This window comes from Papio anubis, chromosome 14, assembly GCF_008728515.1.
Source record: "Papio anubis isolate 15944 chromosome 14, Panubis1.0, whole genome shotgun sequence".
Lineage (NCBI taxonomy): Eukaryota > Metazoa > Chordata > Mammalia > Primates > Cercopithecidae > Papio > Papio anubis.
Genome location: NC_044989.1, coordinates 87,333,566 through 87,447,880, shown reverse-complemented (window position 1 = coordinate 87,447,880; position 114,315 = coordinate 87,333,566). Strand labels below are relative to the sequence as shown.

Here is a 114,315-nt window from a genome sequence, read left to right as displayed (position 1 = left end):
CCTTCCTTCCTTCCTTCCTTCCTTCCTTCCTTCCTTCCTTTCTTTCTTTCTTTCTTTTTCTTTCTTTCCTTCCTTCCTTCCTTTTCTTTCTTTCTTTTCTCTTTCCTTCCTTCCTTCCTTCCTTTCTCTTTCCTTCCTTCCTTCCTTCTTTCCTTCTTTCCTTTCTTTCCCCCCCTTCCTTCCTTCCTTCCTTCTTTCCTTCCTTCCTTCCCTCCCTCCCTCCCTCCCTTCCTCTCTCTCTCTCTCTTTCTTTTTCTTTCTTTCTTTCTTTTTCTTTTTGAGTCAGAGTCTCACTCTGTTGCCCAGGCTGGAGTGCAGTGGCGTGATCTGAGCTCACTGCAACCTCCACCTTCCCGGGTTCAAGCAATTCTCCCACCTCAGCCTCCCCAGTAGCTGGCATTACAGGAGACTGCCATCATGCCTGGCTAAATTTTGTATTTTTGTAGAGACAGGGTTTCACCATGTTGGCCACTCTGGTCTTAAACAAGTTTGTGTGTGTGTGTGTGTGTGGGTGTGTGTGTTTAAAGCTTACGAATACATGAATGTAAGTTTTGTCAGAAAAAATATAATTAATATTTCTTTGCTTTCCCAAACCTGCCATCAACACAATTTGTATAAACTTAGAGATTTTTCTGTGCATTTAGACACACACTTTTCTGTGCATTTAGACATTCACACACATACACAATTTTTACCTAAAAGAATTATAATACATATATTGGTCTGCAACTCACTTCTTTTACTTAACAATATGTGCCAGAATTTGCTATATTCCAGGACATATAGATGTATTGGCTTACGTTTAACTGCCACCTGGTATTCCTGTAGGTCAGTGAACCATAATTTAAATTCCTATTGCCCCATTGATGAAGACTGGGTTAGCCCACTTTACAGGCAATGCTGCACGAACACCTTCGCACCTGCCTTATTATGCAGAGGTATGAGGAAGTATGTTTTGCTGCACACAGAGCTAGAAATGATATTGGTTGAGAGCTCAGGCAATCTCTGGGAAAACATTGATAAATAGTCATTAAAATGGATGGGACAGGGGAAAAAAGAGACAAGAAACAACTGTAAATAGAAAACAGTTACAAACATAGTAGATATTAATCCAACTGTATCAATAATCATTTTCAATGTGAATGGTCTAAATACACCGAGTAAAAGACAGAGATTGTCAGAGGAGCAAAAAAGCAAGGCCTAACCATATGCTGTCTACAAGAAACCCACCTTAAATATAAGACTCAGATGGGTTATAAGGAATAGAAAAAATATACCATGTTAGCACTATTGAAAGAAAGCTGGAGGAGCTAATTTCAGATGAATCAGACTTTATAGCAAGGAAAATCATCAGGGATGAAGAAGGGCATTATGTAATATTAAAGGGGTCAATTCTCCAAGAAGACAAAACAATCCTCAACATGCATGCATCACAAAGCATCAAAATACCTGAGACAAAAAATGATAGGTATGCAAGGAAAAATATACAAAGTCAGTATTAGAGTTGGATATTTCAATACTTCTCTCTCAATAATTGATAAATCTAGCAGGTAGGAAGTCAGTAATGATTTAATTGACCTCAACAGCACTCTAAACCAGTTTGAGCTAATTGACATTTATAGAATACTCTATCCAACAACAAAATACATATTCTTCCAAGTTCACATGGAACATTTACCAAAAGAGATTGCATTCTGTCCCATAAAGCATTCTTTAACAAAGTGAAATGAACAGAAATCATGTAAAGTATGCTCTCAGACCACAATAGAATTAAACTAGAAATTAATAACAAAAAGAGAGCCGAAAAGTCTCCAAATACTTGAAGATTAAACAAAGTACTTCTAAATAACACATGGGTCAAAGAAGACATCTCAAGAGAAATTTTAAAACACTTTGAACTAAATGAAAATGCAACTTCTCAAAATTCATGGGATGCAGCAATGCAGTACTTCGAGGGAAACTTATAGCATTAAATACATATGTTTTAAAAAGAGATCTAAAATTGATCATCTAAAATTCCACCTTAGAAAACAATAGAAGGAAGGGCAATACAAGCCTAAAGCAAGCAGAAGAATAAAAATAATAAAAATTAGAGAAATCAATGAAATTGAAAACAGGAAACAATAGAGAAAATAAAACAAAACTCCTTCTTAGAAAAGATCAATAAAATTGGTAAAACTCTAGTCAACCTAACCAACAAAAAAAAAGAGAAGACAAAAATTACTAATATCAGAAACAATAGAGAGATCATTACTATGGATCTCACAGACAATAAAAGGATACCGAAAGAATATTATAAATGGATGGGGCCACTTGTGTATGGCAAGCTTGGCTATTCCTTTTCTTTCTCATCCTGAAAGAAGGCAAAGGGTCCTAGCTCTCCGTACTACCTTCCCTTTCTCACCACCCCACTCTCTTTCTCAGAGGGAAATTGGGACATGAATCCATCAATCCCAGGAATATCATGTAATCTCACTGGGCATTATTTTTTCCCATATTTCAGCCAAAATATGCTAAAATCTCACCACTCAAAAAAAAAAAAAAAATGGTTAAAGAAGATTCCCAAATTGCATAAGCTTTAGGCCCCACAGGAACTCTATCTGCTTTGTTTGCCATACTGAAATTTCTGCTAAGATCTAGGGGGAGCAGGGGCAGTCAGGGTGAATTTGAGACATCGGTTTGGTGCACCAGAGTTTTTCTTTTTCAATAAGGTGTTTTGTGGTAGAAGAAATAGCAATGTAATTCCTACAGTGTAAGAGCTGAAAGACATTAACCTCCTTGAGTTAAAAGTCAGAAAACAAAAGCACAAAAGGACAAGAACAGACAATCCACACACAACAAAGAAAATTCAAGTGATTACAGATCTACAGAAAAAAGAAAATTCAAGTGATTACAGATCTACAGAAAAACCGTCAACCACAATAAAAATCAAAGGAAATAGCAAAAATTATCCCACTTCTTGCTTTTCTCAAAATAATATTGATGCATACACACACACACACACACACACACACACACACACACCCTCCACACATACTAAGTCCTCACTTATCATCATGTATAGGTTCCTGGAAACTGTTATTTTAAGTAAAATAACATACAGCAGATCCTCAAAAAGTATTTTTTCATTCAATGCGGTTTTTTTTACAATGTCGATTGAAAAATTGGTTTTACTAGATGTTGTTTAGCTTAAAGTTGCAGTTTCCCAGAACCTACAGATGACAGTGAAGACTTACTATAAGCATATGTGTGTGTGTGCGTGTCCGTGTATGTGTGTGTGTGTAATTTTTTTTAATTCCTGGGGCTGACCAAGAGTTAGTGAAAGAAGAACTCTGATGTGGCCAACAGTGTACATCTGTCAAATCTTTGAAAGCCCAACTTGCCTTTACAGCCATTTCCTTCTAAAAATTCAAACCAAGAAAATAATTCAAATGCACAAAAAGATATATATGCCAAAATGTATCTTTGTTTATTACTTTTTAACAGCTATGTGGTTTTTATACTCCATAACATCACTTTAAAATATATAATGTACAAACTGTTAGAAATATAAAGAGGAAATAGTAAATCCACAAATACATTTGAAAAACTTACAGTTCTTTCAGAAATTAGATCAAGTAGATAAAAATTTTAAAAAGACATAGCAGATATGGGTAATACATTTTACAAAGCTTGATCTAATATAAAAGAATTTTGTGCCCAATCAAGTATACAAAACTGTGCCTAAACTTATTTATGAAATCAACCATCAATCAAAAATTTAAATTTCAAAAAGCGTAAAGACAGCCACATTCTCAGACCACAGAGCAATAAAATTATAAACCAAGGAAGGGGGAAAATAATCTATCCGCTTAAAAAATTGTTATCACCTTTTAAGAACTCTTATGATAACTAAGAAACAAAAATTGAAATTATACACTATTTAGAAATTACTGTATCATAATTTAAAAAGTACGCATGACCTAAATGTCTAATTAATTGGGCAAAGTATGAGTGGAATATTATGCAGATATCAGATAAGATTCATGAAGAACGTGTTATAAAAGAAATTGGCTGAAATAAAATTTTTACGGAACTTCACGATTAAAAAATTTTTAAAGCAGGCTGAAGACCTGAATAGGAAATATGATGACAGTGATGGAAAAAAATTAAAAATACATAAGCATAAGATAAAAACAAAGCAAATACAAAACAATATACCAAAACGTTAGGAGTGATTATAATTCCATATTGGCACTATAAGCCATTATTTTTGTTTTGTTTTCTATTCTCCAAAATACTTTTAACCTAAAAAAGACAGCAAAAGTGAGGCAGAGAGGAATTTTAGGGACTTGCTAAAGTCACAAATTCAATGCACGGCCCAGGCCACCCCCAGCTTCCATTGCTATGTCTAATCAGCCCGGGACTTCGGTAAACAACAACAACAAAAAAACCAGGATTCACATCACCAGGAGAGAAACCGGCTCGGCCTAAGCACTTGGTGTTGGCTGACAGCAGGACACGCTTCGACTAAGGAGCTCTGGTTCCAAGCACCCCCAGAGCCAGCGTAGGAGAGGACCTTCCAGGTAAACTAAAACCAAGAGAGAGATGAAATTGGCGAATAAGTCAAAAGAACCTCAGAGGGACCTTGGCTCCCGCACCTTCCCACCTTCGTGCTCCGAGTCGTTTCCTGTCCCCACAGCGCCCGCTCCCAGCGCGCGCAAGGCTGTCTGATCCTTGCGCCGACCCTTCTCTGCACCGTGACCTCAGTGTCCTGCGCGGGAAATCAGAGGCCGGACGCTCCACCTGCCCCAGGGCACGCCCTAAGCCTCCAAGCCCATCTCCTTCCTGCTGGGTGCTCACCTCCTCCTCCCCGCGGGCCCACGGCCTTCTTGAGGGGCTGCGGATGCGAATGAGCCAGCGAGGGGATCCCCGACCGCGGCCTCTCGGCATCTCTGCCCAGCCGTCCCGACAAGGGGACCAGCAGACGCAGCCAGCTCAGACCCGGGTGGGGCCTCGGCACCCAGAACCGCTCAGGATCTCCATTCCAGTCCCTTCGCATTTTCTGACAGAGACGGAGAATTGGGAGAACGAGACTCTCAAGTACGCGGACTTTAATTGCACCATTAAAGCTTTGACATTCTGTCCATTTCTTTTTTCTTTTTTTCTTTTTTTTTTTTTTTTTTGAGATGGGAGTCTCGCTCTGTCGCCCAGCCTGGAGCGCAGTGGCTTGATCTCCGCTCGCTGCAACCTCCGCCTCCAGGGTTCAAACGATTCTTCTGCCTCAGCCTCCCGAGTAGCTGGGACTACAGGCTTGCGCCATCACGCCCGGCTAATTTATTTTATTTGTTTATTTTTTATTTTTTAGTGGTAGAGACAGGATTTCGCCATGTTGGCCAGGCTGGTCTCGAACTCCTGACCTCAGGTGATCCGCCTGCCTCGGTCTCCCAAAGTGTTGGGATTACAGGCGTGAGCCACTGTGCACCACGCCCGGCCCATTCTGGCCATTTCTACAGACAGATACATTGCACAGGAGGCTCACAGCACTAATTGGTAGATACTGCGAGATGCTGGGAGGTTAGGGCGCCTACTCGCAATATCCCTGGGCAGTGTCTTGGGCTAGAAATGCCATAATTAGCCGCTCGCTCTTTTGATCCCTTGCAAACTGCGAATCCCGCCGCACCTCCGCCCCACCCGAGTGGTAATTTCCTAGTGGTAATCTAAGTGGGCCTGTGATAAGATAGGTAGCTCCTGGTGGCAGATGCAAGACCGGAACGTGCACCCGCTTAGTTTTTGCTCGAGGTCAGTAAGATGCAGACTGAATTCGAAGTTGCTCCCTCCTCCGCTCACCCCAACCAGGCCAAAACTAAAACAGCACCGCCCCCTGCTGGGCCGAAGGGGCGTCAGATTTTGCTGGACGCGGGTGACGGGCAGTGTCCCTGCTGCTAGTCCCTAGTTATCTGGAGTGCTCACCCTCCCTGGGCCTGTTTTTCTTCCTCCGTAAAATAAATGCGCTGGGCCGGATCTTTTCTTAGTGCTCGTCTCGCTACGGCTTCTAGATCCCTCGTCTGGCCTCCCCGCACCAGGGAGCTTCAGGCGAGCCTTCGCTGTCCCCTAACCCCACCAGCTCTGGACCCCGTTTCTGCCTCAGTACTGCGCGCTGAGCTCTGCCCCTGCCCAGGACCTGACCTCCTCAGGGGCCGCTGTTCCGTGGGGTAACAGTGGGAAACTTGTCGGCCGTCTCCGCTCAGGGCCTCGCTGTGCACAGAAAGATGAATTCATGGGCAAGGTGGCGGAGGGATCCAGGCTCTGGTGGACGCTTTACAGCCCCGCCAAGACTGGCCCCGAGATTTGCCCAGAGCCAGCGGCTGAGGGTGGAAGGGCTGCAAGGTCCAGCGCCTTACTTAGCTAGGACCCGGCCCCACCGCCTCTCCAGCCGACCCTGTCTCCACCGGTGCGGTTGCTGCTAGGTTCCCAAACACAGTGCTGCTGTTTCTGGTCTGACATCGCGGCCCTGCTCCTGCCTGCCTTCAGCCTGGGCTAGCCCCCCGCCCTTCCCCCAGCTCCCTGGCCCTGCGCCCACAACACTCCTCCTCCGCCTCCTTTAGGCTGATTCAGGCTCACCGGCTCTCGTCGCCCTGGTGGCCCTCCCCAGCCCTCCTATGCGCCTGCTCCGGGTGGCGCTCCGCTGGGCTCCTCGTGCGCCTGTCCGCGACCGCACCCACCGCATCCTGGCACCCCCATCGTGGCATCACATGTTCCCTCATCTGTCCTCATGGCTGGCGTGTCTGTCTGCGGTGGGACCTGCAGAACAGGAATTGGTGCCGGGTCAGCAGCCGGCAATGAAACGGGACGAAGCCTGCAAACCCCACACATACGCCAGCTTCACATAGCTTCTCTCCATTGCACAGCAGCGTGGGAAAGCACCGTTCTCTACCCTCCAAGTAAAAAGCTGACTGTGGGGCACAGAGGAGATCCTATAGCATGGCTGTGCTTCTGGGCACGCGCAGAAACATTCCCAAATGAGTTTTTTGTTGTTGTCGTTTGTTTTGTTTTGTTTTGTTTCTTGTTTGTTTCAAGATACAGGGTCTTGCTGTGTCGCCCAGGCTGGAGTGCAGTGGTCCAATCACGACTCACTACAGCCTCGACTTCCGGGCTTAGGCGATCCCCGCCCCCCGCCTCAGTCTCCCTAGTAGCTTGGACCACAGACCTGTGCCAGCACGCTGGCTTTTTTTTTTTTTTTTTTTTTTTTTTTTTTGAGAGAACCTGATATCCTTCCAACCAATTGTGCTCTCCTAATTCCAACAACCAGATGAAGCTTCAACGCTTCTTTTTGTTCAGAGGCCTCCTGAATCCTGTCCTACTCACAGTAAAGGCTCTGACAAAAACAAACAAAAAAACCACCACCACCACCAACAAAACATCATGGGGCAAAATAAACTGCATCTTAAAAAGGCTCATTTCTCTCTTTCTCTCTCCCTCCAATTTGTTGTCTTGAAACGGTTTACCCAAAATGGAAACTTTAAAAAAACAGTGGAAAATTTTCTCTCTGCACAAGATGGTTAATTCTTTTGGGTGCTGGCCTGGGATCCGTGAAATAACCTACACTCGACCGTAAAACTTTTCACTCCCATGTTTTGCAAACTGACGACCTTGCTGGCAACAAGCCCCCAGTGTGACTTTCCGAGGGAATTTGAGTGGTGCGAGGCGGAGGATGGGGCCTCACTATGTTGCCCAGGTTGGTCTCCAACTCCTGGACTCAAGTAATGCTCCCGTCATGGCCTCCCAAAGTGCTGGGATTACATGTGTGAGCCAACGTGCCCCCCCCCAAAGGGCAGTTGACCTCAGCGTCTGAGGTGTGGAGGGAGCAGCTTGTTCCTTTTTCCTGCTCTACTGGGAAGGTACAAACCACGCTAAGCAATCCTCTTCAGTCTGTCCCCACAAAAAGAGGAAGAGAGAGGAGTTGCTGCAGGCCAAGGACAAGGAGAAAGGGAGGAGAGAGCCCTTGACTTGTCCCATTTCTTGACTTTCCTTGCCGTGGTCTTTCCTTCCTCTCTCCAGGTCCACACGTCTCCTTCTGTAGTCCTAGAAATGGGTCACCCCCTACAGGAGTCAGAGCCTTCCCCTAGCCCTCATGCTCTGAGGATGAGTGGGTGGAAACAGTCGCCTTCCCTCTCACAATGTTTCCATCACTGCATCCTCCAGCTTGCACCGCTCAGATCCCCTCGGAAAGTCACACGGGGGGCTTGCAACCAACAAGGTTGTCACCGTTTACATAACGTGGGAGTGAAAAGCTTTATGGTCGAGTTGAGGTTATTTCATGGATCCCAGGCCAGCACTCAAAAGAATTAACCATCTTATGCAAAAAGAAAAATTTCCACTGGCTTTGCAAAGTTTGTTTTGGGTAAACTGTTTTAAGATAGCAAATTGCCACATACACATAAAAGAGAGAGAAAGAAAGAAATGAGCCTTTTCTGGATGCAGTGTATTTTTCCCCATAATTTTTTTTTTTTTTTTTTTTTTTTTTGCAGAGCCTTTACTGTGAGTAGGACAGGACTCAGGAGGCTTCTGAACAAAAAGAAGAGTTGAAGCCTCGTTTGGTTGTTGGAATTAGGAGAGCACAATTGGTTGGAAGGAAATCAGGTTCTGTAAGCATCAACAAAATTCGTAGTTTAAGTGATGTGAGTTATGGAGGGCAGAGAGTACTTGGTATATGGAAGTTACTGAAACAGAGCAGTGGACAAATGGGCAGTCTGCAGAAGAGAAAAAGCTGAATAGCCAGCAAACATGGGCCCAGATGCTCAGTCTCAACCTTAATAAGAGAGGTGCAAGTTTAAACAATGAGATACCATCACACCTTATCAGATTGGCAGAATTAAAAAGACTGACAAAACCAGGAATAACAAAGTTCGTGGGTAAATGAAAACTCCTCCACAGCTGGTGTGAGTGTGGACTGCAACCATGACTTTGGAGAAAAGTGTATCAAAAGCTATGGGGCACATCTTTCAAATCGGTCATTTCTCACAAGATTGCCATACTCCTCAGTCATTCCTTTTCCAGGAAAACACCCTAGAGAAAATCTTGTACTTGGACTCTAGGGAATGTATACAAGGATGTCCATTGTAGGTTAGCTTATAACAGCAAAACCCAGAAATAGCCCAAAAGTACATCAACAACGGAATGAATAAATAAAAGTGGTAGTTGTCATTAAACCTTTTTCCTGTTCTTGTATCACCCCAAAGTATGAAATACTATGAACTCCTTCACTCATTAAAAAAAAAAAAAAAAAATTAGGCCAGGTGTGGTGGCTCATGCCTGTAATCCCAACACTTAGGAAGACATAGGCAGGTGGATCACTTGAGATCAGGAGTTCAAGACCAGTCTGGCCAACATGGCAAAACTGTGTCTCTACTACAAATACAAAAATTAGCCAGGCATGGTGGTGCGTGCCTGTAATCCCAGCTACTCATGAAGCTGAAGCAGGAAAATCGCTTAAGCCCAGGAGGTGGAGGTTGCAGTGAGCCAAGATCGCACCACTGCACTCCAGCCTGGGCGACAGAGAGAGACTTTGTCTAGAAAAAAAAAAAAAAAAAAAGATTTAGCAAGGAACAGTGGCTCATGCCTGTAATCTCAGCACTTTGGGAGGCTGAGGCAGGAGGACTGCTTGAGTCCAGGAGTTGGAGGCTGCAGTGAGCTGTTATCACACCAATACACTCAACCTTGGAAAATCAAGGAGTGGGGGGGCTTGCCCCTGTTGACAGAGCTAGACTCTGTCTCTAAAAATAATAATAATTAATTGTGGCAAAATACACATAACAATCTTACCATTTTGACATTTTAAGTGTACAGTTCAGTGGTATTGAGTACATGCATATTGTTGTGCAACCTTCACCACCATCCTTCTCTGTAACTCTTTTCACCTAGAAAAACTGAAACTCTATAACCGTTAAACAATAACTCCCATTCCTCCCTCTCCCCAGCCTGTCCCAACCACCGTGCTGCTTTCTGTCTCTATTACTTTGACTACTATAAATACCTCAAATAATAGAATCATACAGTACTTGTTTTTTTGTGACTGGCTTAATTCACTTAGCATAATATCCTCAAGATTCATCCATATTGTGGCATGTGTCAGACTTCCTTTTTAAGGCTGAATAATATTCCACTCTAAGTATATACCACATTTTGTTTGTTTAAATAAATCTTATTGTGTATATATAAGTTTATACAACATAATGGTGTAAGACACACATATTTAGTAAAATGGATACTATAGTGAAACAAATTGATATATCCATAATCTCACGAAGTTACCCATTTATTTCCTCCTATAGCAAAAGCAACTGTGCTCATCTAGCAAAAATCCTGAAATAATACACTATTATTAACTATAGTCTTCATGTTGTACTTTATTTGACTTGTTCATCCTATATGTTTGCCACTTTGTATCCTTAGATCCATTTCCTCTCTCCTACTGCAATCTTGATAACCACTGTTTTATTCTCTATATATTTGACCCTTGTCAAAGATTCCATAGGCCAGGTGTGGTAGCTCACACCTGTAATCTCAGCATTTTGGAAGGTCGAGGCAGGTGGATCATCTGGCGTCAGGAGTTCGAGACTAGCCCAGCCAAAATGGCAAAATCCCATCTCTAGTAAACATACAACCATTAGCCAGGTGTGGTGGCGGGTGCCTGTAGTCCCAGCTACTCGGGAGGCTGAGGCGGGAGAATTACTTGAACCCAGGAGGCAGAGGTTGCAGTGAGCCAAAATTGTGCCACTGCACTCCAGCCTGGGCAGTGGAGTGAGACTCCGTCTAAAATAAATAAAATAGGTAAATAAAAGATTCCACATATAAGGAAGATCATGCAATATTTTTTTTCTGTGTCTGGCTTATTTCATTTAGTATAACATCCTCCAGGCCTGTCTAGGTTATGGCAAATGGTAGGATCACTTCCTTTTTTATTTTTTATTTTTATTATTTTTTTAAAATTCAGTGTCACCTATTTGTCTCAAATACAAGTACAGTGAGTATTAACAGGAATGACAATAGAGTAGCAAAAACAGAACTGGTAGATTTGCCCAAATTAACTGTTTCTCCGAATTTGAGGTGTATGGCAAGCTGAATGCTTGATCTCTCAGCAATTGTTAATTATATTATCAGCTTAACACTTTCAAACACTACGGGAGGCATTTCTCTGTTCACATAGACTTAAGTACACCTATGCTAAGCTGTAAATAGTCTGCCTTCCATTAGTTTGGTCTCTAAGCACCATAAATATGTAGACTTCAAATCAGTCTGTGAGACCCAGTGACCCTCACTTCAGAGGCATCGGTAATACATTTGGCAAATGTCTTGAAACATATACAATCTTGATAATAAGAGTCCCAAATATGTATTTTTAAAAATGTTAACATTAGGAAAAAAATTATAATTATCATCAGCTCTATTTCCTGAAAAAGTTCAGTTGAGGTAATTTCTGCAAGTCACAGCTCCACATTTCCATACTCTTCTGACCCTCTTTTTGGGCTGTGGTCAATAGACTCTGAAGATATATCTCCAGAACCTTTCATTTGATAATCAAAAGTCAGCTCTTCTCCAGCATGTATGGTTCTCGTGGAAAACAGTGCTCTTTGGGAAAGACGAGTATTGAGGTTATCAATGAAAACATTGAACACCTGAAGATTTGGGTCACAACTGTGATTCACAAAATGAGACACATTGCCGTATCGAGCTGCATCCACTGTGAATTCATTAGATTCATAGTCCAGATCAAAGAGATATGTGATTCCCTTGTTGTCATAGAACTGTCTCCGTCTTTCAGCTTCTTCACTTGTGATTACCTCTCCAACATATTCCATGACAAAACTCATTCTTTTAATCTTCACAAGGGTCTTTATACCCCTGCCATGTCCATTGCTAGTTTGAAAGATGCAGAGCGAATACTGTGTGCCCTTTTGTACAATCCTATTGGGACAGTCAGGTTCACATTGACACCTTGAGTTGCATTCGTAGATGGGAGTACCAGGTGGGATTTTAATTTGTTGGTTTTTATTATAAGCCAAAAGAACTCCAGCTTCAGCAGGACAACATTTTTGAAAGAAACAATCTGTGCATGAATGGCCAAAGGTAGCTTCATTGACTAAGCTGATTCCAGGAGCTGGTTTATATTTGTTAATGTAATAGAAGTCTGAAGGTGGGCCCTCTAAATCAGCAGTATTTTCAACAAATATCGTTCCTTTATGATTCTTCCTTCTGTTGATTTCATCTTGCCATCTCTACAGAGCTATCCTTTGTTTAGTCTTCTTCACAATGTACTCAGTGATGGCAGGTTTCAAAGTTTTGTTATTGTCTTTTGGAGTTATTGCTTTGCCTTTCTTTACCTGAGATAAATAATTATGCTTGTCATTAGAGAACTGCTGAAGCAGTAATGGGCACTTCAGATTTTGCAAAGGTTCCCAAGTATTTGTAGAATCTGGCCATCCTTTCCATTTTACAAGATAATATTCCATATCCTTTACTACCTTGTAGTCACACAAGTATTCCACCTCATAATTATTTAGATTCCTTTTGGTGATTCCAATCAATTTACATGTGAGCTTTTCTTTTCTACATAATTCCTGAAGAGTATCAAGTGAAACTAGGCAAGGCACACACCAAGCTGGGAATGGGGAGGGCAAGGGGGTCGCGCTCCAGCCTCACCTCCTCGCGCCTCGGCCCCCACCGCCGCCATCTTGTGGAGATCTCCTCCTGTTTTAAGACTAAATTCCTTTGTATATATCCATACCACAATTTCTTTAACCATTCATCCATTGATGGTTGTCCAGGTTGTCTCCATATCTTGGTTATTATGAATAATGCTACAAAAAACATAGGAGTACAGATACCTTGGTGAGGTGGTGATTTCATTTCCTTTGGGTATGAGCCCAGAAGAGAGATTCCTGAGTCCACATTTTGTTTATTCATCCAGTAATAAACACTTGGTTTGCTACCACATTTTAGCTACTGTGAAAAATGCTGTTACAAAATGAATGTACTTCTTTACTCAGTTTTAACTTGACATCAAACATTTTTCATCACTATAAAGGATATCATTTCCAAAGTAAATGTTGATTTTTAAAATAAAACCTTATTCTTTTAAATTATTTATAATAGCACATAAATATCATTTTATTTCAACCATCACTCATTTTTAAAATATAAGAAAAAATTCTTGACTTTTGGAAATTTTCATCACTCCTTCTTCTCCTTAAACTTATGAATTCTAGGCCAGGTGCAATGGTTCACACCTGTAATCCCAGCATTTTGGGAAGCCAAGGCAGGCAGATCAGTTGAGGCCAGGAGTTCATGACCAACCTGGCTAACGGGGTAAAATCCCGTCTCTACTAAAAATACAAAAATTAAAAATACAAAATTTAGTCGGGTGTGGTGGTACACACCTGTAATCCCAGCTACTCGGGTGGCTGAGACACAGGAATCACTTGAACCAAGGAGGCGGAGGTTGCAGTGAGTGGAGATTGTGCCACTGCAGTCCAGCCTGGGTGGCAGAGTGAGACTCTGTCTCAAAAACATAAAAAATAAAAACAAATGAACTTATGAATTCTATTCTACTTCCTCCATAAAAGTTTAATATAACAGGTGCATATGCTTAAGGACCTTATATTGATCAATATTTCATACTTCTCTTCCAAAGAAGCACATGAGATGAATTTTTAATTTCTTGCAACCATAAGTTTCTAAATATTAAAAGTTTTAGATTATGTCATCATTGTGAGTATTAATAGTGCACAATTGTCCTTTATAGCATAAATAAACTGTAAGTCTTCAAAATTAATGAATATTAAAAGTAACCTTTGGCCGGGCATGGTGACTCACACCTGTAATCCCAGCACTTTAGGAGGCTGAGGCAGGCAGATCACTAGAGGTCAAGAGTTCGAGACCAGCCTGGCTAACATGGCGAGATCCCGTCTCTACTAAAAATACAAAAATTAGCCAGGCATGATGGTGGGTGCCTGTAATCCCAGCTACTCGGGAGGCTGAGGCAGGAGACTCACTTGAATCCAGGAGGCGGAGGTTGCAGTGAGCCAAGATTGCACCATTGTACTCCAGCCTGGGCAACGAAGACGACTGTCTCTAAAAATAAATAAATAAATAAATAAATAACCTTTGTTAGGGGAAACTCGGTGAAGGGTATGGAATTCTCTGTACTCTTTCTTGTATCTGCATGTCAATCTACAATTATCTCAAAAAAAGTTTTAAAAAAATAATTTTGGGAGAAAATTCAGCTCTTAATGAAATGGACTCCCGCACAAATGAATTTTGGGGTCCAATTAATTAATGAATCCACAAAATAACAGGACTTATTGATTGCTAGAATGAGACAGAGTTCAGCATTAATTTTGTTTTGTTTTGTTTGTTGTACAATGCAAGTACTGAGACATTTTGTTTCCATAAATACATAGTTGGCTTTGTTACAGCAGAATCACTAAATCTTCTTTTTCCTTTTTTTTTTTTTTTTTTGCAAAAAGACAAAAGCATGAGCCAGGTGCAGTGGCTCATGTCTGTAATCACAGCATTTTGGGAAGCCAAGGTGGATGGATGGATGCCTTGAGTCCAGGAGTTCAAGACCAGCCTGGGCAATATGGTGAAACCCCATCTCTACTAAAAGTAGCCAGGTATGATGGTGCACAGCTGTAGTCCCAGCTACTTGGGAGGCTGAGGTAGGAGGATTGCTTGAACCCAGGAGGTTGAGGCTGCAATGACTCCGCTGGACTCTAGCCTGGGCAAAAGTGCAAGACCCTCTCTCCAAAAAAGAAAAAGAAAGAAAGAAAGAGAGAGAGAGAGAGAAAGAAAGAGGCAACAAACACAATGTTATCTATCATCAAAAATTAATTTTAGTGATCTATTAGTTGCTGTATTAGTTTGCTAGGGCTGTTTTAACAAAGTACCACAAACTAGGTGGCTTCAACAAAAGAAATTTATTGCCTCACATTTCCAGAAGCTAGAAGTCCAGGATCAAGGTGTCAGCTGGGTGTGTTCCTTCTGAGAGCTAGAGAAGGAATTTGTTCCATGCCACTCACCTAGCTTCTAGTCAGTTGCTGGCAATCTTTGGCATTCCTTGGCTTGTAGAAACATCACCCCATCTCTGCCTTGTTTTCAGATGATGTTCTCTGTGTGTGTGTCCTGGTTGCCCCTTTCCATAAGGACACCAGTTATATTGGATTAGAACCCATCCTAATGGCCTCACTTGAACTTTATTACCTCTGTAAGGACCCTATCTCCAAATAAGGTCATATTCTGAGATGCGAGAGTATAAGACTTCAACAAATGTACTTGGGGGGACACAATTCAGCCCATGTTAGTTGCCAAATCTAGAAGGCCTTCTTCCAATTTGTTGAAGGCAAAGACTTGGGAACCATTGACCTGCACATGGGTTTGTTACCATCTTTAGATTTATTCACTTTCTCAGGTTTTGGAAGCCCTAAACTAGGTTGTACTGAAGCCTACCAAGTAGCCATCAATGACACCATTCTTCTTTCACTTAAAATTGATTGTTGAAATTGATTAACTTGGAAAGTGTTGGGGTATTAGAAATATTTTAATGTAATTTCAAGACAAATTCCAATACAAACAATATTGTGATACAATGCTTTTGTCTTTTTTTCTTTCTTTCTTTCTTTCTTTCTTTCTTTCTTTCTTTCTTTCTTTCTTTCTTTCTTTCTTTCTTTCTTTCTTTCTTTTCTTTTCTTTTCTTTTCTTTTCTTTTTTTTTTTTTTGAGATGGAGTCTCACCCTATCACCCAGGCTGGAGTGCAGTAGTATGATCTCGGCTCACTGCAACTTCCACCTCCTGGGTTCAAGCAATTCTCCTAACTCAACCTCCTGAGTAGCTGGGATTACAGGCACTTGCCACCATGCCCAGCTAAGTTTTTTTGTATTTTTAGTAGAGACGAGGTTTCACCATGTTGGCCAGGCTGGTCTCAAACTCCTGACCTCGTGATCTGCCCACTTCGGCTTCCCACAGTGCTGGGATTACAGGCATGAGCCACTGCACCTGGTCAAAATGCTTTTATCTTATCATATATTTTAAACTTGTTAAAATTGTTTTCTTCTTTTTTTTTTCTTTTTCTCAGCTGTTTCTTAAGCGCTAAACTTGATTTTCATCAAAACCTTAGAGCTAAAGATGTAGTTCATTGGATTCAAGGAAAATTAAAATACTGCCGTTAACCTCATTGGTGAAGCTGGTCTTCAATGTCAAACCAATTAACAAATCAGACTTACATTCTGTTAAAAAAAAAAAAAGAAGTCTGATTCCTTCTGTAATTATAATGAACATGTTACTATGCATCCTTATAATGACTGTCTCACCTCTGAATTCTAGCTCAACGATAGAGAGCTGGGTAGAGTGATGAAGCCCCAAAGTCTGCTGTGAGGCACTCTGCCTCCTGCATTCCTCCCAGATGACCCCTTCTTTTTTTTTTTTTTTTGAGACAGAATCTCTGTCAGCTGGAGTGTGCAGTGGCAATCTCGCTTCACTCAAGCAAGCTCAGCCTCCCAGGTTCATGCCATTTCTCCTGCCTCAGCCTCCCGAGTAGCTGGGACTACAGGCTTCGCCACCATGCCCCGGCTAATTTTGCATATTTAGTAGAGACAGGGTTTCACTATGTTAGCCTGGATGGTCCTCATCTCCTGAATTCCTGATCTGCCCACCTCGGCCTCCCAAAGTGCTGGGATTACAAGCATGGGCCATGGCGCCCAGCCCCCAGATGACTCTCTTTACCCGAATACTGGGGACTCTTTCTCGAGAAATGCATTTTTGGCACTTTTTTGAGACGAGGTTATCGCTTCAGGCTGGAGTGTCGATCTCACACTGTAAGCTCACCTGGCTTGATGCCATCTCAAGCTCAGGCCTCCCGAGTGGCTGGGACTACAGCCACACTGCCACCGCTAGTTTTTTGTATTTTGAGACGGGTTTCACCGGGTTAGCCAGGATGGTTTCGATCTCCGACCTTGTGATCCTACTCGCTCGGGCTCTCCCGTGCTGGGATTGCAGGATTGAGCCACCACTCGCCAGCAATTTCTAACGGATGGAAATTACATGAAAAATGTTCAGATTTGTCTTTTTATTGGTGGCCCAGAGGATTATGCACCCACCTCTGGGGCATAGTAAAGACCAGGAGGGTGGGAAGTTCGCCTTTCAGTTTTAAAGTGGAAAATAAAACAATCATGAACGAATAGGCCTGAAAGAAGAACCAGCACAAAGCCTAAACACAGGAACTTGTTCTTGGGCAGATCCATTTTATGAAGAGAGAACCAATGGGAGTTGAGAATCTGGAAAACAATTTCCTTAAACTTATGTGTATCCCCAAGGACAGCTTCCATGTACTTCCAGAGAGATGAACACTCTGGTTCAAGAACCACTGAACATAAAACTGTGGCACATTCACAAGATAATACACCACACAGTATTTAAAATAAATCTATATGTATCAACGTAGCTCAAAGACACACAATATGATGACATATCTGTATTTTGAAAATCTCAGAAAATCAAATTATATAGCATTTTTATATATATACACATATACACGTATACCTATATAGTAAAAATTTCAAAACAGAGAAGGGAAAGTTGAAAGTAAATGGATAGAAAAAGATACATTATGCAGGCTGGGTGCAGTGCTTCATGCGTATAATCCCAGCACTTTGGAAGGCCGAGGCAGGTGGATCACTTGAGGTTGGGAGTTTGAGACCAGCCTGACCAGCAAGGAGAAATGCCGTCTCTACTAAAAATACAAAATTAGCCAAGCGTGGTGGTGCATGCCTGTAATCCCAGCTACTCTGGGGGCTGAGGCAGGAGAATTGCTTGAACCTGGGAGGTGGAGGTTGTAATGAGCCGAGAGCGTGCCATTGCACTCCATCCTGAGCAACAAGAGTGAAACTCCATCTCAAAAAAAAAAAAAGAAAGAAAGAAAAAGAAAAAGAAAGCTGTGTTGCTTATGAATAAAAGGTAGACTTCAAAACAAAGTATTACCAGAGGTAAAGACGGACATTTCATAATGATAAAAGAGTCGATTCATCCAGAAGACACAACAATTCTAAATGTGTATACACCTAATAACAAAGCTTCAAAATATAGGAGACAAAATATAGACCGAATTAAAAGAAGAAATAGACAAATCTACACTCATTGGAAATTTGGCATCCTTCTCTCTCAGCTCTATAGGAAAGGTAAAAACATTGAAAATTAAAACAGTTACCATCTTTCTGTCATAATGAACAAAACTCCAAATTTAGTTTTTGGTGAGAAGGTGGGGGGGGGGGTGGTATTTGGAAGGGTACCATTTTATCTATAAGGTTCATATGAACATTATATGAACAAAATCCTAACACTTATAAGTTATAAAGAATGGGCATTTTATATTATTTGGTGTATTGCTCTATGTTAAAATGTTTTCAAAACTTTTCTTTTAAAAAAAGTGAATAGCAGAAATATTTAAATGAGTGAATAATGAATGAAGTTTGGAAGTCAACATCACTTCATCTGACATTACCCTCCACAGTTCCCCACGCTGCCCCTACCTGCCCTTCTTGGCCTTTCTCCTGTAAGTCTTCCTCATCTTATCATCCACCAATGGCAAACATGTGGGATGTCCTCATGTGGGCCAAGGGCAGACATGAGCTTACAATCTCTACCTGCCACAGGCTTTGATGTCCTCTCTGTGCCTCTCTTATCACCCTAACCTCCCCTGTGAAGTTTTTCCACCTTCTCAAGCCCCATTCTGAATTTTCTGCACTACCTGGATTCCTTGCCAATGTTTTATTTCTTGCTCTTCAATCTGAGCCTTTCCTGAAGGTTTCATATCCTCTTCTGTATGTTTCTTTCCACACCACCTTCCTTTGCAATGACACCCACTCTCACAACTTATCACCTCCTTCCCAAGACTGCATCTCCAGCCCTGGCCCCTCTCCTGAACTCAAATCCTGGCTCTCCAGTTGCATTCAGAACACTTCTGTTTCAGTGTTCTTGAGATTAAAGATCTGCAACAGTTTTGTTACCGAAACACCAGGGGATCCATCTAGGTCCTTCTGCTCGCCTCACAGAAAGCCAATCACTGAGAGAGTGTATTGCCAAGGAAGAAGAGTTTAGTCAGGTGCTGCATCCAAGGAGATGGGAGATCAGTCTCAAATCTATCCCTCTGACTGACTAAAATTAAGGGGTTTATATAGCAGGGAAGCCAGGTAACCATGTGTGGGAAAACAGGAAGTCGGGAGGAGTAAGGAAAAGGAGTTGGACAACAGGAAACAAGAGGTTGGTTAGGCCATCATACCAGGTGAAGAGGCTGATGTCTTATTGTTTATAATAAGTGATCTGGTGAGTTTCAGCTCATTGCTACTATCTGGGAGCCCCAATGGTTGGTTTCCCTAGAAAGGAACTCAGATAAGGCAAATATAACTTTCTCAGGTTTTAAGACTGCAAGGATCAGTTTCTATGTTTATTCAAAGAAACCACAAACATCAACTCTATGAGACCATTGGATCAGTTTTATAGTAAGCATGTGTCAGCACCAAGGGAGGGGGCTGACAGAGTCAATGCAAGGTATAACCAAAATTTTTCCCCATTACAGTTCAGCTTCTTACCCTCTCTGCCCAATCCAAACTGCAACTAAGGATTCTCCCAATTACATTTCAAACATCCTAGCTTCCTGGGATGCCCTCTTCTCTTTACTCTTGATTTCTTATAATTCACTTTGATATGTGCAAAGATGTATATGTTTTTATACTTGGCACTAAGAGTATTTTTGATCTGAGAATGTTTGTCTTTAATTGTGAACATTTTTCAGCCATGCTTTCTTCCCGTATTTCTTCTCCACAGTCCCTTTGTTCTCCCCTTTCTGAAATCCTATTAAACACTTCACCATGCTAATATATCTCAACAGCTGTTCAAACTGCTTCTGTCTTCATCTTCCTGTGTTGCATTCTCTGTGAATTTCTCCATACTAGCTTCCAATTCACTAATTATCCCTTCAACCATGTCCAACCTAGAGTATATCCTAGTTTAATATGTAGAGTGTTCATTTCCAGTATGCTCAGTATTTACCATCTTCAACTGTTCTTCTTCAATTTCTGCATTTTCTACATTTGTTGTTCTCTTTGTTTTAAATTTTTTTTCAAATTGTTCAATAATTTGCATCTTTTTGGAAGTGAGTTCACATTCCACTTGTTGAGTCTTTTTTTATGTATACTTTGAATTTTGAGTGTGTGTGCAGGATTATCTTGAATAGAAATTTTTGAAAATCTCTTCCTCTCTTTACTCTCTCTTTTCCTGAGTTTTTTTTTTAGTAGCCTCTGACTTTCCAGGGCCCACAGTCAGAACTAGGCCTTACATGGATGGCTGTGGGCTGTCTTTCAATCAAGAGAAACCCAGATCCAAATTCCTGTTTCAAGCAGAGAGCCTGGCTCCAGCCTTCCTCTATAGGCAAAGCACTGTGAAACTCTGTTAGCTGAAGGAGTCAAATTTTTGGTGCCTCTACACTAAGAACAGACACTCAAGACCCAGGCCCAAGAATGGTTTGCTAAGAACAGATCCCGGCAAGCCAGCCCCTGATTCCAGTCATTGCCCGGCAGCTACGTCCTTGAAGATGCTTATCTTGCTTTTGCGTACATCGCCTTCTCCCCTTCCTCCTCTTCCTTTTGTTTTTAACTATACCATTACTATGTGTTAAAGCATGGTATCAGCCGATCTTGATCAGACATATCAAATGCCTCATTCTAAACAACCACTCTCCTAATTCTTCCTTTATCTTCAAACCCAGCTATGTGTGAAGCCTTTCCTGGCCACTCTTACTTGGAATGAACTATCTCGGCCTTCTCTGGTCTGTTGTACCCTACTTCTACCTTCCTTTAGCTTTTACTGAGCAAGAATTTCTTGAGTGTGTGCCACTCAAGTGTGTGCCAAGCCCTTTGTTTGGCACCCTGGTGTAAACATGAGAGGGACAAGTCTCCTTCCTCAAGGGACCAAGGGTTTGGTTGTCAAGCTGGACAGGCAAACAAATCATTGTACTCCAGTCTGCAGATACCCAAGGTCCGGGTGACACAGAGAAGAGAAGGATGTGGTCTGTACTGTCTGGGAGTGGGAGGGGAAGGAGCTGAACCCCACAGGAAGGAGATGCTTGAGCTGGGTCTCAAGGGAAAGGAGTTTGGTAAGCAGAGAGCAGAGGTGAGAACATTCTTGCCTGAGGGAATAGCATGTTTAAATGCTCTGGAGTGTAAAGGACTAGGGCCCCCTTGAGAAATGAGAGATGCTGAGCCTAGGAGTAGTGAAGAAGGTGATGGGTGAGAGGACAGAGACTGTGAAACCAAGTGTTCAGGGCCTCACAGGCAACATTAGGGATCCCTGACATTCTACTAGGGATACCAGGAAGCCCTCTCAGGTTGAAGCAGGAGGTTGGCATGATGAGATTTGCACTAGAAGGGACCAGAGTAGAAATGGGAGTGTCCAGTTAAGAGGCCATTGCAAAAGTTCAGGAAAGAAGGACAGCAGCCTAGATGAACTTGGAGAACTTGGGGTGGAGGAAAAGAAGGGTGACAGAAGGTAAGCCAAATTGATTGGTATTTCTAATTGAGATAAAACAAAGCCCTAATAACTCTAGAGTTTCTAGCCCTGGACAAGTTAACTCCTTCCAAGAACAGTAACATCTCCATAGACCTGAATTGGCAATGGGGACACAGCAGGCAATTTTCCAGCTATGATTCCAGCTTGTCCCTGCAGTCCATGTCTTAGGAGCAGTGGCACAAAACCCTGATGAATTTCCTACCACTGTTCTGCCCGCTTATGCATTTTGAATATGTCTTTAGTCTACATTAAAATTTTCCATTTCCATGGACCAGTTTAAATCAGCATAGAAACTGGTTACTATCTTACCCTATCTACTTCTGGATATTTTTTAAAATAAGGAGCTTGCTTAAAGGAGTGCAGTCATTCACATTTCTTCATGCCATCCCAAGTGAGTGCTGCAGTGTGGGGTTTGGGAGCTTACCTGGAAGTGATGGATAGGCCCAACCCAGCCCTCTGCACACCTGGTCTACAGAAAGTATCTCCAGAACTCGTGCAATTGCATCTGTTCTGCCTACTGCAAGGCGGATGTCATTGTGGTTACATCGAAAATCCACCACGTTCTGCAAAAAATATCACTGGGGTCACAAAGCCGCCTTGATGGGTTTGACATGTTGCCTTGTCCTCTCCCCTCCAACCCCCATGGTGCTCTGTACAAAGGGGCTGTCACCCCCCGGCTGACACTTTTCTGAGCTGCAGGGCTAGAAGGCCCCCAAGCTGATTTCCGCGAGACTAAGATGGAACTACTCTATTTTAAAGCAATACACCCCCAAATCTGGTCATCATCATACTCAGGGTCCTAATTCCCAAGATCCAAATATGTGGAGGTTGACTCTGGCCCCCTCCATGCTTCCACCACTGGGCAAGTGCAGTTTCGTATCTAGTCATCTTCCTTACCACCCTCTTGATTGTAGCCTTTGGCCAGCAGGGCCATTTGACACTCCTGATACAGTGCTGGTGGTACTGAGCAAAATGGCAAACTACCATCTACAGCAAGGATTGATGTGTTGGTGGCCTGTCTGGACTTGATTGCTTCCTTGTCTCCCTCATTCATGTGAATTGAGGGACAGCACTGTGTCTACACAGCGAGGGACCCACATACCATGCACACACACACACACACACACACACACACACACACACGCACACATTGATATGCCAGTTATAACCATCATTGCAAAGGTGTTTTCTTTCCCAGCTACCTCATCTTCCATCTGAAAAAGCTGCAGGTACTGGTGCAAGCCCTCAGTGATACAGATACATTATATCTACTACAGCCTTGCTAGTGTTGCAATAATGAGAAATTGCCTAAATGTCCACTAACAGCAGAATTACATTATGGAACACCCACATAAAATGCCCCCATTTATAAGAATGAGGTGGATCTACAGCTGCTGAAAGCTCTCCTTCCACTGTGAAACAAGATATGTTGCAAAAATACATATCTCATGCAATCCCACGTGTCTAAGGTGATGTATAAACATCTGTTTAGGTACAGATAATATCTGAGGGACACATTCAACTGTAACAGTGGTTTTCTGTGGGGAGCAGATGACAGTGACGAGTTTGTTTTTGTACAATAATATATTGCACTGTTGTCACTTAAAAGACATTTTTTAAAATTTCAGAATATAAAATGTTACATGTTCCATGTTAGAATAAGCATCTTGGATGCTTTGAGGGAGCTGGAAGGAGGTACTGAAATCCAAATAATTAAAAAAAGAAAAAAAAGCCTATCCAGGCCCCGATATGGTGGCTCACACCTGTAATCTCAACACTTTGGAGGCCAAGGCGGGGCAGAGTACTTGACCTCAGGTATTGGAGACCAGCCTGGGCAACATGGTGAAACCCCATCTCTACCAAAAATGCAAAAACTCAGCCCGGCATGGTGGTGCACTCCTGTGGTCCCAGCTACTTGGGAGGCTGAGGTGGAAGGATCACTCGAGCCTGGGAGATAGAGGCTGCAGCGAGCCGAGATCGTGCCACTGCACTCCAGCCTGGGCAACCAAGCCAGACTCCATCTCAAAAAAACAACCAACCAACAGCAACAACAACAAAAAAACAATAGCAACAACAACAACAAAAACCATCCAACACTTAAGTTTGGACCTCACAAGGATAAGGAGAGTGCAGTTCAACAAGCACAGCTCAGCCCATGCTGTGTTTCTGGGGATGGAGGACACATCATGAAGTCTGGGGCATGGTCCTCACCCAGCAGAACTCATAGGTGGGGCAGACATGTGGAACACAGAATGCCAGGTGTCTTGTCTCTAGGATCAAGCAGTAGTAATGTGAGGTGCAGCCACAATGGGATTCAAAGTGGAAAGATTCAGAAGCCCCGAAGAAATGGGAAGAGGGCATGCCACTGGGGTTAGAAGGTTTCAGGACAGAAACAGGCAGAAAGGAAGGATGAGCCTGTAGTCGCAGCTACTCAGGAGGCTGGGGCAGGAGGATCACTGGAGCCCAGGAGTCCCAAGGCCAGCCTGAGCAAAACAGCGAGACTCCAGTCTTGAAAGAAAGAAAAGAAAAGAAAAGAAAAGAAAAGAAAAGAAAAGAAAAGAAAGAGAGAGAAAGGAAGGGGACACGTGTGCTAGGGACAGAAGACAGAAAACCGCCTCTACCCAAGCATTCACCCACGTCACCCACACCTCCCGGCCGAGCACCCAGAGCTGGGGGTGAAAGAAATGAGGTCCAAATGAGACTGCACAGGAGCTGCCTCCAGGGCTTTCACAGACCAGCATTCCAGGCGGATCTACAGCAAGTGCAAGGGCGTGAAAGCACAGAGCGCAGGGGTTGAATAACCTCAAGCCTGTGAAGCTGCAGCTGCAGCTGCAGGTGTTTGGGAAAGGCAGGGCAGGGGGCTGTGCGAAGGCTGGGAGGAGCCAGCACCCAAGGGCTGGTCAACCAAGCTGAGGGTTGAGTTTCCATCCAGCAATGCAGGCCATGGGAGGCTGCAGGAGTGACGCTGTTAGATCCCCTTTATGAGAATAATAATTTTTATAACAACGTGGCTGGAGGACTGGTCAGGAGAGAGACTAGTGTGGGGGCTGTTGCAAAGACTCCAAGAAGAGATGCCACTGTTTGGTGAGTTTAGCCGCTGGATGAAAGGCCGGAAGGATGAGGTCAGCAGCGCACTGACACCGCCACCCAAAGCTTCGGCTGCTGCCGCCCTCATGGAAATTTCCTGGGGGAAGGGAGAGGGCCCTTCCTCGGTGAACACTGGGGCTGCTCTGCGCGAGTTCCTGAGAAGCGGGCAGGTGGCTAGCTCCTCTTCCTTTTCAGCCCTCAGTGCCCATTTTGCCAACAAAAAGGGTGACAGTATAAGAGACGCCTTTAGTGAAGGCAAAGGAAGGGACACTCCCCTCCTTTCCTGCCGACTCTCGCCCTCACTTCTTGAAATCTTTGATCTCCCTTCACCCACTCTGTCATTCTCCTAACACAACCATTTCCAGGGACTATTTCCAAGCCCTTTTCCTCATCCCCGAACCCGCAGTTTTCAGCTGCCCCCAGTTGTCTGACCAGGCTGCCTCGACGGCCCCATTCACGGGCCCCAGCCTCCTCACCGGGCTGGAAGGCGACAACCGCGAAAAGGAGGGTGACTTTCCTCGGCGGGGGCTTCGGGTGACATCACATCCTCCAAATGCGAAATCAGGCTCCAGGCCGGCCGAAGGGCGCAACTTCCCCCCCTCCGCTCCCCACCGGCTCCCGCGCGCCTCCCGTGGCGCCCGAGCTTCGAGCCGAGCCGCGTCCTGGGGAGCGCGTCATGGCCCCACCCGTGACCGCCTTGCTCCTGCCGCTGGTCTTGCTGCTCCGTGAGTTTGCGACCCCCGGAAAGGCAGGGGATGGGGCGGGCGGGGGGCGCGGGACTCGGGGCTCAGCCTCGCTTCCTGCTGCCTGCAGACGCCGCCAGGCCAAGCCAGTTCCGGGTGTCGCCGCTGGATCGGACCTGGAACCTGGGAGAGACGGTGGAGCTGAAGTGCCAGGTGCTGCTGTCCAACCCGACGTCGGGCTGCTCGTGGCTCTTCCAGCCGCGCGGCACCGCAGCCCGCCCCACCTTCCTCCTATACCTCTCCCAAAACAAGCCCAAGGCGGCGGAGGGGCTGGACACCCAGCGGTTCTCGGGCAAGAGGTTGGGGGACAACTTCGTCCTCACCCTACGTGACTTCCGCCAGGAGAACGAAGGCTACTATTTCTGCTCGGCCCTGAGCAACTCCATCATGTACTTCAGCCACTTCGTGCCGGTCTTCCTGCCAGGTCCGGGCGCGGGGTGCGGCACCTCTCCGCGTGGGGCTAGGGGTTCACCTCAACCTGTTTTCCACACATAGGTCCTGCTTTCAAGCCTCTTAGCGCACCTGGAAGAGACTTAGATATTGTTCCCATTTCACAGACACAGCAAACTGAGGCTAACGTGCGGCTGAGTAGGGACTAGGAATAGTGTTTTATGTCCGGCCGATCTGGGCTCGAGTTCGGATGCTTGTGTGATTTTGGGCAAATGACTTAAATTCTCTACGCCTCCGTTTGTTCGTGGGTAAAATGCGGACAGCAATCAACTCGCGCTCCAGGGTTGCTGGTTGCCCGGGAGAGAGGACAGGTGCAGGGGAGCGGGCTCCTACTCTCGGGCCGGGCGCCACGTGCGCTTGGCTAAGCCAAGGCCCGAGCACAGGGGTCCGCGCGCATTCCGGGGTACCCATCCCGTCTCCTCTGCGGTCCCTTCTCCCAGGAAAACCGGGGGGAGGTGTTCCCGTGGGGAAAGGCGCGCGAGGCTGGGGCCGGGGCGGGGACGCGTCCATAATCCCAGCCTGTCCCCCAACCACGCTCTGTTGCCCCTGCAGCGAAGCCCACCACTACGCCAGCGCCGCGACCACCCACACCGGCGCCCACCACCGCGTCGCAGCCCCTGTCCCTGCGCCCAGAGGCGTGCCGGCCAGCGGCGGGGGGCTCAGGTGAGGCGTGCGGGGGCTCGGGGCGGGGGCGGCACGGACCGCGGGGAGAGCCCATGCCAAGGGGAGCCTTGATACTGTAGGTCAAGGGCTATCCAAGTGGTGGGAAACCGAGTCCTGAGGTGGAGAGAAGTGCCTGGGATGGCGGGGCGGTTGAGAGGTCCCGGGCCCGCTCCTAAATGTCGGCGTCTTTGGTGTCGTCAGTGAACACAAGAGGGCTGGACTTCGCCTGTGATATCTACATCTGGGCGCCCTTGGCCGGGGCCTGCGGGGTCCTTCTCCTGTCACTGGTCATCACCCTTTACTGCAACCACAGTAAGTCCCGAGGAATCGCGGCCGGGAGGAGACGGCTCTGCTCCTGCCTTTGGCGCTGCTAGCTCCAGGCGGACCTTGAGGGGTGTGGGGTTGAGATTTCTGGGACTCCCGAGCTGCCCCGCAGGTACAGGCACTTCTTTCCTGGAGATAGAATGCGCGAAAGCCCTTCCCGCTCCCTGTGCTCTCAGAGAGGTTTTGGGAGACAAAGCCCTGTTCCCAGAGCCGCTGCAACGGGTGTGTTCGGTCAGCGAAGCCCGCAGCGCGGGCACATGTCGGGACACACGACAAACGCCCGCCAGGAGGGGGCCGCTGTGGCCCTGGGTCAAGTGCCCAGGGGGGTTAAGTCAAAACCACGACCAGTTTGAGGTTCGTCCTTGGTTCTTTTCCCGCGAACCGCCTACTCTGCTTTGGGTCCCATGCAAGGGAGGTGCCGGATCAGGTCTGCAGGCTCCCTGCTTCCGCCCGCGTCTGTAGTTGCAATTTTTAAAAAATGGATGCTTGAGACAAAGGATGGGTAAGAAGCCCTTACCCGGCTCTCAAGAGTTATAATCCTCAAAGAAATAGGGGAAAGGAAGGAGAATTCGTAGGGGCAATTGCCTATTTGCCTCATCCAATTTCAGCCCACGATCGTTCTGAAATGATTTTTTGTAAAACCAAAAAACAGCAGCAACAACAACAACAACAACAAAACAAAACAGAAACACTGTCTTTGGGGACTATTGGTGGATGGGGGCACTCACTTTTTCCCTTCTTTTTCCTTATCCAGGGAACCGAAGACGTGTTTGCAAATGTCCCAGGTGAGTCTCTTGGAACGCTCAGCCTGCTCACCTTGGCCAGCCCTGGGGTGGGCTCCTGGTTTCCCCAGTAGCAAATAGTAGCAACTTTTCCCAGAGAGAGGTCATGGCCGTGGAGTCCTGGGGCAGGGAGTCAGGTAGTTTCTGAGCAAAGAGAGGCCAAGGCTGGCATCTGGCCTGCATCCTTGAGAAAAAGTAGGCCCAGGTTAGGCTGGTGTCGACACAGTGTGACTCCAGTAAATCTCCATCTTATTTGGCCTGGCACTTAAAAAAAAAAAAAAATACCTGAGGGATTCCCCCAATTCATCCGAGCTCCTTGGAGGACCTGACCTCCTCTTTATTGTGATTATTCCATCTGGGTTTCGTTGTTTTCTTAAGAAAATCGTTTTTTTTTTTTTCTACTTGGCTGGTCTAGTTTTTCGAGGGAGAGCCAATCTTTTATCAGCTGAACCAAAAAAATAATGGCTTTGCTTCCTAATTTCTCTGTGTCATGTAGGACCTTGTTTTGCTGTCAAGGACTGGAGTAGAAAAAAGGGGAATGAGATGCAGGGACAATTAGCTCCCTGGCAGCTCAAGTGGGTGCCCCATCCAGTTTCAGCCCATGATCATTCTGAAATGATTAAAACACACACACACACTCATTGTTATAAACCTCCTCTCCACCCGTTGGCTGAGGCATCCCTGTGGTAGCATCTAACAAGTGCCTGCTCTAGTCAGACCTGTGATAGGGGTAATACACCCCATCTCTCTTAATCCTCACAGCAACCTTGCCCCATCTCATGGCTCAGGGATTAGTAAAGTGGCAAAGGCAAAATTAAACTCAGATTATCAATAATAATAACCATTTGATGAAAGCCTCTAATGCATGTTACTTGCTTTATAGACTTTTTTAAAGTTTTATAACAACCTTTAAAGTAGTCACGATTACCTGCATTGTACAAATAAGGAAACTGAGGCTTAGAACATTTAGTGATTTATCCAAGGTCATACTGCTGGGGAGCTGCAACTTCCATCCAAAGCTCAGACACCTTCCCTGTGGTTGCAGGCTGAAGTGTTAAGGATAACCGAATATGTACGCCAGTTCTATTCAGTAGATGAAATATTTTACATTTTATACCTGGAGTTTGCATTTTATACGCCTTTACATTTTTCTGAGGAAATCCAAATTCAGGACTTTACACATTGTTATTTTTACCAATGAAAATGCAATGAATTTCCAATGCATATGTTATAGGTGATATGCTAAGGGGATAAAGACTCTTTAAAAATCAGCCGGGTATTGTGGTGCATACCTATAATCCAAGCTACTCAGGAGGCTGAGGCAGGAGAATCTCTTGAACCCAGGAGGCGGAGGTTGCAGTGAGCTGAGATCGTACCACTGCACTCCAGCCTGGGTAACAGCAAGATTCTATCTCAAAAAAAAAAAAAAAAAAAGGAGAAAAGTTTTAGCATTTTTATTATTCAGGGTACACTTGGGAACTTTTGTAGGAGAATCATCCCTTTTCTCAAAACTCTGATTTTGAGATGAATAACTGAGAATAAAGTTCTGCCTTAAAATACAAAGCTATACAGATTAAACACATCTGGGGAATTCCAACACCTGAGTTAATATACTCAGTGATGATGGTGGGCCGCTCCACTTCAACAGAGAGGTTTTAGAGGGCTGAGAGTGCAGACATGACACTCATGATGAATTAGCATGTCTACGAGGTGCTAGCCTGGTGCTGAATTCACACTTTTTTTTTTTTTCTTTCTTTCTTTTTTTTTGAGATGGCGTCTGGCTCTGTCGCCCAGGCTGGAGTGCAATGGTGTGATCTTGGCTCACTGCAACCTCTGCCTCCTGGGTTCAAGTGATTCTCCTGCCTTAGCGTCCCGAGTAACTGGGACTACACGTGCCCACCACCACGCCCAGCTAATTTTTATATTTTTAATAGAGATGGGGTTTCACCATGTTTACCAGGATGGTCTCGATCTCTTGATCTCGTGATCCGCCCGCCTTGGCCTCCCAAAGTGCTGGGATTACAGGCTTGAGCCACCGCACCCGGCCACTAACACGTTTTTAGGGTAACATCATTTGGCTGATGATGGTGATTTGCTCACATCCTCCTCTCTCCCTGTGATCCTCCAGGGCTGAGAATCAGGTCAGCTAATGACTTTGGTTATCAGTCTCACTCTCACACCTCTGTGGAGACCTTGACAAGGGCTCCAGGAAGCTACATTAACTCCGTTTAATCCTGGCTCAGCCACCTCCTAGATGTGTGACCTTGGGCAAGTTTAACTTCTCAAGCTCAGCGCCCACCCTTAAGGCTGCTGTGAGGATTACATGAGATGCCGCAAGTAAGGCATTTAGCAGGGGTGCTGTGCTGAGGTCATTCAGCCAATCCCATGCTGGTGCCCCAGGAGCAGGTTCTCAGACCTTTCAAAGGCTGGGGGATTGGGAGGCTGGACATGGCTGGATGGAAGCTGCACTGATGGGGTTCTCGCTACAATGATGGTCGCTTTCCTTTCTTTCAGGCCTGTGGTCAAATCGGGAGGCAAGCCCAGCCTTTCGGACAGATACGTCTAACCCTGTGCGACAGCCACTACGTTACTTCAAACTGAGATCCTTCCTTTTGAGGGAGCAAGTCCTTCCCTTTCATTTTTTCCAGTCTTCCTCCCTATGTATTCATTCTCATGATTATTATTTTAGTGGGGGTGGGGTGGGAAAGATTACTTTTTCTTTATGTGTTTGACGGGAAACAAAACTAGGTAAAATCTACAGTACACCACAAGGGTCACAATACTGTTGTGCACACATCGGGGTAGGGTGTGGAAAGGGGCAAGTCAGAGCTACCCGCAGAGTTCTCAGAATCATGCTGACAGAGCTGGAGGCACCCGTGCTATCTCAACCTCTTCCCCACCCATTTTACAAAGGGGGAGGCTAAAGCCCAGAGACAGCTTGATCAAAGGCACACAGCGAGTCAGGGTTGGAGCAGTAGCTGGAGGGACCTTATCTCCCAGCTCAGGGCTCTTTCCTCCACACCATTCAGGTCTTTCTTTCCAAGGACCCTGTCTCAGGGCGAGTTGCTTGAGTCTCCAACTGCAAGGGAACAAGTACTTCTTGATATCTGGGATACTGTGCCCAGAGTCTCGAGGAGGTAATGAACTAAAGAGAACTGCCTGTGGCAGAGTTATATAATGTAAACATCAGACTCTTTTTTTAATATAATCAGGTCTAAAATTCTGTAGACCTAAAATAAACTGAAGGGGTGAGCTTAACCCTTGAAATCTAATCCCTCTGTCTCTAAAGAAAATCTCTGTGAAACCCCTACCTGGAGGCGGAATTGCTCTCCCAGCCCTTGCACTGCAGAGGGGCCGCTGAAAGAGGAGAGGCCACTCCTTTACAAATAGAATTTGAGCATCAGTGAGGTTAAACTAAGGCCCTCTTGAATCTCTGAATTTGAGATACAAACATGCTCCTGGGATCACTGATGACTTTTTATACTTTGTAAAGACAACTGTTGGAGAGCCGCTCGCACAGCCCTGGCCTCTGCTCAACTAGCAGATACGGGGATGAGGCAGACCTGACTCTCTTAAGGAGTCTGAGAGCCCAAACTGCTGTCCCAAACACGCACTTCCTTGCGTACAGTATGGTACAAGCAATGCCTGCCCATTGGAGAGAAAAAACTTAAGTAGATAAGGAAGTAAGAACCACTCATAATTCTTCACCTTAGAAATAATCTGTTAATATGGTATACTTTCTTCCTGATTATTTTCTATGCATACGGGTAAAATATGTCTTTCTTTTTAAAATGGGATTGTACTATGTTGTTATAAGTGGCTTTAATGAATAAACATTTGTAGTATCCTCTTTAATGGATAAATAGCATCCTATTTTGGTTGTGCCATCATTTATTTAACTATTACCTGGTATTTAGTTGTTTCCAAACTTTTCCTACTATAACACTACTAAAATGTTGCATATATCTTTGTTTCTTTAGGCTAAAGACCTAAAATTATTGAATCAGTCCTCACCTTCACCTGAGCCTGCCATTTTCACATCAATCAAAATAGATTAGCTTCATCCTGCATCACCCTTCTTCCTTTTGTTCTTTCTTGGTAACAGATGAGACGATGCTCCTTTCATGATAAATCACAAAGTCGTCTTGTTGTTGAGGTAAAATATACGTACTGAAAATTGCCTAAGTTGTAAATGTATAGCTCAGTGACATCATAAAGCAAACACACCCATGTAATCAGCCCTCCAGAAGTCTGTTGTAAGTTTTAAAACCAAGATACTTTTAGAGAACAGAAAGCAAGAGTGGCTTTCCGTTCCCTAAGTGAAGTAGCCTGTGTCTGTTAAAGCAGAAGAGAAAGCTGAGATATTACCCATGAGACAAATTCCCCATGTCGCTCCTCCCTGAGCCCAGCTGATCAGAGCCAGGAGGTGCCCGGCATACTGAGGGCCCAGTCAGGGCAGGTGCCAGGTTTTGAGGCCTCCTGTGGAAGCAGGGCCTGGGCTCCAGGCTATCTCCGGATTCTCCGGGGAAGGATGAGCATCTCACAACACGTCACTCCCCTTCTCATGGGAGAAACTTGTGAAGTTGACCCTGGAGCACCAATGAATGTCAAAGAATCTGTGCCAGGGCAAAAACAGGAAAAGGGCATTTCTGCCACAAGCAGCATTTCCTCTTCAACCTTGAGCTCAAAGTTGGTGGTGGTGAGTGGTGGAGGGGCCACGCTTGGGAGGCTCCGGAGAGGGCCAAATACTTACTATTTTTTATACCCTCAAAACAACCAGGATTTCACTTGCCACAAGTAAAATGGTAAACAATAATTTGGACATTAAAAATATCAGTATAGGAACATCCGTTCATTAGAGCTGGCCCTCTGGACCAGGAAGAAAACAGAAAACAAATCTGCAAGCCATGCAGGCCTAAAGCACGCTCATGGTGGGCTGTGAATTCAGGCTTAGGAATCACTGACAACCACAGACCTCCAACCTGTTCATTCTACACATGCAGAAGGAGCACCCACAGTTCAGAGCTGCCAGCCTCCGGTGCAACAATGTTTCATTTGCCAATTGCTAGCCTGAGACATTGGTTCTACAAACCCTCTTACCATGTATGTGGAAGATGCCCATAACAGGTTTTTTTTTTTTGACCCTGAAAAACACAAAGGAGAGAAGTGACTCCTCTATTATGCTGTAAACTTGGTATCAGCTGCTGGAATCCAGCCCCAATGGAGTTCATTTAACATTCATTCATTTAATAAAAACATATCCTATTCGTGGAAGAGAAAAGCCAGAGAGAAACTTGTCATTTTCCTTCTCCAGCTTTCAATTGGTTTTAAGAGAGCCCACTCTACCTTAGAAAATTCCCCATGAATCTTTATCCAAGTGGGTTGGGGAGAGATCTCCCTTTTCTGTCAGCCAGAAGCTGCCCCCATTCCTGTCCTGGGTCTGTGTGCAAATACTTCTCTGCACACAATTTTATAAATACCTGGGGGCAGCCCCACTTAAGCTGCTCCTAAAAGCAGGGTTGAGCAGCATTTCCCCACCAAAGGGAACTAAAAGAGGCCTCAGTAGCATAGTGGTTAAATGCAGAGGCTCTAAACCAGCCTCCTAACACCAGGCACAGCGGCTCAGGTCTGTAATCCCAGCACTTTGGGAGGCCACAAGAGGCAGATCGACTGAGTCCAAGAGTTCGAGACCAGCCTGGGAAACATGGTGAAACCCCATCTCTACAAAAAATACAAAAAAATTAGCCAGGTATGGTGGTGCACACCTGTCGTCTCAGCTACTCAGGAGCATCTCTTGAGCCCAGACGTTTGAGGCTTCAGTGAGCCAAGACTGTGCCACCGCACTTCAGTCCATGTGATGGAGCACAACCGTCTCAAACAAAACCAAAATAAACCAGCCTCCTGGCTCTGCTACTTATTAACTATGAGTTCTCTGGCAAGCGACTTAATGTCTTGATCCCTCAGTTTCCCCACTTATAAAATGGAACTAATAATAGTCCCTACCTCAAAGTACATGAGTTTATACATGTTTTCTCAGTTGCCTAGAACAGCTCATGGAACATGGTAAGCAAATAATAAATATATGCTGAAAAAATGAACTTGTACTGAATTTTTCTAAACCAGTGTCGTATTGATTATACTCTGAATGCAGCTACTTGAGTCTGATTCTTCTCATTTCTGTTCTTTCCCCAAAAGGGTAAACAGTAGCCCTTTCTGATCGATATATATGTTATTACATATACCCCAGGATCTCAGCACCCAGTGCACGGCAGGGCAACATCTCAGGAAACCTCCGTTCCAGATAGACTCAGCCCCTGACAGCACTGTGTCATTTGACATTCCCCTCAGCCTTGAATCCTGAGTGCCACCACCTGACTTCTGCTGTTGATGGCTGTGGCCATTCATTCCACAAGGGAGCTCTGTCATCCTCTGGGCAGCTGAGGAAGGGCAGAGGAGGAAAAGAAGTGTGCTGTACCATTTTGCCATCTCGGCACCTACTGAAGGCCCCTCCATCCCTTCAGAGACATCTCACTTCTAAGTGCCAGTTACTATTTCCCCCTTTTCTGTTCCCCCTTAGCTGACCATGGTCTGCAAATGTCATTTACGTTTTATTGACTTAATAAAACTACGAGTTTATTCAACATTCACCATAGGTCAGTATCTCATTTAGGTCTCATCGAAACTATGATATAGGAACTACTATCATTCTACTTTGCAGCTGAGGAAGCAAAAGTGTAGGAAGTTTCTATCACTTGCCCAAGACCACACAATTAGAATCTGAAAAGGTGGTAATGCGGCCACCTAAAAGACCACATTTCCCAGACAAGCCTGCAGCCATACACAGTGAGTAAGTTGCCACATGGGACTTCCAGGAAGGCCTCCTAGAGGGGCTCTCTCAACGGGGAAGTTCGCCCTTTCCCCACCCACTTTCCTCTTCCTTCCTGCCTGGAACACAGCTAGGATTAGACAAGGGTAAATTTGAGGTCGTATGTTAAGGCCATGGAGCAGAAAGGAGTCTGGGACCCTGATGGTCATGAAGCCACCATACAAACCCCATGCTACCTACTCCACACCTGCCACTAAGCCTAGTCCTAACAGCACAACCTAGGAAGGACAGAGGCCCTCAGCCCCACATTTCCTGAGTCATCCTTGAAAGTTTTCAAGACAATTTAATAATTTCCCGTGAAATTCCTCTTTAGGGCAGATTAGCTCACTAATCTGAAATATCTGAAATAACTAAAGGCCACATAGTCTTGTGCTTAAGAACGAAAGAAAACCTAAAATGCTTTTCTAATCTGTTCTGAAGGGGAGAGCTTAGTCTTGAATGCTGAGGACATGTCTAAGAAACATTTTTACTTCAGAGGGGAAATGACACACCAGAATCCTTCATTTCAATGGATCCAACACTTGCGCGGTGGCTAAATGTCCTATTTATTTACTGTTTATTTATTTATTTATTTTGAGACAGAGTCTCGCTCTGTTGCCCAGGCTGGAGTGCAGTAGCCCAATTTCGGCTCACTGCAACCTCCACCTCCCAGGTTCATGCAATTCTCCTGCCTCAGTCTCCTGCCTCAGTCCCAGTCCCAAGTAGCTGGGACTACAGGCGCACACCACCGTGCCCAGCTAAGTTTTGTATTTTTCAGTAGAGATAGGGTTTCGCCATGTTGGCCAGGCTAGTCTCGAACTCCTGACTTCAAGTGATCCCCCTACCTCAGCCTCCCAAAGTGCTGGGATTACAGGCATGAGCCACCATGCCCAGCCACTAAATGTCTTTAAAGAAAGTGAAAAGGCCAGCCCCAAGTGGAATTTGGGAGAATTTTACACAACCCACACAGTGTAGGAGCCCGATATAGAGACTGGCAAAGTTAGAAATTCATCCTTTCTTAGAAAACATAGATAATAGAGAGAAGTGGGAATACAGTTAAAATGCTAGAGCAAGGAAGCCCACTATCACTTGAGACAAGAACCTAATACTGCTTCTCTAAATAATGGGAGCTTCAGAGCACTGTGTGATGAGCACATTGCCTTCCTGTATTTCCTTCATGACCTTGATTCTCACTTAGAGAACAAGTCTGCCTGGTTCACCACTCTATCCCAGACCTCCAAGAGTACCCGAGACCAATACTCAATAAATACTCACATTGACCTTAATTACCTACTGTCCTCCCTGGCTCTGGCCTTGTCCCCTCCCCAACTACCCTTCTTCCCATTATAGCTAGAGTGGGCCTTAAAAACACAAAACGATTACAGCTCTCCTTTCTTTTCCAGCACCCTCTTGTTATTAACCTCATTACAGGACCTTGGCTCTACTTTTCTGTATTTTCCAGCAGATTGTAGGCTTTCATCTCAGTGCCCAGCAGAGTGGAATTTTAAAAATCTGTTAGATGAGTGACTGCTAAGACGTCATACCACATGCTAAAATACATGTCTTTTTATTAAAGGATTCTACATGCCAATGTTTAGCATGAAGCACTTTGTACTTTTCTAAGCTGAAAGGAAGTATAGCTAAATAAATGCAACATTGCCTGACACACGAGAGCTCAGTAATTAGTAGTTCTGGATTATACAAGCCTTCTAACATTGAGATGTATCGCCACATTTGCTAGCATAGAAGGCTCACACAAGGATACGAAATACCCTACTGCTACAAGGAAAGTGTTTTTTGTTGCTGTTGTTTTTAAGTACTTTCTATCATAGATATATTGACAGATTTCAAAGAAGTATGGTGGACAAGTGGACCACTGCATCACTGTCCCATCATGCAAGGTTTTAAAAGCTGGCTCATAAATGGTAACACTTTTACACTGTTGGTTCAACCATTGTGGAAAACAGTATGACGATTCCTCAAGGATCTAGAACTAGAAATACCATATGACCCAGCCATCCCATTACTGGGTATATACCCAAAGGATTATAAATCATGCTGCTATAAAGACACATGCACATGTATGTTTATTGCGGCACTATTCACAACAGCAAAGACTTGGAATCAACCCAAATGTCCATCAGTGACAGACTGGATTAAGAAAATGTGGCACATACACACCGTGGAATACTATGCAGCCATAAAAAAGGATGAGTTCGTGTCCTTTGTAGGAACATGGATGCAGCTGGAAACCATCATTCTGAGCAAACTATCGCAAGAACAGAAAACCAAACACCGCATGTTCTCACTCATAGGTGGGAATTGAACAATGAGATCACTTGGACTCTGGAAGGGGAACATCACACACCAGGGCCTATTATGGGGAGGAGGGAGCGGGGAGGGATGGCACTGGGAGTTATACCTGATGTAAATGACGAGTTGATGGGTGTAGCACACCAACATGGCACAAGTATACATATGTAACAAACCTGCATGTTGTGCACATGTACCCTAGAACTTAAAGTATAATATACTTTATAAAAAAAAGTATAATATACTTTATTAAAAAAAAACCAAAAACAACAACAAAAAAAACTGCCTCATTAGCAGGTCACGAAATCAAATTAGTCTTGGGGAGCATTAAAAATAAAATAGCACATCACACATTTGTAGCACTATTGTTCTGTAAAATGTTTCAGAATTCTAAATTTTGTGTACACAGGGTTATGTGGTTAAGCTTCTTACTGGGTGCTAAGGAAAAAGAAAAGTTAAGAAAGGCTGTCTTCTGCTGGGATATTCTTTATTATCAAGTTTCTCTGCTGGGGGGTGAGAAGCATCAAGCTGTTTTGTTGAAAGATGCATTTTTAGTCCTTATTTTGTCATTACCAAAATTGTTTTTCATCTTTGATGCTCACCTTCCCTGTTTTGGTGGAGGGGGTAGAAAATGAATGCATTTTACCATACTGCAAATACAGCAGTCCCTCAATTACCTAGATGCTTAAAGAAACACAGATTTTTTCAATAACTAGAGTTCAAAGCACACTAAATATAAATTTTCTTGATGACTAACAGATTTGCCCTTAGTCCTCAAGGGAAATTCTGTTCAGTAGGTGTGATCTTGACTCGCCACATTTGAGAGGGAGGATACTTCCTGAAACAGGAAGCATCCAGGACACTCCTCGTAAGGGAAGCCCGTTTTCTCATGACCATGCCGATGAGAGCTTGGACTGGCCTGCCAGGCCTCTTCTTCTATTACCTGGGCCACTAGCTCCAACCTGACTCGGTGGGACCACAAGGGTTTCCATAGGTAAGAAACATCCTAAAATCTCAGGTAACACCATTTCTCTTAAAAAATATACAAAAGCAGTACAGACAAATGCTTGGTCTCTACAACCTTGGCCTGCCATAGAAGACAAGGCAATTCAGTTTCTGGTCATCCCTGGTAATGCTGACAGCACAAGTTCCAGTCCCTCCAGCAGCCTGTTCATCGAGCTGGTTCCGGGCTCCACTTTACCAGTCATGCACTCACTGCCACTCTGGTCAGTACATAGGGCAGGGTCCCCACTGTGCACAGGAGGGGCTAGAGGGGGCAGAAGCTTGGAAACATTAAAACAATTTCCTACTCAGAAACTCGGGACTCAGCCCGGCACAGTGGCTCACGCCTGTAATCCCAGCACTTTGGGAGGCTGAGGTGGGCAGATCACTTCAGAGTCAGGAGTTCGAGACCAGCCTGGCCAACATGGTGAAACACCGTCTCTACTAAATAATAAAATAAAAAAAAATTAGATGGCACATGTCTGTAATCCCAGCTACCCGGGAGGCTGAGGCATGAGAATTGCTTGAACCCAAGAGGTGGAGGTTGCAGTGAGCCGAGATTGGGCTACTGCACTCCAGCTCAGGCAACAGAGTGAGAGTCTGTCTCAAAACAACAACAAACAACTCGGGACAGTGCCCAGTCACCTTCTCTTCTCACTGTTGGTGGCACAGAAACAGAATAAGATGGGGACAGATACTTTCTTAAATTCTTGACATGCAGACCCTTAGCAAATGCAGACAGCAATTTTCTCTTCTTGCAATCAGCACCTCCCTACTCCCTCCCTCATACCTTTGTCACCTGGCACATTCATACAGACCGGTTCCACAAAATACTTTTTCAATGTGCATTTCTTTAATTTTTAAAAATATACACAGGAGAAGCCATGTGTTTTACATAGGAATACACACATTAACAAAGCATTTCTTATAGTTTTCCAAAATTCTATCAGTCCGATATTTATAAATTAAATATATCAGAATTCTTAAAAGTTAAAATGAATTCCCTGAAACTACTGGATATGCTAGACTTTTTCCAAAATCAAATGAACAGAGGATATGGATGTGGTTTGTGTTAAATAAGGTTTATTGTTAGCTTTATTGCCTATAGTCTATAAGATGGAACTTTATTGTGCCTTTGCAAACAGGATACATTTCTTAAAAAATTGATCAAAATTTTCCATACATATAGCTCTATATGATAGATTACAGTGCAACACTATTCTCGTTACATAATTATAGAAATACTATAGAACCCAAGAGCACGGGGTAAGCAAAATAAATACAATCCTGAGCCATCTGAACAAGATGATTTGATGAATCCTTTAGTGTAAGTTTAGAAAACACAGAGAAGGAAAAAAATACATGCATACTGCAGTCATGAGCAAAATACATCAAACACCTGTTCCTTGCCAGGCGCAGGTGGGGGCAATGGTGAATTTCAGACACATGCACACTCACTCACGCTCCCATTTTCTGCTTCCCTCCCAGTCCCAACACATTCATTCCCGCCCCTTCCCAAAAAAAAGATCAGGCACTAAATCATAGTGAACCCCACAACTGCCTTGCTGAAGGTTAAGTGACTGCTACAAGAAGAGTGTATGTAGGTCTTCACCCATAACATGAAACAAAGCAAGTGCTGTAAGCCAATTCCAGCTGCTTCTTCCTCTTTGGAAGTAAATGAAGCATATGCCCACTACTTGAAACTGTAGCGGAAATGTCTTGAAAACAAAATTTTGTTTCTCTTGCTATGTCTTGAAGTAAAATCAACAGTGGAAAATTCATCCGAAAACTAACTGCCTCATCTGCTATTAAAATACATTTGCCATTCTATTTTTGGTATCTATTCAATTATAGTTCATTAAGAACAGTCCATGAAGCTTGTACCTGCTTATGGTAAACATCAGTGTACCACACAAAACCTGCCACAGCTAGACAGGCTTACGAAACACCAAACCTTCTATGTGTCCCTTGCTAACATTCCCTCAAGACCACAGCATTCTAGTGTTACCAGAGATAAAGTACGTATAGTTAAGTGATGAAAGAAAGGTATTTGGTTTGTGTCGTCACCTTATACATCCTAGTGATGAAACTAACCAAACTATGCCTCCATGCCTTCCCTGAAAATCACCTGAGTCGGCTGACTAAACAGACTGAGCAGCGTGGCTGTCAGTCCACTTTATCAGAGGTTGAGCTGGAAAACCAGAGGGCTAATGTAGTCTACCAGCAGCTTGTCTTGTGCGGATAACCAAGAGTTCTTGGCTGTTGCAGTATCCACTGTCCCAAAGGCTAAGCCACTGAGGTGGAAATCAATCACAGCATAAAGAAGACTGAACTGAAACTGCATAACCTGTGGGACTACCTGGAGAGGACACAAAGGGGATCCTCATTTCCCACAAAACGTGGTGTGGGTTTTAGTGTCTCTGTATACATTAGCTGCTACAGAAAAGTTAAGATTTACTTCATAACTTTATTTTCAATTAAATGCTCACACACTCAAAAAATACACACTCTATGAATATGAGGTGGCTCTTTTCTTCAAAATTTTTAAAATAAAGAGGCACCGATACCCGTTCATTTATGTATTAGAAGTCTCATATAATCACCAATAAAACAGAAATAGCATCTGTGATGATCACACAATGGAGAAAAAAGATCAAAGAGACAATCTTAGCCACTGTAAAACTGTACTTGAACACTCAGATGCTCTGGCTAAGTCAGAATGTAAAGATTTGCTAAAAAGGTTTTATTGGTTTAGCATAGTCCCATGGCCTTTGTCTATAACTGATATGTGGAAACGGTTTCCAAGGAAATTTAAGAAACCATTCTGAAATTCTGTCTTTCATGTACATTATAATTAAATGTGACTGTTATAAACGTTGCCTCTATCATATTACCTTTTGTAAAGTAGAGGTAAAGAGACAAAAAGCATCCTCCTGGACTGCTGACGTGCAGAAAGTATCAGCGATGATAGGGTCGTGACAGCATTTATGGAGTTTCTAAGGTAGGGAGGGCAGAATGCTGTACCTCAGCATCTTTGGTTAAGGTCTGGCCTCTTTAAATCCACTTCTCCCTCACATTTAGTCTCTCATGAATTTTAAGTCCATGCACTTAAAGGCAAGATATAATTTCCATGTAATATGTCAGATTCATAAGAGTTTCAGAATTTTGGTCCTCACCCTGCCCAGTGGGAGTACACGGACCTTACACAGAAAGCTGCAGAGTCCAATGCTTCCGTTAAAGCATGTTCTTTTTAAAGTTGTCTTGAGCTGCACAAAAAACTGTCAACAGTTTTTTGGCTCCCAGCACTGGGAGAGGGATAAAGCTGAGCTCTGGCTTTTTTCCTTAAAAGTGGCCCAAGCCGACTATATCAAGTGCCTGGTCATCAAACACATTTACCACCAGCCTTCAGAGTACATCTGTCTTGTTCAAACCTTACGTGAAACCTAAATGTTGTGTAGGTGTTTGGGGTGGAAAGATGAGAATAAGCTAAACTTGGCCTAAGGAGAAAAAGGGTAAAACATAAAAACAAAAAAACAACACTCTAGGTTTTAATTCAAAGGCAAAAAAATATATATAATAAACTGGTTTACACCCTTGGTCAGACTGTTGCCTAGAATTCTCTACCTTGTCTTTCACAGTCCAAAGAGTTTGTCTCTGTTCTCTTCCTTCACTGCTTTAGTAAAGAGAGGGGGAACTTCAAAGAGGACTCCAACAGTGAAGCAGAATCATGGGGCAAAAGTCGCTATGGGGCCAGACTGAGGTTGGACCAGACAAGCACTCCGAGCCGGGCCAATCGCAACCGCTGGCGAACCCGCACAGTACGGAGTAGCCATCCACATAGGCCTGGCCACACGGCACTCAAGCAGAGCTTTCCACAGTACTCTTTCCCTTCACAAACAAACCCCAGCTCTCCCAGGTACACATTTCAGAAAAAAACATCCAGGTTGGTGTACTACTGTAAAACGCTGCCAGTTTCTAATTAACTTAGCACCAAATCTGTGATTCCCCCTCCCTCGAACCAAGTCCATCTGTAGTTTAAAATGTGAAGTGCCACATTTCTTTTTGCTTCTGTGTTTTCTTTTTTTCATTTGCTTTGAAAGTATTCCTATTGATGTTCACTCCATGTCAGATGAAATAAAGTTGCAAAATATTTGGTGATTTCCATGTAACATTCTTATACTGAAGTCACTTCATGGGTTTCAGTCAGAATTATGTCCACAGAAGTCTTTTCCATGTAGTTCATCATACAGAGAGACTCTTACACATGGCTATTTTTGGACAGTGCATTAAATGAAGATACCTCACAGGAGAAAAGATCATTATCTGTATCCATTAGAATAATATACAGATTCACAGTCAATGAGATGATACACTTTGCAGAAGAGAGGCATCAAACATTATACTATTCAAACACAAAAACAGCAATAAACATTCTGCACTACAGAAAATTTGCTAGCTTCTAACTTTAAGGATTTAAAGTGATGGGTCTGGTAACTGCATTTTAGAACTGGAACATGCTGCTTTCCTTCCAGATACACAATGTTTGATGCTGGTGCACATATATAATACACACATGCACAACACTGTGTCTGCAATGATACAATAGGGCTACCAAGACCAAGAGAGCAAATATCAACTTAAGAACACTTCTAACTTTAGAATTTCATTTTATTAAACATACTTTTAAAACAAGCACCTCTTGGCAATAAAAGCAAAAACAAACAAACAAACAAAAACCAAAACCAACCAAACAATAGTACTCCTTCCACTCTATGCTAACGGAAGACTTCTCACACCAGCCGGTTAAACAATGAAATTCTTAAACACGCAGCCTGCTGGGGCTGCATGCAGAGCTAAAATGCAGGTGTGCTGACTTCTTGGAGCTGGAGCAGAGGAAAACATCAAAAAGCAAATCTGGAATCTATCACAGCTTTCTTTCTTAAGCAAATAAAAATGCAAATTAGTTTCATAACCACAATTCAATTTATCAAACTTTTTCTGAAGAATTTTCATTTACTTATGTATACATAACAGGAAATAAAACTTTTTCACAAACACTCTCAAGGCTTACGATTATCAAGAAAATGACAAAAGTAAAAGCAGTGAAATATTAAACACATGGTGGGGAGGTCAATTTCTGTTTCTGCTCTTAAAAAGTAAAAAAATCACCATATAATTAAGTACAAAAACCTGCATTGAATGACAACTGCTGGTGTATTTACTTGATCAGAAATGAAGACCAAGAATATAATAAAGCCCTATGATAATATTCACCGGGAGCACTCCCCTCAGTGTGTGTACACTAACAGGTTGGCAAAGTTTCTGGAGCATTAGCTTATAGAAACACAGGAGTCCTTGGTTAGCTGCATTATATGGAACGTTCTCTTCTGAAATGCGCCCACGACTCAGTTTCACTTACAAATTGCAAACTAAAGTTATCTCTTCAGAAAAATATCTGTTTGGCATCTCCTGGACTTTGTTCCATTGGACAGTAGGGACATTTTAATCTAAAGACAAAGAAGAAAACACTGAGTGAAGGAGCAGACTCAGTACTGAGCATTCAATTTTTATCTTGTTATACAGTATCTTTAACAATCACACACACATATAAGAACACACAAAAACAACAAGTCTGTTTGTATTTTGCTTTGAGGATGAATTATGCTTTCCCTTAATATAACCACGAAGATTTGAAGGGTCACAAATACATACCACCCATGCCAGATCCTAAACTGAAAGCCTTTTCTTCATTGAAAATTGTTTCTTAAACAAAACAAAGATAACTTTTCTGGATATCATTTTTGGGGTTTGAAATTCAATTTCTCCTTCCCAAAGGTTTAGCTTGCATCAGTCTTTAAATGAATTTCAAATGTACTGGTCACACAATCCATTCAAGGGCAGCAAACCTGATGGCAGCTTTACAAGCCCACACCAAGAACGGCCCACATGCCTCACAGTGGCACATGAAATCAGTACAGCCTGAACTAAGATCAACAATTTTGGCTGGGCATGGTGTCTTACACCTGGGAGGCTGAGGTGGGCGGATCGCTTGAGCTCAGGAGTTTGAGACCAGCCTGAGCAACATGGCGAAACCCTGTCTCTACTAAAAATACAAAAATCATCCAAGCGTGGTGGTGTGCACCTGTAATTCTAGCTACTCAGGAAGCTGAGGCATGAAAATTGCTTGAACCCAGGAGGCAGAGGTTGCAGTGAGCTAAGACTGCACCACTGCACTCCAGCCGGAGTGATGGAGTGAGACTCAATCTCAAAAAAAAAAAAAAAAAAAAAAGCTGGGCTCACTATCTAAAATAAATTACAAATGCATATATCTTTTGAACCAGTAATTTCAATTCTAGGAATTTATGTATCAGGTATATAATTCACTTAGCACTGTGTTTTTTTGTTTTGTTTTTTTTGAGATGGAATCTTGCTCTGTTGCCCAGGCTGGAGTGCAGTGGCGCGTTCTCGGCTCACTGCAAGCTCCGCCTCCTGGGTTCACGCCCTTCTCCCACCTCAGCCTCCTGAGTAACTGGGACTACAGGTGCCCGCTACCACACCTGGCTAATTTTTTGTTTTTGTATTTTTAGTAGAGACGGGATTTCAGCGTGTTAGCCAGGATGGTCTCAATCTCCTGACCTCATGATCCGCCTGCCTCAGCCTCCCACAGTGCTGGGATTACAGGCATGAGCCACCATGCCCGTCGCCTTCACTTAGCACTGTTTAGAGAAACAAATGTTCATCAACAGGGAACTGGATACCCCATCATATTTCTATACACTAGAATATACTGCAGCTTTAAAAAAAAAATAATGAGGGCTGTTTCTGCAGCATAGAGAAAGATCTCCAAGACACATCACTAAGTGAAAACAGCGAAGTATAGAACATTTTTTAGTATGCAACTCCATTTGTATAAAAAAGGGGAAAATCTATCACCTACCCCAAAAATTAAAGACATGGTTATAAATCTAATCACCAAATCCACAGATAAATTAAAAATACTCAAATCAGATACCACCCACTTTGCCAAATGAGTAGTTAAGAAATTTATTTAGTTCTAAATCTAGCTACATTTTTTTAATCCTCATCACTTCTTATGCTCCTACCAAGTTCCAAAACAAAATTTATTTGCTAACATTTTTTAAAAGTCATACACTTACTTGCTACCATTAAACATTTTATTCAGGGCATCTCTTGATATAATATGACCACAGACCAATTTCATGGGTGGATTGTTATCTGTCGTTTGCTGACGAAGAATGGGGCAGGCAAATATAGAGTGATACCAGCACTTTTTACCAAGGTCCACTTCAATCTGTTAGGAAAAAAAAGTAAAAAAGCTGAAGTCATATTTCACAAAATCATCCACATGGTAATATATACTGTGCAGCAAAGAACATTGATCATATCTATTCACCTGAATGTAACTTTCTATAGCACTCTTCTAACTCAGATAAACAGTCTTAGTGATTCAAAGTGATAAATTAGCCTTCAAGATTATTTTCAAGAAAGCTGACAAAGTGTAAAAACAAGTCTGACAAAAAACAATGACCAGATCACCACCTCTAATGGGCAGATCACCACCTCTAATGGCTTTACTGGCTTGACACACAGTCTTTAGGTGAATTCAGATTTCAGTCTGCTCTGTCTTAGTGCATGTCAGAGATGCTTACAACATAAACGGGAAACTGCCAGATGCCAGGCACCTGCCTCCACAAAACAAGTGAAGGCTCAAGTTCTTTTCACTTGTTCAAGTTAGTGGCAGTGGAGCAGGAGTGCTGCTTGTGTCCTGACCACACTCAAGACCAGGACTGCACTTGTGCCTTTAATCAGAAAAGATCTTTGAGAAGCTGGGGCAACCAACTGACAGGGTTACCCGCTGGAAGAACAAGGTAACTGCAAATAAACCTGTGTACAGGTGTGGTATAAAAGGGGCAAAAAACTAAATGCGTATGTCAGCTTTTCAGGGTCTGTGACACAATCATGACAGGAATGACAATTCCAGCCCAGAGTCTTAGTGCCTGTCAGAGACCTGGTGGAAACACACATACAATGACCTTTGCCACTCCACATCATAAGTGCACCATGGCAGCCACAATCTGAGTGCCTACCATGTGTCCCATCTCGTTCTAAGCATGCTTATGCAGCCTTCAGCAACCCCATAAAGAGAAAGCTGGTCCTTGTCTTAGAGATGAATACGCTACTGCTTAGAGAAGTTCTAGAGTTGGCAAGTGATTGTGCTGATGTTTAAAACCATGGTCCTTTCTAGGAGAGCAGTAGAAATACAGTACTAGAGGCCCGCTGATGACTGCAGGTGTTACAGGGACGACCTTTAAGAGCTCTGTACTTATTCTGTTGGCATTAGGAAAATGTAACCAGCACAAACCCATGATCTTATTGACAGCAATAGTTAAGACAAAAGTAAGTCCAATTAACTTTGCTTTTATATTAGAAAAACCATCACAGGAGTGGTCTGTGAACTGCACTGCAGAACACACTGCATGCTACTGCATCTACAACTCTCACCACTTCTGATGTTTCCCTTCCCCAGCTTTCAAAGGCACTTCAAGTCAAAATTGTAATACTCCTCCTCCAGGGTCCCCAAAATGTACTAGGCTCCTCATTTGTATTGTTTAATCTTTTATATATATATAAAAGAACTCCTGTCGAATGGCTACAATAATGTTTCCTGGTTAAAAGGTGAACATTTAAAGATGCCATATTCTTCTAAAGGCAGTTAAAGTAAATAGCCAACAGAAAATGGAACTCACAGGTAATTCATCTTTCTGGTTCCAAACTCCAGTACACTGCCTCTGTTCAATCACGGCTTTGATGTTAATTAAAGCTGGCAGCGCCACACAACCTGCTGAGAAACTGGGAGAGCAGAAGAGGAAACGTCAGTGCCAGGCCAGGTGTCAGGCCGCTTGGTCCAAGGAGACATCAATTTCTCCAGACTCTGTGTACCGCAGACCCTGGCCCCTGGACGGGGTGAGAGCCTTCTGTTCTGCTAAGAGTAAATCCAGCCATTTGCACTAGAAGAAAAATAACTTGTTTTCCCTCCCCTTCTTCCCAAGGCCCACTGGTATATTTCCTGAAGTTATTGAAAACCAATCCCAGTTAAAAAACAAAACAAAAAATGAAACTCTAAATTTACTAAATAAACCTCACCAATATGCGGGTAAATGCAGTTAAAGAATGCAAACGTTTAAAAAAAAAAAACTCATTTGCTAGGGTAATTTAACTTTAGCTTACTTCCTCAGAAGATAGAAAAATAAAGTTTTAAAACATGCATTTTAAAAAAGAAGGCAGCTTTGGAGAACCAATTAATTCAAATGAAGAGCAGGAATTAAGAACTACTACTCTTCCAAATACAGAAGTTGTAGTATCTGAGTTTGAAGGAAAAAGAGATGTTCTTGCACAAAATTCTTCATTCAGCAATACACAAGACATAACTTCCTTTCTTATTCCCTTCCTTACAGACTATATACCACCATACCTATTTTTCTTACAAAATGTGCTCCAAGGTATATGCTAATTAGAATAATGATACTCAAAATGTGGTCTGCAGATGGTGCTGATTTATATACCATTTTCGGTCCATAGGAAAGAAGTATAGAATTGAGAATAAGGTTTTTAGAGAATTTCATAACAGTAGATGGTGCTGGCTCACTCCTGTAATTGCAGCACTTTGGGAGGCCAAAGTGGGAGGATTACTTGAGTCCAGGAGTTTGAGACCAGCCTGGGAAACACAGTGAGATCCCCGTCTCTACAAAATATATAAAAATTAGCCATTAGCCAGGTATGGTAGCATGTGCCTAGAGTCCCAGCTACTGAGCAGGCTGAGGTGGGAAGATGCCAGGAGGCTGAGGCTGCAGGGAGCCATGATGGTGCCACTGCACTCCAGCCTGGGTAACAGAATGAGACCCTGTTTCAAAAAAAAAAAAAACAAAGAATTTCATAATAATCTTACATTAATGCCAAAAAAGGTTTTATATTGCACAAAATAGCAAAAAAAAAAAAAAAAAAGTTTACTGGGCTCAGCTTATCAGTCAAGTGACATGCTTGCTCCTGAAACATTTTTTTGCATAGTTCCTCTTATCCCCAGATCACCCCTGTCCAGGGTAGAAGCACTCATTTCTCAGATCTGGAAGTGTTGGCAGCCAACTCTCAGCTGTGTCTGTCTCTTCAGGACTATCCTCAGTTGAAAAGAGTCATCTGACCAGAGTCATATCCAGCAAGTTGCTCCATGTGAGGGTACAAAAGCCCAGCCCTGTAGGCCCAATTTGGGACAACTCCACAGGCCCATAGCAGCTCCAGAGTTCCTCAGGAATGGGAGAGACCTTGTTGCCACTCTAACACAGTCCAACTTTCCTCTCTGCCCAATCCTGCTGTTTTCATTCTCCCACAGGTGCTGATGTCAATAAACTTTCTGCATGTACATTCCCACTTCAGAGTCTTCCTCAGAGACACTGACGGCAACAATGCCTCACATTATAGCTAATTGCATCTGTCTGCTCCTATGCTAGGATGGAGAACCCTGTGGAATACACCTTATTCATCTTATATCCAACACAGTGCCCACAGTGCCTCGCACATAGCAAATATACAAAACATTTGTGGAATTAAAAAAGTTATTTTCTTAAAACAGGTTCTTAAAATGTTTTGGTTTCAGGACCCCTTTATATGCTTAAATACTAAGGATCTCAAAGAGCTTTTCTTTTTGTGGGTTATATCTTTAATGCATTAGAAATTAAAATGAGAAACATAAAAGTTGCGATTAGTCCATGTAAAAATAAAATACCATGCCATTATTAAAAACAACATTCTTGTAAAAAAAAAAAAAAAAAAAAAAAACTAGTTTCCAAAACAAAAATATATTTGTGAGAAGAGTGGCACTGTTTCACACTTTTACAAATCTCCTGAATGCCTACCTTGACAGAAGACAGCTGGATTATTATAGCTTACTCTGCATTACATCTATTGTGGTATGTTCTTCTGGTTGAGATAAATGAAAAAAAAACAACCTTGTTTCACACATATGTGTAGCACTACTTTGATCGCTTTGGATCACTGTGGAAACTCCTCCTCAATACCACACCAAAACTGACTTTTCAGTTCTGGCCAAAACTGGTAGTAGTTTTCTAAAGGTTGGTTGCAGAGCAAAATCTGAAACTTTACCATTAAACTTTTTGTGCCCTGCTACATTAAAATCCGTTTGTCTGTCTTGTACTTTGAATGACTCTTTTACTCATGCATGCTTTTGTAGGATCATACTTAAGACCTTTCATATGTGACAGGCTTGCTTCATTCACTTAAAAACATGGCTGGGTGATGTGGCACACAACTGTAGTCCCAGCTACTCAGGAGCCTGAGGCAGGAGAATCACTTGAGCCCAGGAGTTTGAGTCCAACCTGAACAACACAGCAAGACTCTGTCTCTGAAAAATTTAAGAAAAAAGATTAAAAAAAAAAAAAAAAAAAAAAAAAAAGACTGCCAAAGACCTGAGTGTGGGTAACTGTGTTAATGATTCTTTCAAGTAAAACCTATTCCATGGCTGGTGTGGTGGCTCACACCTGTAATCCCAGTATCTTGGGAGGCCGAGGCCGAGGCGGTGGATTGCCTGAGGTCAGGAATTCGAGACCAGCCTGGCCAACATGATGAAACCTCGTCTCTGCTAAAAATACAAAAATTAGTTGGGCATGGTGGCAGGTACCTGTAATCCCAGCTACTCCAGAGGCTGAGGCAGGACAATTGCTTGAACCCAAGAGGTGGAGGCTGTAGTGAGCTGAGACTGCACCACTGCACTCCATCCAGGGGACTCCGTCTCAAAAAAAAACAAACGAACAAAAGAAAAAAAACAAGAAACAAAAAAAGTATTCCATGATAAAAAGTGACTAGCTAGCTTATAACTCAAAACAATATGCTTTTTCTCAAGACAATTACCATACTTCGACAAGAAACTGAAGTGCTTTATGTGGATTTCCTATTTTGTCAAATTATTAAGATGACGTGTACCGAAAGGTCAAGATGTAATAAAACCAATAATTTTAATGTTTCATCAAGAACATCCATTTTTTAAAAAGCGTTTTGGAGAAATGGAGTCTAGCTGTGTTGCCCAGGTGGGTCTCTAATTCCTGGCCTCAAGAGATTCCCTCCACCTCAGCCTCCCAAAGTGCTGGAATTACAGATGTGAGCCACCACACCAGGTCGAGAATATTCTTTCTTTATTTTTTTAAATTGAGACACAGTCTCGCACTGTTGCATGGGCTGGAATGCAATGGCGCAATCTCGGCTCACAGCAACCTCCGCCTCCTGGGTTCAAGCAATTCTTCTGCCTCGGTCTCCCAACTAGCTGGGATTAAAGGCACCTACCACCACGTCTGGCGAATTTTTTGTGTTTTTAGTAGAGACAGGGTTTCACTCTATTGGTCAGGCTGGTCTTGAACTCCTGACCTCGTGATCTGCCCTCCTTGGCCTCCCAAAATGCTGGGATTACAGGTGTGGTTAAGTAAAACTAGCATTTCTTAAATTGCAAGGGTGTGGTGGTGAGGAATCCAGCAAGTATCTGTGGAATTTGTACCACTGCCCCGACTTGTGTAAAGGCTCTAGCAGTTTAGTCCACCACTGTTTCTGGACCATCTGTACTAATGTCAATACAGTGGAAAAGGCTCTCAGGATCCTGTGAGGTTCACACACCACACTTTCAAAACTGCTTCTCTAAAACAGAGTCACTGCCAATTGTGATATCTTTTGAAATACCAATTGCACTCTTCTTCAGAAAGACAAAAGTTCTTTTGGCTTTAAATATCAAGAACCAAACAAGTTAAGGGGAGGTGACTAATGCAGTGCATACTTCAATAACAGACAGGGCCAATTTCCATACCTGACACTGAGAGGGGACTCCACGGAGAGCCCCAGGAGGGCACAAGCATCCCGTGTAAAGATGTCACAGATATCAGCCCACTGGTTTGCATCAAGTAGGTGAACATATGGTGAGTTCTCAATCCCTTGTCTCAGGTACACAAGGCTTCCCATCAAAACCTGAATGTCTAAAAAAAGTAACAGCAAGAAAGCATTAGTTTGCTTGCAGTAATAAGCTGCGAAAAGCAAGAATACCCCCACCCATACTGATACAGCCTAAAATAATGTATTAACAGGTCTTTAAAATTCTGGTCCTTAAGCTTGGTTTCTTCCTTCATCCTAAATTAAACAGCATGGAGAGAAAAGGAAAGGAGTGAAAATACTGAACTTATAATTTAAATTCTTATATACAGCATAGTATAATTACCAGTACCTACAGGAGTAACAATTATGTCATCACATTATCTGTGATTGCAGAGTTAATGTATTCCTATACAAATACGTGGGGTTAACATTTGCTGCCTTGGCTCTCTGACACTTTGTTGTAGCAAAACAAGCAGCACACAGCCAGGTTGGGGTAGACGAGAGCAAGTGCACACCTTGCTCTTTCTCAGATCTCCTCTCAGTTTAATATGGAATTCCAAAATCTGCAACATCTCTGACTTCTAAGAGGCTTTAATATTTTTGTTTTTGTTCTAGAGCCAGTCAGAGCTTTTCCTGTGATTATCAACTACAACTGTTTACTGGCAAACATGTATTAGCTCTAGATAAGAACCATTAAGTTGGGCTGGGCCCCGCGACTCACGCCTGTAATCACAGCACTTTGGGAGGCCGAGGCGGGTGGATCATGAGGTCAGGAGATCCAGACCATCCTGGCTGACACAGTGAAACCCCATCTCTACTAAAAATACAAAAAATTAGCCGGGCATGGTGGCGGGCACCTATAGTCCCAGCTACTCGGGAGGCTGAGGTAGGAGAATGGCGTGAACCCGGGAGGTGGAGCTTGCAGTGAGCCGAGATCGCGCCACTGCACTCCAGCCTCGGGGACAGAGCGAGACTGCGTCTCAAAAAGCAAAAAACAAAAACAAAAAACAAAACAAACAAATAAGAACCATTAAGTTATAGTGGTGGCTATAGCCCTGTTTCAAACATTAATAACATCTGACTCCAGACTCACCTTTTTGATGATTCAGGGCAAATGGCTGAAAATTTTTAGCATACTGTAATGCCTCTCGTTGATTTGTGGTTCCACCCATTAACAAGCTAATAAAGTACAGTCTGTGTAGCTTAAATTCCAAGGAGCTGTTTTGAGCTATAAGCATTTCCCGGTTTGATACTGCCCACCTAAAGAAAAGGCAAAAAAAAACTTTAAGAATAATCAAAAGCATAAGCAATGTGTCTTAAAAACTATTTGAAACCCAGTAAAACAAAAAAGGGGCTTGGTCTGCCATCTTGTGGAAGTCTATGGTAACATCAATCCCTAGGGCCCAGACTTTTGTCAGGAAAGTAACCACCAATAACTACACATGCAGAGGCCCTTCAGCCAGTGAAAGAAAAAAGCATTAAAGCAGATGACAATCACTAGAATGACTCTGATGTGTCACATGATGCATCTGAACTTGCACAGGACCACACTTTGAAGCGGTGGCAGCCGTGAGACTCACAATTAGATTGCCTAGATCCACTGCCCTTTTCCTGTAAAACTGGCCTGAATATACAAGCATGAATCAAAGATCCTGAAAGGCAACTATACTTCTAAACTTTCAATAGTTGCAAGATTTTGTGTTATTCACTTTGGGATTAAAAACAGTAAATACCGTTATTTCCCCCCAAGATGCTTTCAGTCTGATCAGGAAGATAAAGCTAGACAAATATCATACAGTAAATCTTACTGTGCAAAATGATTTGTACAAACATAGTTCTAGTAAGGGAAAAAACAAGATTCTATTTTAACTGAGCCAAAAATACAGCACCTCAGGCTTCTACAGAACAAACAGTTGGAATAATCAATCTTGAACTGGTACTACCAGGTCAGGTGAGGGCAAAGGCAGGAAAGTATATAGTTAGCTGTTAAAATCAAATTTTGCGATAAGGGAATAAGGAAACATTACTTTATTTCTCTAAATATATTAACATATAGAAGCTGTTAGCATTATATTATTTAATTTGACCATCAGTTAAGACAAATACTCCTCACTTAACCCAATTCACCAAAGACCACTGGAATCTGAACTGGGTAAGAATATAAAATCTGAGTAACTCCACCAACTACAAGAGTAAAACCTTTCAAGTTATTTATAATGAATTTGCTGATTGGGATTGGACTTCACAGAGCTGCACTTTTACTGGGTCCTAACCTTCCCAGAAAGGGCTGCACATGCATATATACATTCTAATTAACTTGCTGATGTATTCACATCTTACAGTCAAATCATGACGCTTCTCTGACTTCAAAGTCAGTGATTTTTAAAAATATTAATCATCTGGATCTTGGAAATACTTACCTAAATGTGTAAGCCTTGGTTCCTTGCCTGGCACTAAAATGATGCAGTCAAGTGGTAACACCAAGTGAGGTAAACCTGCTGACAATAAGGTACTTTTTTTTTGAGACAGGGTCTCACTCTGTCACCTAGGCTGCAGTGCAGTAGCGTAATCCCGGCTCACTATAGCCTCAGCCTCTTGGGTTCAAGTCATCCTCCTACCTCAGTCTCTGAAGTAGCTAGGACCACAGGTGCATGCTGCCATTCCCGGCTAATTTTTTTAAAAAATGTTTTTGTAAACATTATGTTGCCCAGGCTGTGTTTGAACTCCTGGGCTCAAGTGATCCTACTGTCTCAGCTTCCCAAAGTGCTGCAGTTACAGGCGTGAGCCTGGCCAACCAGCAAAGTACTTCTGGCAGTGGTCTTTTGCGAATGCCCTACATGAATCAACAGTACCAACAGCACTGTGCTTTTTGCAGTCGCTAGCCTGCCAGTCTCTAAGCCTGCCAGGCACCTTATGGATTTCCAGTTCCAAGTAGTGCATTTAAATTAAATCACTTTTCAAAAGTTTATACACCCCTTCACTCATAAAAGCATAAGTATGTTTTCCTACTAGCAAATAAGGAAAGGCAGTAAGATTTTTCTTTTTTCTGTTTCTGATATGGGGTGTATGTGTAAGGGCTTGTAGAGCCAAAATACCGGAGCTATTTAATAGAGTAACTACGAATTTTAATTTTAAAAAAGTCAACAGAAAAAGGAAAAGTTCATAGACACGGTGCGGTCTCAGCTCAACACTGCAACCTCTGCCTCCCAGGCTCAAGCAATTCTCTCACCTCAGCCTCCCAAGTAGCTGGCACCATAGGCGCACACCACCGCACCCAGCTAATTTTTTGTAATTTTTTGCAGAGACAAGGTTTCACCATGTTGCCCAGGCTGGCCTCGAACTCCTGGGCTCAAGCAATCCTCCCGCCTTGTCCTACCAAAGTGATGGGATTACAGGTGTGAGCCACTGTGAACAACTTGAAAGTGTGATATATACAAATGTGATGAGATATAGACATACACACATTTTTTTTTTTGAGACAGAGTTTCACTCTGTTGCCCAGGCTGGAGTGCAGTGGCACGATCTCAGCTCACTGCAACCTTTGCCTCCCAGGTTCAAGCCATTCTCCTGCCTCAGCCTCCTGAATAGGTGGGACTACAAGCATGCACCACTGCATCCAGCTAATGTTTGCATTTTTAGTAGAGACAGGGTCTCACCATGTTGGCTAGGCTGGTCTCAAACTCCTGGCCTCAGGTGATCCATCCGCCTCGGCCTCCCAAAGTGCTGGGATTACAGGCATGAGCCACCACATCCGGCCAAAAGTGTGATATATTTTTAAAAGTAACTTTTAGACACCAGAATGTTTAACAGTAATGACTCTGGGATTTCAAGTATTTTTTATCAACTGCTACACCATGGGCTATGACTAATCAGAACAAGGCACCAACTCTTAGATCAGCACCAGGGGTCTGAAACAACCAGGAAGACACACCAATCAATTCCAGCTGCACAGCACTGATAACAGTCTATGCTGTCCTATATTTTTCAGGTTTTCTGTAATGAACATGTATTAATTTTATACTTTAAAAGGTAATAACTTTTTAAGCTAATGTAAAAGTAAAATGTCTTAACTTCCTTTTAACGAACAGGCCTATAGAGTAATTATAAATGACTTTTCCTGAAAGTTATGAATTATCAATTTTAGCTTTATAAGCTAGAAACACCTGTACTCCACTTAACCTGGAGATGCATTTATTTAGACAAATATAATTTTTAATGTACTACTTCAATTTATGTTTGCACAGTTTCAAATTTTGCTATAAACAAGGCTATGAAATAAGAAAAAAACTAGCATTGCTTAATTCCTCCCCTTTCCTTGCCAAGAAATATTTAGAAAAGTAAGTAGATACCTTTACAAAAAGGAACTGGGAGGGAGAAGACAACACAAAACCCAAACTCATACAACACAAGATTTCACATTTCTTAAAAGTCGTATTTCTTTTCATCCTATTCGTTTTGAAACAATGTACTATCCTCATTTAACCTCTTAATATTATACTAAGACTAAATTATACAAGGCAAAGGACTTCCAAGCTTCTCCCTCCCTGGCAAAATGTCTAAACTAAGGATGAGACACCCATTTTAACTCTCCCAAACATTTAAGCACATGTAAGCAATTAAGGTGAAATCCTCACCTGACATGATAGGACCTCTCTCTTATACCTCCAGGACTGTACCCAGAAACCCACATTTGTATTTTGTTGACTTCAATTCCCTGGCCACAGTTAAGTGGCCAAATAAGCATAGGTTTTATTCAAAGTCACTCTCCACAGCTGCCTCCTAATAAGAAAGTGAATCTATTTTTAACTCTGTTCACTATTCTTCACTATTCTATGCCTTTTGCTAAGCTCTGGTATCAAGAGTTGCCTTCTGTGATGATCATCGTTAACATCTGCCTTAATGAATCATTGAAATCTGAGTACAAACTTCACAGCAGCATTCTTACTCACAATAACATCTTCCTCAGATAGCTTAACATTAGTCAATTCACAATTTCTGAACATGATAGAAGCATCTTTTACTGGCAGTGAAGTTCTTCAATATCCTGGTAATTACCATCTTCTTTCCATAAGGCAACTATTATCAATTTGGCGGGAATAGTAGCCAAACCGGGACACACACATACACACACACACACACACACACACATGAAGTAAATGTTCCATCTAAAACACAAGCATCTTGCTATTCTAGTGCAATATAAGTGAAAAGATGGTGAAGTGACTTTACCCTGGTCTTCATAGTGACAGGACTTTTCCAATATGCTTTGTACCATTAGCTTCCTGTAGGCTTAGGTCTTGCCCTAGCTTCGTCTTGCTGTCATCCTTTTCAAATCTTTCTAATCACATTCAATTTCACTTCTAAGATTTTTCTTGTTGCCGAGTCCGTCTTCCAATTATTCATTTTTTGTAAAATGTCACATGGATAAGGGAGTTAAGGAGGTGACACAACTACACACTTGTTGCCTGAGGGTAACTGACAGTAGATGCGCAGTGATCAAGAGCGAAGTGACAGAACTGGTCATGACCATGATGCACCTGTTACGTCCTGATGTGTAGACTGAAGAGCTGGCAGAGAAGTCTGTATTTTATACAATTGCTCACAGCTAATACATCATGGTGACTGAAATCTGAACTGTGCTGTTGGCAGCCAGGTGTTATTGAACTAAACTGTGGTAAAAACGAATTTATATATCTTAGAAACCTGCAAAGACTGCCCACAGGTTCAGTAAAGAATACAAGGGATGGGTGCGGTGGCTCAGGCCTGTAATCCCAGAACTTTGAGAGGTCGAGGTGGGTCGATCACCTGAGGCTGAGAGTTCGAGACCAGCCTGATCGACATGCAGAAACCCCATCTCTACTGAAAATACAAAATCAGTCGGGTGTGGTGGCACATGCCTGTAATCCCAGCTACTCAGGAGGCTGAGGCAGGAGAATCGCTTGAACCTGGGAGGCGGAGGTTGTGGTGAGCCAAGATCGCGCCATTGCACTCCAGCCTGGGCAACAAGAGTGAAATTCCGTCTTTAAAAAAAAAAAAATACAAACAGGAGAGAAAGAACACAGAGATCTCAGTGGTAAGAGGTTACTTTATAAAGACAAGGAAGTTCCAGATTGATAAAATGAGGAAAGACATAAAGTTTGAGAAACTGAGCAGGTCAGGGTGTCTATGGCTCATTCTCATAAATCTTAAACAATTACAAAGAAAATGAGATTAGTTTTCTATTTCTCACCAAAATGATTCCTGCCCCTGCCCCTCCCCCTTCCTTCCTCCCTACCTTTTTTTTTTCTTTTTTTTTTTTTTGAGACAGAGTCTCACTCTATTGCCTGGGCTGGAGTACAGTGGCGTGATCTCGGCTCACTGCAACCTCTGCCTCCCAGGTTCAAGTGATTCTTCTGCCTCAGCCTCCCGAGTAGCTGGGATTACAGGTGCGTGCCAACACGCCTGGCTAATTTTGTATTTTTAGTAGAGATGGTGGGGGGGTGGGGGTGGCAAGCAAACTAAAAATGCAGTGAAATTATTAACTCTACAATTTTTTTTAAAAAAATTCTGATCCCAAATTTCCAGCGTGGACCACGAGAACACTGTCACCTTTGGAATTACTCCATTTACGGAAACACTGAAGACCCCAAAAATGACAGTAAGATCAACAGTGTCACCCTCTGTGCACTGCCACTACATTCTCCTGATAAAGAGCCTTTTGGGGACTTTCCACCAACAAACCCCAAAACAATATTACTTACGAGAAGACTAAGTCAGAAGCAATCCGCATCTATACAATTACCCAGCAGAAATATTAGCATTAATTATCCAAATTGTCAGGCCTGTGAAAAGACTTGGCACACGGTTACCTCCATATTTAGCATTTCTACATCATTCCAAAAATAAATACAAGATTTCACCTTCATAGTTAGCGGTTCTCCCTCAGGAACCTAGCAGACAGCATTAGTGGGCTTATCTCTCTCATCTTACAATTTTGCCGGCCTGGTTGGGTGTCTATTTCTAGTAATACTGGAAAAAAAAAAAGCCTCCTGCCAATCCCACAGCACATTCCACTATAACCTTTCACAGCATTTTAAAGCCTTACAAAAACCTCTTTTTCTACTTTCCTTTAAGGCTATACTCTTGGGGGTAAAAGCTGAAGTTCAGGGTGAATGAATGACATTTATTTTTACTCCACAGGTGTGGACCTCGTGAAATGTCCTTAGTAACATCAATCAAATGCTTAAAAATTCAGAGAATGGCAAACCTGACAAAAATAAAAGTTCAGTCAAAAAAGTGAGGAACTCCATAACTTTGCTTTAGAGATTGAAAAGAACACTTAATGTTTCATTTCTTAGATATTTTCAAATGGTAATTTCTCAGCTACGGGCTGAGTCCATTGCTGGAACTACTACCATTAAACTCATCTCACAGTTGGTGTGAGTCTCTGTCCTTTTCACATGCTATTTAAGAAACCACACAAACTATGGTATTGCATATCTGACTCTATTTAAAACACACACACACACACATCCTTTTATATAAGGTTCTCAGTAATGCAGCGATTAGTAAGAGCTACAAATAGGAGTGGTCACCATATTGGACAACACAACTCTACAGATCAATGATCTTTTTAAAATACTTAATGTGACATTGCCTTATTTACTGCCTGTTTCCTACCACAAACAAAACAAGGTATTTTATAAACCTAATACTAGACTTGCATTTTACAAGCACATGTCCAGTGTCTTTCCCAGGTCACCCTTTTCTTTTCTATCATGTGTGTTTAGCCTCTCAGTTAGTTTAGCTTCTTATATTTTTAAACATTTATTCTCAGGGACCATTTAAATTTTCTCTTTCTCTAGTCTCAATTTCTCTAGCCACGGCTTGCGCACTCATTTCCAATACTGCCCAAGTCTTTGGTGAGGATGTATTCAGATAATGTCTATTCTTTTTCCTAAGGAATACCTACAGTCTTGGAACTTCTATAAACTCTCACCAGCAACGAATATAAAATAGACAATAGAAAACAGTGTTTTCAACGCAATGTTTTTTCTCTTCTGGCTTTTCTATTCCTTCTTTTCTGTATCCTTCTGAAAAACGGCACCTCATTCTACCTTTCAATTAGCTTCTCTTTAAGAGGTATGGTTTCTCCACCAGACTTAGGGCATAGAGAGTGAGTTAAAATGTATCCATTAACTCTTTCGTCTTCTACCTTTTCAAAATTAAGACCAAAAGGTGGGGGAGGGAAGAAAAAGAAATCAACTTCTGGGAAAAAATCCAACTTGTTCAAGCCTTGATTGTTCCTTCTGTTGGACTGGCACATATATCAGAGCCTTGTTTCCTCTGTGGTTCTATGTGGCTATTAAAATGTGCCTGAGTCAGGGAGACCACTCACCTACAAGAAGCCACGAGTAGGAATAAGAAAACAGACACCAGGCCGGGCACTGTGGCTCATGCCTGTAATCCCAGCACTTTAGAAGGCCAAGGTGGAAGGACCGCTTGAGCCCAGGAGTTCAAGACCACCCTGAGCAACAACATAGTGAGACCCCATCTCTATTCAACTAAAAAAAGCCGGGTGGTGGTGGGGGGGAAGAACACTAGAAATTGCTGAATCACTGTTATCCTCATTTCCAGTGATAGTCAAGGCCCTGTGATCAGGCACCTCTGCTTGCTTCCTCCACTTTCATTTTCTAGAACTATTTCCCGCTTATAAACAGTTTTACCCATTGGTACTAGAATTTCTATTAAGTCTGTCAAGCATCTTCTCATCTTTAGGACTACTGGTCACACACACCACTAAGAAACCTGTGGCTTCTTTCTATACCCACCTATCTGCTGGCTTTGGAGATGTAGTCCTCCCATATTTCAGCAGCCTACCTGATACTGTTCATGGCCTGTCCAATCTAAATCCTTCTGTGGTCGGAAGTAATTTTTTTTCTCTCTTCTGTGAAAAATGCTGTAATGTCTCTCTTCCCTTTCTCATAACCATTCGGTTGCTTTTTTTTTTTCCTTTTGAGATGGAGTCTTACTCTGTCACCCAGGCTGGAATGCAATGACACAATCTCAGCTCACTGCAACCTCCGCCTCCCAGGTTCAAGGGATTCTCCTGCCTCAGCCTCCCAAGTAGCTGGGATTACAGGCATGCACCACCACGCCCAGCTAATTTTGTATTTTTAGTAGAGACCGGGTTTTGCCATGTTGGCCAGGCTGGTCTTGAACTCCTGACCTCAGGTGATCCACACGCCTAGGCCTCCTAAAGTGCTGGGATTACAGGCATGAGCCTCCACACCTGGCCAGCTGCTTTCTGTATGGCATTTTACTGAGGCTTTGCTGTTAGCAAATTCTTTGAAAAAAGCGTTACGAGGTTCCCTAGAGGCTGTGATGAAATGCTCTCACAGGCCCATGGAAATGATTTTGTGGTATACGTGGTCACATATCTCAGCAGTGGTCGCTTCTGCCTTAAGATTGCCCTCAAAGACAGTCCAGGCCAGAAGTCTAGTGGACTTAGCCTTTGCCACAATGAAGGTGTGAAAATATCTAGAAAAGATGTGGTTGAACTCAACTCACTCATATGATAAATGCAAACTGAAAATATGACATGTCATTCTTCCCCTACCACACATACCTATCAGTATCAGGCTCACAAAGTTTGTTTGTTTGTTTAAATGGAAGGAAAATCAGCTGTGACAACAAGGATGTGAAATGATCTTTGGTATTTTGTGCTAGGGTTGTATTTCAGGGCAACCTTTATAGAGAGAAATATGGTAAGAACAATCCAAATTTTAAATGTACCTTAACCCAATATTCTAGAAATGTTCCCTACATATATAGTGGGCATGCTCAAAATAACGTGCAATGGATATTCGATGCTGCATCACTTATAAAGCAAAAGATCAGAAACTACAAATGTCCATCCATAGGAGCTGGTTAAATAAAATTAAGGTTTAATCCCTAAAAGAGAACACTAAGCAGCCACCAAAAAAAAAAAAAAGATAGTTCTATATGTTCTGATATAGGTAAATACCTCAAACATTTTCAAGTAAAAAGCAGAACACTGTGTATAGTATGCAACAACTTGTGCATAAAAATGTACATAAACTTAATACAGCAGGGTCTCAGTTTATCTGTGGTTTCACTTTTTGAGGTTTCAGTTACCAACAGTCAACCATGGTCTGAAAATAGGTGAGGTACAGTAAAATAAGATACTCTGAGACAGACTACATTCATATAACTTTTATTACAGTATATTGTTATAACTGTTCTATCTTATTATTGTGATTACTCTTTTACTATGCCTAATTTATAAGGTAAACTTTATCAAAGGTATGCATATATACAAAAAAACAGCATTTATAGGGTTCAGTACTGTTTGTGGTTTCAGGCATCTACTGGGGGTGCTGGAACATATCCCTTCAGGATAAGTGGGGAACTACCACCCACATAAACTTGTGGACTTACGGACTACCTCTAGAAGGATGCACAAGAAAAAAGTTAATGGTGGCTGCCTGTTTGGAGAGTAACTGTGATTAGAAGGCAAAGGTAGGGAGATTTACTTTTCACTGTATTTTTATTTTGTTGTGCCTTTTTATTTTGTACTCTTATATTTATTACCTATTGGGATACTTAATGCAGACTCAAAACTTGACCCAGGCAAGCCAAGGACAATTTTGAGAAAAGGAGTCAGTGAATGAAGTATGAACTGCCCAATGGCTCTGCAATACAACCTCCATTGTGGAGATAATGGCGTCAGGACATTTCAGCCTGAGAACATTGAACATTTTTTTTTTTTTTTTTTTTTTTGAGGTGGAGTCTCACTCTGTCGCCCAGGCTGGAGTGCAGTGGCATGATCTCGGCTCACTGCAAGCTCCGCCTCCCAGGTTCACACCATTCTCCTGCTTCAGCCTCCCAAGTAGCTGGGACTACAGGCGCCTGCCACCATGGCCGGCTAATTTTTTTTTTTTTTTTGTATTTTTAGTAGAGACAGGGTTTCACCGTGTTAGTCAGGATGGTCTCGATCTCCTGACCTTGTGATCCGCCCGTCTCGGCCTCCCAAAGTGCTGGGATTACAGGCGTGAGCCACCGCAACTGGCCAACATTGAACATTTTCTAGAACAATCTCCTCTTGTTCCAACTCCAGGCTTAGCAAGCTCATGTGCCTTCCACATGGACCTGCCTACCAGGAGCTAGTTTCACAGCCCCTAATAATCCAAACTATACACGCAGCTTAGTAATTCAGGTTTTTATCGTTTAAGGCCTGTTCTTAGTGAAAACAAAACAAAACAAAACAAGGACACCAAAAACAAGTTTCCAAGTCTGCAAGGCTGAAAGTCAGATACTAGACTGTGGCAAATCCAGCAAGGTAGTACTACTCTTTGAGACACCTTTAGGAAGGCAATCAAGTAGCTTCCCCTAAAGATACTGCTTTCTTTCAATATGTATGTTAATAATGCCACAGCCACAAGGACAGTTCCTGTTTTTTCTAATATTTCTCTGACCTCATTGTATTAAGTTACTATTATTCTCTTGTTAACACTATTTTTGGCTTTCTATCTGCCACCATGAAAGAGGATGACGTTTGCTCTAAATTCTCCTTCAGATTACTATTATTCATTGAGGGCCTATTATGAGTTAAGCACTACCCTAGGCACCAAGGGAAATTCAAAAAGCAAATAAACAATCTGGGTGAGCATAAAAGAAATCTGGATGAGGGGGAAAATCTGTACAAACTCAGAGGTACAAGGGCACAAACACAGGAGTAAGCAAGGTTATTAGACCTATGTAATTAGGTGTTGTTCTGCCACTTCTCTCCACAATATCACCATTCCCCTGGGCCTTCTTTCCACTGTTACAACTAAACAGCTAACATTCTTCACGCTTCCTTCCCTTCTAGGCCCTCAATGGCCTTTAGCCACCTCAATTGTTTTTTTTTTTTTAGGACCGAGTTTCATTGTTGCCCAGGCTGGAGTGCGGTGGCCCAATCTTGGCTCACTGCAACCTCTGCCTCCTGGGTTCAAGCGATTCTCCTGCCTCAGCCTTCCTGAGTAGCTGGGATTACAGGCATGTGCCACCAGACCTGGCTAATTTTATATTTTCAGTAGAGATGGGGTTTCTCCATGTTGGTCAGGCTGGTCTCGAACTCCTGACCTCATATGATTCGCCCACCTCGGCCTCCCGAAGTGCTGGGATTACAGGCATGAGCCACCGTGCCCGGCCTAGCCACCTCAATTTTTTTGGCTGACTTCTGCCTTTTCACCGCCTAGGCAGCCTGGAGGAATTGCTGCATCCTCTCCTTCCTCTTTTCCCTTGTGAGCTCCATGATATCCTTCCCAGCAAGAACAAATGGGATGCTGCATAACTGGCAGATATCTTCCCACTTGTACCTTAACTAGAATTCCCCAAATTGGTATCCCATATCATTCAACTTTTGCTATAAGTTGAATAAAGGGAATTTTCTGTACTTAGCTCGTGAAAGATGTTTTGTCAGTATCTGCTCTGCATCCACAAGTAATAGGCAAGGACTGGAAAAATCTGAGTTGTTGTAATGACAATTTCTATTACATCTTATGTTTTGTATAACTCCAATTTTATGGGTTTCAAATCTGTAATCTGGAGGGAAAACAAGATTGTTTGGTCAAATATGAGGAGAAAACGCTGGGTTATACCAAGCTAAATGAGTTTCTTTACTGTAGGATTACTGATGGTACATTTTTACTTCTATTTATTTATTTTTTGAGAGAGGATCCCACTCTGGAGTGGTGGTGTGGTCTCGGTTTACTGCAGACTCTGCCTCCCGGGCTCAAGTGATCCTCCCATCTCAGCCTCCTGAGTAGCTTAGACTACAGACGTGCAACACCATGCCCAGCTAATTTTTGTATTTTTTTGTAGAGATAGGGTTTTGCTATGTTGCCCAGGCTGGTCTCGAACTCCTAGGCTCAAGCAATCTGCCCACCTCAGCTTCCCAAAGTGCTGGGTTTACAGGTATGAGCTACTGCACCTGGCTTGATGATATAGTTAATAAGTTAAAGTGAATCTCAAATGAGAATATTGGGGGACTATTATGTGAAGCATTTCTCATATAATATTTTGACTTTTTTTCACAGAGGATCTTCTAGGCCTTAATTGCTTCTCTGTAAGATGACTTACCTCATAGGTTAATATGAGGGTTGAATAAGTTAAGACATGTAAAATGCTTAGAACAATGCTAGGCATATAATAACCACTCAAGAACAGTTAACTATAATTACCACTATACTCCCTCATGCTGATATTAAACACTATTCCCAGAAACATGAAATGAGAAAATTTTTACTTATGGAACAAGTCCTCTATTTGCCTGAGGAACTGTCTTAAGGCTACAAATAATAGACAAAGTTTACAGAAATAATCAATATACATAACATGCTTGTCAATAAGAAACATATCTTATATATGCACAAAATTAAAAAGGGTCTTAGGAAAAGTCTGGAGTACTCTGAAGGCTGAAGTAGCAAATACTATGTGCCAGTGACTATAGATATAGTCATAGTATGTACATGACTAGCACATATGAACAAAGTTTAATGAAAACAAACTAAGAAACGCATAGATAAGTGAATATTACCTTGAATGACAACCCAAGTATTATTTTGCTAATCACTATAAAACAATTGGGAAACCCATTATATGTTTACATGTATGTAGGCTTTCTCGGGCACACTGGCCCATGCCTATAATCCCAGTACTTTGGGCAGCTGACGCTTCAGGAGGATCACTTGAGGTCAGCAGTTTGAGACCAGCCTGAGCGACATAGAGAAACCCTGTCTCTATAAAATATTTAAAAATTAGCCAGGTGTGGTGGTGCGCACCTGTTGTCTTAGCTACTCACGAGGCCGGGGCAGGAGGATAACTTAAGCCCAGGAGTTTGAGAGGGTACAGTGAGCTATGATCATCCCACTGCACTCCAGCCTGGGCCACGGAGCAAGACTCTCTCTTTGGAAAAAAAAAAAAAGTAGCTGTTGCCATATTTTGTTTAAGAGGTGTTACAGGTATTTGGTTGAATTTATCTCCCAGATGTGTCACAATCTGAAATTTGCTTAAACAAATTCTGCAAAGGTAATATGCATCTTACACTGCAGTACAGTTCTTAAGTGAGATCTATTATAATTTATACAGGAATTTTATATAAATTTATACAGGAATTTCTATCTAGTCATCTGGGCTGGTTTTAGAACTATACAAAATTTTCTCAGAACTGAGAAATGGCCGAGTACAGTGGCTCGAGTCTGTAATTCTAGCACTTTGGGAAGCTGAGGTGGGAGAATTGCTTGAGCCCAGGAGTTCAAAACCAGCCTGGGTAACATAGTGAGATCCTGTCTCTACAAAAAAAATTTTTTTAAAAATTAGTCGGGCCTAACAGCACAGTCCTGTAGTCCCAACTACTCGGGAGGCTAAGGTGGGAGGATCACCTGAGCCTGGCGGGTTGGGGCAGTAGTGAGCCGTGGTTATGCCACTGCACTCTAGTCTGGGTGACAGTGAGACCCTGTCTCAAAAAGAAAAAAGAACTGAGAAATGATCAGAAAGAAAAAACTAAGCTATGAAGAATTAAATGGGTTAGTGGAACTAAATTTTAAGGGAAAAAGTGCACATTTTATAAAAGTCAACTTCCGTAACACTAATGGTTAATTTTTCTGGTTTTAAAATACCAGGATTCTAAAGCTATAATCTCACAACAAATCACTGCTTCTATAATCCAGTTTCTTCCCTTTAGTTTATGAACTATTTATTACAAATAACCTGGTAATCCTCGCACTAAAAAATTTTAGGACTGGGGTCAATAAACTATGGCACAGGCCAAATTCAGCTTGCTGCCTGTTTTGTATAGCAGATGGCCAAAAATGGGTTTTTAAATTTTTAAAGGGTTGTAAAATAAAATGAAGAACATGCAACAGAGATCTTATGTGGACTGAAAAGCCTAAAATATTTCCTACTTGGCCCTTTACGGAAAAGTTTGCTGACTCTGCTCTAGAATAATATTTATTACAGCTTACTCAGCAATTTCAGATAATTCTTATCAATGAGAGGTTCATGGTCAATTATCAAAATCCACAATACTTATGAACAGAGTACCTTTACAAAAATATTTATTCTCTTCATTCACATCACTTAGTTCCAATAACCAATAATTTCTTAGAATGCTAGCATAAAAACCAGCAAAACCCAGCATATTATGGAAGCTTAAATATCAAACTTGCACTGGCTGAACAACAGAGCTTGTTGTAATGCCAGCCCACACAAAGTGGTGGTGTAGCCTGGAAACAGAAAACCCTTTTCTCTCATGGGAATTCAGACTAACTGATAAGTGAAATAAGCTCTAATCATTTTCTCATATTGCACACCCCCCATATTTCACTTAGCCAAAATAAATAATTCTCCTTTGATTTCTCTGAAGTCTACCACAGGTAAGATAAATATATCTAAAAATCTCTAATGTGTTTTCTGATTGAGTTTTCTTACAAAGAGTTCTGAAAGTACTCAAAAGAAAGCAAATTCAATACTCACTCCAGAGCAGGTCTCAGAACTCTGACCTTTAATGCCTCTAATATTCTATTTAACTCCACAAATGGTTCTTTCTGACTTGGGTCTACAGAAAGACCAGATTCCTGAAAAACAAAAAACAAAAAACAAAAAACAGAAAGGACTTTTGTTAGCATTAATCAGGGTAAGGAGCTAGTGATTAAGTATATTCTAGATTGTAAAATATGGGGCAAGCCATTAAAGATAATTCCCTATAGTAGAGACTGATGACTGCCCTCTAGTACCATTCTTCCCCTCTGTTCCACAGTAGAATTCCCAAATTTCAGCAGGGTACATACGCAAATGGAATAAAGCTGGGTATGGCTTTGTAAGACGTTAAGTTCTGACCAATGAAATAAAATATGCACTCTGCCCCTTCCTGGGATACAAAGGTATGGCTGGAGCTTTGGCTGCTATCTTTGGACCCTGAAGACAGGAGACACCCTGGGGATAACCGAGTCACAAGGTGCTAAGTCCCTAAGAGTTTCACGAAGCAGAGTTACCAAACATGCTGTGGACGTCTTACTACCTATTTCTGTGAAGAAAAATACTTCACTTTTGCTTAAGCCACTGTGATTGTGGGTCTTTTGTTACTTAAAAGCAAACAATCCTCAATGACAGTTTGGTGCAGGAAATTACATGGACACACACATACAAAATCCCTATAAGGTACAGAGAAAAACCGAGTTATCACTTATCTGAATTGTTTAAAACAGAAAAGGCTTAGCTTAGAGGTTTGGTTTACAGACTGCTTTTAAACTATTTAATTCTTTTAGTCCTTCATGCTTCTAAACAAAAATGCAACAGCACATGGTGGCTTAGAACGGAGTGTGAAGACATACGAATCAGGGACTGAATCCCAGTTCTTTCACAAAGAACCTGTTAAGGCCTCAGGCAACTTATTTATCCAGACCTTAGATTTTTCATCTGTAGAATGGAAACAATAATTTGTACTTCATGGGATTGCAGCAAGGAATAAAGGCAGGGCTTGGCTTCAGGTAAGCGCTCAATATATGGCAGCTGCTACTATTATGACTACATGGCATTGGTAAACTGTTCCAGAGTCCTAACTCATGTGTGATAGAAATAAAAGACAAATGCTGCTAATGTGAGGTAAAAAAATTTTAGTTGGAAATTCATTTGATAAAATTGTTTAAGCTAGGCTAGAACAGAAGAACAAACATCAATGTTTTTGTCCCTTTCCTCTTGTCTGCTATACTAACCTTCTCTATCAAAAAGGGAAATGAAGAAAGAGTATCACTTCTGAGCCCTTTGATTCATGAACTGAGACTCACATTCTGGGACAGGAACAAGAAAAAAATGATTTGGATAACAAGTTCTAGAACTATAATTTTTGCCACTTAAAAAATTCCCAAAAACACTCCTAGTAAAATGAGGTCATCTCTGATAATTTAAATATTAAAAAAATCTATCTACAGCTAGAGGAAGACTCAAAACCCCACCCTGCAAATACTGTAAACTCTAAGGAGTTCCCTTGCTTCTTTCTCAAAACCTCCCAGTGGGCACACTGTTACCTGACAGAGCTCCTCGGCTACATCCAGCATTCCTTGTCGAAAGAAGTGCTCCACCATCACCTCATTGAGAAGCCTTTGGCTGTCTGCCTGCCAGCAGCCATCTATTCCCACACTGCTAATGTCAGAATCAAAATTCTGGGAAAAAAAGAGAAAGAGAATCATAAACAGATTATTTTCACCCCACTTAACAGGAAAAAAATGGTCTTTGTTTCAGTCTGAGATACCCCAGTAAGTACCCAACTGCAATTTATAGCGTATCACAGGAAGGAATTTTTCCACTGCTCCTTTCTAAAACTTGTCATGCTAGAAGAGTAAATAGGTATATTTTTAGAGAATTTTTTAAAAAGTAGATTTGATAATGGCGTCCATGAATAAAATAGAATCAAGCGAATGAACTGATTTCTAGGCATTATATATAGCAATATTTTTAGAGGAATGTAATGATGACCTGTAAAAGCATGCTCACTGCAGCACTGTCTATAATGGGAGGGGAAAAAAGGAGAAAAAACACACATGCCTATCAACATATTAATCCATGGCACATTCCAACAACTGCAGTATTGAGGTTGAAAGTGGTTGCGGGGGGATGGCCAAGTAGTTAAGACAGTAGTTTATGTACACCTCTGGGTTTGCCTTTGAGATATATATGCATGGTCCCGACTAGAAACAGCATACTACAGATTTTGAAAACTGAACTAGGGAATAGACCTAATTCCTAGGTATCATATTGGTTACCAGGTGGTACACACACAGGACAAATCTAAGTAACTGTAATGGCTTTAGAAACAAAACTAACATTGAAACCACAACCCAGAAAAGACTGGCTAGAACTTGTGGCCTGAATCCAACAAGGTTGATTGCCTGCTAAACCAAAAATACCAATATTCTCCACAGAACTAAGACCTAGAGTACTATAACACACATTCAAAATGTTCAAGATACTGCAAAATTACTTGGCATACCAAGAATCAAGAAAATCTCAACTCACATGGAAAAAGATGATCAACAGACACCAATGCCAACATGACAGAGATGGTGGAACCATCTAAAACTTTAGAGCAGTTATTATAAAAATACAATCAATCTTGAAACAAAGGGAGTGACTTAGCAAGGAAAACGAAGATACAGTAACCAAAATAAAAAATTCATTGGATGGACTCAACAGCAGAAGCAAAGTGGCAGTGCAAAAAGTCAGTGAAGATCAACAGAAATCATCCAATCTGAACACCAGAAAACAAAACAAAACAAAACAAAAACAGAGCGTCAGGGACCTGTGGGAAAATTATAAAAGATCTAACATGTGTGTCATCAGAATACAAGGAGAAGAGAAACAGTACGGTATAGAAAAAAACAGTTAAAGAGTATTTCCCAAGTTGAGCAAAAGACATAAATACAGATTCTAGAAGCTCAGTGAACTCCAACATGGACAAATTCAAAGAAATCTGACCCAAACATCTCACATTCAAACTGTTAAAACTAAAGATAAAGGAAAAAATCTTGCAGGCAGCCAGAGAAAAGTGACATGTTACTTACAGGGGAACCATGATTCAAATGACTACAGATTTCTCAACAGAAACTGTGGAGGCCAGAAAGAAGTGGCATGATTGTCAAGTACTGAAAGAAAAGAACTGTCATCCTAGAATTCTACTTCCAGTGAAAATATCCTTCAGGAATGAAGATGAAATAAAGACAGCCTCAGATGGAGGGAAACTGAATTTACTGCCATCAGACTTGCTCTAAAAGCATTGCTAAAGTCTTCAGACAGAAGAAATGACAACAGAAGGAACATGAAATATCAAGAGTGAAAGAAGAGCAAATGTACATCACAGTGTGAAAGCTTTCCCTGCCTAATTCAGCACCCTTTATCTTTCATAGGCATTGCTCCCTAATAAATGTTTTGCATTTCTTTTTACAAACATATAAACTTGGCCAGGCGCAGTGGCTCACGCCTGTAATCCCAGCACTTCGGGAGGCCGAGGCGGGCAGATCATGAGGTCAGAAGATCGAGACCATCCTGGCAAACATGGTGAAACCCCGTCTCTACTAAAAATAAAAAAAAATTAGCCGGGCGTGGTGGCGGGCACCTGTAGTCCCAGCTTCTTGGGAGGCTGAGGCAGGAGAATGGCGTGAACCCTGGAGGCGGCGGAGTTTGCAGTGAGCGGAAATCGTGCCACTGCACTCCAGCCTGGGCGACAGAGCGAGACTGTCTCAAAAAAAAAAAAACCAAAAAAAACCAAAAAAAAAACAAACAAAAAAAACTTAACTAGACAAGGCTATTTAGATTTAACGAAAATTGCAATCCTAGTCAACCACTGCTTAAATATACAGTCCAACGAATATGGGATTATTTTATATGACATACAAGAACAGACAGTAAGTAACTAGTAACAGCAACTGCAAACAACCCACTATTTACAATCACAATGCAGGAGTGCCCTTCTCCAAAATTAAGCACATTTTTCTCCCTATAAAGAGCTATCTACCCTATTTCTAGACATGAAAACAGTAGCCTAAAACTGAATACATACATTAAGGTTTGGAATCACTCAAGACAAAACAAACATAAAAACCCAACAGTACTGTCAGTCTTAATTTTTATTCATTTTCTTTTCACAGACATTTTTCTTAGCCAAGTACTTAACCTAAAGAATAGAAATAATTGGGACGGGCATGGTGGCTCACTCCTGTAATCCCAGCACTTTGGGAGGCCAATGTCGGAGGATCACCTGAGGTCAGGAGTCAACATGGTGAAACCTCGTCTCTACTAAAAATACGAAATTAGCTGGGCGTGGTGGCGGGTGCCTGTGATCCCATCTACTTGGGAGGGTGAGGAAGGAGAATCGCTTGAACCCAGGGAGGTAGAGGTTGCAGTGAGCCGACTGCAAGACTCCATCTCAAAAAAAAAAAAAAAAAAGAAATAATACAAAGTACCTAGATGCTAAAGCAACAGCATCCATGCACATAATGAAAAAACTGTTACCTAGCACACACAACTGCTTGTATAAGATTATCATGTTTAATTTCTATTGATCAGATTCTGCCTGTTGAGAGCTAATTTTATAACAGTTCATCATTTTTTAAAAGTAACTTATTTTATCTTTATGCTGTCTATAACAACTAGAACACTGGAGGTGGTACTACTTTCTGCCTCTTCTGGAGCAGAGGCTCAGAGGCTGATCAATGTTATTCTCTCCTAAATTCTACTTCCCAAAGGGCCATTCAGAAGCATAAAGGAATGGGTTTCTAAAGATCTGAAGATGACAATTTATTACAAACTCAGGAACCTGTCTATAACTCTCTAAATGTCTAAATGCACAGTATAAGCAAAGAATCAAGAGATTAATTAAGAAAGTTCTCTCACTATCTTATCAACTGCATTAAATCCAAATACAACCTTCAGGTTTCGACTTATTCATTTAATGATTTTTCCCCAAACAACAAATTTATTAGTACCTATTCCTTAGGAAAAAATAAAATAAAACAACTCTGGAAGACACGCTGGTCAGCTCAAAGCCCAGATCACGTTGAAACAATTTTATCTGGTAATATATATATGTTAGGTCAGAATTTTAAAAGCTACCATCTGACAGTATCTGCTCAGATCAAACAAAATAATCCCTTGAATTCTTTCCTTAATATACATATTAAAAGTAAATATTGATCACCTAGAAAATTACAAAAAGAGTCTAATATTTAAACAATTTTCTTTGGGTTTGCTACAAAGTTTTACAACGATGCCCTATGTGTACCTCCATTTTCTTAAGGCTTACTATGGTCACTACTACATAGATAAGAAAAGTCAAACACCCTTACACTCAAAATCTCTCTAACTACATTCAAGCTCGTAACTTATTTGCTGCTCTTGGAAAAGAAGCATGAGCAATGCATTCGATTGTTTTCTGGACACTTCTGAGCTCCCTTCTACCATTCTGATTTTCCAGCATAAACTACTGAGGTAGATAAGTAAACTTCCATAGCTTATTTTCTGGTCACATGCATTAAACATTAAAGCTAAGTTTATAAAATATACAGAGGTTGAGGCAATGCAATACAGAGTCAAACTCCTTTTGTTATAACTGCAGGTTCTTACTCACTGTTGCACCAGAGCTTGCATTAGTTCCAGCCTCTGTTGCTAGGTAACCAAACTCGTTTGCATGGCTGTCCAGAAAATCCACAGCACTGCAAACCACCCAAGAAGTGGCTAATGAAGAGAAATACCATCTATAATTAACATCTTCTGTCTTACTATACTTTTTCTTTTCATATTTTTTAAGCAAAGAAAAGCTTTGGCATCCTGTTCTTAATTGGGAAGAAAGGATCCAAACAAGAACCAAAAGCAAAAAAGCACACATCCAAGGGTGTGTCCATCCGGAGAGGATGTTCTGACTTGGAAGGAGAAATAAAGGACATACTAAATCTAGAAGCCGAGGCAGAAGAGGAGTAAATAACTTTGATACAACATCATTATGAAATTGTGAGATCTAAACAGGCCACCCTACCTCTTTGGCCATATCATGAACATACAAATCAGTCAGAAATGGCTTTCACTGTTTACCATCAAAAATCAATCCGTTTCTCAAATATATTTTATAAAATTACAATGACTGAGCAGACAGTGGTAACAATATACAGTAAAACTCAGTATTTAATTCCTAAGTGCCAATTCCCTAATAGCATTAACATGTATTTTGAAACTTCTCCATCTACTTTGAAGAAAAATTAGTGTATGAACCAACAATGTGCTATTGTTGCACCTACCAGGAATTAATTTCCCTTTTAAGCATCCAGTTAATCTGGTTTAGCAGTGAGAGGTAGACAGCAAAGGATACTTAACAGAGTAAGAAGACCTGGATTCTGGTTCCCCTCAGACTAACAGACGATACCTACTTTGCATACAAACCACATAAGATTAGTATTCAGAAGAGTTTGAAACAAACACACATCTCTCAATAAGAAAGACAACAGAAAAAATGGACAGAACATGAAATACACAAATAGGAAATTCCTAATGTTAAACATGAAAAGATGCCCCACCTTCAAGATGGTCAAAGAAAGGCAAAATTAGTACAACTAGATACTACTTCACACCCATCTGATTAATCTTTAAACATCTGAAGTCTGATAATACCAGGTGTAGGTGAGAAATGAGGAAGCAGGAAGTGTTGTTATATGTGTTTGGTAGGGCTGTAAATTGGTATAAACCCTTCAGGGGAAAATTTTACAATACCTAGTAAAGCTAATAATGAGGCACCTGTCCTGTGACGAAATAACCCATTTTGAGGCATATACCAGATAGCAGTGCTTTCCAAACCAAGGGCTGGAAAATAAACTTTATAGTGTGTCATAATCAGCATTTTGTAGATGCATTTTTTGATGCAGACATTCCATATTCTCCTCACGGTATTTATACCTCTTCTTTGGTTATCAATATTAAGAGAATGGTAGATTCACACTGTTATGTTATTACTTTATTTAAAAAAGTGAGGGAGTAATGTGCCAAACCACTCTGCCAGGCCTTCTGTCACATTTGCATCCCTATCCCTCCACTATTAGTTATCTGCCTTTCTGTGGCTATTTTATTAATTCTCCCAAGTATGACATGTATCTCTTACCATTCTATGGAAAGGAGAGAAATTCATGCGTAGAGTGGGTGCCCTCAGGGCACTAGGGATGAATTCTCTCAAGAACCTCCAGTTGAGAAAGGTTCCTCTAAATGTTAAAATCTGGGTTTTTAATCCCAGCTCTGTGACTTCAGGCAGGTTCCTTACACATCTAAGTTTTCACATCTGTATCTAGAGACAATAATCTCAACCTTACAAGTGTTTGGTGAAGATTAAGGTAAATAATGTACATGAAAACCTCTATGAGTATCCATCCATCAGTAAACCTTTAATACACAGTAGCTGAATCTGAGAGCCAGGCCAAACCTAACCAAACGTGAATCTGAGAGCCAGGTTGCCACCAAACCTTCTGCTTCTGTATTTAAAAAAATCCTTATTAGAAAATATAAATAAAAACAAATACACAAAAGCATACAGAGATAGTAATATTCATTAATTTAAAAGCACTTAAATGCAAACTGCAGACTGTATTAGCTAGCACAGTTTAATGGATATTAAGTCCTTCTGTCCCTCTCTACCCAACATACATACCTTGTTTACCACACACATACCTACATAAAAGTCAGTTCTGGACTGCTCACCGAGAACTATCTTAAAATGTTCTATATGTCATTTTTTTTATACCATTATTCCATTCACTCCTTAATACAGTCAGCATTTTGCCTCACCAATGTAGATACTCCATCCAGTGGCAAAATATATGTTTAGACAATGAGGTTAAAATTTTTTTTTAACTATTATGTTCCCCTTCAACATCACCAGTTCTGCAATGGCCTCAGTGATTTCCTATTATAGCACAGTATTTAAGAACAGATTCCTGAGTGAAAACTTTTTCCAAACCTTGATCCACCACTTTCAAATTATATACCTAGGGTATGTTATTTCCTATCATTGAGTCTCAGTTTCCTCATATATAAAATGGGAATAATGTCCCTGCATCATGGGATATAAATGTATGTAAAGCACTTAGCTCAGTATCTGGAACACGGTCAACACTCAATATATGATAGCCATTATCCACCTACTTATGACTACTACTTAGTCTGTTTTCATCCTATTTAATGAGGTCAAGTTAACCCTCAACTGCTTTCATCATCTGATCAAATCCACACCTCTTAGGCCTTCCATCATTTGCCTTTCCCTATTACCAACAGGAGCACTCACTCTAATCAAGTCAATCTTGAAGCATCTTAAACATGAGTCAGGCATATTCTCACAGTTGTTATTTTGCCCTTTTCCAGTCTCAAGGAAAAATCTCATCTCACTGTTCTGCTGTGAGAATCTTACCCATTCTTCCAAGCCAAATGTAAGATAGCAATTACCTTTACTTTATAATAAGCAGTGTCTATTCCAGCAAACTTCTTTCATGTAGCCTAAGAATTTTTCCAGTTATTTTATGTATACAAAACACCAATCTTATAGGGGACATGTACTATTTGGTCAACTTTTAATTATACCACATCAGATTTTATATATTAAAATCTTTAGTACTATTTAACACATATGCACACATACCTAGAAGTCTAAAGCAATAATCATTTTTGTTGACTTTTCTTAGGAAGTAAACTTTAAAAGTCAATTGACTAAATAAAATACTGAATAAAATACCCTAAACTGGACTGAATTCTAGATTACCTAAAAATGGGAGAGGAAATTAAGAACAGCCCAATACATTATCTTTACTAAAAAAAAAAAAAAAAAAAAAAAAAAAAAAAAAAAGTCACAGAGCAAATATTATTTATTTAAAATAAATAATGGGCCAGGCACAGTGGCTCACACCAATAATCCCAACACTGGGAGGCCAAGGTGGGAGGACCGCTTGAGGCCAGGAGTTCAAGACTAGCCTGGGCAACACTGCAAGACCACATCTCTACGCAAAAATGAAAAAAAAATTAACTGGGCATGGTAGCAAGCGCATGTAGGCCCAGCTACTTGGCTGGGACTGGGATGCTGAGGTGGGAGGACCAGTTAAGCCCAGGGAAGTCAAGGCAGCAGCGAGCTGTAATGCTGCCACTGCACTCCAGCCTAGGCAACAGAGCGAGACGCAGTTCATAATAATTAAAAGCCAAACAATATCTTGGCTAACACCACCAGAAGCTTCTATTCTGCTTACATTTTCAGAGACATGATGTAGAGAACTTTAAAATGTAACTATTAAAATATAAAAGAAAAAATACCATTGAGCATGACTAAAATGTACTGTTTCTCACTCAAAATCAGCCTGCTCATAAAGGAGCCACTGGCTTCTTTGTCCTCATCCTGTGAGGGTGGGAGCACGTGTTCATAAAGTGGTATGCATAGGCTGATGGACATTCCAGTTTATGACTCAGGTCTGTTTGGTGTGGTTCTTGAAAGTCTTGTGCCACAGCGGATTCAGCTTTATCCTGTTTGGTCACCACCAATTCAGCTCCACCCAGCCTTTACAACAGGCTGCCCAGAGCTTACACAACTACCAGGTTCAAATTCAAAGAGCTCCTGGAGGACTTAACAAGTCAATGGAGTCTTATGTGACACAGCCTACACAGCCTCATGTATGCGAGAAGCCCATTCACAATGTCTAGGTACTTCTATTGGGGAAATAGCTTCCTCTTCAGCTGAGGCCAAGTAGATGCCAAAAATATGGGGAGAAAGTATACTGAAAGATATTAGGGAACTGAGTTAAAAGATCCAGGATACAGTACCACAAACACTATTCAGTGTCAACTAAATAATATAGTATGTATGTATGTATGTATGTATGTATATATGTATGTATGTATTGAGATGGAGTCTCGCTCTGTTGCCCAGGCTGGAGTGCAGTGGTGCAATCTCAACTCACTGCAACCTCCACCTCCCGGGTTCAAGTGATTCTCCTGCCTCAGCCTCCCGAGTAACTGGAATTAGAGGAATGTGCCTAATTTTTTTGTATTTTTAGTAGAGATGGGGGCTTGCCATGTTGGCCAAGCTGGTCTTGAACTCCTGACCTCAGATGATCTGCCTGCCTCGGCCTCCCAAAGTGCTGGGATTACAAGTGTGAGCCATCATGCCCTGCAGACTAAATAATACAGTTTCATATGATGGATGAGAAGAATCCAGAATCCAGGTCACCTAGAACCAAAACTACTTTCACAGGAACATAAAACAATTTTTGGGGCTGGGCACTACTCAGGAGGCTGAGGCAGGAGAATCGCTTGAAACTGGGAGGCAGAGTTTGCAGTGAGCTGAGATCGTGCCACTGCACTCCAGCTTGGGCAAAAGAGAGTCCATCTCAAAAAAAACCAAACAAAAACACCCCAATTTTTTGAAAGAAACTGTAAAAGATTTACTTGAAAAAGTCCTTATAACTTCCAAGGGCATTAAAAATAATGTCCTCAAAAGAGCAACAAGTGAATTAAAAATACGTAATTAGGAATCTTCACCTCGAACACATCCCCCTGCCCAAATAAGCCAGAATGTAGATTATTCATGATAAATGTGTTTCCTTGATATCCATACCCAATAAGATACTTCCATTTTTGGCACCAAGTACATCCAGACAATGTTTCGCCTTAAAGATTAGTCAAAATATCTGACAACCCTTATGAATATCTATAAAGACCTGCTAGATCTGGAGTAAGACATGCTCAGCCAGGCACCAGGAGAAGTAGGACAAGAGCAAAAGAAGGTTCTGATAATCATGACAGGACAACAAACATAAACTAGGAAACGGGGACATATATGGTCACCCTACAAGCTGCAGAAAGCATAATTGGTGAATTGTTTGCCCAACTGCTCCAGATCTTGGTCAGTAGCCCACACGCTACAATTACAGTTGCTGAGCCCATCCCCCCTTATTCCAAGAATCTCTGATTGGCTGCCTTGGAAGCTTTAGCTCTTCTCACTGTCACAGCACCTTTGGTTCTACTGTCCAAATGCTGACCCTCTGTTATAACTGCAAGCAGACTGGTGGTCATGCAGATGTCCCCAGGAACTTATTGGGGTTCTCTCTGAACTTTGAGCCATTAGAATCACCAGGATGCCTTGGTCACTGTCAACATCAAAATCTGAATCTTCTTAGACACCATAAGTAGTTACTGTACCTCTAGAGGAACAAAGGGTTCTTCACCCACAGTGATTTAGGACCATCTCTAAAGTGCCCCATCACATTCTAGAAGGATACAGCTGCTGGAAGAAAACGAAGTGTCCCACCACCACTCCCATAGTTCTTAAGCTCACACACACCAACAACCATTCCAGGAACCAACTGAAGACTTCAAGTATCATAGTACCAAATAGGGTTGATGTCAAACCCACTTTTAAAATTGTGTTCACTCTCTTGGAGTTACCGAACAGGCTTCCCAAACTCAAAACCATTTCAGAGAATACTCACTGCCTTCCCAGACTTTGCTGGTGACAGCCATCACTGATGTAACAAGGTGGCTGGAACCCTGTGGCTGCCAAAACCAACCTTTGACTCTTTGGCCGAGTCAAACCCCTCACACCACTATGGGAGTGGTGAGAACTTTCTGAAAGGTCACGAACACTTCTGTAAGCCACGACTACCAAAACAAGTCCTCTGAGCCCCTGCCACTCACGGTCTTGTCATACCACACCTACCAGTGAACAGTAATGCCTTATAAGCATATAGTCCTGACTCAAACAGCATCAAGCCTAGCCTTTTCACGGGATAATTTCTAACAGCTGGGTCTACCCATGAGTTACACGAACCACTCTCCAGATTCAATGAACTTCTATTACCTCTGTTACAACTATCACTCTTGTGAGTACAGACTAAGTAACTCATAGGACTGTTTAGAAGATGCCTTTGCTACAAAGGGCACTCCTCAGAAGTTCTTCCTACCCTCCCAGCAGTTTACGATGTGTGAAGAGAAACACCCCTGACCAGTCACAATCTCCCCTATGTCTGAAGTAGTCAGAGGTATCACACAGTAACCTTCCGCTACTTCTCTTAGGCCCCAATAGGACTATGAACTCCATGAATAAAATCCGCCAGTACTAAAAATGATAACTGCTTATAAATCAACCACCAGGTCAAAGATGGCTTACTAAAAAAATGTCACAAGAAAAAAAACATCAAATAAAAGTGACCAGCCTCACTGCCTAGCAACCAACCCACTCACTCATTCACACAGAAGGCAAAATTCAAAAGTAGCTGGGATGCTCATAGGAAGATAACAGTTGGGATGATGCAGGGGAGACTGATACAAGGCTGTTATTCTAATCATCCCATAACAGGGACAGAGTCACAGCTAGGGAATTATTCAGGAATTAGGAGAAGTTACTCCTGGTAAACAAACTCCCACATATTGGGTTAAAATTTCTTTGGAACTTTATTCATCATGACCCTAGGAGCTCTAGTCATGTATTCAAACGGATAAACAACAAAGCTATAAAAGCAGAGAGTTTTAATTTTGTTTTTATTTTTTAAATAATAGCAACAGGGAACCTGAGTAAGAATAACATGGTAAAACGAGACCTGCAAAAGTTATCAAAAGCAAACATGACAGGAGTAGCACACTTTGTGAAAGCTAGTGTTATCAAAGTACTGACAGAAGAAAGAGAATGAAGCTAAAAAATACAAAACACTTCCTTCAATACCATACCTTATCAATGGCTTTTCCAACCCGAGAAACACTGCTGTGGATGTCTTTGTGGTCCGAGGCCAATTTTTGAACAGTATCCTTTATTCTCTTACAGCACTGTGTCAAAACAAGTGAAAGTGTCCCTGATAATTCAGCATCTTGGCCTATTAAAAAAGGAAGAAAAAAAAAAGAAAGATTGGTTACTCACTAAAACAAACCCAAAAATGGCAAGTTTCTAATGGGCCTTTTGGACCACAAATATGGAAGAAAAGTGAAGAAAACTCAGTATCTGCTTTGAAGCTGATGGTCACATTCATAGATGTGATTTTTCAAATGGATACTAAGAAAGATATAATTTTTTTTATTTTGGGAAATAAGAAAATTTTACTGTGAAAGGAATCATTTTTACCATTACAAAAACCAGCACAGACTGTGAATAATACTGTCAAGGCACTATTATTTTTGAGAAAATAAGTCTATGTGAATAAACTCACTTATTAAACCCAGTTACACTGTTCAAGTCATTCTCAAAACGTTCTGATTGTTACTAAATTTCCTCAACAGAGACGATTTAGTGCAAACACATCATATTCCATATAAAGAAGTAGAAGAAAACAAACTTCCCTGGATACCACCATGTGCGGAAAAGAGTTAACACAGCAGGTCATAGACTGCTACCCTTAGAGAGTCCTGCTTACAAAGTCGCCTCTTGGCTGACATATAGAAACTTGGGAGTTTGGGAGTGTTCCCATCACTCCCTAACTCAGTGTTCCCCCTACCTTTTTGGCACTAGGGACCAGTTTCGTGGAAGACATTTCTTCCATGGACGAGGGCTGGGTGGGATGGTTTCAGGATGAAACCGTTCCACCTCAGATCAGGCATTAGTTAGATTCTCACAAGGAGCACGCGCGCCAGATCCCTCGAATGTGCAGTTTACAACAGGGTTCATGCTCCTCCGAGAATCTAATGTTGCCACTGATCTGACGGCAGGTGGGGCTCAGGCGGTAATGCTCGTTCACCGCCACCTGCCCCCTGCTGTGCGCGGCCTGATTCCTAACAGGCCACGGAGGGGTCCTGGTCCATACCCGGGGGTTTGGGGACCCCTGCCCTAGCTGAAAAGAATGGCTCATTGTGCCTAAACTGTTGTACAGTGTGGTTTATGGTGAACATCTGCTTTCCTTCTGGGAATCTACAATTTTGATACCTGCTGGGCAGTGAGTACCTAGCTTTCTCCTGGCTTGGAGAAAGCTTCCAACAGTCCTCTCCCAGTGAAGTCACACGGAACATGCTTAATTCCTGCAGCCATGGGTTGTGAGAAGTGTTAAGGGTTGCCTACCAGGGACACTCATTAGAAGCTCAGTGCCCAGGATTTTTATTGGGGGCTGGTCACCAAGGCACCCACTGCCTAACTCTGGACTGCCTAACTTTGGACTTTTGCCCCATGAATCTTTTCCCTTTGGTGGTTTTGCTTTGCACCCTTTTGCTGTAATAAATTTTAGCTAAGATTATATGCTGAATTGTGTGAATTCTTTTAATGAATCACTGGAACCTAAAGGTGGGTTTGAAGACCCCTGACACACATGATCAACCAAAAGTTACTACAGTTTACATCCTTTCCCTGAGCTACCTCCCTCCAAATTTTGTTCCTACAGCGGGGAAAAAAAAGAGGAGAACGGAGAAAAAGAAACAGATAAAACAAATCCAGTTATGGTATTTGTCATTTATCTCTATATCTACATATTCCCACCTGTAAGCAACAGGCCTGGTTTCTGAAATGCTAACCAACATTATATAGCAGAGGTTCTTGAATTTTAATTTACTTCAGAATCACTTAAAGTTAAAACAAAGTAGCTGGACCCTATCCCCAGAGTTTGTCATTCAGTAGGTCTGGGATGGGACCTGAGAATTTGAACAAGGAGCCCAAGAGTACAACAGCCCTAGGATGCCCACTCATTTAACCAATATTTATTGAGCACTCATTATATGTGACAGGTACAGCAGTGAAACAAAATAACCAAAAATCCCTTCCCAAGAACTTAACTTCTGGCAAGAGACATAACACACAAAATAAGCAAACTATAAATGATGACAAAAGATGATACATGCTACCTGGGGGAAAAAAGCAGGGTAAGAGAGATGGGGAGCATGTATGGGTGGAGCAACCGCAACTTTAAAACAGTGCTGGCATGGTAGGCTTTACTGAGTAGATGACACTGGAGCCAAGACTTGAAAAAAGTGAAGGAACTACCTACCATGTGGCTGGCTGCTTTGGGGAAAGCATGCCAGCCTGAGGGGAGAAAAGCCCTATTGCAAAATACACCTAGACTATTCAAACAACAAAGAGGCCAGCATGTCAAAAGTGGATTTCTGGCCAAGGAAAATAGAAGAAGAGGTCCAAGAGATAATGGTTCTGGTTTGGTAGGATCTTTGGCATTTTAAAGACTTAACGCTTTTACGTTGACTGAAAGGGACCACTGCAAGGTTTTGAGCAGAGAAGGCATATAAACTAACAAAAAAAATTTTTTGGGGTTTTTTTTTTGTTTGTTTTTTTGAGACAGGGTCTCGTTCTGTTGCCCATACTGGAGTGCAGAGGCACAATCTCGGCTCACTGCAACCTTTGCCTCCCGAGCTCAAGCAATCCTCCCACCTCAGCCTCACAAGTAGCTTGGATGACAGGTGCCTGCCACCACACCAGATAATTTTTGTATTTTTTGCAGAGACAGGGCTTCACTATGCTGCCCAGGCTGGTCTCAAACTTCTGTGCTCAAGCAATCCTCCTGCCTTGGCCTCCCAAATTACATAGATTACAGGCATGAGCCACCATGCCTGGCCGATAAAACATTTTCATATGGTCAGTCTAACTGGCAACAAGAGTACCAGAACTGAGCAAGAAAATAAGAGGCTGTGGCAGCAATCTAGATGAGAAATGACACTGGCTCAGTCCAGGATTTCGTGACTGGACATGAGGGAAGAAAAGGACTCACAGATGTCTCCAAGGATTCTAGCCTGGGTCAACTAGAAAGATGGGGTTGTCTTCAATTAAAACAAAAAACAAATCAGCACTTTGGGAGGCCAAGGCAGGAGGATCACTTGAGCACAGGAGTTTGAAACCAACCTTGGGCAACAGAGTCAGACCCTGTCTCTATAAAACATACAAAAATTAGCTGGGCATGGTGGCACACGACTTTGGTCCCAGCAACTTGGGAAGCTGAGGCGGGAGCATCACTTGAGACTGGGACATCTAGGCTGCAGGGAGCTACAGCACTTCACTCCAGCCTGAGTGACAGAGCCAGACCTCAACTCCCCATCCTGCCAAAAAAGAATAAAGGCTGAGCAGGTATGAGGGATGAGGAGAGAGAGAAAGTTCAGTTTGGGGCTTGTGAAGTTTGAGACGTTGAGTAGGCACCTCGGTGCATAAGTGGAGGAGTTGGTGAGATATACAAACCTGGAGTTCAACAGCAGTGTTAGGGCTGGAGATACAAATTTGTGAGTCACTGCCATATATACATATATATAAAACTCAATGCATGGGACTATATGAAATCATCGGAGGAGTCAATACAGACACAGAGAAGTGATAAAAGAATTGAGTCTTGAGAACACCAAGTTTATGAGGCTGGGAAGAAATAGAACTGGAAAAGGAAGGCTAATAAAGACTGCTGAAGCACTAACTGTGATGGAGGAGGAAACTCAAGAAAAGTATAATGTTGGGGAAACCAAGAGAAGAAAATGTGTCAAGGAAGGAGGAGTAACCAGCTGTGTTGATGTGCTACTAGGTCAAGGAAGATGTGGACTGAGAATGGCCAGTGGATTTACAATGTGGAAGTAACCAGTGACGATGACAAGAATAGTTTCTCTAAAGCTCTATGAAAAGAAATCCTAAAAGGTTACAGGAACTGTGAAGAGGAACTATATTAAGTCTGTTCAATGACAACTACTGAGAGAAATGAAAAGGTAAGAAAAAAGCTTTCCTTATCTCTAAATACAGTTGCACAAAGTTTCTATCAAGTGTTTCCAATTTTCAATGACACAATTAGGTTTCCAACTTCTAATAATTTAGGCTAAGACAAGACTTGGTACTTCAAGAAATTTTCAAAATCTGTTTAAAAGGTGTTCCATAGATTTCTTGGACCAAAAGCATCTAATTGCCTCAGTAGCTCTGTTCTGACCATTTCTGATCTTTCTGTACTTAAAGCATACCTAACCTCAATAGCCTCATCTTCTCTATGAACCCATCTGACCACAGACTTACTCTCTCCTTCTGAATTCCTGGTAACTTCTGCCCTCTCCCCTACTCCCCCCGCACTTAACTATAACCCATTGTAACAATTTCATGTATATATACCATCATCAGTCTCTACTAAACATAAGTCCCCAAAGGAAGGCCAAGTCCTTATTGCAAATTGTATACTCCAGTTTTATGTTAATAGTGCCTGCAAATGTGCAACATATACAAGTATCTGAATTGATGGTAAATAAAGTGAGGAAAAAATTGTTTTTTTTTAGAGCCATATTCGACAAATGGTGCTGAGACAACAAGATATCCACATGCAAAAGAATCACATAATATATAAAAACTAATTCAAATGAGCCAAATGCAGTGGCTCATGCCTATAATACAAGCACTTTGGGAACCCGAGGTGGGTGGATTGCTTGAGCCCAGGAGTTTGAGACTAACTTAGGCAACATGGCAGAACTCCGTCCCTACAAAGAATACAAAAATTAGCAGGCGATGGTGGTGCACGCCCCTAGCCCAAGCTTCTAGGGAGGCTGAGGTGGGAGGACTGCTTGAGCCCAGAAGGTCGAGGCTACAGTGAGCTGCGAGCATGTCACTACCCTCCAGCCTGGGCAACAGAGCGAGACTCTCTCTCAAAAAAATAAAAACAAAAATAAAAATTAACTCAAAATGGAATAAAGACCTAAATGTAAGAGCTGAAACTATCAAATTCTTGCAAGAAAACAGATGCATTTTTGACCCTGAATTAGGCAATGGTTTTTCAGATACGACACCAAAAGCACAAGAAACCAAAGAAAAAATAATTAAAATGGACTTCACCAAAATTAAAAACTTTTGTGTTGCAAACACTATCAACAAAGTGAAAAGATGGTTCATAGAAGGGGAGCAAATATTTGGAAATCACATTCTGAAAGGGTCTAGTATTCAGACTATATAAAGAACTCTTAAAGCTCAACAATAACAAGACAAACACCACAATTTAAAAATGGGCAAAGCACAAGGCACCGTTCAAGCCTGTAATCCCAGTACTCTGGGAGGCCAAGGTGGGAGAATCACTTGAGCCCAGGAGTTTGAGACTAGCCTGGGCAACAAGGCAAGACCCTGTCTCTACAGAAAAAATACAAAAATGTGGCTGGGCATGGTGGCTCATGCCTGTAGTCCTAGCAACTAGGGAGGCCGAGGCAAGTGGATCCCTTAAGCCCAGGAGGTTGAAGCTGCAGTGAGCTATGGCTGCACCACTGCATTCCAGCCTGGATGACAGAATAAGACCCTATCTCAAAAAAAAAAAAAAAAAAAAAAAAAAAAAGAAGTAGTCAAAGATTTGAATAGACATTTTTCAAAAGAAGATACACAAATAGCCAATAGGCACACAAAAAGATGCTCAATAGTATTGGTCATTTATGAAATGAAAATCAAAACTACAATGAGATACTACTTCATGCCCACTGTGATTGGCTACCAGGAAAACACAGTAACAAGTGTTGGAAAGGATGTGGAGAAATTCAAAGCCTTCTCCATTGCTATTGGAATATAAAATGGTGCAGACACCATGGAAAACAAGTTGGCAGTTCCTCAGAAAGTTAAACAGTTATCATATGACCCAGAAATTCCACTTCTAGTTATATACCCAAAAGAACATGTGCACACAAAAACCTGAATCAGAATGTTCACAGTAGCATTATTCGTAAGACAAAAACTGGTAACAAACCAAACCTGCAAATGATGAATGGATAAACAATGGATTATCCAGTCATTAAAGGAAATGAGGTGCTGATACATACTATGACACAGATGAACCCTGAAAATATTACATTAAGTATTCAATAAGCCAGACACAAAAGGCCACACATTGTGTCATTTCATTTACATGAAAGGTACAGAATAGACAAATTTACAGAGACAGACGTAGATTAATGGTAGTTGGGGTGGGAGGAGGCAGGGTGGGAATGGAGAGTGACTGTTAGTAAGTGCTGGATTTCTTTTGGAAACAAAGAAAATGTTTTTTAAAAGAAAGTTATACCTCCTATCCATCCAGACTCATTTATTTCTACATCAGTAGACAACAAAGTAGGAAAAATATAAAAAATAAAAAGGGTGCCAGGCACAGTGGCTCACGCCTGTAATCGCAGCACTATGGAAGGCCAAGGCAGGCGGATCACTTGAGGTCAGGAGCCTGAGACTAGCCTGGCCAATATGGTGAAACCCCGTCTCTACTAAAAATACAAAAATTAGCTAGGCATGGTGTTGGGCAGGCACCTGTAATCCCAGCTACTAGGGACGCTGGGGCAAGAGAATAGCTTGAACCCTGAAGGGGGAGGCTGCAGTAAGCTGAGATTGCACCACTGCACTCCAGCCTTGGTGACAGAGCGAGACTCGAGACTCGGTCTCAAAAACAATAATAATAAAAATAAAAAAGGAGAAGCCAAGCTGGAGGAGAGAGGTCACCTAGAATTTACCACTGAACTTCCACGCACCAACCTTGAAATCTGCTGATATTTTCAAATCGTAGTAACTTATAGACCTGGAGTTTGGTGCTGTTTGTTACCTCCTTTTCTTCCTTTACCATCTACAAATTCCTCTAATTTTTGGTTTTCAATTTTATGAATGACAGATACAAGCAGTTTACGGCCAATTAATTAACATTGAGAGTTCTCAGAATGCTCCAAGGAAAAATAATTTCTACATGGTATTTGGAAACTCAAGAAAAGCAGAATGGAATAATGTGAAAGAGAACCCTGGGAAAGCCCTGTTAAGAGAGAAATATTTCACTAATGCATTTTCAAATGGATTCAGTGGAAAGCAGCCAAAGGTAAAAACAGGTTTGAAAATCACTATAATGACCAGACTGACAGTCAACAAAACTTCTGTAAGTCCTACTAGGAGAGTTCTAATGTTTTTTTGATCTCTCTGTATGAAAACACAACCTGCTTCTAGGGGAACCTTTATGTGAATGAAATCTAACTGGATTCAGTTCCTAGAAGAAAAGCTGGGAAGTTAACTGTGACAGTCATCTGCACCATAACTACATCCAGGTTGGCCACTGCAGTGGTCACTTATCATCCAGGAGAAAGTCCTGCACTAACTGTGTCTTCCAATGTAATAAACCCAGGGAACCCAGGCCCAATACATGAGCCTGAAAGAACAGCTCTGACGCAATGCTCACTCATCACTGAATGGTCACAAGTACTTTTTAAAGTCACTTTTATGATTAAACAAGTATAAGAATTAGCATGTTCAATACAAGCAAAGAACCAACATATGTAGACAATCTACTTGTGTTGCTTTATTAAGTTAAAAATTTCAATACAATAGAATAGCACCTTTTATCATATAAACAGATTTTAAGCACAACACTCTCAAAATTTTCAAGTTCTGCCCTTGAGACTCACTGCTTTGCCATTTTAGGATGTATGCCCACTAGTTTCACAGAAACAATAAATTAGAAAAATGTTTCCACAGCATCCTATACTTCCCTATCAGAGTTTCATACTTTGTTGTAAATAGTTATTTGTCCATTCCTCCCACAAAATTAACTTTAGTAGGAAATATGACTAATCCTCGATGTTTAGCATAGTAACTGGCATATACTACACATTCAATAACTAGTTACCAAAAGAATACATATGAAAATAATTAATTATGTATTACATAATCTCAATTTCAAACCCAGCATTGAAGACTGTCTGATACTACCAATACCCTCTGAAACTGCCAGCAGTTTCACTCAGCAGTTCACTGATCCCTCACTCTCTCACAGAATGTTTAGCATCTGCTACACAATAGCACTGCAGCCTAAGTTCTCCAAATATCAAGTAAGTTAGGAAATAATACTGTTCCTGATTGTCAACAACATTGTCGCCTAAGTAGAAAATCCCAAGGAATCTACACACAAACACAATCCAAGAATAGGTGAGAGTTCAACAAGGTCACAGTATCCAAGATCAACACAAACATACAAACACACATATGCCCACATATTTTCAAATAAGACACATTCATAAAAGAGTCCCCCCACATCAGTTCCTTCTCTCTTCCAAATAACGACTTCTCCCACCAACCCCAGGAATTAATGGGTTTGTGCTCTGACTCAAGTCACTTTTGAGACAGTTTCTTTTTTACAAAACTATTCCCACGTTTGTCAAAGATGCAATGAAACATCTCTAGTACATAATGTGACCCTACAAAAGTACATTCTAAGTCAGAATATAGGAAGGTAGAACAAATTTACATATTAAAAGGGTGACTGGTTTGCACAAAGCTAAAAACTGTAAAATCCCTAGTTATACCTTGGTTACATCTTCAATATAGTTTTAGCATTTTGTACATACATTTGTTTTACTTTCTTCCTTACTGATCACAAGGGTTAAAAAAAACTATGTCTCGTGTCCAGCTCTGTGACAAGATTTACCCACTATTTTGACTCACCTTAATACAATCAAGACAAATACATCATTAACACCGACAAGTATGTTTCTCATCCCTACTCAGTATTTGCAGTTTTAATTTTCTGTCTGCCACTTATTTTTATGATATGGGGGGATGGGGGCTCAACTGCACACACACACGGTTAAAGATAGCATTGCTAAAACTAAACAGCTGGTTGGTAGGCAGCACACCATGCTGTAGCCTGAAATGTCTGCTCATCAGGAGATAATAAAAAGTTCTAATTTGGTCTATAAAAGGCAGTTAGTTTAAAGGTGTCAATTACACCATGAAATACATGCTGCCCACGAGTCAAACATGAGACATGAGACCTACCATACTTGAGAGCACTCTATAAAAAAAGAGGGAAGCACAATATTAAAAAGTATTGTTGAATACAAAAAGTATTCAACCTTTTTGAAAATCATCACCACTTAAGACTAGAATATTTTCAGAGAAATAAGATTTCCCAGAAATCACTAAGACCTGGCTTGACATTTTAATGAATATCCTGTAGGCAGGAAAAATTTAAAATATCCAAGTTTATAAATATTACATGTATTGCATTTGAGCTCTTCTGAGTTATAAAAAGTTAACTCCACTTTCATAAGATGGACAAAGATCTTAAATTTAGAATTAAGTGGAAAGCAAAATGGAACACAAGTTCTGATGCAGATAAATACGAAGAAATCCATTTAGGAAACAAATCTAACCGTACCTAAATAAAAACTCAGACCTCATAGAGATATACTCCGGAATTCATTCTAGATTAGCTATTTAAATAAAAACATTAAAATCAGAAAGCAAAAAGAGTATTAGGCATCACTAAGAAGGCTGGTGCGGGGGAGAATCTACGATATACCACTCTTATAAAAGCCTTGATGCCTTAAAATACAAAATGAAACCAAGAAAAAACAGAAAAAAAAAAAGGTAAAAGGGAGAACTATGACATTTAGATTCAACTAACATTTATTGAGTGCTAAAGGCCTGCATCAGCAGTGTTCAAGATACTTTTCCCATGTTATCAATTTCTACACAGATTTAAGAAATTTAGAATGGGAATAAAGTAGATAAAGGATAAAAAGATCTAAGATTGACTCTACAAAAATCACTGACAAGGTGACCATAGATATCCTTGCGAAGTATTACAATAGAAAAACTTGAAACTTGAAAAGGTAAGGTTGGAATTTTTTAAAAATAAAGGACTATTTCACTTCGTCTGTAGTAAAATAAACTGCGGTCCACTGAAACTTTGGGCTTCTTGTGAGCTACTTCAGCACCTAGGACACAGCGGCTGCTTAGAGGAAGGAGAAAATGCACAAATAGAACACATCAATTTTTTTCTGGAGGAGGTACACACAGAAAACAAATTTTTTTCCATATATTAGTAGCTGGTAAATCTGCAGAGTAAAAGAAAGCATGGTATTTGGTGTTCAACTCCTGACCTTTCAGAGAACAGTAAATTGACAGACAGGCATTCTGATCCAGAGAGATTATTAAAGACCACTGCATCAAATTAGAGGCACAGTGTGCTGCAAAACCAAGCATGAGGAAAAAATGAAATAAAGTTAATATTTAAGAGCTAAATTACATGGTACAGACTAATAGTGCTACTGGAGCAAAGAACAATATCAATGACTATCATAGAGAAGACAGGAAAGGCTTCAAAGTATATGAGGCAAGAACTGCAGAGAGAAGAAAAAAGATACAGGCACAAGATTTTGTTTGTTTTTGTTTTGAGACGGAGTCTCGCTCTGTCACCCAGGCTGGAGTGCAGTGGCGGGATCTCAGCTCACTGCAAGCTCCGCCTCCCGGGTTCACGCCATTCTCCTGCCTCAGCCTTCCGAGTAGCTGGGACTACAGGCGCCCGCAACCACACTCGGCTATTTTTTTTTTTAAATTTTTTTTTATTTTAGTAGAGACGGGGTTTCACCGTGTTAGCCAGGATGGTCTCGATCTCCTGACCTCGTGATCCGCCCGTCTCGGCCTCCCAAAGTGCTGGGATGAGATTTTAAACATATGTCTGTGACAGTCACATTTTAGAGAACTTGTTCACTCCCTTCAAATTCCAAGTATAAAGACTTAATCTCTAGGCATCTCATTTATCTCTGAAATGAAAGGTGGGACCACATTAGATTTCCTGTAGCATTGGAATCTGGATTTCATATTTAAAAATCAAACTCATGCCGGTTGCGGTGGCTCACGCCTGTAATTCCAGCACTCTGGGGGGCCGAGGTGGGTGGATCATTTGGGGTCAGGAGTTCAAGACCAGCCTGGCCAACATGGTGAAACCCCGTCTCTACTAAAACTACAAAAATTAGCCGGGTGGTAGTGGTGCACGCCTGTAATCCCAGCTATTCGGGAGGCTGAGGCAGGAGAATCACTTGAATCCAGGAGGCAGAGACTGTGGTGAGCCAAGACACTACAATCCAGTCTGGGCCACACAGTGAGATGCCCCTTCCCCCCCCCCCCCCCCCACCCAAAACAAAAACAAAAACAAAAACAAAATCCAACTCAGATTTCTACCTTTCCCTCTCCTAAACTTTCTATTTTCTACCTGGTTCCATAATGATCTACCCATCATTCATGTTTAAAACCTTGGATTAACCTTTGGTTTTTCCTGCCCTTTTCTCCTACTCTGCCAGACTCCATCTGTGCACCAACTCCTTGTCATTCCTTCCCTCAGAAGATCCCTTTCATGGGTCCCTTTAAATTTCTACCACCAGTACCCAAAGACAGGTCCCTATTTCATCAAATCTAGGTTGACACTTAGCCTCAACTAACTAACCTTCTTGCCTCTACTCAAACCTCACTCCCAACTCCAAACCAACCTAAATATTGCTGACAACTGGTCTCTGATGATGTCCCTGTCCCCTCCCTATTCAAAATGTTCCCACCCCGCCCCAAAGTAATTCAGTATCTTCCCAGTCTACTACTTTCCCTGGTATCCATAGCTTTACAAAACCTGATTCCAATGTAATTTTAATGCTCTTATCGCTCTTCCCCTGCAATCTGGTCCTTCACCTCTCACTCCTCTACACCTTTGTTCTTGCCATCCTCCCCTCCAGGCACTCCATCTGCTTTTTCTACTATTCGCATTCAATCTCTGCTACTAAAACTTCCCATAGGTAAAAAGAGTCTCTCCTTGTCTCAAATCCCACCCCTTTTTATCTGCACCACTCATGTAGCATTTAGCCTAGATACACAACCTTGCATTATAGGGCACTGCTTTTGTTTGTGTCTTTGTTAAAAAAATGCCAGTCTCATCTCCCTAACTGGACACAAAGTTCTTAGAGGATGAAAATGCTTGTTCTTTGTAACTCCTAGAAGATTTTGCTTAGTTCTACCTATAAGTGGTGATTAATAACTACTGATGAGGTGATCTAAAGTTCAGTTGAAATAATGCCTATCTACTCCCATGCAGTTCTTTCTAAGGGCTCTTTCTCTTCACTGGTGTCTGTACTAACCAGAAGCACTGTTATATACTGTGCCACGGTCTTGTTTTTCCCCCTTTCAAATATGAGTCTGGTTTCTCCAACTAACTTCTAAGTTCCTTAAGACTCTTTCTGATACCTTTTCAGCATTCTTTACAGTGTTAATCAGACCACTTGGCACAGAATGGTATTTAACATAAACCAGTAATAAAGACACCTAAATATTACTCAAAGTGTCTCAATTAAAGAGCGTGTGGGCCGGGCGTGGTGGCTCACGCCTATAATCCCAGCACTTTGGGAGGACGAGGCGGGCAGATCACAAGGTCAGGATATCAAGACCATCCCAGCCAACGTGGTGAAACCTCGTCTCTACTAAAATTAAAAAAAAAAAAAAATTAGCCAGGCCTGGGGGTGTGTGCCTGTAATCCCAGCTACTCGGGGGACTGAGGCAGGGGAATCGCTTGAACTCGGGAGGCAGAGGTTGCAGTGAGCCAAGATCGTGGCTGGAGCCACTGCACTCCAGTCTGGGCAACAGAGCGAGACTCCGCCTCAAAAAAAAAAATTAAAAAAGTGCTTAACACTACTTAAGGCACAGACTTTATAAATAACACGTCTACCTTGTTTTACAAATTTCAAAGCCAGTTCACATCTATTATCTATTTCATTCTCATAACTCTGTGATGTCAGTTAACTGAAGGAAAAACTGGCTAAGCAAGATTGTAGGATCAGGCTGGGTGCGGTGGCTCACGCCTGTAATCTCAGCACTTTGGGAGGCTGAGGCGGGTGGATCACTTGAGCCCAGGAGTTCAAGACCAGCCTGGCCAACATGGCCAAACCCCGTGCTACTAAAAATACAAAAATTAGCCGTGCATTGTGCACACTTGTAATCCCAGCTACTTGGGAACACATGAATCGCTTGAACCCGGGAGGCAGAGGTTGCAGTGAGCTGAGATCACACACCACTGCACTCCAGCCTAGGTGACAGAGTGAGACTCTGTCTCCAAAAAAAAAAAACAAACAAAAAGGTTGTAGAACCAGTAAACTGGCAGTGCAAGGATTCAAACCCAGACCTCCTGGGCCCAGGGTCAAAATTTTAGGTACTACTCCACAAGTACAGACTCATCTTCTCAACTAGCCTCCAAGTTCCTGGAGGACCAGGGCCATGAATAACATTTCTTTTAAAAGATTATTTCCTCATCTCCTCCCAAATGTCTTCATGTATCAATAAGATGAATTAAACCCATATGAATTCTGCAGATACAACAAACTCATCAGAAATAACACACAGCCTGACACTACATTGTGCCCCCGTAACAGAAGAAATCACCATCCAGGCCTCCATCTTAAGTGGAGATAGACTTGGTAATATAAGCCTATGTCCTCCCCAAACGACATTCCCAAACAGCCATTTTGAGCTCAGCCACACAACCACCACACTCACATAAGGTGAAAGCATACTGTATTTCTCAAAATCCTCGACTCCTGCCAGATAGTCTAGTCTTTGTTTTTTGAAGGGTTGAGCTAACATCTAATCTAAAGAGAATGGCCAGGAGTTTCTGCTACTCTTAGAGCTTTCAAGGAAACGGCCAGTTAGAGAGCATCATCTCCTGGAAGTACCATGGGTCTCCAAGTACACATAGCTCAGAGCCAGGGCCCTCCACAATTTTCTCCCTAATCTGCATTTTGGGATCATTGTCAAAGACTTCAGAAGCCTTACAGATGAAGAAGCGGGGTCCTAAATAACAACAAGTTAGTTTTAATATTCCAAGTGAACAGTTTGCTAAAACACCATTTTCACCATCCTAAAGACTAAGAGACTAAGACATGAAAACAACAGAAACTTCTCTATCAGCTGTAGTATAATAGTATCACACAAGTGTTGGCAAGTTTCTCCTTACCAATGTTATTATCCAGAGTTTACTTTGGAAATAAAATAACTTTAGGAAAATAACTTTACCATGTCAAGCATTAAAGTAATTTCAAAAAAGTTCCCAAGAGGAATATGAACCAAGTTGTATTCTCTAGTCTCCAGATTAAGTCATACTAACAACTCACTACTTGAATTATATGAACATTATAGTTAGGAGGCAAGGCAAAAGCTGAGAAGGCGAGACTACTCAGGAAAACATCTCAGAGAATGTTACTGATACAACATGTAGCTGTTCCACTGTAATAGACATATATTACTCTGTCTGGGTTTAAGTGTTCCTTTCTAGAACTGTCTCTTCTCTACCTGATGAACAGTGTATCATAAGGCCAGATACCTCCTGAGGGGGTGAGCACAGCTCAAGGTGGCCAGAAGACCTGGCTCCCTGGCCCCAGTTACTGATTCAGGGAGAGAATCCAAAACGGAATAATAAAGGTACTCCCTGGAGTATCTCCAACAAAACAGCCACGTTCCTGTCTTTTGAGCTCCATTGGTCATCTCTACCCCATGGGAAGCAAACTTCCCTGAAAATGAAGCCAACAGTTGACAGAAGAGAAGATCAGTCCTGATGACATCCTTGGTGCCCCTGGAGCCAGCCTAGCCCTAACCTCAGCCTATTTATACATCCACAAATTCCATTTTAATGAAAACTATTATGTCACCTGCCAGTCTAAATGAATAAGGGGCCCAAAAACAAAGAATTAATTATCTCCAGAGTGAGCCTGGAAAAAAAAAAAAGGCTAACAAAGTTAAATCTACTTCTAAACCCAACAGGAAACACCAATATACTGACCTTTTATTCTTATCACCTAAAATAGCCTAAATAACTAGAGAAACAGTCTGTTCTTCTCTTAGAATATCTGAACAATGTCCACCCAAACTTTTATTTATGACCTACTGATATACTATTTTCCAGACTAGATGTTAAACACAGATACCAAACTGTATTCAAAACAAAGTCACTATTGACTCAAGAGTGTCTTGTCAGTATTTAGCAAAAGTCTAGGTAACAAAGGGGCAACCTGGCTATGTGGCCTACTCCATGTATACCACAGAATAAGGCTAAAAAGGTAAATAAGCTACTAGTCTACCAAGCCCTGATATAATACATTTACTTTCGTTGAAAACAATATACTCAACACTGGTCAGCTCTGAAAAAGCACAGATCATTCATATACACAAATAAGCATACTTTTCAACACATATATATAATATACACAATCCACATTTTAGAGTGGAAGATTATACCTAACATGTGACCTTCAACCTCTGGTTTCCGTGTCCTGATGCAATATCATGCCACAGCGATGAGTTAAAAATGTGACCTCCACAAGATTTTTTTTTTTTCATGTTTACTTGCCTACTTACCTTCTCATTTGTTACCCCCACATTTTTAAAAAGAAACCGGTTCTCCAACTGGTAACCAAATTTTCAACAGTTTCTTTGATTCACCAAAGAGATACGGGTAGGAGTTATGGTTTACATGAGTTTTACTACTAAAAGTCACAAAATACACATACACCAAAGGAGTTTTAGGTGCCAATAGAGTGTATGTTGATCACTCCCACAGATGAAGGCATCTTTACCAACTTGCAAAGTGAGATAACACTAAGCCTTAATCATAGTAAATGGAAATACATATCCGATTCCTTAAAGAAAAAAGGGAAAGTGACAAATCGTCATTTCACTGGATTCTTTTAAAATTTTTTCTGGAGGTCAGGCGTGATGGGTCATGTCTGTAATCCCTGCACTTTGGGAGGCCGAGGCAGGTGGATTGCTTGAGGTCAGGAGTTCCAGACCAGCCTGACCCACATGTTGAAACCTTGTCTTTACTAAAAATACAAAAATTAGCCAGGCGTGGTGGTGGGCACCTGTAATCCCAGCTACTCGGGAGGCTGAGGCAGGAGAATTGCTTGAAGCAGGAGGTGGAGGTTGCAGTGAGCTGAGATCACACCACTGCACTCCAGCCTGGGTGACAGAGGGAGGCTGTCTCAAAAAACAACAATGAAAATTTTTTTCTGGAAACTGGCATTTACGTCTGTGAAGTGGGCAACCAGGTGGTCCAGGAACAAGAGTAGAAAGATTTTTCACTGGGTGTGCTTTTTTATCATTTGAGTTTATACCATTTGAATGTACTATTTACTGGGTTATCTTTTTCATTGTTTGAATGGATACCATTTGAAATATATGACCTACTAAAAATTAATAAATGCATTTTAAATTTAGAAAATTCCTTGAAAGTCACTTTCAGAAACCACATTAGAACTCCGTTAAATAATAGTCTAAAAATAATCAGAAAAAAATACTGCATGTCCTTTACTCTTACAAAAACTGCAATTTTCCCAAGTATACTTTAAACATGTCCTGAAACCATTACCAACTGTTTCTGCCTAATTTTCTTTCACAGAGTATGAATTCAGAATACCAGCAAAACATGACAAATAGTTCTTTTCTGTTTTTCCCTTCCACCACAGTGGTGCTAATGGGAAACAACATAAATTTGCCAATAGGAAAAAAATGCTAAAAGGCATATAATCACAAATCAAATCACCAAAATTTAACCATACAGTAGCTAACCCTGTTAACTCAGGGTTATCCAAAGCGTGGCTCCCATACCACTGACGCAAATGGTAATTTTAGCTAGTATGTAAACTAATATTTAAATGGTTATGAATTTATTTTAACATGTAGTGTATTATACCTAATACCTACGCACCACATGTAGGACTACACAAATATCATTGCCTAAGATAAATCTACTTAAGTAAAATCGTTAGTCCATCTGAAAAGTAAGAGTGCACATGTGTATGAGTGAAGTTTTAGAAGCACCAGTGCACTATACAAATTAGATCAAGGCACACTGGGAATGACCACCAGCCTACATTAACCACAATGAACCTTACACCAAACTTTGTGCTCACAGAGAAACCCTCACTGAAAGGCTGACACAACTAAATGACAGAAGTTGTGATCTCTATTCCTTTTACCTTGGGCACCTCACTGCAGGCTCTGGCTCACTCCCCACCCTCCTATCTACCACCCTAAGGTTTCTAATTCCAAAGGCATGAAGTCTAGAGTCAATCAGTCTCCAGGGAGAGGAATGGTTTGGGCCTTGACACAGCTCTTCAATATTCTCCGTGGGTTCTTACTGCTTCTTCATATTTCTATTACAACTATGTTGTCCCTGAACCACCAATATTCCCTAACTGGCTATGGTACCAAGTCAAAGCCTGCACTTCCCTCTCAGAGTCTTATATTCCATTATTGTTCTCTGCTGCAAGCCTGATACCAGCACAACCCCATTTAAAAGAAAAAAAAAAAAAAACATATTCTGTTCTGAGGCTGATGGATTTGGCTAGAGGTGGATTAAACGGGACAGCACAAACCAATTCACCCAGGTATGAGAGACCAGCCCATACTATCCTCATTCCCCCAAGGGTATTTGCACTAAGAAACTTTCATTTAAAAAAGATTAATGAGAGAAATTTTATGTGAAAGAATTTCAGGCTACTTAAAGGTGATTTAGACCACCTGAGAAATTTTAGGGCTCACTGCAGGACTATCTAACTAAACTCTATTTATGTATGATCAGTTTCCATCACAAACTATCCTAACAGCTCATTTAATATATAGCTGTCTGCTCACAACTTTAGAGAGGAAAAAACATTTTTAACACAAAACATTCATCCTCAGAAACTGAACCAATCCCTTTACGTTAGCTAAAGGATGCTTCTGCAACAGTCATTCACCAGTATGATGCAATGATGTGTTCCATGTAGTCCTCAAAAATTCTGTTTTATTCACACCAGATTCTTGCAAGATTACCACACGTAATCTCAAAGAATGAGGTCTGGAAGTCCTGACAAAGGGGTCCCAATTAGAGCCTCTTAGGTTACTGGGATCATTTGCCCAGACAGGTATATTCAGAAGCCCTCAAATCTTCCCTTTAAACTTGAAAATAGAGTTCCAAACTCAGTTTTCGGTGAAATACCTTTGAGAAGGGTATATTTAAGTTTCAATGTAATATCTACCACATCACCTGCTGAGAACTTTAATTTAGAAATCACTTGTTTTCAAAAATACCATAGCCCAGATGCCAAAGCATGATGTTTATCTTCACACAAAAGAACACCAAAAGAAGAAAGATTTTATTTGGGAAACTAGACCTGACTATTTTCTTTCACGTTTTTACTAAGTTTTAGCTAAAACTAAAGTAAACTACCTTTAGTCACTTAAACCTATTATTGAAGAATTAAAGGAAATCAAAGAGATACCAATATAAGACTAGCAATTTGGTAGACAAGAGGGAAAAAATTAGGCTGAAAAAGGAACACACAAACTCACCAACTCAGACTGTTTTTAACAGCATAGCATACTGTGTGGCCAACACCCCTCGGACCATAAATTCTGAGAAAAGTTCCCTAGTACCCAGTGAAGAGGTCAAAAACAAAATCTTGCCTCAGCAATTCCTCACCATCATTTTATCCAATTGAGACTGGCCCTAAATTTTCTAAAACAAAGCTCACAATCACATCCCCCTTCAACTTACATCCTCTATCATGGAAGAAAGGTACTTTTTGTTCCATCATTTTCCTCTCAAACTCTGCCTATGACCTGGTCCCTACAAAGGAAATGTTCCTTCCACCTCTCCAAGTCTAGGCCCTTCATTCTCTTCCTCCACTGGTTCCTTGGCGGGGCCGGGAGCACAGAGGGAATACCTCCCACCGCTGTACTGGATTTCCCACACCTCGGTTCACATCACATTTTTCTTCTTAACCCCCAGTAATCTGGCTTGTCTTAGCAATTCTATGAAACTGCAAACACAGAGGGTTACTGACTCCCAATAGCCAAATAAAAGCCGACCAACCTCTCCTTTTCTAAGCCCTCACCCTTTTCGGTTTCTGCTGGCTCTATCCAGCCTTGGCTCTCCACTCGCCAAGGGAAATTCAAGACTGCGGTTAGACCCCAGTCTTTCTTCTGTGCAATCTAAGTGATCCCCTCCACTGTCCTCCTAGAAATGACATCAGAAAACAGTCTTAGACCTATGCATCTTCAGCCACCAGTAAATATGAGAGCCCTCGATTCTATCTTCATTAAGCCCTTCAACTTTAACCTCACATGTCCAAAACCAAATTCAAAGTCTTCCCAGGATTCCTGTCCCATTCCACCTTCACTTCCCCGTATCTATGAACTATATCATCATCGCCACGTCAAATTTCCCTTCACAGGCAGCCACCAAGGTCTGCTCGTTTTTCCACACTAGTATTGCAACTCCTATGAGAATTAATGTGGTTTTTCCATATTAATATCTCATCCGCTATGACTGCAGGTTTGCTTCCTTCCTGGAGTTCAAAAATGACTGCAGTGCCCAGAACGAGAAGTTGCTGTAAGACTCCTTTCCCATGGACCAGCACCCATCCTCATCTGAAATGCAGTCTGGGAAAACAAAGTGTGAAAAAACGGAGGAGGAGGGGAGAGACACTCAGCGAACGCCACTGCCCTCATCTCACCTGCCACAAATAATCTGCATCTTCCCCCAGCAACCAAACCGTCCTTCACATAAATTTCTGTTCAGTCCACAAGCTGAGAAGCCCCCTCAGCCTCTTTAATAAACCCATTAAATAAGTCCTTTACTTATTGATCAAGAGGAATCATCGCTGTGACTTTTTAAGTGTAAGAAAACCAAGCCTTTAAAAGTACTTGTCCTCAGGGCTTGGGGCAATAAAAAAAAAAAAAAAAACCTAGGTGAAACACCTTCTATAGGAAAATTTATTGTTTTTTTGAAAGAACTTGACCAGACAAAGCAAGTAACCAGCAACATGTGCACAATTTACTTGGGCAAACGTCGCCCGTTCCCCCTTAGTGTCATCAGAAGGTACACTAGGAGAACAGAAGGGTTTGATTGAGCTGGTTTCCAAGGAACCATGTCAGAGCCGCTGCGGAGTTAGAAGCTGCGTCCACACAGCAGCCAAATCATGAAGTTGCAGGAAAGGCTGTTGTTAACCCACAGCTAAGAATAACGCTCGACTTTCCAAAATAAGACGAAGAAACGAAGTCCCCAGGCCAAGGATTCGCGGCGGCACAGAGGGGAAAGGGGGCCGCCTGCACTGCCCTCATCACTCAGAGCCTGGGGTCCCAGGCGATTCGCGCACGGCCCGCAGGACCGCGCCGCGAGCACCACGTGAGACCCTCGGGGCCGGCTGGGGGCGGGGGACGAGGGGCGCCCACTCGCGGGGGCGACAATTTGCAGGTGCGGTAGGCGGCCCCCACACCCACGTTTATCCGGACTGGAGCCCGCAGCTCCTGGCCGGGTTTCCGGGTGGTTCGCGCTCCTTCTGAATTAGCAGCGAAGTCGCGGCAGGTTCGAGGTAAATCGGGCGAAAAAGAAGAAAAAGTCTCAGGGGTCTGGGGGCCTCTGCGCCCCAGGGGAGGCGAAGGCCGGGCCAGAGGTGCGAGGGTGGGTGAGGGGTTCTCGCCGCGGGGCCGGGGCTCGGGCGGTGGGCCTTGCCCCGCGCGCCCACGCGGGCCGCCCTACCGTGGCTCTGCAGGATCTCGTGCTTGAGGCCGCCGGTGTAGTCGATGAGCTCCTCCAGGCCGCGCTCGCACAGCTGCCCGTAGCCCGAGAACTTGTGCAGCACCTTCTCCAGCTCGCGCTCCACGGTCACGCACTGATCCATGCCGGAGGCGGCGGCGCTCGGCTCCTCGGCGCCCGGGTGTCCGCAGCCGTTCGGCCCGAGCCCCGCCGAGGCCGCGTCCTGCTCCTCGTCCCCCAAGCGGGCGGCGCGGGAGGCTGAGGCAGCCGAAGCGGCGGGCGCACTAGCCGCGGCGCCGGGGGAGCCCCGCGCAGCCGGAGCCCGCCTGCCCCATGGCGCCCTGGCCCCGCGGCGCGTCGCCGCTGCTCCCGTTCGCTCGCTCCACCCGGCCCCGCGTCTCCGGGCCCCGCTCGCGACGTTCGGGTACCCGCGGCGGCGCGGCCGATTGTTTTTGTTTTCACGGGAACCGACTGATGACCTGGTTCTCCCGGGCGGCACCAAGCGCTGCCGACTGGGGGGAAGGGGATGGCCACCCGCGCGAGGAAAGGAGGCGGCGCGGGCCGTACCAAGCGCACCCTCGGGTGGGGGGGCGACCCGGGGAGAGCGGGCGGGGGAATGCGACCCGCGCCCACACGCACCGCTGCTCTAAAGGCGTGGGCCGTACCACGCGGAAGGCGTGCGAGGGAGAGGGCGAGGGTGGAGCGAGGCCCCAATTGGCCTGAGGAGCTAAATAGGTAACTTTAGAGACAGCCCCAGCGCTCGGAGAGCGCTACAACTACGCGCTCCGTAAACAAGGGGGCGGAAACCGGCCTTCACCACTCCGCCCAGAAGTGGGGAAACCCAACCAATGGGCGCGGGGAGTGGTAAGAAACCAATCCCTGGCCGAGGCGTAAGTCTTCAGCCAATCCAGGCTGAGGGGCCAAACCAACGGGCTCGCTGTTGGAGGGGTTGACTTGGAGAGCGTAACGAGAGACGAGTAGTTTCTGGAAAGCCATAGGGGAAAACCAGACAAAAATACAAAGGGCTGTTTTCCGTAGGACGTCGCCCTGACCCCAATTTATTTCGTCTCCTCATCGCTCTTAAGGGAAAGGGGTACCGTCATTCCGAACTTTTGGGCGACGCATCCACCTCCCGGGATGAAAAACCAAGCCAGGCCGCCCGGGCTGGTGCTGCGGCGGTTGGGGCGCTAATGGGAATTAAAGGCGGGGATGATCAGGCCCGGGCGAGGGGAGCCGCTTGCTGCTAGCGAAAGGCCCGCGCCGGCTGTCAGCGCTACCCCGGGCTTGCGACACCCAGGAAGTCATGTCCCCATCCCCCGCGGGCCCTTTGGCCCCTTGGCCGGGAACCTCTTCTCCTGACGGTGGCCTCGCCCCAGAGCCATGTGCCGGGCAGCTTAGCCGGGTGGAAAGAACACGCGCTGGAGAGCCCGGCAGCCTGGCCCTTGCTCCCTAGGAAGCCTTGTGCTATCGGATCGGATCGGCTTTGCCCCCTTGGGTAAATCCTTCCCATAACTTGCTATGACGTCTCCAGCCTTGGCCTAGACCTCCTTGATCAGGGTCGGCTGCACTACCTTTGCATTTCTTCAGGAGCCCAGCTAGTTCGTGATTGAGGGCCTCTGCACTTGCCCTTTCCTTGGCCCGGAAAACTCTTCCTCCTGCCTTTTTCATCCTAAAGTTCTCAGCTCACTTGTCCCCTTACAGGGTCCTCCCCTGGCTGACCACACAACTGTACTTCCTCCCCACCGTTAATACCATAACACATTTTATTGTTTCCACACCACTTAAACTCTGAAATGATCTGATGTTTTATTTTTCTGTCTGCACTACTTACATAAAACCATGAAGGCAGGCCCCTTGCCTGAGTTTTTTGCTGAGAACAGCCCCTGGCGTGAGGTGGTAGGCAATCCTTTTTTTAAGATTAAAGTGGTAACGTTTTTGAGCCTTAACTTCCGTATAACTGAGAAATAATTGGAATTAATAATACTTAACTAAATTGTGAGATAAAGGAGATAATATATGTAAATACCCATAATAGACTCAGGAAAACCACATGATAAAGGTGGTGGTAGTCATTATCAGGGCAACCCCAAATGATGTTATTTCAGATCTCCTTTCTCCCCACTCACCCCATTTTTCTTTCTTCCCTCTTTTCTTGGCAGATGTCTCTGATTCTTACTTCACAGATTAAAAAAAAAAAAAATCCAGCTCCAGCGACCTCTGTCACTCTTTTCCAAGTATTGCTGTGTATCATCCATTCTGTGAACATTCTCATGTACCCAAAGGACCAGGAGCCCCTTCTTCCTTTCCAGGACAGCCATTGAGGCCTGCGGGCTGCCTCTCACCCCTGTCCAGATCTTCCCCCTCTTTCTCTGCAGTAGTTTCTTCCCTTCTGCTTTCAGCCCAAATGGGTTTGACCTACCTGGGGGAGGAACCTTCATTTAATCCTCCTCAAGCACTCATTTCCTTTCCTGCCAAGCTGCCTAGACAAATCTACGTTTATTCCTCCCTTTTCTTCAAGGATCTCCTTGATAAGCTCAGTCACCCTTTTCTCAGTCTTTTTTTTTTCTTTAAAGGGTTGTTATAGTATGAAATATTCCATTTAAGGCACTCAACAAAATGCCTGGCACAAGGTAAGAGCCATGATAATCCACTGATCTCAAATAATCAATGACTCCTCATTACCTACATCTTCAGATCCTCTCTCAAGGACGTGGGCTGCCCAGTGTAGCAACACAGCACAAACCCCTATCCAGGCATGAAGCACTTTTCTACCCTCGGTATGACTTGAGTACAGCTCGTTCGTACTTTGTCTTCTCCTGGAACACTTTTCTTTATTCTGTTTTTCGAATCCTCCCTTTCTTCAAGTAACAAGTCTTACTTTAGTGACACCTTCTAGAACCTAGGCCTGCACTCTTGAATACCATAATCACCAGCCAGCCACATGTAGCTTTGTTTGTTTGTTTTTTGTTTTTTGTTTTTTAGAGATGGAGTCTTGCTCTGTCAGCCAGGCTGGAGTGCAGTGGTGCAATCTCGGCTGACTGCAACCTCTGCCTCCCGGGTTCAAGTGATTCTCCTACCTCAGCCTCCTGAGCAGCTGGGACTACAGGCACACACCACCACGCCCAGCTAATTTTTGTATTTTTAGTAGAGACAGAGTTTCACCATATTAGCCTGGCTGGTCTCAAACCCCTGACGTTGTGATCCATCTGCCTTAGCCTCCCAAAGTGCTGGGATTACGGGTGTGAGCCATCACACCTGACCCACATGTAGCTGAATTGAAATATAAGGTAGATAATTTAAAATTTAGTTCCTCAATTGCACTAATCACATCTCAAATAATAATCACATGTAGCTGGTGGCTACTGTATTAATCAGTGCAAAATAATTATTTCCATCACTGTAGAAAGTTTTGTTGGACAGTGCTGATCTAGACCATGACCACAGTAAAGTTACCAGCCCTACCTTTAACTGCTGAAGACCTCTGTATAAGTCATTTCATGTCTTAGTGCATACTGCCCCCATCGTTTTAGTTAATTTTTCCAACATGTGCCTTGTTGACTCAACTAGACTATCAGCTTCCAGATCTCCCATGATTTAATCAGCATGAAAAGAAGTGCTTGTTAAAGGAAAAAGAATACACAAATTAGAGGAGAAGAGGCTTCAGAGTTAGCTGGGAGAGAAAAATAGTACTTGTAAGGGCAGAGATTTATGTCCCCTCTTTACTTTGTATTGGCCCTTTCAACACAGTGCATAATTGCTTTAAGCCTAAACTGTATTGTTAAAGAAGCACCTCTAGAAACAACAGGGAAACAAATTTAGTTTTCAGAGCAACTGCAAATTAGTTTTCTGTAATTGCATTTTCACTACAGAACAAAGAAGAACTCACACACACACAAAATCCCACTTTAGTATCAAGAGGACTCCTGCCCCCACATGCTGTTCAGCCTGGAGAAGCTTTAATTGACACTCATTCTGGACTTTGCTCGTCTTCCCCTCCACTCCAGATTTGACTCTGTAAAATGTAAGTAAACATTAATCAAAAAAGAAAGGAAAAAGAAAACCTTTTGTCTTTCAGCCAAAATACGTATTTATTGTAGGAAAATTAGAAAACACAAATAAGTAAACAGAAATAAAAGTCCCATGAAAGCCCAAGACACAGAAAAAGAAAACCCGTTCGGGGTAAATTTCCACAGATTTCTTTTTTGTGCATTCACATAAACTCAGATGCACATTTTTATGAAAGAAAGCTCTCATTGTATTTACTATTTTGTAAACAGCTTTTGTTGTCCTCTTAACATTTCTCCAACAACAACAAAAACAGTTTTTAGAACTGCTTTTGACATCTTTTTAAAATGCTTAATAGCTGTTACACTAGCTTATAGCTTATTGAATATATCTCATACATGTTCTTTTCACTTTGATTTATTCTTAGATGACTGAAACCAGAGAGGGACAAGATAGAAAAAGGCAAAATTTCATCTCTTAAATTTGAGAAATTATATTTTTAAAAACCTCTGCTTTTATGTAAAATACACTTTCAGATAAGGGTAAGAAAGACTATGTTTATAATTCTATTAATAAAAATGAATCGGCGAGGTTGGCAAAGACCTTACTAATTTCTTGACTACTCTAGCTCACAACTAATATAAAAGTAAAAGTAAACTGACAAAATGTGTTACTAAAAGAAATAATTGCGAAAAATAGCGTTTCTTCTCATTTAAACAAATCAATTTTTATCTCGTTTTGTTTTGTTTTTTAAGAGTCAGTGTCTCGCTGTGTCACCCAGGCCAGAGTGCAGTGGTGCAATTATGGCTCACTGCAGTCTCAAACTCCTGGGCTGAAGTGATTCTCCTGCTTCAGCCTCCCAAGTAATCGAGATTACAGGCATGAGCTACTCACTGTGCCTGGCACATTTTTTATCATTTTCAAGTAAAAAATATATATGTATCTGAGACATTTCTGGGAATTGCTGCTATGACCAGTTGAAGTGAAGGGTGAAAGCACAACTATTAGCAAAAAGTCTTGATCTGAATATTTTCTGCATCTTTTGTGTCACCTGTGTGGTTTAGGGCCCATTTGCTGGCTGGATTAATGATACTTGCTCACCATTATGACTGACTCTTAGGGATTGGATATGCAGTATTGACAGTATTGCACTTCTGTGTCCACCATCCCCGTCTTTCAGCTCCATAATGTTTGTAGAAGAGAGCCTCTGCTCAGCTGCAAAGCCCTCCTCAGTGTGGCCTTTACCACTCATGAAGTCCAGGGCAGTTCTAGTCTGGTTGCCTACCAGTTAAATTACCCCCTCATAGACTTCCATGAGGACCTCATAGATTTCCATGAGTATAGTTCGTAGGCACTGCCCTCGTACCTGGGTGCTTAGCCTGTAGGGGGTTATTTATACCTTTTGAAACCTGCTCTCTCAGGTTTTATTGTCTGAATCTTTTCCTTTCTGGAATCTGGATGTTTTTCTTAGGTTTGTTTCCTGCTCACTGTTGGTGTACTCTACCAGCTGTAGCAGGAAGAGTGCTAGCACTGTAATCTTGAAGTAATTCATTCAACCCCTCTCAGCCTCAGATTCTTTATCTATAAAATGAGAAGCTTGGAATAGATGACCTTTAAGTTCCTTCCAGTTCTAAAATTACAGAGATGCCAGGGCTTATTAAGTAACAGGTGAGGTGCAACACAACCAAACAGGAATAGACAGAGGCATCCTTCCTGTTTTTGAAAGCTTGGAGTCTGAATCATTACTTCCTCATTATGGAAATATGATGAGGTTTATTTTTCTGTTTTGGTTTGGATTTTTGATTTTTGATTTTGGTTTTAATAAATAGCTACAATTTATTGAGTGCTTATAACATGCTAGGCATTCTGCTTTAAATGTGTGATTATCTCAGTCCTCAAAGCAACCTTTTAAAGTAAATAATGCTGGGTTTGCTAATAGGAGTACAGGGCTAAAATTCACAAAAATTGTTAACATTTCTCTCACCAGCTTCTTAACCTTAGGTAAGAACCTTAACCAAACTTCATTGTTCTGTTTTGTTTTGTCTTCAATAACAAAATCTACTCCACCTACCTTGCAACAATATGTATTGAGAAAATACATATCAATGTTGCAAGGTAGATGAAGTAAACATTGTTAAATATACATTTTTAAATTACACATATATTTTAAAATATACACATATTTTTATATATATATAATTTTTTAACGTGCTCACAAATCATGAAGCCCCATAGAAGTGCAGGGTGCTATTATTTCCTCTTACGATTTCACTTTTTGTCTTTCCTTTCTTAGCATATGAATTGTACTTCTTTTTTCAACATTTTTTAGTAGTTGCCCTAAAGTTGCAATATACATTTATAACTAATCCAAGTCCACTTTCAAATAGCACTGTACCACTTCATGGGTAGTGCAAATACTTTATAATAATGAAATATCCCTAATTATTCCCTCCAGTCCCTTGTATAACGGCTGTCATTCTTTGCATTTAAATATAAACTACAATCATTCAGTACATCATTGCTATCATTTTGAACAAACTCTTATCTGTTAGATCAACTAAGAAAAAGTTTTTTTTACTTTATTTTCAACTATGCTTTCTCTATTGCTCTTCCTTTCTCCATGTAGATCAGAATTTCCAACCTACATCATTTTCCTTCTCTCTGAAGAACTTCTTTTAACATTTCTTGCCAGGTCTACTGGCAACAAATTCCCTCAATTTTCATTTGTCTGAGAAAGTGCTTATTTCTCCTTCGTTTCTGAAGGACAATTCCACAGGATACAGAATTCTACATTGGTGGGTTTTTTCTCAACACTTCAAATACTTCATTCTATTCTCTTCTTGCTTGCATAGTTTCTGAGAAGTCCTGATATAGTTCTTATCTTTGTTCTTCTATAGGTAAGGTACTTTTCTCCTCTGGCTCTTCCAAGACTTTTTTCTTTATCATTGAATGCTCTGGCATATTTCAAAATAACTTTTTCCTTTCTCCTTCCAGAAGCATGGATTTTTTCTCTGATATTCACTGTGAGAACCTGCAAAAGCTCTAAGAGGTAAAATCCACACAAGTGTGAGGATCTTCTAGGACAGCCTCCTCCCACTGCCCCATCCTAGGATTTTTAACTCTCAGACTTGTCCACTGTGAGTCTCAGCATTTCCTCAATTACAGTTTAGGTTTTCCTCATGAGTACTGCTTCACTCAGAGATTTCTGTTTCTGAGATTCTGCTCCAGCATGTTGCAATTCTCTGTATCTGTCCATCTAACCCTCCAGCTTAGGAGGCAGCAGTTTGCCCCGTGACCTCACTTCTGTAAAGAATCTAAGAATACTGGCCTCAGCAACATGGTGAAAACCACCTCTACAAAAAAATACAAAAAATTAGCCAGGCGTGGTGATGTGCACCTATAGTCCCAGCTACTTGGGAGACTGAGGCAGGAGGATTGCTTGAGCCCAGGAGGTCGAGGCTGCAGTAAGCCATGATCGTGCCCCTGCACTCAGCTTGGGCAAAAAGAGACCCTGCTCAAAACAAAACAAAATCTAAGAAGAGTTTGTTCAGTTTTTGCTTGTTGTTAGGACAGAGTGATGATGACTTCCAGACTCCTTACATGAACTGGAAACTGGAAGTCTTCTTAAGTATTTGATTCAGCATGTTTCTATATCTTAGTATGCATCTGTGCAGGGCAAGGTTTGGGTTGTAAATTGATAAAGTACAAAATTCATGGCTTTTGACAACCTGGAGGAGACTCTAGGCAGTAAACTAAAGCAAGTGTTTACAAATGGCCTTTTGAGGCCAAGCACTGTGGCTCACGCCTGTAATCCCAGCACTTTGGGAGGCCAAGGTGGGCAGATTGCTTGAACTGAAGAGTTCAAGACCAGCCTGGGCACCATGGTGAAACGCCTTCTCTACAAAAAATATAAAAATTAGCAGGGCATGGTGGCATGTGCCTGTAGTTGCAGCTAGTTGGTAGGCTGAGGTAAAAGGATGGCTTGAGCCCAGGAGGTAGAGGTTGCAGTGAGCCAGAATCGCAACACTGCACTCCAGCCTAGGCAACAGAGCCACACCCTGTCTCATAAAATAAAATAAAAATGGCCTTTTGAGACTTCTGATTCCACCAAGATAGAGTAGTCCCATTTTTCCTAGGCCCTCCTGAAAAAACCTGGACATAACACAAAAAACAAGCATAGGAAGACTTTGAAAGGTGGAATGAAGTCAGACTGCCTAGGGATCTCAAGACTTGAGGAATCACATGTGGTAAATTCCCTAGTTTCCTCATTTCCTTCTAAATTTCAGACAAGGCACTACGGAAGTCTGCAGCCCTGCACTATGAATAGGCACAGACAAAACAAAGACCCATGGAAAGCCCGTTTTCCCTAGTCAAAGAATAGAAAAAAGTGTGGCCCAACAATGAAAAACCTCATCAGCTTCTTCCCTAGTCCAGCCTAACACTGATGGAACAACTGCATTCCCCAAAACTCAACCCCCAGCAGTTTCAGCAGAGCCAACCAGGAAGTTGACCTTCCACCCTACCCCTTAACCTATGGAAGTAGGAGGCAGCTCTCCAGTTCCCTGTGGGTGACTTTGGTAGGCCTGACTGGGAGCTGACCTTTTATTCCCTACCTTATAGAAGCAGGCAATGCTCCAATTCCCCCAGCAGATTGAGCAAGGGGGATTGACCAAGCTTACATCCCCAATCAGAGGCATCAAGGTGGTCAAAGTTGGTGCCATACTTTCACTGGGATGTTGTCAGTGGAGCAATAGGAGAGCTGAACTTCCAGCCCACCATTTGCAATAAGGCCATGTGAGTCAGTACTTCAGTTTTGTCAAGGTACTGTCAGTGGGGCCCAGAGGGAAGCTGAACATGCCTGTGAAGAAGAAGGAAGAAGGAAGAAGAAGAAGAATTATTAAATAGGATACGAATCCAAACTCTTATAATATGCTCTCCAAAATATCCAGGATACAATAAAAAATCATTCATCCAAGAACCAGGAAAATCACAACACAGATGAGAAAAGCAATCAATAGCTGTCAAATGATGAGATAAATCAAGTGTTGAAATTATCTTAACAATGATATTAAAATAGCATCATAAAATGCTTCAACAATCATTCAAATTCTCTCGAAACAAAAATTTAAAACCCAGCAAAACAAAATTTATTAAAGAATTAAATGAAAATTATAGAACAGAAAACAGAAAGGTACAAGTAAAATTTTAAAACTTGCTGCATGGGTTCAATAGTAGAGTGAAGATATCATATGATAGAATCAGTGGATTGAGGACAGACCAGTAGAACTTACCCAATCTGAACAATAGAGATAGGGGAAATAATGAACAGTGTCTCAAGGATCTGCAGGATATTTAAAAGGAAAAAAAATATTCAAAGAATAGCTGAAAATTCCCCTTACTTGGCAAAAGAGATGAACCTTCAGATTCAGGAAGCTGAACAAATCCCAAGTAGGATAAACCGAAAGAAACCTATGATGCTAAGATATGTGATAATTAAACTTCTGAAGGTTGAAGATAAAGAAAAAATATTGATACTCGAAACAGCCAGAGGGAAATGATGCATTATTGATAGGGGAGAACCAATTCAAGTGACAGCAGATTTTTAACTTGAAACCATGGAGACCAGAGGGAAGTGGCATAACATTCTTCAAATACTGAACTAAAAGAATTATCTACCCAGAATCCAATGACCAGTGAAAATGTCCTTCAGTAATGAAAGGGAAATGGAGACATCTCAGATGAAGGAAAGGTAAGAGAATGTGTCACCAGCAGACCTACCAAAAAGAATGGCTAAAGAAATTTTCTAAACAGAAAGGAAGTTATAAAAGAAGGAAACTTGGAACACTAGGGAGGAAAACCACAGCAAAAATATGGGTATATGCAATAAATTTTCCTCCTCTTGAGTTTTTAAAATTTCTATATTGGTATTGGAAGCAAAAATTATAGCATTGTTTGATGTAGTTCTAAATGTATGTGGAGAAAATATTTAAAACTATTATAAACAGGGCAACAATGTAAAGGGAGGTAAGGTTTCTATACTTAAACTGGTAAAATGACACCAGTAGACTGTGATGAATATATATATTACATATATACTACATATATAACAATATATACATATATGTAATATATATATGATGTGTACATATATGTAGTATATATTACATATATACTACATATATAACAATATATACATATATGTAATATATATATTACATTACATATATATATAATGTAAAACTTAGAGCAACCACTAAAAAAATATACAAAGGGATGCAATAAAAACATTGTAGATAAAGGGGAAGGGGTATTATTGTTTAATGGGTAGAGAATTTCTCTTTGGGGTGATGAAAAGATTCTGGAGATGGATAGTGGTGATCATTGAACAAATAACCCACAGGATGGCAGGAAACAGGAAATGAGATACATGAAAACAAAGAGAACAGCAAAGACAACAACAACAACAACAACAACAAAAAGGCATACATAAGCCCTAACATGTAATTACATTAAATGTAAATGTACATTTGCAAACATAACAATTAAAAGATAAGATCGGCAGAGTGAATTAAAAGCCAGGTGCTGTGGTGCATACCTGTAATCCCAGCTACTCAGGAGGCTGAGGCAGGAGGATCACTTCAGCCCAGGAGTTTGAGACCAACCCTGGGCAGCATAGCGAGACCCTGACTCAAAAGAAAAAAAAAAAAATGACCCAACTCTATGATGTCTACAATAAGTTCATTTCAAATATAATGATACAGGCAGGTTGAATGTAAAAAGATACGTAAACATAATCAAAAGAAAACATAAATGGCTATGTTAATATCACACAAAGAAGACTTCAGAGCAAAGAAAATTACCAGTGACAGAATTGGACGTTATATGATGATAAGAGGGTCAATCCATCAAGAAGACATGGCAATTCAAAATATGTAAGCACTAGACAAGAGAACAGCAAAATATGTGAAATAAAAAACTGATGGAACTGGAAGGAGAAATAGATCAATTCAAAATAATAATTGGAGACTTCAACACCCATCTATCAACAATTGGTAGAACAACTAGACAAAATCAGCAAGAATATGAAAAAACTCAACATCACCACCAACAGACATGATTTAATCAACATTATAGAATACTCCACCCAATAACACCAAGAATACACATTCTTTTTCAGTGCCCATGAAACATATACCAACATAGATCATATTCTGAGCCATAGAACAAAACTCAACAAATTATAAAAAATTGAAATTTGTTCAATTTGTTCAATTGAAATTGAAGTTATATTCTGTGAGCACAATGGAATCGAACCAGAAACAATAACAGAAAGATAACAGGAAACACTTGGGAACTAAACAGCACATTTCTACATAATCCATGGGTCAAAAAGGAAGTCTCACTTCAAGACACAAGAAAAAGAGGAGCAAAATAAACTCAAAGCAAGCAGAAGGAAGGAAATAATAAAGAAAAAAATAATGAAATTGAGAACAAAAACAGTAGAGAAAAATCAGTAAAACAAAATTAGCAAGCCCTCTAGCAAGACTGACAAAGAGTAATTATCAATATCAGAAATAAAACAAAGAATATCACTACATACCCTGCAGACTTCAAAGAATAAGGGAATACTAATACAACTCTACACCGGTAAATTTAGCAACTTAAATGAAATGATCCAGTACTCAAAAAACACAAACTACCATAACTCACTCAATATGAAATAGATTGTTTGAACAACCCTCTAGCTGTTCATGAAATTGAATTCATAATTTTAAAACTCTCAAAGAAGAAACCTCCAGGCTCAGAACGTTTCACTGGAGAATTCTGCCAAACCTTTAAAGAAGAACTAACACCAATTCTGTGCAATTTCTCCCAAAAAATACGAGGGGAGGGAATACTTCCCAATTCATTTTATGACACTAGTATTACCCTGAAACCAAAACCAAAGATTATACACCAAAAGAAAACTATAGACCAATATCTTTCATGAACTTGGTAAAAAAAAAAAAATACAAAATAGTGAATGGATTCTAGCAATATATAAATAGAATTCTATATCATGACATAGTGAAGTTTATTCTAAATAAATGGAAAAACATACTATGTTCATGAATTGGAAGACTCAATTTAGTGAAAATGTCAATTATCCCCAAATGGATTGCTGTAGGTTTAATGTGATTCCAATAGAAATCTCTGCAAGATGTTTTATAATATTGATAAGCTTATCTTAAAATTTATATGGAAAGGTGCAGGCCTTAGCTAAAACAATTTTGAAAAAGAAGAATAAAGTAGTAAAAATCACTCTAGTTTTAATATATGTCTTAATATATGTAATATTGTAAGGATACAGTAACTAAGACTGGGTGGTATTGGCACAGACATAGACACATAGATCGATGGAATATAGAGAACTCAGAAATAGACCTGCACAAATATGCTCAAAGTTATTTTTGACAAAGGTGTAAAAGCAATTCAATAGAAAAAGGATAACTTTTTCAGCAAATAGTGCTAGAATAATTGGGTATGCATAGGCCCCCCACCCTCCCCCCAAAAAAAGAGAACCTCAACCTAAGTCTCACACTTTTAACTTAAAATGGATTACTGATTTAAATTTAAAACATGTAGGCCAAGTGCAGTGGCTCATGCCTGTAATCCCAGCACTCTGGGATACTGAGGCAGGTGGATCACCTGAGGTCAGGAGTTTGAAACCAGCCTGGCCAACATGGTGAAACCCTGTCACTACTAAAAATACAAAAATTAGCTGGATGTGGTGGTGGGCACCTGTAATCTCTGCTACTCAGGAGGCTGAGGCTAGAGAATCACTTCAACCCAGAAGGCTGAGGTTGTAGTGAGCTGAGATCATACCACTGCACTCCAACCTGGGCAACAGAGTGAGACTCAGTCTCAAAAATAAATAAAACATTTAATGTAAAATGTAAAACTTAGAAAAAATATATGAAAATCTTTGGAACATAGGACTAGACAAAGGGGTCTTAAATTTGACACCAAAAGCACAGTCTATGAAAAGTTGTTAAACTGAACTTAATCAAAATTAAAAACTTTTGCTCTGCAAAGGATTCTGTGAAGACGTTGGAAAAAACAAAATACAGGCTGAGAGAATGCCTTTGCAAACCACATATCCTGCTAAGGACTTGTATCTAGACTATATACATAGAACTCGCAAAACTCAAGAGTATGAAAAATCCTATCAGAAAAAGGTAAAGGACATGAACATACATTTCATTAAAGAGGCTATACAGATGGCAAATAAGGACATGAAAAGAATTCAACAATTACTAGTTATTAGCAAAATACAAATGTATACCACAATGAGATACTGCTATACACCTATCAAGATGGCTAAAATAAAATATAGTAATATACCAAATGCTACTGAGGATGCAGAAAAATTGGGATTACTTTTACGTTGTTGGTGGGAGTATAAAAAGATACAGCCACTCTGGAACAGAGTATGGTGTTTTGTTTCATTTACAAAACTAAACATGCATTCAGCAATTACATTCTTGGGCACTTATGTTCCCACAAAAACCTGTACACAAATGCTTATATAAACCGTATTTGTGATAGCCCTACATAAGAAACAACCCTAATGCCCTTTGGTGGGTGAACAGTTAAACTATGATATATCCATGCCATGGAATACTACTCAGCAATAAATTGGAATGAACTGTTAATACCACAACAACATGGATGAATCTCAAAGGAATTATGCTGAGTGAAAAAAGTCAGCCTCAAAAGATTCTTTTTATATAGTGTTCTTGAAATGATAAAACTGTAGAAATGAAGAACAGATTGGTGTTTGCCAGGGACTGGGGACAATAAGAGGGATAGAAATGGCTGTGGCTACAGAAGTGTGGCATGAAGGATCCTTGTGATGAAACAGTTCTGTACCTTAATTGTGGTGCTCACACGATTCTATACACATGAAGTAAGCACACACACACAAATGCATGTAAAACTGAAGAAAATGGAATAAATTCCATGGACTGCATCAATGTTAATTTTTTGGTTGTAATGTCATGCTGTAGTTATGCAAAATGTTATCATTGGGGGAAACTGGGTTAAGGGTATATGGGATCGCTCTGCATTATTTCTTACAACTGCATTTAATCTACAATTATCTCAAAACCATTTTAATGACCCTTTAAGGATAATTATGATAATGAGGGGAAAAGGCAACCACTCTTTTTATGTCCCTAGTTATATCTACAGCCTCTTCTCTCTGTTTTTAATGTTGCCTCTTTTAATTTTTCCAGTGAATAATTAATTCCCCCTTTTTTCTGTTCTCATTTTTCTGTCATATTTGGGTCTGATGTGAGATTATTTATTTATATTTTTATTTTTTGGAGTCAGAGTCTCACTCTATCCGCCAGGCTGGAGTGCAGTGGTGCAATCTCAGCTCACTGTATCCTCCACCTCCCAGGTTCAAGTGGTTCTCATGCCTCATCCTCCCGAGTAACTGGGATTTTGGGCGCCCGCCACCACACCCGACTAATTTTTGTATTTTTAGTAGAGACAGGGCTTCACCATGTTGGCCAGGCTCGTCTCGAACTCCTGACCTCAGGTGATCCACCCGCCTCGGCCCCCCAAAGTGCTGGGATTACAGGCGTGAGCCACCGCACCCAGCCAAGATTATTTAAAGTTACATTTAAATATAGAAACTTGATTGTGGTTCTCAAACTTATGACTGATCTTCGCCTTATTCCCAAGAGCAGTGGACA

At 41.8% G+C, this 114,315-nt stretch overlaps 3 protein-coding genes across 3 annotated transcripts; 1 reads left to right on the top strand and 2 right to left on the bottom strand.

Moving 5' to 3' along the window:
* Positions 1–10,818: 10,818 nt before the first annotated feature.
* Positions 10,819–13,312, bottom strand: LOC101003206 (histone-lysine N-methyltransferase SUV39H2-like). The gene is given in 3 exon segments (XM_009184606.4): positions 10,819–11,504; positions 11,507–12,640; positions 12,682–13,312. Coding segments are annotated over 3 exon segments (1,299 nt in total). The 5' UTR covers positions 12,785–13,312; the 3' UTR covers positions 10,819–11,442.
* Positions 13,313–24,478: 11,166 nt separating this feature from the next.
* On the top strand, positions 24,479–31,516 carry CD8A (CD8a molecule). The gene is made up of 6 exons (XM_003908940.5): positions 24,479–25,406; positions 25,495–25,848; positions 26,427–26,537; positions 26,739–26,849; positions 27,616–27,646; positions 30,158–31,516. The coding sequence occupies exons 1-6, from the start codon at positions 25,235–25,237 to the stop codon at positions 30,207–30,209; spliced, it is 831 nt and encodes a 276-aa protein (XP_003908989.2). The 5' UTR covers positions 24,479–25,234; the 3' UTR covers positions 30,210–31,516.
* A 7,138-nt stretch (positions 31,517–38,654) lies between these two features.
* Positions 38,655–100,410, bottom strand: RMND5A (required for meiotic nuclear division 5 homolog A). Its single transcript, XM_003908939.5, has 9 exons — positions 99,572–100,410; positions 79,038–79,180; positions 67,835–67,969; positions 66,285–66,385; positions 51,859–52,025; positions 50,704–50,869; positions 46,592–46,694; positions 44,981–45,135; positions 38,655–43,330 (listed from the first exon to the last, which is right to left on the bottom strand). The coding sequence occupies exons 1-9, from the start codon at positions 99,711–99,713 to the stop codon at positions 43,267–43,269; spliced, it is 1,176 nt and encodes a 391-aa protein (XP_003908988.1). The 5' UTR covers positions 99,714–100,410; the 3' UTR covers positions 38,655–43,266.
* Between the last annotated feature and the right edge of the window lie 13,905 nt (positions 100,411–114,315).

What these genes read in the sequence shown, in the direction of transcription:
- CD8A (XM_003908940.5), top strand. Translation starts at nt 25,235, where the DNA reads ATGCGAAATCAGGCTCCAGGCCGGCCGAAGGGCGCAACTTCCCCCCCT. An exon ending in CGTGCCGGTCTTCCTGCCAG is followed by an intron (nt 25,849 to 26,426) that starts GTCCGGGCGCGG and finishes TTGCCCCTGCAG; the next exon opens with CGAAGCCCACCACTACGCCA. An exon ending in CGTGTTTGCAAATGTCCCAG is followed by an intron (nt 27,647 to 30,157) that starts GTGAGTCTCTTG and finishes CCTTTCTTTCAG; the next exon opens with GCCTGTGGTCAAATCGGGAG.
- RMND5A (XM_003908939.5), bottom strand. Translation starts at nt 99,713, where the DNA reads ATGGATCAGTGCGTGACCGTGGAGCGCGAGCTGGAGAAGGTGCTGCAC. An exon ending in CGAGATCCTGCAGAGCCACG is followed by an intron (nt 79,181 to 99,571) that starts GTAGGGCGGCCC and finishes CTTTTTTAATAG; the next exon opens with GCCAAGATGCTGAATTATCA. An exon ending in TTGGAAAAGCCATTGATAAG is followed by an intron (nt 67,970 to 79,037) that starts GTATGGTATTGA and finishes TTTTTTTCCCAG; the next exon opens with AATTTTGATTCTGACATTAG.